Here is a 140,953-nt window from a genome sequence, read left to right as displayed (position 1 = left end):
TTTTTCCTTCATCAATTGTGTACAAAGTTATTCACAAGTGAGGCTTAAATTCAGTCTGGGCAGTCTTAGCTTTAGACAGTGTGTTTAATATTTGCTTATTAATGTTAAAACATGAACTTTTATCTTATTTGTTGGACCGCCGCGTCCCGAGTTTTACCTGTTGAAAACTCTTGTTTGTTTCTGTGTTCGGGCTGCCACATCCTGTGTGTTTTCCATAAACAGCATTATAACCAGGGTAATAATCTCATGATCAGAAAGACCAGTGTAAACACTGTCCAAACCGTTGGCTTCTTTCTGTGAATGAAGGGAATTACTCTGAACTGTGGTGCGGAGTTTGAACTGCCCCTCCTTTCCCTCTTTTCTGAACTATACTTAATTAATCATTAATTAAGGATAATTATTCATATTATAACCACATTTGACTACATAAAACCCCAACAGTAACCACTAAGTAACCAATAGGTAAACATTAAGTAACCACTAAGTATCCACTAAGTAACCAATATGTAGGTAATCACTAAGTAACCACTTAGTTACCACTAGGAAACCATTAAGTAACCACTAAAAAACTGTTAGATAAACTAAACACTAAGTAACCATCAGGTAACCACTAATTAACCAATAGGTAAACATTAGGTAATCACTTAGTAACCACAAAGTTTCCCACTAACTATGCAAAATATGTTTACCTTACTGTTTTTTTTGTTATGTATGTTTTCTTAAATGAATAAATAAATCAACTTATTATTAATAAGGATGTTTTTTCAAACTCTGGTATCTGGGTGGTAGCCACAAAACCCTTCTTTTGTCTGCCTGAAATATACAAAACTAAATTAAAAAATATTGATTGAATTGTTAGTAATGCAGTTAGTAGTGCATAACAAACTAAGATTAGTGGGATTTTTTGGGTACTAAAGGCTGAACATGAGCCGGGTCAAATTGACCCAAAGACCCTGGGTGTGACTAAAAAACAAAGACCCTATGAGGGTTAAGCAGGTCCTAAGCCATCATCTTAAAAGGCATGATCTATACCCAATGTTCTTTTAAAATAAACAAAGTGTTTCTTAATATTTGTCACATCCAAGTTATATTTAAAATTGTTCTACATGCTTTAAACTAAAGCACAGAGTTGGATCAACATTTCAACTCACTAAATATAGTAGCCTAAATTCTAAATATCTTAGTCGGATGGTGATTTTCCTGTTGTCATACATTTACAGCTTGTTCTCGACAAACATATGTATGGAATGCCATTTTATTCAATATGAAATAAATAAATATGCCTATGAAATTAATTTATATTTATTAATAAATTTGGCTATAAGTCCACATTTATTTATTTCCGGGGACTTTCATTTTGGTAGTGCCACATTTATTGATTTCCCTGTCTTTTTATTTCCATTTCTATATGCAAATGAGGGAGCGATGTTATCTCGCAGATTCAGACCAGCCGTATTTCAGACCAAAGCAACAGCACAAGGACAGCACTGAATCGCAAGAATTCATACTCTTATGGAACCGCCCACATGGCGGGCAAGAAAATGCCCCCAACGTGTTTTTATCTGTTTTTTTTTTTTTTCAATTCTACAATTGAAAAACAGGTGTTGATTAATGTGATACACTGACCGACGAGGAGACGAGCCCGGGTTTTGATCTATAGAATTTAATCTGCAACAGAAAACATAAAGAAGGACGTTTGTGGAGTAATGCAGTTAGACCCTCCGCAGCCCCTGTGAGGGGAAAAAACTTTTCCTCATTCTGACATTAAAGATAGTGTTGTCTGGGGCACTGGTTGCGTAGTGGTTGGTGCATTCACCACATGTGTGGAGGCTGTGGTCCTCCAGGCGGGTGGCCCAGGTTCGAATCTGGCCTGTGGCTCCTTTCCTGCATGTCGTTCCCCACTCTCTCTGTCCCTGATTTCTAACTCTATCCACTGTCTTACCTCTCGAATAAAAGCACAAAAAAGCCAAAATAAAATCTTAAAAAAAAAAAAAAGATAGTGTTGTCTAAATCTAAATATACCTGCCTTTAACCTATATTGTTGCCCCAGAACATTCAAATTGACAGCTGATACTATCCTGATGCTATCGTTAGCTAACGCTAACTAGCGAATGTTAGTTAATTAGCACTCACCAATGCTTGAATGATGAAGCATTTCTTGCCATTAACTTTCAGCAGCATTATTGACCCAGACACATCAAAAATACATAAAGCTGCCTGGTTGTAAAATGTAATCCTACCGCGGTGTAAGGAGAGGGATTCTCTTCAGCACATTTCACTGAAGTGACGTTCTGGTGTTACGGTTACGAGCAGATTGACAACCTCCAGCGTGTCAAGTAGAAGCTTGAGAAGGAAAAGAGTGAATACAAGATGGAGATTGATGACCTCTCCAGCAACATGACGGCTGTTGCTAAAGCAAAGGTACACAATGCATTTCATGCTACTTTAATAACCAAGAGAGTTCAGTAAACAAGGTCATTTACATTTTAGAAAACAAACGATTACTGACATGATATCTATTTCTTATCATCAGGGAAATCTTGAAAAGATGTGCCGTACTCTTGAAGACCAATACAGTGAACTGAAGACCAAGAATGATGAAAATGTCCGTCAAAACAATGACATGTGTGCACAGAAAGCACAGCATTTTCACACTGACGGCAATTTCTTACATCAGGCCAAGAATGCCCTTAATGCCCTTAACTTCAATCAGCCCGTAATGACTGTGATCTGCTGAGGGAGCAGTTTGAGGAGGAGCAGGAGGCAAAGGCTGAGCTGCAGCGTGGAATGTCCAAGGCCAATAGTGAAGTGGCTCAGTGGAGAACCAAGTATGAAACTGATACCATCCAACGCACTGAGGAGTTTGAGGAATCCAAGTACGTACAGTTTAAAAGTTTACCATTCAAAAAAACATTAAGTGAGAACAAATAAATGTCTAGAAGTAACGCAATACAGCAGTCAACATAATCAGTGCCAACATGGATTGTTAAAGTTTTTACTGAGACCAATCACACCCTTTTCAAACAGGAAAAAGCTTGCCCAGCGCCTCCAGGAGGCTGAGGAGCAGATTGAGGCTGTCAATTCCAAGTGTGCTTCTCTGGAGAAGACCAAACAGAGGCTCCAGAGTGAGGTGGAGGACCTCATGACTGATGTGGAGAGAGCTAATAGCCTGGCTGCCAACTTGGACAAGAAGCAGAGAAACTTTGACAAGGTAACGTGTCCTTCTGTCAACTATACTCTGTAATCAAAGATACACTCATTTGATCCGCTTTTGTACTGATAAACAACTAAGCAAATAAATACCTTTTGGGGCGGCAGTAGCTCAGTCTGTAGGGACTTGGGTTGGGAACCGGAGGGTCGCCGGTTCAAGTCCTGGTGCGGACCAAATATGGATGTTGGTCTGGTAGCTGGAGAGGTACAAGATCACTTCCTGAGCACTGCAGAGGTGCCCTTGAGCAAGGCACCAAACCCCCTACCCACCACCAGCTCAGGAGCGCCTCCCGGGGGCAGCTCCGCCACTCTGACATCTCTCCATTAGTGCATGTCCATAGGATCCTGTTTGTGCATGTGTGTATATTTCAGCTTATGTGTGTGTTGCATGATTAACAGAGTGTACAAACAGAATTTCCCCTTGCGGGATCAATAAAGCAAATCTTAATCTTTTAAGGTGTTGGCAGAGTGGAAACAGAAGTATGAGGAGGGTCAGGCAGAGCTTGAGGGAGCTCAGAAAGAGGCTCGTTCTCTCAGCACTGAGCTGTTCAAGATGAAGAACTCATATGAGGAAGCTCTGGATCAGCTGGAGACCATGAAGCGTGAAAACAAGAACCTGCAACGTGAGTTCTTACTACATACTACAGAAGCATTGTATTACAGTGTTTATTTCTAACATACAGTATTTAATACATACAAAACATTTAAGGCTTAACAATACAAAACACATGAATCTCTCTGCAGAGGAGATCTCTGATCTCACTGAACAGATTGGTGAGACTGGCAAGAGCATCCATGAGCTGGAGAAGTCCAAGAAGCAGGTGGAGACTGAGAAGTCTGAGATCCAGACAGCTCTTGAAGAGGCTGAGGTACAATTGTTCAGGGGAACTCCTCTGAAAGACAATTTAAATCGTGGACAAATTTATTTTAAAGAATGAAGATTTATATATGAATTATTTACTTTCATTAGGGAACTTTGGAACATGAAGAGTCCAAAATCCTGCGTGTCCAGCTTGAGCTCAACCAGATTAAGGGTGAGGTAGACAGGAAGCTGGCTGAGAAGGACGAGGAGATGGAGCAGATCAAGAGGAATAGCCAGAGGGTGATTGACTCCATGCAGAGCAATCTGGACTCTGAGGTCAGGAGCAGGAATGATGCCCTGAGAATCAAGAAGATGGAGGGAGACCTGAATGAGATGGAGATTCAGCTGAGCCACGCCAATCGCCAGGCTTCTGAGTCCCAGAAGCAGCTGAGGAATGTTCAGGCACAGTTGAAGGTATTGTAGCCCACAGATTTTGTGCAAAGATTGTCAGTTCACTTAAACTCTGGCATTCAAGGGAATATTTAAAAATTTTCACTAGGATGCACAACTGCACCTTGATGATGCTGTCAGAGCTCAGGAAGACCTCAAGGAACAGGCTGCTATGGTAGATCGCAGGAACGGTCTCATGGTTGCTGAAATTGAGGAATTAAGAGCTGCTCTGGAACAGACTGAGAGAAGTCGCAAAACTGCTGAGCAGGAGCTGGTGGACGCAAGTGAGCGTGTTGGACTTCTGCACTCTCAGGTGAATTTGGATTAATATATGTACTGATTAACTTTTAACTTTACAAATCAGTCTTTTTATCTCATGAAACTATTCCCTATTCTTTTAGAATACAAGCCTTATGAACACCAAGAAGCTTGAGTCTGAGCTGGTCCAGGTCCAGAGTGAAGTTGATGACACAGTTTAGGAAGCAAGGAATGCAGAGGAGAAGGCCATCACTGATGTAGGTTTTAAAAGAAATGCTTTTTTACTCCTGCTTAATGTGTCTTAATAAAGTAATTCTTATCAACATTAAATGCTGTCTCCTATAGGCTGCTATGATGGCTGAGGAGCTGAAGAAGGAGCAGGATACCAGTGCTCACCTGGAGAGGATGAAGAAGAACCTTGAGGTTGCTGTCAAGGATCTGCAGCACCGCCTGGACGAGGCTGAGAATCTGGCCATGAAGGGTGGCAAGAAGCAGCTCCAGAAACTTGAGTCTAGGGTGAGAATATCCTGTTAATAATTCTTACAACAGGGTCAAGACTTTGACATTTTTTTATTTACATTTCATGTTTGCTTTTTTCTGAAGGTTCGTGAGCTGGAGTCAGAGGTTGAGGCTGAGCAGAGACGTGGAGCTGATGCTGTTAAGGGTGTGCGCAAATATGAGAGGAGAGTGAAAGAGCTGACCTACCAGGTACAGTCAATTAGACATTTGGCATCAAATCATTATCACCTATCTATTATGTACAACATTTAAAAAATTAAAATATATCCAATCTTTTTTCAGACTGAAGAGGACAAGAAAAATGTTACCAGGCTGCAGGATCTGGTTGACAAGTTGCAGCTCAAGGTGAAGGCCTACAAGAGGCAGGCTGAGGAATCGGTAAGAGAGTTATTCATATTCATAAATAATATAGAGATAAAATGACAGAAATCTTTCAAACTAATCTAGCTTTTTGTACAGATTATATTATTTATGTATAAGTACAAGAAATGTAGATGAATGCAGCATCTATCACACTAAGCCATCATGGCACAAATATTGTACACACAAGTTATATACATAAGGTCACTATCATGCACCAAAAGTCTATCATATTAAAATCAGTGATCCTCTGAGTAAAATATTAAATTGTCACTAAAAGATGAACTTACTCTTGTTAACCAAATAATTATATATATATAAGAAAAGACCTTTAATATAAAATTGTAAAATTTTCAATACCTTTAAACCTTGTAAATGGTTTTCCAGGAGGAGCAGGCCAATGTTCATCTGTCCAAGTGCAGGAAGGTCCAGCATGAGCTGGAGGAGGCTGAGGAGCGTGCTGACATTGCAGAGACCCAGGTTAACAAGCTGAGAGCTAAGAGCCGTGACTCTGGCAAGGTAAATCAAACTTGTTTTGAAAATATGGAGATACTGTTGCCTTAAGTTTAATGAAATGAACATGCCTCAACACTTTTGTTTTTGTCTTCAGGGAAAAGAGGCCGAGTAAAGTTCCCTGGCTGATCATCTACTGTACATCTCATCATATAATATGATGTGAAACATGAAAATAAAATACACAAGCACTGGAAAACTGCTTTCTGTCTGATCCTTTTCTTCTTATTGCTTCCCCTGATAGAAAAGTGTAAAGACTGGTAATAGGTGCTATCCAGAAATCAAATACAAATGAGAAATAGTCATCTAGACAGCCTTATCAACAAATCAGAGTGATTGGATTTGATAATACTTTATTGTCAGACATGGTCTGAAATGTTTCTTGAATCACAGCGGCTCCATTTGCAACAAAAAAATTAAAGACAAGATGCAAAGATACAAAGATTTGACACAACATTCAAACACAAAACAGTCAAGACACAACACACTGAAGTCCTGCAGATTAATACTGTTGTGGATGAAGTCACCAGGCTTGAGCAGGAGCGCTTCCACAGAAAGGCAGTGTCTCAGGGCCGTCAAGGAGCGTGACCCGATGGGATGCTACTGTGAAAAGGCGCATCAGCTGGGCAGACATCTGGAGGACACCACAAGCCAGACTCAGCTTCCTGTGAAGGGCCGCCTACGACACCCTCCCATGCCCCCAGAACCTCACTCTCTGGTTTGGGAGCGAAGTCGGTTGCCCTTTGTGCAAAAACGGTAAGGCAAGCCTCCAGCACGTTATCGGGGCGCAAGGTGGTACTGACTAGGGGTGCAAACGAGTACTCGGGTAGGCCTACCCATTACCGGTAAATAATAATCGGTTACAAAAAAAATTTAATCAATAATCGTTTTGTAGTCCACATTTTTGTAAATGTTTCTTGTTACATTGTGGGTTCTTGGATAGGCCTAATTCAAAACTCAAAAAAAGGAGCACACTCAAACAGAAATAAAACTTCAGGTGCACGAGTGCAAAAAGAAAATAGATGACAAACAAAGCGCTGATAAAGGCTCTGTGCTGAAACGCGTCCGTTGTTGATCCGTACGCTGCTACCCTAACAAAATATCCCTTTAATTTACCCCCCTATGAATTCACAATGAACAAAAACTCCCAAACAAACGAAATATGCAATATGATCTACGAAAGTTCAGTTGAAATTGTCTTTTTAGTCCACAGAAAAATAACTTACATTTTGCGATTACCGCTTTACCCAGCCAAACCAATGACGTTTGATCATCCAGGACAGAGCAGCATAACTACATGTTTTTCTATATTTTGGAATTTTAGATCATTATTCTTTTAATAACTACAAAATGGAACAACCTTATAGGGAGAAATAGCTCATAGCGGACGGACGAGCGAGATTGAGCGAGTGTGTCATTACGCACAGAGGAGAAAGATGAAACAGTTCACCTTTTCTATTGTAACTTAATTTACCAGAGTAAAGTGTGCTCTACACTGCAGACTGTAGTCTTTGTTAACAGAATGTTGCTGTCAAAACAGCTTCAACGTGCGATGAGTGCGCATTGATGTCTGCACGTCCGGTCACCACACTCACTGCTCTAATTATAATAAAGTGTTAAAACGGTCATAAGATACGTCTGTGTGAATTTTTATTTGAGGTTTGCTGTCTGTTGAAGTAAGAAATTTCCTAATTTGAACGTTAATCCAAAGTAGGCCTATTACTAACAATTATTAAAATCCAGAAGATTCAAATGAATCAATAGATACAGTCGGAATCGCGTCATAGTTGGGGGCGGGGCCTCCCGTGGAGGAAAAGAATCACAGAAAAAAAAGAACTACAAAACGATTACTCGAGTACTCGCTTTTACAATGGGAATAGCAATCGATGAGAGAAAACTTTGCATTTCTGTACCCCTAGTACTGACCCAGGGTCGCTTCAGGTGGCTTGCCTGGCTCAAGCCCAGCCAAGCTGGCTGAGATCTTGGAGAGATGTAGGGTAGCAGCACACCGTATTCCAGAAACATCAAAGTCTACCCTAACTGCATTTGTCAAGCCAGGCAACACTCGTACATCAGGAACACCATACATAGACCTGGCAAAGAATGGCACATGATGGTATACCTCAGAAAGCAGCTGGTCTTCCCAAGAGAGATCACAATAACTACTCTCCAGCCCGACATCGTAGTCTGGTCCACTGTGGAGAAAAGGATCCTCATCATTGAGCTTACCATCCCCTGGGAAGAAGGCATGACAGCAGCCCATGAAAGAAAACATGAAGTTCTCCAAGCTGGCAGCGGAGTGCAGCAAGGCACGCTGGAAGGCTAGGGTCTATCCTGTGGAGGTCGGATGCCGGGGCTTTGTCAGCAGCTCGGTTGTCCAACTTCGAACCTGCGCAAAGCAATGAGGGAGTTCATCTACAGCAGTAGAAAAAGTCAGTTGGGGGCTGCTCCTCCGCCGGGAGATGTTCTGGCTTAAAGGTTGAAACATGAGTGAACGGTGGTTTCCAGCTGACGACCCTACTATGGTGGCCGGTAGGGGTCAAACGCGCAGCAACTGATGAAACGACATACATTTAGAAACGCTGCACATCCAAAAGCAAATGTAAACTACCACAACAAATGCAAAGTCTGAAACATGCTGCAAAGACACAAACGCGCTGCAAAAGAAACAAACGCGCTGCAAAAGAAACAAACGCGCTGCAAATAGGCAAAACAACTGCATAAGCATCAAACGTGCTGCAAGTACAGAAACGAAACTTAAGTCAAAACACACACAACCAAAGAACAACAGCAAACACAGAAACGCTGCAAGTTCAGCCTTAAACGGAAGTGCTCCAGGCCTGTAGGGGCGCTGTGGAACTGTTTATTTACGGGATAGAAGAGAGACAGCTAGGATCAGAAAGTTATGTTTAGATAGGGAAGTTGTATCATTGAAGACACAGGATAACTTCAATGTTCCTTAAACGCGGAGATAAAGCGGGATTTTGACATCGGGGACGAGAGCCGAGTGTGGGTCTGTGGCGGTAGCCCCGAGATGCCTGGAGCTAGTGCTAGCTCTGGGGCTATGAGCTCCAGCTGCAACTTCCCCTCTGTCCCTCTGCACCCGCTTTACCAGCCTGACACTTTGTGCTTTCGCCATCCCCGAAGTCTGTGTTGAACTCACTACTCATCTCTTTGCAACAGTTTAACATTCTCCCTGTCATCAAACACTGACACTTAACCCACGGAGAGCCCTCTGGCCCGGGCCTGACAAGTTAAATAAAAAGAGCCCATATTCTGCCCTTTTTGGGGTTTGTATATTTAATCTATGTACCTACTTTTGTACGTTCACAATAGCTAAGTCTGAAAAAAGTGTCTATTTTCATGTACTGCTCCTCCTTGCTCCCTCTACGCTCTGAGTCTGTCAGCTACACTCTGTTGAGGCCCCACTGTTAGACCCCACGTGGGCCAAGTCTGATCTGATTGGTCTGCCGATCCACTCTGTCGTTATTGGTCAGTTGCTCAGCACGGTTCTCGGAAATGTCCCGCCTCTTTTACCATATTGGGAATGCAGCCACTGGCTCCGTCCGAGGGGAGCATAAACATTAGCACCTTAGCACTACTGTGCTACCGCATATCGTGGGCGTGCTACAGAAGTTAACGGGCGTGCATCATGAGCTGCTGGGCTTGCCACAACGAGCCAATGGGCTTAGATCAGTGATCTCACACTGACAATGACGTCAGACTGACAAATTTTTATCGAGGGGGGCTAGAACCGAGCGTTACATGCGGCTAATGCTACAGCTAACAGGAGGACGTAGGAGAAGTTTCGTTTCTGTACTTGCAGCGTGTTTGTTTCTTTTGCAGTGCGTTTGTGTCTTTGCAGCGTGTTTCAGACTTTGCATTTGTTGTGGTAGTTTGCATGTGCTTTTGGATGTGCAGCGTTTCTACATATGCTGCGCGTTTTTCTAAATGTATGTCTTTTCATCAGTTGCTGCGCGTTGACCCCTACCGGCCACCGTACCCTACAGCTGACCATATGCACCGTAGGAGGTGCGACAGGCTGGAAAAGGCCAAGCAGAAACATCTAACCTGTGCAACAATCTTGAAGGCATTTTATGTAGATGTTCTCTATCTAATGAGCCTCAGCCTATCATTGAATTAGACTGCATATGGCCTTATGTAGATCAAACATCTGACGCAGGTTTAGAATTAAATAAACCTTCAGAGAAGGAATTATAATAAAAACCTTCACAAGCATGCAAGTATGATATAAATGAATTCAGGATTATACTGTATGTATTTATTGCTTTTTATTTTATTTTGACAGGTAAAAGAGGCTGAGTAAAGCACTCCAGTGGATGAGCTGTTTCTAATCATATAATATGATGTCAAATGTACCATAATAAAATATTTTCATTGCTTTTTATGATATTTTTTTATCCTATTGTGTGCTCAAAGAAAGCAAATGTCAAAATGTCAATCATTTGTGAAACACAATAGTATTCTCAATTGGAATGCAGTGTTTTCCATACAATCCGTAGCTGCCCGCCAGATTATCACCAAAAACCGCCACAGATTAATTTTTAATTTGTTCATAAAATTGCTGCGTGCACGAGAGAGCAGGGGAGAGAGTGCAGGCGCGCTATGAGTATTAAGCGCGTTATAGCTGCAGCCATTTTTCCCTGCTCCTCTCTCTGCTGTCATGACTGTGAGCACAACGGGGCACGCCGAGTAACAACTGCACAAAGACACACACACACACACACACACACACACACACACACACACACACACACACACACACACACACACACACACACACACACACACACACACACACACACACACACACACACACACACAGACAGACAGACAGACAGAGCGCCAGCCACCACACGCACCTGTTTACTTTTCTTGCAACAGCACACAGTTGATTCGTGATCTGTACTGACCTCTCTGACCGTGTCTGCAGCTAACTTAACAACAGCAACGTCTTCTCACAGCCTGCTAAATACATTTAGAGGAAGAAAACACATATTATGAATACAAACATAATATTGAAATATACCCTAAGATAACAGTAAAAAATAAAATAAATCCCCTATCCCCTGCAACCCCACCCCAAAAAAAATAAAAATATGACGATCACCTGCACCGCCACCCCGAACGTCACCACCCAGATATCGCGTCATTCTGTGGGAAACAATGGAATGGGTCACTACAAGGACATAGAGCTAAAGGTTGAACTGTTTTTAGGTCCAAAAATGCCAAAACACTTGGGAGGGTGTAAATCTCAAACATTTCAAGAATGAAGTGTGAAGTGTGCCCCCACTCACAAAAAATCTATTTCAGAGAAGGGAAAGATAAATCACTTTGTCTTCCTTAGAAGCCATCTATGGTGCCGGACACTACAATTAAAAATGTAGATAGTTCAACATGCCACACCTTTGGTGCTCACTTTTGGAGACGAGGGTTTTTATTTTAGTTAACAGAGAGCACAACCTTTCAGAGAATAATTTACCTCAACAATCTGAGATCAGTTTTCCTCTCAAAAAAGGAGACTAACCTAGAAAAACTCTGATTTGGTGTCAAATTGTTTCACTGACTTTATGGGTTTCATAACTAATTGATATTGTATTATGTTTGTAATCAAGTTTGTTTTTGTTCAGAGTTCTGGGCTCAAATTGAAAACAACAGTTATAAATGAAAAAAACGTGTTACAAATTCATTTGTTAGTTCTAATCAAAAAACCTCTACAATACATTGACAATGTTTTTGTTAAAGATTATTTGGTATCTACTATTAAGATAAAGATTTCCAGATAACTTTCAGTTTTAGTTTAGGTTTCATAAAAAAAGTCTTTACCATAGTCCTGCTCAAAACTTACTGAAGTCTAGGTTTTCCTGATGAGGTAGTGATTCATAGTTTATTTTTGGTCACCACTAAAGTGTAGCATGTCCTTGTAGAGCTTATATGCTGCACATGATTTGTGTTTGAATTCAAATTTTACATTTACAGAGATAACTGGTTGTCTTTTCATGATGACAAACTATTAAGAAACTTCCTAAGTGATCAGTTTAAAAAGCATGACCAGGTATACTTTCTAAAGAACCAAAGTGTTTCTTAATATTTGTCACATTGGATCAACATATTAACTAACTAAATATAGTAGCCTAACTTCTAAATATCTTAGTCGGATGGTAATTTTCGGGTTGTCATACATTTACAACTTGCTGTCAACAGACATTATATGGATGGATTATATTATCTGAATTATAAGTGCTGACATCTTTGGCTCAGTAGCGATTTATAAAAAGAGCACTTGAGAGTAGGCTATTAAAAGAAAATCATATTATCACTATAACGTGCATGCACTTATATCATGTTTAGGGACGCGTAACGAAATCCAGTACCAACACGTTTGGTACCTACCGAGCCGAAACACAACAGATTTCGGTGCTTTGTTTCGGTACCACTAACTAGTTATCAGAGTCGACATGCTCGACCTTCTCTGCCTTCACTGCTCAGTTATCTGTCCATTATTGCCCTACAGGGATCAGGAACGGGCATTACAGGCAACTGAAGCATTATCACATGGACCGTGATGTGAGAAAACATCATTAACGCTACCAGCAGCGGGTTAGCTCAAAGTTAGCTGACCTCGTAGCTGCCGTCCAAAACACGACACGCTCTGACTTCAGAAATGTTTAAGATGATGTTTCGCTTGTCCAAAGTCCAAGATGATTAAAATATGCGGGCTGTTGCAGTGACTCGTGTTCAAAGTGACGGCTAAAAGTGCTCTAACTCCCCTCAGTGTTATTGAAAATCACCCCCAAAGTGTAATACCGCTAAAGCGCAGTCAATTCGATGATAAACGCATTGTATTTCCGGAAGTTTCTTCACAATAAAAGTCCTCCTACGTTAAGTCTATGGAATGCTTTTATTTTGATGATGTCATATCAGACAATTGTGTGTTTTCAGGAGTAGCAACTTAACACAACTAACACAGGAGAGAAACAACTTTCTCGAAGTACAGAGATTCAGTGTGGAGTTACGATGTACTGACAACTGAACACACATTGACTTGTAAAAATATCTTCCCTGGTCTCAAAAACTGAACACAGTGACCTATAAAAAACCTAGATAGAATTGTGCCTCATGACCTTATGATATTTTAAAGATACAAGACAAATCTAATCTAATTGACATCATCAAAGAGAAGAATATTTATTTATTCTTCTCTTTGACTCTTCAATCATTCAATCATTTAAATGTTCAAGTTGGTTAGTTGAAAGTAGAGGGTAGATTAGTTTGTAGAAAGTTTCATTTATATTCTAGTTGGGTAAGGTTTATTTATGATTTTTTTAAATCACATAATAAATGTGGTGTATTTTATGAACTTTAAGTGTTTTTTTATTTAAGAGGACATGTGTTGCTCAATTTGAAGTTCTAAGTTGACCTTTAAATCAAAAAAGTGTTCTTTTTAATGTCGTCAACCATCATCTTGATTTTTGTTATTGCTTTATCCTAAAAGTATAAATTTAGACACCATTTAGACACTTGTACCATTTTATAAGTATCGATTAAGCAATGGTATCGGAAAAAGCCCAAACGATACCCAACCCTAATTACATAATTTAAAATAAGATAATTTCAATAACAAAATACTGTACAACTTTAACAATTACAAAAACAATTACTGATTAATAGTGATTAAATTATAGACTGTGTTCCTTTAGATTACAAATGTATTTATCAATTTCCTTTTTTAACCTATAAGCCTATTTCTAAATAAATGAATTGACTTCTGTAGAGCATGCAAGAGGCTGGAGAGCCTGTAGCTAATCTAAAGTAATGATCAAATAATAATCCAATGCTGGCCATACTAATGACACCTGAAACATTCGACCTATTCTTCCAACACATGCTTTAAGTGATCTCCTCCACATCACTGAGAACATTGCCATACCATATTTGGAATGCATTCCACATTTAACTTTGGAGGTGTCAACACCTCCCCATTCAATATAAGCAGTTGTTCTGGAACGGATAGTTCACAGAAGACCTTGGAGTTCCTGCTTGTGGTACATCTATGTTCTGCAATGATTCAGAAATTGATCCTCTGATGCTGTGATTTTTCATCTCCTCTAACATGTGTTAAACTGTTTTGAACAGGATTGGTGAATACTACCTACTGACAGAGAAGGGAGTCAGGTAAGTAATCTATCATTTATGTGTGAGACATATTAGTGATGCATATAATGAAAGCAGTTAGTTATACAATGACTGTGTTGTAAATTTAAACTGTATCATAGAAGTGTATCCTGTATTCTATAGATAGATAGATAGATAGATAGATAGATAGATAGATAGATAGATAGATAGATAGAAAAAAAACAATAGAACAAACAGGGAAAACAAAACACCAATATTAGTTTAGCACAAATCACAAGGGTGTTAGGAAGACAAACAAGAAAAAGGCAAACAGTAATGTTCCACCCGCAGCTTTAGTCATTGGCCTGTGTGTTAAAAAGCCTCATGGCTGTGGGGACGAAGGATCTCCTGAACCTCTCGGTCCTGCAGTGCAGTGAAATTAACCTTCTACTGCAGCTATAAATCCACTTATTCTGAAATTACACAGAACAACTGAATATAGAAATGCGGTTTCAATGTGGATATGATTAATTCTCAAGAATATTTTAAGTTCAATTATTGTTTACTAACATGAACTTAAAACTCAGTCTAAGATGTCATTTCATTTATTGTATTAGATACAAACTGCCACCATGAGTACGGACGCAGAGATGGCCGCTTACGGCAAGGCTGCCATTTACCTCCGTAAGCCTGAGAAGGAAAGACTTGAGGCTCAAAGCAAACCTTTCGATGCCAAGAGTGCCTGCTATGTGACTGATGTGAAGGAGCTGTATGTGAAGGGAACAATCCTTAAGAGGGAAGGTGGCAAAGTCACCGTCAAAACCCTGGACACTCAGGAGGTTAGTATTATAAAGTCAGAGTACAATTCTTTAATGTGAACAGTCCTCATTGTAACAAGTGTCCTGTTGCAGGAGAAGACAGTTAAAGAAGATGACGTCACTCCAATGAACCCTCCCAAGTACGACAAAATTGAGGACATGGCCATGATGACCCATCTCAATGAAGCCTCTGTGCTTTATAACCTCAAAGAGCGTTATGCAGCATGGATGATCTATGTAAGAAAATGGGCCCTAATAAGAAACAAGATGTTGTTTAACATGGATTTACTTGTTTGAAACATTGAGGTAACTGTTGAATCTCTGTGCTTTCAGACCTACTCTGGGTTGTTCTGTGCCACTGTGAACCCCTACAAATGGCTCCCAGTGTATGACCAAGAGGTTGTAAATGCCTACAGAGGCAAGAAGCGTATGGAGGCTCCACCCCACATCTTCTCCGTCTCTGACAACGCTTTTCAGTTCATGGCTACTGGTAAGACATAATGATACAGATCATTTATCAGTATATGATGTTTCTGATGCAAGAAAACAGAGTTAACTGTTTTATTTTTGAATGTATCAACAGATAGGGAGAACCAGTCTGTCTTGATCACGTGAGTTTAAAATGTGTTTAACATATTGCTTATATACTTCAAAAAATATATCAAACAAGTTCTTAAAAGTATTTTTTATACCTAGTGGAGAATCTGGTGCTGGAAAGACTGTGAACACAAAGCGTGTCATCCAGTACTTTGCAACCATCTCAGTTGGTGGCCCGAAGAGGGACACATCAAAGGTGGGATAAATTACTATTTTAACTATTGAGCATTCTTCATGTATGCAATATTTTTACATTGGAAAATAAAATATTTTTATATCAACTCTAAACCTTCATTACAGGGTTCCCTTGAGGATCAGATTATTGCAGCTAATCCTCTGCTGGAGGCCTATGGTAACGCCAAAACTGTGAGGAATGACAACTCATCTCGTTTCGTAAGTATGGAGGGATTTCTGCAAATCAGATGTCTTGCTACACATTGTCCATGTTCATTGATGTTAAAAAAACTTCCTTTGTTCCAAATAGGGTAAATTCATCAGAATCCATTTCGGCACAACTGGCAAACTGTCTAGTGCTGATATTGAGACATGTAAGTAACAATACTATTAGAATAGACAAATAACTAGAATGAAGAATTGGACAGTGTGACTTATGAACATTATTCATAGATCTGCTGGAGAAGTCTAGAGTGACATTCCAGCTTCCTGCTGAGAGAGGCTACCATATCTTCTACCAGATGATGACCAACCACAAACCTGAGATTATTGGTAAACACATTGACTTGTTCCTCAATGTTAAACTGCTTTATACATTTTATACATGACAATGCATTGAACTTTACACCCTTTTGATCTCCAGAAATGACACTCATCACAAGCAACCCCTACGACTTCCCCATGTGCAGCATGGGTCAGATCACTGTTGCCAGCATTGATGACAAAGCTGAGCTGGAAGCCACTGATGTGAGTGAGCTTGACTATAAAATATTTACATACTGTATGTTTTGTGAATAATTGCAACATTAAAAGTAATCTATCTACACTTTGTAAATTGACAACATCTGGTTTGGACACCTCTTTCAAACACAGAACGCTATTGATATCTTGGGCTTCAGTGGTGAAGAGAAAGTCAGCATCTACAAGATGACTGGTGCTGTGCTCCACCATGGTAGCATGAAGTTCAAGCAGAAGCAGCGTGAGGAGCAGGCTGAGCCTGACGGCACAGAAGGTGAGATCTCAATATTTAGAAATGTATTTATTTATTATAGTTCAGGAACAACAAAAATATTACATAGAATAATTAATTACTGTACTTTTGTCAGATGCTGACAAGGTTGCTTACTTGCTGGGTCTGAACTCTGCTGACATGCTGAAGGCTCTGTGCTATCCCAGAGTGAAGGTCGGAAATGAGTATGTGACCAAGGGACAGACCGTACCTCAGGTAAACATAAAACGCAAAGAAATGTAAAAAATTGCACTTTAGTAAAGTAGTAATGACTCTAATATGACAATGGAATGGTAGCGTTCTATTTAAAGCTACTTTTTAGGAGTTGGATTTAGCACTATGTGAAAAACATCTTCAAAGTGGATATATTATGAGAAGTTTACTTCATACCTCACTGACTTTAATCAAACTGTATTTGTGATGTTATTTAGGTAATGAACTCAGTGACTGCCCTGGCCAAGTCTATCTATGAGAGGATGTTCTTGTGGATGGTCGTCCGTATCAACCAGATGTTGGACACCAAACAGCCAAGGCAGTTCTACATTGGAGTGCTGGATATTGCTGGCTTTGAAATCTTTGATGTAAGCTTAATTTCCAACAGTTCAGTACCTGACTGACTTTTCTTGATAGAAACACTCTTTTTGTCTCCAAAAACTCATGCTGGTTTTATGTCTCCTTACAGTTCAACACTTTGGAGCAGCTCTGCATCAACTTCACCAATGAGAAACTGCAACAGTTTTTCAACCACCACATGTTTGTCCTAGAGCAGGAGGAGTACAAGAAGGAGGGTATTATCTGGGAGTTCATTGACTTTGGCATGGACTTGGCTGCCTGTATTGAGCTGATTGAGAAGGTAAAGATTCCATGAAATTGCTCTTAGTTATATTCAATGTACATATGTATGAAATGTATGAAAATGTAAAGATTATAACATATGTCTTTCCCTCTTCTAAAGCCCATGGGTATCTTCTCCATCCTTGAAGAGGAGTGCATGTTCCCCAAGGCAACAGACACATCTTTCAAGAACAAGCTGTATGACCAGCATCTCGGCAAAAACAAAGCATTTGAGAAGCCCAAGCCCGCAAAGGGCAAGGCTGAGGCCCACTTCTCCCTGGTGCACTATGCTGGTACAGTGGACTACAACATCGCTGGCTGGCTGGACAAGAACAAGGATCCACTGAATGACTCAGTTATTCAGCTGTACCAAAAGTCCTCAGTTAAACTGCTGGTTTCTCTGTATCCTCCTGTTGTTGAAGGTTAGAAAGCCAAACATTTATTTACAGTATAAAATGTATTTTTATGTTCAACAAAATGTACATTATTCAAAAAACTGTAGCATTGGTTTACGTGAATTGTATTTTGAGTTCTAACAAAAAGTCTCTACTTAAACATATCAACAGAGGCTGGCAAGAAGGGAGGCAAGAAGAAGGGTGGTTCTATGCAGACTGTGTCTTCACAGTTTAGGGTAAGGTTTTAAATGGAAGACTTTGCTATAAAATCACCTTTCACTCATACTCCAAACTGATATATATTTAATGACATCACTTTAAATCTATAGGAGAACTTGGGCAAGCTGATGACTAACTTGAGGAGCACTCATCCTCACTTTGTGCGTTGCCTGATTCCCAATGAGTCAAAGACTCCAGGTACATAAAAAAGATCAATTGAATAGAGTCTTTGAGGAATGGTTATATTTTGTTGTTACATGTTTCATAACTACAATGAATGTCTTTTTACAGGTCTGATGGAGAACTTCCTGGTCATCCACCAGCTCAGGTGTAACGGTGTACTGGAGGGTATCAGAATCTGCAGGAAAGGTTTCCCCAGCAGAATCCTCTATGCTGACTTCAAGCAGAGGTATCTATACATATTGTATATTTCTGATAAAGATGATTCAAAGGCAACACTCACACTAACAATGAACTCTCTCATAAAAGATACAAGGTGCTGAATGCCAGTGTCATCCCTGAGGGCCAGTTCATTGATAACAAGAAGGCTTCAGAGAAGCTGCTTGGATCAATTGATGTTCCTCATGACGAGTATAAATTTGGACACACCAAGGTAAGATACTACTTTTTTTCTAAGGTGTTCTACTACAAGGGATATGATGTTTCATCCATTGTGTGAGTATGTTACATAACTTAAAGATGTCTTTACTGTATATGAGTTTCTACAACATTCATTTTCATTTTTGTATGATTGTTTAGGTGTTCTTCAAGGCTGGTCTTCTGGGTACTCTTGAGGAGATGAGAGATGAAAAGCTGGCACATCTGGTCGGCATGACTCAGGCTCTCTGCCGTGGTTTTCTCTCGAGAGTGGAGTTTGTGAAGATGACAGAGAGGAGGCATGTTGAAAAAAGCTAGTTTTGAATGAGAATAATAAAAAAAAAAACACCCAACCAAATTGTCAGTTACACCTTCTTCTTCTCTGCAGGGAAGCCATCTATACCATCCAGTACAACGTCCGCTCATTCATGAATGTCAAACACTGGCCATGGATGAAAGTGTACTACAAGATCAAGCCTCTGCTCAAGAGCGCTGAAACTGAGAAGGAGCTGCAGCAGATGAAGGAGAACTATGACAAGATGAAGACAGATTTGGCTGCTGCCCTGGCCAAGAAAAAGGAGCTGGAGGAGAAGTTTGTGTCCCTTCTGCAGGAGAAGAATGATCTGCAGCTGCAAGTCGCATCTGTAAGTACACATTGACTGACTGATATACTGTTTCATAATATACTATGTAGATTTGTTAACATCCTTTTTCAAACAACAAACTAGGAAACAGAGAATCTGTCAGATGCTGAGGAGAGATGTGAGGGTCTTATCAAGAGCAAAATTCAGCTGGAGGCCAAACTCAAAGAGACCACTGAGAGGCTGGAGGATGAAGAGGAAATCAATGCTGAGCTCACTGCCAAGAAGAGAAAACTGGAGGATGAATGCTCTGAGCTCAAGAAGGATATTGATGATCTGGAGCTTACATTGGCCAAAGTGGAGAAGGAAAAACACGCCACTGAGAACAAGGTTTGGATTTAACAATCTATCTCGTACATCAAGTTTCATCTAAACATTACCCTCAATAACAACGTCTTTCTTGGAAATTTAGGTGAAGAACCTGACTGAGGAGATGGCCTCTCAGGACGAGAGCATTGCCAAGCTGACCAAGGAAAAGAAAGCCCTTCAGGAAGCTCACCAACAGACTCTTGATGATCTGCAGGCTGAGGAAGACAAGGTCAACACTCTGACCAAGGCCAAAACCAAGCTTGAGCAACAAGTGGATGATGTAAGTTCACAAGTCCTTAAAATTGGCAAATAACATTGGTGTTGAATCCTGATCATTAAGCCGTATACTATTGTTTAGCTTGAGGGTTCTCTGGAGCAAGAGAAGAAGCTGCGTATGGACCTTGAGAGATCCAAGAGGAAGCTTGAGGGTGATCTGAAACTGGCCCAGGAATCCATAATGGATCTTGAGAATGACAAGCAGCAGTCTGATGAGAAAATTAAAAAGTAACTTTTGTTTATTTTAATAAAAGCATACACAAACGTTACTGTAACAGCATGAACTCTGACTAAGAAATGTATCCATGATTCTCACAGGAAGGACTTTGAAGTCAGCCAGCTCCTTAGCAAGATTGAGGATGAGCAGTCAATGGGTGCTCAGCTTCAGAAGAAGATCAAGGAGCTTCAGGTGAAATATTGAGTTAAATTAAACAGAATACATATTGTTTGTCAAGTGAAAGTTTACTGAAACACATCATATCTACATTCTACAGGCTCGTATTGAGGAACTGGAGGAGGAGATTGAGGCTGAGCGTGCAGCTCGTGCCAAGGTTGAGAAGCAGAGAGCTGACCTCTCCAGGGAACTTGAGGAGATCAGTGAGAGGCTGGAGGAGGCCGGTGGAGCCACTGCTGCCCAGATTGAGATGAACAAGAAACGTGAAGCAGAGTTCCAGAAGCTCCGTCGTGATCTTGAGGAGTCCACTCTGCAGCATGAAGCCACTGCTGCTGCTCTTCGCAAGAAGCAGGCTGACAGCGTTGCTGAGCTGGGAGAGCAGATTGACAACCTCCAACGCGTCAAGCAGAAGCTTGAGAAGGAAAAGAGTGAATACAAGATGGAGATTGATGACCTCTCCAGCAACATGGAGGCTGTTGCTAAAGCCAAGGTACACAATGCATTTCATGCTACTTTAATAACCAAGAGAGTTCAGTAAACAAGGTCATTTACATTTTAGAAAACAAATGATTACTGACATGATATCTATTTCTTATCATCAGGGAAATCTTGAAAAGATGTGCCGTACTCTTGAGGACCAACTTAGTGAACTGAAGACCAAGAATGATGAAAATGTCCGTCAAAACAATGACATGAGTGCGCAGAAAGCACGTCTCCTGACAGAAAATGGTATGTTAAAGTGATCAATGAAAGGTCTGAAGTTGATTATTTCACAATGTAACACAAACTAATGTTTCATGATATGTTTCTCTCAAGGTGAGTTTAGTCGTCAAATTGAAGAGAAAGAAGCTCTCGTCTCCCAGCTGACCAGAGGCAAACAGGCCTTCACTCAGCAGATTGAAGAGCTGAAGAGACAGATTGAAGAGGAGGTTAAGGTAAGAAAACTTTAAATTCTTACTTATAACTTTGTATGTGTGATTTATTACATTTTCACACTGACGGCAATTTCTTACATCAGGCCAAGAATGCCCTTGCCCATGGACTTCAATCAGCCCGCCATGACTGTGATCTGCTGAGGGAGCAGTTTGAGGAGGAGCAGGAGGCAAAGGCTGAGCTGCAGCGTGGAATGTCCAAGGCCAATAGTGAAGTGGCTCAGTGGAGAACCAAGTATGAAACTGATGCCATCCAGCGCACTGAGGAGCTTGAGGAATCCAAGTACGTACATTTTATACGGCTCAGCTTAAATGACAATGGTACCGCCTGAACGGGTCGCACTCCTTTCATATGTGAATCTAGTTTAAAAGGTCAAAATGTTAGAAGATTTCTTAAACATGCAATATTATGTGGAGAAAACATAATCAGTGCCAACATGGATTGTTAAAGTTTTTACTGAGACCAATCACACCCTTTTCAAACAGGAAAAAGCTTGCCCAGCGCCTCCAGGAGGCTGAGGAGCAGATTGAGGCTGTCAATTCCAAGTGTGCTTCTCTGGAGAAGACCAAACAGAGGCTCCAGAGTGAGGTGGAGGACCTCATGATTGATGTGGAGAGAGCTAATGGCCTGGCTGCCAACTTGGACAAGAAGCAGAGAAACTTTGACAAGGTAACGTGTCCTTCTGTCAACTATACTCTGTAATCAAAGACACACTCATTTGATTCGCCTTTGTACTGATAAACAACTGAGCAAATAAATGGCTTTTTAGGTGTTGGCAGAGTGGAAACAGAAGTATGAGGAGGGTCAGGCAGAGCTTGAGGGAGCTCAGAAGGAGGCTCGTTCTCTCAGCACTGAGCTGTTCAAGATGAAGAACTCATATGAGGAAGCTCTGGATCAGCTGGAGACCATGAAGCGTGAAAACAAGAACCTGCAACGTGAGTTCTTACTACATGCTACAGAAGCATTGTATTACAGTGTTTATTTCTAACATATTTAATACATACTACACATTTAAGGCTTAACAATACAAAACACATGAATCTCTCTGCAGAGGAGATCTCAGATCTCACTGAACAGATTGGTGAGACTGGCAAGAGCATCCATGAGCTGGAGAAGGCCAAGAAGCAGGTGGAGACTGAGAAGTCTGAGATCCAGACAGCTCTTGAAGAGGCTGAGGTACAATTGTTCAGGGGAACTCCTCTGAAAGACAATTTAAATCATGGACAAATGTATTTTAAAGAATGAAGATTTATATATGAATTATTTACTTTCATTAGGGAACTTTGGAACATGAAGAGTCCAAAATCCTGCGTGTCCAGCTTGAGCTCAACCAGATTAAGGGTGAGGTAGACAGGAAGCTGGCTGAGAAGGACGAGGAGATGGAGCAGATCAAGAGGAATAGCCAGAGGGTGATTGACTCCATGCAGAGCAATCTGGACTCTGAGGTCAGGAGCAGGAATGATGCCCTGAGAATCAAGAAGAAGATGGAGGGAGACCTGAATGAGATGGAGATTCAGCTGAGCCACGCCAATCGCCAGGCTGCTGAGTCCCAGAAGCAGCTGAGGAATGTTCAGGCACAGTTGAAGGTATTGTAGCACACAGATTTTGTGCAAAGATTGTCAGTGCAATTTCATTTGGCATTCAAGGGAATATTTTCCTGACATATTTCACTAGGATGCACAACTGCACCTTGATGATGCTGTCAGAGCTCAGGAAGACCTCAAGGAACAGGCTGCTATGGTAGATCGCAGGAACGGTCTCATGGTTGCTGAAATTGAGGAACTTAGAGCTGCTCTGGAACAGACTGAGAGAAGCCGCAAAGTTGCTGAGCAGGAGCTGGTGGACGCAAGTGAGCGTGTTGGTCTCCTGCACTCTCAGGTGAATTTTCTTTGACTTTCTCCACTATCTAACTAATCTTGATCAGTATTAAGGGAAAATGATGACTTAAATCAATTTTTTTTATACTTTCAGAACACAAGTCTTCTGAACACCAAGAAGAAGCTTGAGACTGATCTGGTTCAGGTCCAGAGTGAAGTCGATGACACAGTTCAGGAAGCAAGGAATGCAGAGGAGAAGGCCAAGAAGGCCATCACTGATGTAGGTTTTAAAAGAAATGCTTTTTTACTCCTGCTTAATGTGTCTTAATAAAGTAATTCTTATCAACATTAAATGCTGTCTCCTATAGGCTGCTATGATGGCTGAGGAGCTGAAGAAGGAGCAGGATACCAGTGCTCACCTGGAGAGGATGAAGAAGAACCTTGAGGTTGCTGTCAAGGATCTGCAGCACCGCCTGGACGAGGCTGAGAATCTGGCCATGAAGGGTGGCAAGAAGCAGCTCCAGAAACTTGAGTCTAGGGTGAGAATATCCTGTTAATAATTCTTACAACAGGGTCAAGACTTTGAAAAATGTATATTTACATTTAATGTTTGCTTTTTTCTGAAGGTTCGTGAGCTGGAGTCAGAGGTTGAGGCTGAGCAGAGACGTGGAGCTGATGCTGTTAAGGGTGTGCGCAAATATGAGAGGAGAGTGAAAGAGCTGACCTACCAGGTACAGTCAATTAGACATTTGGCATCAAATCATTATCACCTATCTATTATGTAAAACATTTAAAAAATTAAAATATATCCAATCTTTTTTCATAGACTGAAGAGGACAAGAAAAATGTTACCAGGCTGCAGGATCTGGTTGACAAGTTGCAGCTCAAGGTGAAGGCCTACAAGAGGCAGGCTGAGGAATCGGTAAGAGAGTTATTCATATTTATAAATAATATAGAGATAAAATGACAGAAGTCTTTCAAACTAATCTAGCTTTTTGTACAGATTATATTATTTATGTATAAGTACAAGAAATGTAGATGAATGCAGCATCTATCACATTAAGCCATCATGGCACAAATATTGTACACACAAGTTATATACATAAGAAGGTCACTATCATGCACCAAAAGTCTATCATATTAAAATCAGTGATCCTCTGAGTAAACTATTAAATAATTGTCACTAAAAGATGAACTTACTCTTGTAAACCAAATAATTATATATATATAAGAAAAGACCTTTAATATAAAATTGTAAAATTTTCAATACCTTTAAACCTTGCAAATGGTTTTCCAGGAGGAGCAGGCCAATGTTCATCTGTCCAAGTTCAGGAAGGTCCAGCATGAGCTGGAGGAGGCTGAGGAGCGTGCTGACATTGCAGAGACCCAGGTTAACAAGCTGAGAGCTAAGAGCCGTGACTCTGGCAAGGTAAATCAAACTTGTTTTGAAAATATGGAGATACTGTTGCCTTAAGTTTAATGAAATGATCATGCCTCAACACTTTTGTTTTTGTCTTCAGGGAAAAGAGGCCGAGTAAAGTTCCCTGGCTGATCATCTACTGTACATCTCATCATATAATATGATGTGAAACATGAAAATAAAATACACAAGCACTGGAAAACTGCTTTCTGTCTGATCCTTTTCTTCTTATTGCTTCCCCTGATAGAAAAGTGTAAAGACTGGTAATATGTGCTATCCAGAAATCAAATACAAATGAGAAATAGTCATCTAGACAGCCTTATCAACAAATCAGAGTGATTGGATTTGATAATACTTTATTGTCAGACATGGTCTGAAATGTTTCTTGAATCACAGCGGCTCCATTTGCAACAAAAAAATTAAAGACAAGATGCAAAGATACAAAGATTTGACACAACATTCAAACACCAAACAGATATGCAGAGACTTTAAATGAGCTTTGATCTGGGATTCAGCTCTACATTAAATTTTAGTATTGACTGGTGTACAAAATAATGTTTTCAGTCTGACCTTATTAAAATGTGGGACCCTGTATCTCCAGTTTGATGGTATAGTCCCTCATTTATTTCTTCAATGTCTGGTACTCTAACAAACATAAAGTCCTGCAGATTAATCCTTTACTTTGAAGGCATTTTATGTAGATGTTCTCTATCTAATGAGCCTCAGTCTATCATTGAATTAGACTGCATATGGCCTTATGTAGATCAAACATCTGACGCAGGTTTAGAATTAAATAAACCTTCAGAGAAGGAATTATAATAAAAACCTTCACAAGCATGCAAGTATGATATAAATGAATTCAGGATTATACTGTATGCATTTATTGCTTTTTATTTTATTTTGACAGGTAAAAGAGGCTGAGTAAAGCACTCCAGTGGATGAGCTGTTTCTAATCATATAATATGATGTCAAATGTACCATAATAAAATATTCTCTGATCTTCCAATGCTTTTTGTGATTTTTTTTTTTTCACTGACTTTATGGGTTTCATAACTAATTGATATTGTATTATGTTTGTAATCAAGTTTGTTTTTGTTCAGAGTTCTGGGCTCAAATTGAAAACAACAGTTATAAATGAAAAAAACGTGTTACAAATTCATTTGTTAGTTCTAATCAAAAAACCTCTACAATACATTGACAATGTTTTTGTTAAAGATTATTTGGTATCTACTATTAAGATAAAGATTTCCAGATAACTTTCAGTTTTAGTTTAGGTTTCATAAAAAAAGTCTTTACCATAGTCCTGCTCAAAACTTACTGAAGTCTAGGTTTTCCTGATGAGGTAGTGATTCATAGTTTATTTTTGGTCACCACTAAAGTGTAGCATGTCCTTGTAGAGCTACATACATTTACAACTTGCTCTCAAAGAACATATGGAGACTGAACACTTGAGGAATGCAACCCAGGCACGAATATTACAGCTGGAGTACAGATACTGACATCTTTATAAAATTTATAAAAAGAGCTCTTGAGAGTATAAAGAAAAATAAAATGATATTATCACTTTAAAAATGTGTATACATTTCTATCATGTTTAGGGTTGTCAAAGACATGCTGAACCTTCTCTGCCTTCACTGCTCAGTTATCTGTCCATTATTGCCCTACAGGGATCAGGAACGGGCATTACAGGCAACTGAAGCATTATCACATGGACCGGGATGTGAGAAAACATCATTAACGCTACCAGCAGCGGGTTAGCTCAAAGTTAGCTGACCTCGTAGCTGCCGTCCAAAACACGACACGCTCTGACTTCAGAAATGTTTAAGATGATGTTTCGCTTGTCCAAAGTCCAAGATGATTAAAATATGCGGGCTGTTGCAGTGACTCGTGTTCACAGTGACGGCTAAAAGTGCTCTAACTCCCCTCAGTGTTATTGAAAATCACCCCCAAAGTGTAATACCGCTAAAGCGCAGTCAATTCGATGATAAACGCATTGTATTTCCGGAAGTTTCTTCACAATAAAAGTCCTGCTACGTTAAGTCTATGGAATGCTTTTATTTTGATGATGTCATATCAGACAATTGTGTGTTTTCAGGAGTAGCAACTTAACACAACTAACACAGGAGAGAAACAACTTTCTCGAAGTACACAGATTCAGTTTGGAGCTACGATGTACTGACAACTGAACACACATTGACTTGTAAAAATATCTTCCCTGGTCTCAAAAACTGAACACAGTGACCTATAAAAAACCTAGATAGAATTGTGCCTCATGACCTTATGATATTTTAAAGATACAAGACAAATCTAATCTAATTGACATCATCAAAGAGAAGAATATTTATTTATTCTTCTCTTTGACTCTTCAATCATTCAATCATTTAAATGTTCAAGTTGGTTAGTTGAAAGTAGAGGGTAGAGTAGTTTTTAGAAAGTTTCATTCATATTGTAGTTGGGTAAGGATTCATTTATGTGACTTTTTAAAATCACATAATAAATGTGATGTATTGTGAAGGGTTACTTTTTTTATTTTTTTATTTAAGAGGACATGTGTTGCTCAATTTGAAGTTCTAAGTTGACCTTTAAATAAAAAAAGTGTTCTTTTTAATGTCGTCAACCATCATCTTGATTTTTGTTATTGTTTTATCCTAAAAGTATAAATTCAGACACTTAGGCACTGGTACCGTTTTATAAGTATCGATTAAGCAATGGTATCGGAAAAAACCCAAACGATACCCAACCCTAATTACATAATTTAAAATAAGATAATTTCAATAACAAAATACTGTACAACTTTAACAATGACAAAATAATTACTGATTAATAGTGATTAAATTATAGACTGTGTTCCTTTAGAGAACAAATGTATTTATCAATTTCCTTTTTTAACCTATAAGCCTATTTTTAAATAAATGAATTGACTTCTGTAGAGCATGCAAGAGGCTGGAGAGCCTGTAGCTAATCTAAAGTAATGATCAAATAATATTCCAATGCTGGCCATACTAATAAAACCTGAAACATTAGATGTATACTTTCAACACATGCTTTTAATGATCTCCTCCATATCACTGACTACATTGCCATACCACATTTGGAATGCATTCCACATTTAACTTTGGAGGTGTCAGCACTGCCCCATTCAATAAAAGTAGTCGTTTAGGAACGGGTAGTTCACAGAAGACCTTGGAGTTCCTGCTTGTGGTACATCTATGTTCTGCAATGATTCAGAAATTGATTCTGTGATGCTGTGATTTTTCATCTCCTCTAACATATGTTAAACTGTTTTGAACAGGATTGGTGAATACTACCTACTGACAGAGAAGGGAGTCAGGTAAGTAATCTATCATTTATGTGTGAGACATATTAGTGACGCATATAATGAAAGCAGTTAGTTATACAATGACTGTGTTGTAAATTTAAACTGTATCCTAGAATGTATTCTATGAATCCACTTATTCTGAAATTACACAAAAAAACTTTATATAAGGATGTGGAAACATGGTTTCAATGTGGATATGATTAATTCTCAAGAATATTTTAAGTTCAATTATTGTTTACTAACATGAACTTAAAACTCAGTCTAAGATGTCATTTCATTTCTTATCTATTAGATACAAGCCGGCACCATGAGTACGGACGCAGAGATGGCCGTTTACGGCAAGGCTGCCATTTACCTCCGTAAGCCTGAGAAGGAGAGAATCGAGGCTCAAAACAAACCTTTTGATGCCAAGAGTGCCTGCTATGTGGCTGATGTGAAGGAGCTGTATGTGAAGGGAACAATCCTCAAGAAGGAAGGTGGCAAAGTCACCGTCAAAACCCTGGACACTCAGGAGGTTAGTATTATAAAGTCAGAGTACAATTCTTTAATGTGAACAGTCCTCATTGTAACAAGTGTCCTGTTGCAGGAGAAGACAGTTAAAGAAGATGACGTTACTCCAATGAACCCTCCCAAGTACGACAAAATTGAGGACATGGCCATGATGACCCATCTCAATGAAGCCTCTGTGCTTTATAACCTCAAAGAGCGTTATGCAGCATGGATGATCTATGTAAGAAAATGGGCCCTAATAAGAAACAAGATGTTGTTTAACATGGATTTACTTGTTTGAAACATTGAGGCCACTGTTGAATCTCTATGCTTTCAGACCTACTCTGGGTTGTTCTGTGCCACTGTGAACCCCTACAAATGGCTCCCAGTGTATGACCAAGAGGTTGTAAATGCCTACAGAGGCAAGAAGCGTATGGAGGCTCCACCCCACATCTTCTCCGTCTCTGACAACGCTTTTCAGTTCATGGCTACTGGTAAGACATAATGATACAGATCATTTATCAGTATATGATGTTTCTGATGCAAGAAAACAGAGTTAACTGTTTTATTTTTGAATGTCTATATCAACAGATAGGGAGAACCAGTCTGTCTTGATCACGTAAGTTTAAAATGTGTTTAACATATTGCTTATATACTTCAAAAATTGTTGTTCAAGCCTTGTCGAAGGAGAATTTCTGTCTCTGTTGGGACAGACAATAAAGTATATCTATCTATCTATCTAGTGGAGAATCTGGTGCTGGAAAGACTGTGAACACAAAGCGTGTCATCCAGTACTTTGCAACCATCTCAGTTGGTGGCCCGAAGAGGGACGCATCAAAGGTGGGATAAATTACTATTTTAACTATTGAGCATTCTTCATGTATGCAATATTTTCACATTGGAAAATAAAATATTTTTATATCAACTCTAAACCTTCATTACAGGGTTCCCTTGAGGATCAGATTATTGCAGCTAATCCTCTGCTGGAGGCCTATGGTAACGCCAAAACTGTGAGGAATGACAACTCATCTCGTTTCGTAAGTATGGAGGGATTTCTGTAAATCAGATGTCTTGCTACACATTGTCCATGTTCATTGATGTTAAAAAAACTTCCTTTGTTCCAAATAGGGTAAATTCATCAGAATCCATTTCGGCACAACTGGCAAACTGGCTAGTGCTGATATTGAGACATGTAAGTAACAATACTATTAGAATAGACAAATAACTAGAATGAAGAATTGCACAGTGTGACTTATGAACATTATTCATAGATCTGCTGGAGAAGTCTAGAGTGACATTCCAGCTTCCTGATGAGAGAGGCTACCATATCTTCTACCAGATGATGACCAACCACAAACCTGAGATTATTGGTAAACACATTGACTTGTTCCTCAATGTTAAACTGCTTTATACATTTTATACATGACAATGCATTGAACTTCTCATCCTTTTGATCTCCAGAAATGACACTCATCACAAGCAACCCCTACGACTTCCCCATGTGCAGCATGGGTCAGATCACTGTTGCCAGCATTGATGACAAAGTTGAGCTGGAAGCCACTGATGTGAGTGAACTTTACTATAACATATTTATACATGTTTTGTGAATAAGCGCAACATTAAAAGTAATCTATCTACACTTTGTAAATTGACAAAATCTGGTTTGGACACCTCTTTCAAACATAGAACGCTATTGATATCTTGGGCTTCACTGGTGAAGAGAAAGTCAGCATCTACAAGATGACTGGTGCTGTGCTCCACCATGGTAGCATGAAGTTCAAGCAGAAGCAGCGTGAGGAGCAGGCTGAGCCTGACGGCACAGAAGGTGAGATCTCAATATTTATAAATGTATTTATTTATTATAGTTCAGGAACAACAAAAATATTACATAGAATATTTAACTGTGAATCACTGCACTTTTGTCAGATGCTGACAAGGTTGCATACTTGCTGGGTCTGAACTCTGCTGACATGCTGAAGGCAATGTGCTATCCCAGAGTGAAGGTCGGAAATGAGTATGTGACCAAGGGACAGACCGTACCTCAGGTAAACATAAAACGTAAAGAAATGTAAAAAATTGCACTTTAGTAAAGTAGTAATGACTCTAACTCTAATTTAAAGCTACTTTTTAGGAGTTGGATTTAGCACTACGTGAAAAACATCTTCAAAGTGGATATATTATGTAAAGAAGTTTACTTCATACCTCACTGACTTTAATCAAACTGTATTTGTGATGTTATTTAGGTAATGAACTCAGTGACTGCCCTGGCCAAGTCTATCTATGAGAGGATGTTCTTGTGGATGGTCGTCCGTATCAACCAGATGTTGGACACCAAACAGCCAAGGCAGTTCTACATTGGAGTGCTGGATATTGCTGGCTTTGAAATCTTTGATGTGAGCTTAATTTCCAACAGTTCAGTACCTGACTGACTTTTATTGATAGAAACACTCTTTTTGTCTCCAAAAACTCATGCTGGTTTTATGTCTCCTTACAGTTCAACACTTTGGAGCAGCTCTGCATCAACTTCACCAATGAGAAACTGCAACAGTTTTTCAACCACCACATGTTTGTCCTGGAGCAGGAGGAGTACAAGAAGGAGGGTATTATCTGGGAGTTCATTGACTTTGGCATGGACTTGGCTGCCTGTATTGAGCTGATTGAGAAGGTAAAGATTCCATGAAATTGCTCTTAGTTATATTCAATGTACATATGTATGAAATGTATGAAAATGTAAAGATTATAACATATGTCTTTCCCTCTTCTAAAGCCCATGGGTATCTTCTCCATCCTTGAAGAGGAGTGCATGTTCCCCAAGGCAACAGACACATCTTTCAAGAACAAGCTGTATGACCAGCATCTCGGCAAAAACAAAGCATTTGAGAAGCCCAAGCCCGCAAAGGGCAAGGCTGAGGCCCACTTCTCCATGGTGCACTATGCTGGTACAGTGGACTACAACATCGCTGGCTGGCTGGACAAGAACAAGGATCCACTGAATGACTCTGTTATTCAGCTGTACCAAAAGTCCTCAGTTAAACTGCTGGCTGCTCTGTATCCTCCTGTTGTTGAAGGTAAGAAAGCCAAACATTTATTTACAGTATAAAATGTATTTTTATGTTCAACAAAATGTACATTCTTAAAAAAAATGTAGCCTTGGTTTACGTGAATTGTATGTTGAATTCAAACAAAACATGTCAACTTAAACAATATCAACAGAGGTCGGCAAGAAGGGAGGCAAGAAGAAGGGTGGTTCTATGCAGACTGTGTCTTCACAGTTTAGGGTAAGGTTTTAAATGGAAGACTTTGCTATAAAATCACCTCTCACTCATACTCCAAACTGATATATATATTTAATGACATCACTTTAAATCTACAGGAGAACTTGGGCAAGCTGATGACTAACTTGAGGAGCACTCATCCTCACTTTGTGCGTTGCCTGATTCCCAATGAGTCAAAGACTCCAGGTACATAAAAAAGATCAATTGAATAGAGTCTTTGAGGAATGGTTATATTTTGTTGTTACATGTTTCATAACTACAATGAATGTCTTTTTACAGGTCTGATGGAGAACTTCCTGGTCATCCACCAGCTCAGGTGTAACGGTGTCCTGGAGGGTATCAGGATCTGCAGGAAAGGTTTCCCCAGCAGAATCCTCTATGCTGACTTCAAGCAGAGGTATCTATACATATTGTATATTTTTTGATAAAGATGATTCAAAGGCAACACTCACACTAACAATGAACTCTCTCATAAAAGATACAAGGTGCTGAATGCCAGTGTCATCCCTGAGGGCCAGTTCATTGATAACAAGAAGGCTTCAGAGAAGCTGCTTGGATCAATTGATGTTCCTCATGACGAGTATAAATTTGGACACACCAAGGTAAGATACTACTTTTTTTCTAAGGTGTTCTACTACAAGGGATATGATGTTTCATCCATTGTGTGGGTATGTTACATAACTTAAAGATGTCTTTACTGTATATGAGTTTCTACAACATTCATTTTCATTTTTGTATGATTGTTTAGGTGTTCTTCAAGGCTGGTCTCCTGGGTCTCCTTGAGGAGATGAGAGATGAAAAGCTGGCATCTCTGGTCACCATGACTCAGGCTCTCTGCCGTGGTTACGTCATGAGAAAGGAATTTGTGAAGATGACAGAGAGGAGGCATGTTGAAAAAAGCTAGTTTTGAATGAGAATAATTTAAAAAAAAATACCTAACAAACTTGTCAGTTACACCTTCTTATTCTCTGCAGGGAAGCCATCTATACCATCCAGTACAACATCCGCTCATTCATGAATGTCAAACACTGGCCATGGATGAAAGTGTACTACAAGATCAAGCCTCTGCTCAAGAGCGCTGAAACTGAGAAGGAGCTGCAGCAGATGAAGGAGAACTATGACAAGATGAAGACAGATTTGGCTGCTGCCCTGGCCAAGAAAAAGGAGCTGGAGGAGAAGTTTGTGTCCCTTCTGCAGGAGAAGAATGATCTGCAGCTGCAAGTCGCATCTGTAAGTACACATTGACTGACTGATATGATGTTTCATAATGTACTATGTAGATTCGTTAATATCCTTTTTCAAACAACAAACTAGGAAACAGAGAATCTGTCAGATGCTGAGGAGAGATGTGAGGGTCTTATCAAGAGCAAAATTCAGATGGAGGCCAAACTCAAAGAGACCACTGAGAGGCTGGAGGATGAAGAGGAAATCAATGCTGAGCTCACTGCCAAGAAGAGAAAACTGGAGGATGAATGTTCTGAGCTCAAGAAGGATATTGATGATCTGGAGCTTACCCTGGCCAAAGTGGAGAAGGAGAAACACGCCACTGAGAACAAGGTTTGGATTAAACAATCTATCTAGTCCATCAAGTTTAATCTAAACATTACCCTCAATAACAACGTCTTTCTTGCATATTTAGGTGAAGAACCTGACTGAGGAGATGGCCTCTCAGGATGAGAGCATTGCCAAGCTGACCAAGGAAAAGAAAGCCCTTCAGGAATCTCACCAACAGACTCTTGATGATCTGCAGGCTGAGGAAGACAAGGTCAACACTCTGACCAAGGCCAAGACCAAGCTTGAGCAGCAAGTGGATGATGTAAGTTCACAAGTCCTTAAAATTGGCAAATAACATTGGTGTTGAAACCTGATCATTAAGCCGTATACTATTGTTTAGCTTGAGGGTTCTCTGGAGCAAGAGAAGAAGCTGCGTATGGACCTTGAGAGAGCCAAGAGGAAGCTTGAGGGTGATCTGAAACTGGCCCAGGAATCCATAATGGATCTTGAGAATGACAAGCAGCAGTCTGATGAGAAAATTAAAAAGTAACTTTTGTTTATTTTAATAAAAGCATACACAAACGTTTCTGTAACAGCATGAACTCTGACTAAGAAATGTATCCATGATTCTCACAGGAAGGACTTTGAAGTCAGCCAGCTCCTTAGCAAGATTGAGGATGAGCAGTCAATGGGTGCTCAGCTTCAGAAGAAGATCAAGGAGCTTCAGGTGAAATATTGAGTTAAATTAAACAGAATACATATTGTTTGTCAAGTGAAAGTTTACTGAAACACATCATATCTACATTCTACAGGCCCGTATTGAGGAACTGGAGGAGGAGATTGAGGCTGAGCGTGCAGCTCGTGCCAAGGTTGAGAAGCAGAGAGCTGACCTCTCCAGGGAACTTGAGGAGATCAGTGAGAGGCTGGAGGAGGCCGGTGGAGCCACTGCTTCCCAGATTGAGATGAACAAGAAACGTGAAGCAGAGTTCCAGAAGCTCCGTCGTGATCTTGAGGAGTCCACTCTGCAGCATGAAGCCACTGCTGCTGCTCTTCGCAAGAAGCAGGCTGACAGCGTTGCTGAGCTGGGAGAGCAGATTGATAACCTCCAACGCGTCAAGCAGAAGCTTGAGAAGGAAAAGAGTGAATACAAGATGGAGATTGATGACCTCTCCAGCAACATGGAGGCTGTTGCTAAAGCAAAGGTACACAATGCATTTCATGCTACTTTAATAACCAAGAGAGTTCAGTAAACAAGGTCATTTTAGAAAACAAATGATTACTGACATGATCTCTGTTTCTTATCATCAGGGAAATCTTGAAAAGATGTGCCGTACTCTTGAGGACCAACTTAGTGAACTGAAGACCAAGAATGATGAAAATGTCCGTCAAAACAATGACATGAGTGCGCAGAAAGCACGTCTCCTGACAGAAAATGGTATGTTAAAGTAATCGGTGATTGCTCCGTAGTTGAATATTTTAAATTGTAACACAAACTAATGTTTCATGATATGTTTCTCTCAAGGTGAGTTCAGTCGTCAAATTGAAGAGAAAGAAGCTCTCGTCTCCCAGCTGACCAGAGGCAAACAGGCCTTCACTCAGCAGATTGAAGAGCTGAAGAGACAGATTGAAGAGGAGGTTAAGGTAAGAAAACTTTCAATTCTTACTGAGAACTTTGCATGTGTGATTTATTACCTTTTCACACTGACGGCAATTTCTTACATCAGGCCAAGAATGCCCTTGCCCATGGAATGCAATCAGCCCGCCATGACTGTGATCTGCTGAGGGAGCAGTTTGAGGAGGAGCAGGAGGCAAAGGCTGAGCTGCAGCGTGGAATGTCCAAGGCCAATAGTGAAGTGGCTCAGTGGAGAACCAAGTATGAAACTGATGCCATCCAGCGCACTGAGGAGCTTGAGGAATCCAAGTACGTACATTTTATACGGCTCAGCTTAAATGACAATGGTACCGCCTGAACGGGTCGCACTCCTTTCATATGTGAATCTAGTTTAAAAGGTCAAACTGTTAGAAGATTTCTTAAACATGCAATATTATGTGGAGAAAACATAATCAGTGCCAACATGGATTGTTAAGGTTTTCACAATCACACCCTTTTCAAACAGGAAAAAGCTTGCCCAGCGCCTCCAGGAGGCTGAGGAGCAGATTGAGGCTGTCAATTCCAAGTGTGCTTCTCTGGAGAAGACCAAACAGAGGCTCCAGAGTGAGGTGGAGGACCTCATGATTGATGTGGAGAGAGCTAATGGCCTGGCTGCCAACTTGGACAAGAAGCAGAGAAACTTTGACAAGGTAATGTGTCCTTCTGTCAACTATACTCTGTAATCAAAGACACACTCATTTGATTCGCCATTGTACTGATAAACAACTGAGCAAATAAATGGCTTTTTAGGTGTTGGCAGAGTGGAAACAGAAGTATGAGGAGGGTCAGGCAGAGCTTGAGGGAGCTCAGAAGGAGGCTCGTTCTCTCAGCACTGAGCTGTTCAAGATGAAGAACTCATATGAGGAAGCTCTGGATCAGCTGGAGACCATGAAGCGTGAAAACAAGAACCTGCAACGTGAGTTCTTACTACATGCTACAGAAGCATTGTATTACAGTGTTTATTTCTAACATATTTAATACTTACTAAACATTTAAGGCTTAACAATACAAAACACATGAATCTCTCTGCAGAGGAGATCTCTGATCTCACTGAACAGATTGGTGAGACTGGCAAGAGCATCCATGAGCTGGAGAAGTCCAAGAAGCAGGTGGAGACTGAGAAGTCTGAGATCCAGACAGCTCTTGAAGAGGCTGAGGTACAATTGTTCAGGGGAAATCCTCTGAAAGACAATTTAAATCATGGACAAATGTATTTTAAAGAATGAAGATTTATATATGAATTATTTACTTTCATTAGGGAACTTTGGAACATGAAGAGTCCAAAATCCTGCGTGTCCAGCTTGAGCTCAACCAGATTAAGGGTGAGGTAGACAGGAAGCTGGCTGAGAAGGACGAGGAGATGGAGCAGATCAAGAGGAATAGCCAGAGGGTGATTGACTCCATGCAGAGCAATCTGGACTCTGAGGTCAGGAGCAGGAATGATGCCCTGAGAATCAAGAAGAAGATGGAGGGAGACCTGAATGAGATGGAGATTCAGCTGAGCCACGCCAATCGCCAGGCTGCTGAGTCCCAGAAGCAGCTGAGGAATGTTCAGGCACAGTTGAAGGTATTGTAGCACACAGATTTTGTGCAAAGATTGTCAGTGCAATTTCATTTGGCATTCAAGGGAATATTTTCCTGACATATTTCACTAGGATGCACAACTGCACCTTGATGATGCTGTCAGAGCTCAGGAAGACCTCAAGGAACAGGCTGCTATGGTAGATCGCAGGAACGGTCTCATGGTTGCTGAAATTGAGGAACTTAGAGCTGCTCTGGAACAGACTGAGAGAAGCCGCAAAGTTGCTGAGCAGGAGCTGGTGGACGCAAGTGAGCGTGTTGGACTTCTGCACTCTCAGGTGAATTTCCTTTAACTTTCTCCACTATCTAACTAATCTTGATCAGTATTAAGGGAAAACAATGACTTAAATCATTTTTTTATACTTTCAGAACACAAGCCTTATGAACACCAAGAAGAAGCTTGAGACTGATCTGGTTCAGGTCCAGAGTGAAGTCGATGACACAGTTCAGGAAGCAAGGAATGCAGAGGAGAAGGCCAAGAAGGCCATCACTGATGTAGGTTTTAAAAGAAATGCTTTTTTACTCCTGCTTAATGTGTCTTAATAAAGTAATTCTTATCAACATTAAATGCTGTCTCCTATAGGCTGCTATGATGGCTGAGGAGCTGAAGAAGGAGCAGGATACCAGTGCTCACCTGGAGAGGATGAAGAAGAACCTTGAGGTTGCTGTCAAGGATCTGCAGCACCGCCTGGATGAGGCTGAGAATCTGGCCATGAAGGGTGGCAAGAAGCAGCTCCAGAAACTTGAGTCTAGGGTGAGAATATCCTGTTAATAATTCTTACAACAGGGTCAAGACTTTGAAAAATGTATATTTACATTTAATGTTTGCTTTTTTCTGAAGGTTCGTGAGCTGGAGTCAGAGGTTGAGGCTGAGCAGAGACGTGGAGCTGATGCTGTTAAGGGTGTGCGCAAATATGAGAGGAGAGTGAAAGAGCTGACCTACCAGGTACAGTCAATTAGACATTTGGCATCAAATCATTATCACCTATCTATTGTTTAAAACATTAAAACAATTAAAATATATCCAATCTTTTTTCATAGACTGAAGAGGACAAGAAAAATGTTACCAGGCTGCAGGATCTGGTTGACAAGTTGCAGCTCAAGGTGAAGGCCTACAAGAGGCAGGCTGAGGAATCGGTAAGAGAGTTATTCATATTTATAAATAATATAGAGATAAAATGACAGAAGTCTTTCAAACTAATCTAGCTTTTTGTACAGATTATATTATTTATGTATAAGTACAAGAAATGTAGATGAATGCAACATCTATCACACTAAGCCATCATGGCACAAATATTGTACACACAAGTTATATACATAAGAAGGTCACTATCATGCACCAAAAGTCTATCATATTAAAATCAGTGATCCTCTGAGTAAACTATTAAATAATTGTCACTAAAAGATGAACTTACTCTTGTTAACCAAATAATTATATATATATAAGAAAAGACCTTTAATATAAAATTGTAAAATTTTCAATACCTTTAAACCTTGTAAATGGTGTTCCAGGAGGAGCAGGCCAATGTTCATCTGTCCAAGTGCAGGAAGGTCCAGCATGAGCTGGAGGAGGCTGAGGAGCGTGCTGACATTGCAGAGACCCAGGTTAACAAGCTGAGAGCTAAGAGCCGTGACTCTGGCAAGGTAAATCAAACTTGTTTTGAAAATATGGAGATACTGTTGCCTTAAGTTTAATGAAATGAACATGCCTCAACACTTTTGTTTTTGTCTTCAGGGAAAAGAGGCCGAGTAAAGTTCCCTGGCTGATCATCTACTGTACATCTCATCATATAATATGATGTGAAACATGAAAATAAAATACACAAGCACTGGAAAACTGCTTTCTGTCTGATCCTTTTCTTCTTATTGCTTCCCCTGATAGAAAAGTGTAAAGACTGGTAATATGTGCTATCCAGAAATCAAATACAAATGAGAAAAAATCATCTTGGATTGGATTTGATAATACTTTATTGTCAGACATGGTCTGAAATGTTTCTTGAATCACAGCGGCTCCATTTGCAACAAAAAAAATTAAAGACAAAATACAAAGATACAAAGATTTGCCAAAACATTCAAACACCAAACAGATATGCAGAGACTTTAAATGAGCTTTGATCTGGGATTCAGCTCTACATTAAATTTTAGTATTGACTGGTGTACAAAATAATGTTTTCAGTCTGACCTTATTAAAATGTGGGACCCTGTATCTCCAGTTTGATGGTATAGTCCCTCATTTATTTCTTCAATGTCTGGTACTCTAACAAACATAAAGTCCTGCAGATTAATCCTTTACTTTGAAGGCATTTTATGTAGATGTTCTCTATCTAATGAGCCTCAGTCTATCATTGAATTAGACTGCATATGGCCTTATGTAGATCAAACATCTGACGCAGGTTTAGAATTAAATAAACCTTCAGAGAAGGAATTATAATAAAAACCTTCACAAGCATGCAAGTATGATATAAATGAATTCAGGATTATACTGTATGTATTTATTGCTTTTTATTTTATTTTGACAGGTAAAAGAGGCTGAGTAAAGCACTCCAGTGGATGAGCTGTTTCTAATCATATAATATGATGTCAAATGTACCATAATAAAATATTCTCTGATCTTCCAATGCTTTTTGTTATATTTTTTTTTTTCACTGACTTTATGGGTTTCATAACTAATTGATATTGTATTATGTTTGTAATCAAGTTTGTTTTTGTTCAGAGTTCTGGGCTCAAATTGAAAACAACAGTTATAAATGAAAAAAACGTGTTACAAATTCATTTGTTAGTTCTAATCAAAAAACCTCTACAATACATTGACAATGTTTTTGTTAAAGATTATTTGGTATCTACTATTAAGATAAAGATTTCCAGATAACTTTCAGTTTTAGTTTAGGTTTCATAAAAAAAGTCTTTACCATAGTCCTGCTCAAAACTTACTGAAGTCTAGGTTTTCCTGATGAGGTAGTGATTCATAGTTTATTTTTGGTCACCACTAAAGTGTAGCATGTCCTTGTAGAGCTACATACATTTACAACTTGCTCTCAAAGAACATATGGAGACTGAACACTTGAGGAATGCAACCCAGGCACGAATATTACAGCTGGAGTACAGATACTGACATCTTTATAAAATTTATAAAAAGAGCTCTTGAGAGTATAAAGAAAAATAAAATGATATTATCACTTTAAAAATGTGTATACATTTCTATCATGTTTAGGGTTGTCAAAGACATGCTGAACCTTCTCTGCCTTCACTGCTCAGTTATCTGTCCATTATTGCCCTACAGGGCTCAGGAACGGGCATTACAGGCAACTGAAGCATTATCACATGGACCGGGATGTGAGAAAACATCATTAACGCTACCAGCAGCGGGTTAGCTCAAAGTTAGCTGACCTCGTAGCTGCCGTCCAAAACACGACACGCTCTGACTTCAGAAATGTTTAAGATGATGTTTCGCTTGTCCAAAGTCCAAGATGATTAAAATATGCGGGCTGTTGCAGTGACTCGTGTTCACAGTGACGGCTAAAAGTGCTCTAACTCCCCTCAGTGTTATTGAAAATCACCCCCAAAGTGTAATACCGCTAAAGCGCAGTCAATTCGATGATAAACGCATTGTATTTCCGGAAGTTTCTTCACAATAAAAGTCCTCCTACGTTAAGTCTATGGAATGCTTTTATTTTGATGATGTCATATCAGACAATTGTGTGTTTTCAGGAGTAGCAACTTAACACAACTAACACAGGAGAGAAACAACTTTCTCGAAGTACACAGATTCAGTTTGGAGCTACGATGTACTGACAACTGAACACACATTGACTTGTAAAAATATCTTCCCTGGTCTCAAAAACTGAACACAGTGACCTATAAAAAACCTAGATAGAATTGTGCCTCATGACCTTATGATATTTTAAAGATACAAGACAAATCTAATCTAATTGACATCATCAAAGAGAAGAATATTTATTTATTCTTCTCTTTGACTCTTCAATCATTCAATCATTTAAATGTTCAAGTTGGTTAGTTGAAAGTAGAGGGTAGAGTAGTTTTTAGAAAGTTTCATTCATATTGTAGTTGGGTAAGGATTCATTTATGTGACTTTTTAAAATCACATAATAAATGTGATGTATTGTGAAGGGTTACTTTTTATTTTTTTTATTTAAGAGGACATGTGTTGCTCAATTTGAAGTTCTAAGTTGACCTTTAAATAAAAAAAGTGTTCTTTTTAATGTCGTCAACCATCATCTTGATTTTTGTTATTGTTTTATCCTAAAAGTATAAATTCAGACACTTAGGCACTGGTACCGTTTTATAAGTATCGATTAAGCAATGGTATCGGAAAAAACCCAAACGATACCCAACCCTAATTACATAATTTAAAATAAGATAATTTCAATAACAAAATACTGTACAACTTTAACAATGACAAAATAATTACTGATTAATAGTGATTAAATTATAGACTGTGTTCCTTTAGAGAACAAATGTATTTATCAATTTCCTTTTTTAACCTATAAGCCTATTTTTAAATAAATGAATTGACTTCTGTAGAGCATGCAAGAGGCTGGAGAGCCTGTAGCTAATCTAAAGTAATGATCAAATAATATTCCAATGCTGGCCATACTAATAAAACCTGAAACATTAGATGTATACTTTCAACACATGCTTTTAATGATCTCCTCCATATCACTGACTACATTGCCATACCACATTTGGAATGCATTCCACATTTAACTTTGGAGGTGTCAGCACTGCCCCATTCAATAAAAGTAGTCGTTTAGGAACGGGTAGTTCACAGAAGACCTTGGAGTTCCTGCTTGTGGTACATCTATGTTCTGCAATGATTCAGAAATTGATTCTGTGATGCTGTGATTTTTCATCTCCTCTAACATATGTTAAACTGTTTTGAACAGGATTGGTGAATACTACCTACTGACAGAGAAGGGAGTCAGGTAAGTAATCTATCATTTATGTGTGAGACATATTAGTGATGCATATAATGAAAGCAGTTAGTTATACAATGACTGTGTTGTAAATTTAAACTGTATCCTAGAATGTATTCTATGAATCCACTTATTCTGAAATTACACAGAAAAACTTTATATAAGGATATGGAAACATGGTTTCAATGTGGATATGATTAATTCTCAAGAATATTTTAAGTTCAATTATTGTTTACTAACATGAACTTAAAACTCAGTCTAAGATGTCATTTCATTTCTTATCTATTAGATACAAGCCGCCACCATGAGTACGGACGCAGAGATGGCCGTTTACGGCAAGGCTGCCATTTACCTCCGTAAGCCTGAGAAGGAGAGAATCGAGGCTCAAAACAAACCTTTTGATGCCAAGAGTGCCTGCTATGTGGCTGATGCGAAGGAGCTGTATGTGAAGGGAACAATCCTCAAGAAGGAAGGTGGCAAAGTCACCGTCAAAACCCTGGACACTCAGGAGGTTAGTAGTATAAAGTCAGAGTACAATTCTTTAATGTGAACAGTCCTCATTGTAACAAGTGTCCTGTTGCAGGAGAAGACAGTTAAAGAAGATGACGTTACTCCAATGAACCCTCCCAAGTACGACAAAATTGAGGACATGGCCATGATGACCCATCTCAATGAAGCCTCTGTGCTTTATAACCTCAAAGAGCGTTATGCAGCATGGATGATCTATGTAAGAAAATGGGCCCTAATAAGAAACAAGATGTTGTTTAACATGGATTTACTTGTTTGAAACATTGAGGTCACTGTTGAATCTCTGTGCTTTCAGACCTACTCTGGGTTGTTCTGTGCCACTGTGAACCCCTACAAATGGCTCCCAGTGTATGACCAAGAGGTTGTAAATGCCTACAGAGGCAAGAAGCGTATGGAGGCTCCACCCCACATCTTCTCCGTCTCTGACAACGCTTTTCAGTTCATGGCTACTGGTAAGACATAATGATACACATCATTTATCAGTATATGATGTTTCTGATGCAAGAAAACAGAGTTAACTGTTTTATTTTTGAATGTCTATATCAACAGATAGGGAGAACCAGTCTGTCTTGATCACGTAAGTTTAAAATGTGTTTAACATATTGCTTATATACTTCAAAAAATATATCAAACAAGTTCTTAAATGTCTTTTCTATACCTAAAAGTCCTCTTTTAATGTACTGCGCTTTCTGTTTTTTATGTAAGTTGTGTTTGTTGTTCAAGCCTTGTCGAAGGAGAATTTCTGTCTCTGTTGGGACAGACAATAAAGTATATCTATCTATCTATCTAGTGGAGAATCTGGTGCTGGAAAGACTGTGAACACCAAGCGTGTCATCCAGTACTTTGCAACCATCTCAGTTGGTGGCCCGAAGAGGGACGCATCAAAGGTGGGATAAATTACTATTTTAACTATTGAGCATTCTTCATGTATGCAATATTTTCACATTGGAAAATAAAATATTTTTATATCAACTCTTAACCTTCATTACAGGGTTCCCTTGAGGATCAGATTATTGCAGCTAATCCTCTGCTGGAGGCCTATGGTAACGCCAAAACTGTGAGGAATGACAACTCATCTCGTTTCGTAAGTATGGAGGGATTTCTGTAAATCAGATGTCTTGCTACACATTGTCCATGTTCATTGATGTTAAAAAACTGCCTTTGTTCTAAATAGGGTAAATTCATCAGAATCCATTTCGGCACAACTGGCAAACTGGCTAGTGCTGATATTGAGACATGTAAGTAACAATACTATTAGAATAGACAAATAACTAGAATGAAGAATTGCACAGTGTGACTTATGAACATTATTCATAGATCTGCTGGAGAAGTCTAGAGTGACATTCCAGCTTCCTGATGAGAGAGGCTACCATATCTTCTACCAGATGATGACCAACCACAAACCTGAGATTATTGGTAAACACATTGACTTGTTCCTCAATGTTAAACTGCTTTATACATTTTATACATGACAATGCATTGAACTTTACACCCTTTTGATCTCCAGAAATGACACTCATCACAAGCAACCCCTACGACTTCCCCATGTGCAGCATGGGTCAGATCACTGTTGCCAGCATTGATGACAAAGTTGAGCTGGAAGCCACTGATGTGAGTGAACTTTACTATAACATATTTATACATGTTTTGTGAATAAGTGCAACATTAAAAGTAATCTATCTACACTTTGTAAATTGATAAAATCTGGTTTGGACACCTCTTTCAAACATAGAACGCTATTGATATCTTGGGCTTCACTGGTGAAGAGAAAGTCAGCATCTACAAGATGACTGGTGCTGTGCTCCACCATGGTAGCATGAAGTTCAAGCAGAAGCAGCGTGAGGAGCAGGCTGAGCCTGACGGCACAGAAGGTGAGATCACAATATTTATAAATGTATTTATTTATTATAGTTCAGGAACAACAAAAATATTACATAGAATATTTAACTGTGAATCACTGCACTTTTGTCAGATGCTGACAAGGTTGCATACTTGCTGGGTCTGAACTCTGCTGACATGCTGAAGGCAATGTGCTATCCCAGAGTGAAGGTCGGAAATGAGTATGTGACCAAGGGACAGACCGTACCTCAGGTAAACATAAAACGTAAAGAAATTTAAAAAATTGCACTTTAGTAAAGTAGTAATGACTCTAATATGACAATGAAATGGTAGCGTTTTATTCAAAGCTACTTTTTAGGAGTTGGATTTAGCACTACGTGAAAAACATCTTCAAAGTGGATATATTATGTAAAGAAGTTTACTTCATACCTCACTGACTTTAATCAAACTGTATTTGTGATGTTATTTAGGTAATGAACTCAGTGACTGCCCTGGCCAAGTCTATCTATGAGAGGATGTTCTTGTGGATGGTCGTCCGTATCAACCAGATGTTGGACACCAAACAGCCAAGGCAGTTCTACATTGGAGTGCTGGATATTGCTGGCTTTGAAATCTTTGATGTGAGCTTAATTTCCAACAGTTCAGTACCTGACTGACTTTTATTGATAGAAACACTCTTTTTGTCTGCAAAAACTCATGCTGGTTTTATGTCTCCTTACAGTTCAACACTTTGGAGCAGCTCTGCATCAACTTCACCAATGAGAAACTGCAACAGTTTTTCAACCACCACATGTTTGTCCTGGAGCAGGAGGAGTACAAGAAGGAGGGTATTATCTGGGAGTTCATTGACTTTGGCATGGACTTGGCTGCCTGTATTGAGCTGATTGAGAAGGTAAAGATTCCATGAAATTGCTCTTAGTTATATTCAATGTACATATGTATGAAATGTATGAAAATGTAAAGATTATAACATATGTCTTTCCCTCTTCTAAAGCCCATGGGTATCTTCTCCATCCTTGAAGAGGAGTGCATGTTCCCCAAGGCAACAGACACATCTTTCAAGAACAAGCTGTATGACCAGCATCTCGGCAAAAACAAAGCATTTGAGAAGCCCAAGCCCGCAAAGGGCAAGGCTGAGGCCCACTTCTCCATGGTGCACTATGCTGGTACAGTGGACTACAACATCGCTGGCTGGCTGGACAAGAACAAGGATCCACTGAATGACTCTGTTATTCAGCTGTACCAAAAGTCCTCAGTTAAACTGCTGGCTGCTCTGTATCCTCCTGTTGTTGAAGGTAAGAAAGCCAAACATTTATTTACAGTATAAAATGTATTTTTATGTTCAACAAAATGTACATTCTTAAAAAAAATGTAGCCTTGGTTTACGTGAATTGTATGTTGAATTCAGACAAAACATGTCAACTTAAACAATATCAACAGAGGTCGGCAAGAAGGGAGGCAAGAAGAAGGGTGGTTCTATGCAGACTGTGTCTTCACAGTTTAGGGTAAGGTTTTAAATGGAAGACTTTGCTATAAAATCACCTCTCACTCATACTCCAAACTGATATATATTTAATGACATCACTTTAAATCTACAGGAGAACTTGGGCAAGCTGATGACTAACTTGAGGAGCACTCATCCTCACTTTGTGCGTTGCCTGATTCCCAATGAGTCAAAGACTCCAGGTACATAAAAAAGATCAATTGAATAGAGTCTTTGAGGAATGGTTATATTTTGTTGTTACATGTTTCATAACTACAATGAATGTCTTTTTACAGGTCTGATGGAGAACTTCCTGGTCATCCACCAGCTCAGGTGTAACGGTGTACTGGAGGGTATCAGAATCTGCAGGAAAGGTTTCCCCAGCAGAATCCTCTATGCTGACTTCAAGCAGAGGTATCTATACATATTGTATATTTTTTGATAAAGATGATTCAAAGGCAACACTCACACTAACAATGAACTCTCTCATAAAAGATACAAGGTGCTGAATGCCAGTGTCATCCCTGAGGGCCAGTTCATTGATAACAAGAAGGCTTCAGAGAAGCTGCTTGGATCAATTGATGTTCCTCATGACGAGTATAAATTTGGACACACCAAGGTAAGATACTACTTTTTTTCTAAGGTGTTCTACTACAAGGGATATGATGTTTCATCCATTGTGTGGGTATGTTACATAACTTAAAGATGTCTTTACTGTATATGAGTTTCTACAACATTCATTTTCATTTTTGTATGATTGTTTAGGTGTTCTTCAAGGCTGGTCTCCTGGGTCTCCTTGAGGAGATGAGAGATGAAAAGCTGGCATCTCTGGTCACCATGACTCAGGCTCTCTGCCGTGGTTACGTCATGAGAAAGGAATTTGTGAAGATGACAGAGAGGAGGCATGGTGAAAAAAGCTAGTTTTGAATGAGAATAATTTAAAAAAAAATACCTAACAAACTTGTCAGTTACACCTTCTTATTCTCTGCAGGGAAGCCATCTATACCATCCAGTACAACATCCGCTCATTCATGAATGTCAAACACTGGCCATGGATGAAAGTGTACTACAAGATCAAGCCTCTGCTCAAGAGCGCTGAAACTGAGAAGGAGCTGCAGCAGATGAAGGAGAACTATGACAAGATGAAGACAGATTTGGCTGCTGCCCTGGCCAAGAAAAAGGAGCTGGAGGAGAAGTTTGTGTCCCTTCTGCAGGAGAAGAATGATCTGCAGCTGCAAGTCGCATCTGTAAGTACACATTGACTGACTGATATGATGTTTCATAGTGTACTATGTAGATTCGTTAATATCCTTTTTCAAACAACAAACTAGGAAACAGAGAATCTGTCAGATGCTGAGGAGAGATGTGAGGGTCTTATCAAGAGCAAAATTCAGATGGAGGCCAAACTCAAAGAGACCACTGAGAGGCTGGAGGATGAAGAGGAAATCAATGCTGAGCTCACTGCCAAGAAGAGAAAACTGGAGGATGAATGTTCTGAGCTCAAGAAGGATATTGATGATCTGGAGCTTACCCTGGCCAAAGTGGAGAAGGAGAAACACGCCACTGAGAACAAGGTTTGGATTAAACAATCTATCTAGTCCATCAAGTTTAATCTAAATATTACCCTCAATAACAACGTCTTTCTTGCATATTTAGGTGAAGAACCTGACTGAGGAGATGGCCTCTCAGGATGAGAGCATTGCCAAGCTGACCAAGGAAAAGAAAGCCCTTCAGGAATCTCACCAACAGACTCTTGATGATCTGCAGGCTGAGGAAGACAAGGTCAACACTCTGACCAAGGCCAAGACCAAGCTTGAGCAGCAAGTGGATGATGTAAGTTCACAAGTCCTTAAAATTGGCAAATAACATTGGTGTTGAAACCTGATCATTAAGCCGTATACTATTGTTTAGCTTGAGGGTTCTCTGGAGCAAGAGAAGAAGCTGCGTATGGACCTTGAGAGAGCCAAGAGGAAGCTTGAGGGTGATCTGAAACTGGCCCAGGAATCCATAATGGATCTTGAGAATGACAAGCAGCAGTCTGATGAGAAAATTAAAAAGTAACTTTTGTTTATTTTAACAAAAGCATACACAAACGTTTCTGTAACAGCATGAACTCTTACTAAGAAATGTATCCATGATTCTCACAGGAAGGACTTTGAAGTCAGCCAGCTCCTTAGCAAGATTGAGGATGAGCAGTCAATGGGTGCTCAGCTTCAGAAGAAGATCAAGGAGCTTCAGGTGAAATATTGAGTTAAATTAAACAGAATACATATTGTTTGTCAAGTGAAAGTTTACTGAAACACATCATATCTACATTCTACAGGCCCGTATTGAGGAACTGGAGGAGGAGATTGAGGCTGAGCGTGCAGCTCGTGCCAAGGTTGAGAAGCAGAGAGCTGACCTCTCCAGGGAACTTGAGGAGATCAGTGAGAGGCTGGAGGAGGCCGGTGGAGCCACTGCTTCCCAGATTGAGATGAACAAGAAACGTGAAGCAGAGTTCCAGAAGCTCCGCCGTGATCTTGAGGAGTCCACTCTGCAGCATGAAGCCACTGCTGCTGCTCTTCGCAAGAAGCAGGCTGACAGCGTTGCTGAGCTGGGAGAGCAGATTGATAACCTCCAACGCGTCAAGCAGAAGCTTGAGAAGGAAAAGAGTGAATACAAGATGGAGATTGATGACCTCTCCAGCAACATGGAGGCTGTTGCTAAAGCAAAGGTACACAATGCATTTCATGCTACTTTAATAACCAAGAGAGTTCAGTAAACAAGGTAATTTACATTTTAGAAAACAAATGATTACTGACATGATCTCTGTTTCTCATCATCAGGGAAATCTTGAAAAGATGTGCCGTACTCTTGAGGACCAACTTAGTGAACTGAAGACCAAGAATGATGAAAATGTCCGTCAAAACAATGACATGAGTGCGCAGAAAGCACGTCTCCTGACAGAAAATGGTATGTTAAAGTAATCGGTGATTGCTCAGTAGTTGAATATTTTAAATTGTAACACAAACTAATGTTTCATGATATGTTTCTCTCAAGGTGAGTTCAGTCGTCAAATTGAAGAGAAAGAAGCTCTCGTCTCCCAGCTGACCAGAGGCAAACAGGCCTTCACTCAGCAGATTGAAGAGCTGAAGAGACAGATTGAAGAGGAGGTTAAGGTAAGAAAACTTTCAATTCTTACTGAGAACTTTGTATGTGTGATTTATTACATTTTCACACTGATGGCAATTTCTTACATCAGGCCAAGAATGCCCTTGCCCATGGAATGCAATCAGCCCGCCATGACTGTGATCTGCTGAGGGAGCAGTTTGAGGAGGAGCAGGAGGCAAAGGCTGAGCTGCAGCGTGGAATGTCCAAGGCCAATAGTGAAGTGGCTCAGTGGAGAACCAAGTATGAAACTGATGCCATCCAGCGCACTGAGGAGCTTGAGGAATCCAAGTACGTACATTTTATACGGCTCAGCTTAAATGACAATGGTACCGCCTGAACGGGTCGCACTCCTTTCATATGTGAATCTAGTTTAAAAGGTCAAAATGTTAGAAGATTTCTTAAACATGCAATATTATGTGGAGAAAACATAATCAGTGCCAACATGGATTGTTAAGGTTTTCACAATCACACCCTTTTCAAACAGGAAAAAGCTTGCCCAGCGCCTCCAGGAGGCTGAGGAGCAGATTGAGGCTGTCAATTCCAAGTGTGCTTCTCTGGAGAAGACCAAACAGAGGCTCCAGAGTGAGGTGGAGGACCTCATGATTGATGTGGAGAGAGCTAATGGCCTGGCTGCCAACTTGGACAAGAAGCAGAGAAACTTTGACAAGGTAATGTGTCCGTCTGTCAACTATACTCTGTAATCAAAGACACACTCATTTGATTCGCCATTGTACTGATAAACAACTGAGCAAATAAATGGCTTTTTAGGTGTTGGCAGAGTGGAAACAGAAGTATGAGGAGGGTCAGGCAGAGCTTGAGGGAGCTCAGAAGGAGGCTCGTTCTCTCAGCACTGAGCTGTTCAAGATGAAGAACTCATATGAGGAAGCTCTGGATCAGCTGGAGACCATGAAGCGTGAAAACAAGAACCTGCAACGTGAGTTCTTACTACATGCTACAGAAGCATTGTATTACAGTGTTTATTTCTAACATATTTAATACTTACTAAACATTTAAGGCTTAACAATACAAAACACATGAATCTCTCTGCAGAGGAGATCTCTGATCTCACTGAACAGATTGGTGAGACTGGCAAGAGCATCCATGAGCTGGAGAAGTCCAAGAAGCAGGTGGAGACTGAGAAGTCTGAGATCCAGACAGCTCTTGAAGAGGCTGAGGTACAATTGTTCAGGGGAAATCCTCTGAAAGACAATTTAAATCATGGACAAATGTATTTTAAAGAATGAAGATTTATATATGAATTATTTACTTTCATTAGGGAACTTTGGAACATGAAGAGTCCAAAATCCTGCGTGTCCAGCTTGAGCTCAACCAGATTAAGGGTGAGGTAGACAGGAAGCTGGCTGAGAAGGACGAGGAGATGGAGCAGATCAAGAGGAATAGCCAGAGGGTGATTGACTCCATGCAGAGCAATCTGGACTCTGAGGTCAGGAGCAGGAATGATGCCCTGAGAATCAAGAAGAAGATGGAGGGAGACCTGAATGAGATGGAGATTCAGCTGAGCCACGCCAATCGCCAGGCTGCTGAGTCCCAGAAGCAGCTGAGGAATGTTCAGGCACAGTTGAAGGTATTGTAGCACACAGATTTTGTGCAAAGATTGTCAGTGCAATTTCATTTGGCATTCAAGGGAATATTTTCCTGACATATTTCACTAGGATGCACAACTGCACCTTGATGATGCTGTCAGAGCTCAGGAAGACCTCAAGGAACAGGCTGCTATGGTAGATCGCAGGAACGGTCTCATGGTTGCTGAAATTGAGGAACTTAGAGCTGCTCTGGAACAGACTGAGAGAAGCCGCAAAGTTGCTGAGCAGGAGCTGGTGGACGCAAGTGAGCGTGTTGGACTTCTGCACTCTCAGGTGAATTTCCTTTAACTTTCTCCACTATCTAACTAATCTTGATCAGTATTAAGGGAAAACAATGACTTAAATCATTTTTTTATACTTTCAGAACACAAGCCTTATGAACACCAAGAAGAAGCTTGAGACTGATCTGGTTCAGGTCCAGAGTGAAGTCGATGACACAGTTCAGGAAGCAAGGAATGCAGAGGAGAAGGCCAAGAAGGCCATCACTGATGTAGGTTTTAAAAGAAATGCTTTTTTACTCCTGCTTAATGTGTCTTAATAAAGTAATTCTTATCAACATTAAATGCTGTCTCCTACAGGCTGCTATGATGGCTGAGGAGCTGAAGAAGGAGCAGGATACCAGTGCTCACCTGGAGAGGATGAAGAAGAACCTTGAGGTTGCTGTCAAGGATCTGCAGCACCGCCTGGATGAGGCTGAGAATCTGGCCATGAAGGGTGGCAAGAAGCAGCTCCAGAAACTTGAGTCTAGGGTGAGAATATCCTGTTAATAATTCTTACAACAGGGTCAAGACTTTGAAAAATGTATATTTACATTTAATGTTTGCTTTTTTCTGAAGGTTCGTGAGCTGGAGTCAGAGGTTGAGGCTGAGCAGAGACGTGGAGCTGATGCTGTTAAGGGTGTGCGCAAATATGAGAGGAGAGTGAAAGAGCTGACCTACCAGGTACAGTCAATTAGACATTTGGCATCAAATCATTATCACCTATCTATTGTTTAAAACATTAAAACAATTAAAATATATCCAATCTTTTTTCATAGACTGAAGAGGACAAGAAAAATGTTACCAGGCTGCAGGATCTGGTTGACAAGTTGCAGCTCAAGGTGAAGGCCTACAAGAGGCAGGCTGAGGAATCGGTAAGAGAGTTATTCATATTTATAAATAATATAGAGATAAAATGACAGAAGTCTTTCAAACTAATCTAGCTTTTTGTACAGATTATATTATTTATGTATAAGTACAAGAAATGTAGATGAATGCAGCATCTATCACACTAAGCCATCATGGCACAAATATTGTACACACAAGTTATATACATAAGAAGGTCACTATCATGCACCAAAAGTCTATCATATTAAAATCAGTGATCCTCTGAGTAAAATATTAAATAATTGTCACTTACTCTTGTTAACCAAATAATTATATATATATAAGAAAAGACCTTTAATATAAAATTGTAAAATTTTCAATACCTTTAAACCTTGTAAATGGTTTTCCAGGAGGAGCAGGCCAATGTTCATCTGTCCAAGTGCAGGAAGGTCCAGCATGAGCTGGAGGAGGCTGAGGAGCGTGCTGACATTGCAGAGACCCAGGTTAACAAGCTGAGAGCTAAGAGCCGTGACTCTGGCAAGGTAAATCAAACTTGTTTTGAAAATATGGAGATACTGTTGCCTTAAGTTTAATGAAATGAACATGCCTCAACACTTTTGTTTTTGTCTTCAGGGAAAAGAGGCCGAGTAAAGTTCCCTGGCTGATCATCTACTGTACATCTCATCATATAATATGATGTGAAACATGAAAATAAAATACACAAGCACTGGAAAACTGCTTTCTGTCTGATCCTTTTCTTCTTATTGCTTCCCCTGATAGAAAAGTGTAAAGACTGGTAATATGTGCTATCCAGAAATCAAATACAAATGAGAAAAAATCATCTTGGATTGGATTTGATAATACTTTATTGTCAGACATGGTCTGAAATGTTTCTTGAATCACAGCGGCTCCATTTGCAACAAAAAAAATTAAAGACAAAATACAAAGATACAAAGATTTGCCAAAACATTCAAACACCAAACAGATATGCAGAGACTTTAAATGAGCTTTGATCTGGGATTCAGCTCTACATTAAATTTTAGTATTGACTGGTGTACAAAATAATGTTTTCAGTCTGACCTTATTAAAATGTGGGACCCTGTATCTCCAGTCTGATGGTATAGTCCCTCATTTATTTCTTCAATGTCTGGTACTCTAACAAACATAAAGTCCTGCAGATTAATCCTTTACTTTGAAGGCATTTTATGTAGATGTTCTCTATCTAATGAGCCTCAGTCTATCATTGAATTAGACTGCATATGGCCTTATGTAGATCAAACATCTGACGCAGGTTTAGAATTAAATAAACCTTCAGAGAAGGAATTATAATAAAAACCTTCACAAGCATGCAAGTATGATATAAATGAATTCAGGATTATACTGTATGTATTTATTGCTTTTTATTTTATTTTGACAGGTAAAAGAGGCTGAGTAAAGCACTCCAGTGGATGAGCTGTTTCTAATCATATAATATGATGTCAAATGTACCATAATAAAATATTCTCTGATCTTCCAATGCTTTTTGTGATATTTTTTTTTTTCACTGACTTTATGGGTTTCATAACTAAATAAATAATTGATATTGTATTATGTTTGTAATCAAGTTTGTTTTTGTTCAGAGTTCTGGGCTCAAATTGAAAACAACAGTTATAAATGAAAAAAACGTGTTACAAATTCATTTGTTAGTTCTAATCAAAAAACCTCTACAATACATTGACAATGTTTTTGTTAAAGATTATTTGGTATCTACTATTAAGATAAAGATTTCCAGATAACTTTCAGTTTTAGTTTAGGTTTCATAAAAAAAGTCTTTACCATAGTCCTGCTCAAAACTTACTGAAGTCTAGGTTTTCCTGATGAGGTAGTGATTCATAGTTTATTTTTGGTCACCACTAAAGTGTAGCATGTCCTTGTAGAGCTTATATGCTGCACATGATTTGTGTTTGAATTCAAATTTTACATTTACAGAGATAACTGGTTGTCTTTTCATGATGACAAACTATTAAGAAACTTCCTAAGTGATCAGTTTAAAAAGCATGACCAGGTATACTTTCTAAAGAACCAAAGTGTTTCTTAATATTTGTCACATTGGATCAACATATTAACTAAATAAATATAGTAGCCTAACTTCTAAATATCTTAGTCGGATGGTAATTTTCGGGTTGTCATACATTTACAACTTGCTGTCAACAGACATTATATGGATGGATTATATTATCTGAATTATAAGTGCTGACATCTTTGGCTCAGTAGCGATTTATAAAAAGAGCACTTGAGAGTAGGCTATTAAAAGAAAATCATATTATCACTATAACGTGCATGCACTTATATCATGTTTAGGGACGCGTAACGAAATCCAGTACCAACACGTTTGGTACCTACCGAGCCGAAACACAACAGATTTCGGTGCTTTGTTTCGGTACCACTAACTAGTTATCAGAGTCGACATGCTCGACCTTCTCTGCCTTCACTGCTCAGTTATCTGTCCATTATTGCCCTACAGGGATCAGGAACGGGCATTACAGGCAACTGAAGCATTATCACATGGACCGTGATGTGAGAAAACATCATTAACGCTACCAGCAGCGGGTTAGCTCAAAGTTAGCTGACCTCGTAGCTGCCGTCCAAAACACGACACGCTCTGACTTCAGAAATGTTTAAGATGATGTTTCGCTTGTCCAAAGTCCAAGATGATTAAAATATGCGGGCTGTTGCAGTGACTCGTGTTCAAAGTGACGGCTAAAAGTGCTCTAACTCCCCTCAGTGTTATTGAAAATCACCCCCAAAGTGTAATACCGCTAAAGCGCAGTCAATTCGATGATAAACGCATTGTATTTCCGGAAGTTTCTTCACAATAAAAGTCCTCCTACGTTAAGTCTATGGAATGCTTTTATTTTGATGATGTCATATCAGACAATTGTGTGTTTTCAGGAGTAGCAACTTAACACAACTAACACAGGAGAGAAACAACTTTCTCGAAGTACACAGATTCAGTTTGGAGCTACGATGTACTGACAACTGAACACACATTGACTTGTAAAAATATCTTCCCTGGTCTCATAAACTGAACACAGTGACCTATAATAAAATCGTGTATAAGCTTGTAGAATTGTTTCATAATAATGGCATTATGTGACATTTTAAAGATAGAAGTTAAATCAAATCTAATTGACATCATAAAAGAGAAGAAAAAATAATTATTATTCTCTTCAATCATTTAAATGTTCAAGTTGGTTAGTTGATGAGAGTAGAGGGTAGATTAGTTTGTAGAAAGTTTCATTCATATTCTAGTTGGGTAAGGTTTATTTATGTGGTTATTGAAAATCACATAATAAATGTGATGTATTTTATGAACTTTAAGTGTTTTTTGATTTAAGAGGACATGTGTTGCTCAATTTGAAGTTCTAAGTTGCCCTTTAAATCAAAAAAGTGTTCTTTTTAATGTCGTAAACCATCATCTTGATTTACCAAACCCTAATTACATAATTTAAAATAAGATGATTTCAATAACAAAATACTGTACAACTTTAACAATGAAAAAAACAATTTCTGATTCATAGTAATTAAATTATAGACTGTGTTCCTTTAGAGTACAAATGTATTTATCAATTTCCTTTTCTAATTGGATTTTAACCCCAGGAAAAAACACAGGCTTATTTCTAAATATATGAATTGACTTCTGTAGAGCATGCAAGAGGCTGGAGAGGCTGTAGCTAATCTAAACTAAAGTAATGATCAAGCAATAATTCAATACTGGCCATACTGATGAAACCTGAAACACTAGACGTATTCTTCCAACAGATGCTTTAAGTGATCTCCTCCATATCACTGACTACATTACCAAACTACATTTAACTTTGGAGGTGTCAGCACTGCCCCATTCAATATAAGTAGTCGTTCAGGAACGGGTAGTTCACAGAAGACCTTGGAGTTCCTGCTTGTGGTACATCTATATTCTGCAATGATTCAGAAATTGATTCTGTGATGCTGTGATTTTTCATCTCCTCTAACATATGTTAAACTGTTTTGAACAGGATTGGTGAATACTACCTACTGACAGAGAAGGGAGTCAGGTAAGTAATCTATCATTTATGTGTGAGACATATTAGTGATGCATATAATGAAAGCAGTTAGTTATACAATGACTGTGTTGTAAATTTAAACTGTATCCTAGAATGTATTCTATGAATCCACTTCTTCTGAAATTACACAGAAAAACTTTATATAAGGATATGGAAACATGGTTTCAATGTGGATATGATTAATTCTCAAGAATATTTTAAGTTCAATTATTGTTTACTAACATGAACTTAAAACTCAGTCTAAGATGTCATTTCATTTCTTATCTATTAGATACAAGCCGCCACCATGAGTACGGACGCAGAGATGGCCTTATACGGCAAGGCTGCCATTTACCTCCGTAAGCCTGAGAAGGAGAGAATCGAGGCTCAAAACAAACCTTTTGATGCCAAGAGTGCCTGCTATGTGGCTGATGCGAAGGAGCTGTATGTGAAGGGAATGATCGTCAAGAAGGATGGTGGCAAAGTCACCGTCAAAGTCCTGGACACTCAGGAGGTTAGTATCTTTAAATCAGAGTCAAATTGTTCAATATGATGATTGCTCATTGTAACAAGTGTCCTGTTGTAGGAGAGAACAGTTAAAGAAGATGACGTCACTCCAATGAACCCTCCCAAGTACGACAAAATTGAGGACATGGCCATGATGACCCATCTCAATGAAGCCTCTGTGCTTTATAACCTCAAAGAGCGTTATGCAGCATGGATGATCTATGTAAGAAAATGGGCCCTAATAAGAAACAAGATGTTGTTTAACATGGATTTACTTGTTTGAAACATTGAGGTAACTATTGAATCTCTGTGCTTTCAGACCTACTCTGGGTTGTTCTGTGCCACTGTGAACCCCTACAAATGGCTCCCAGTGTATGACCAAGAGGTTGTAAATGCCTACAGAGGCAAGAAGCGTATGGAGGCTCCACCCCACATCTTCTCCGTCTCTGACAACGCTTTTCAGTTCATGGCTACTGGTAAGACATAATGATACAGATCATTTATCAGTATATGATGTTTCTGATGCAAGAAAACAGAGTTAACTGTTTTATTTTTGAATGTATCAACAGATAGGGAGAACCAGTCTGTCTTGATCACGTAAGTTTAAAAGGTGTTTAACATATTGCTTATATACTTCAAAAATATATCAAACAAGTTCTTAAAAGAATGTTCTATACCTAGTGGAGAATCTGGTGCTGGAAAGACTGTGAACACAAAGCGTGTCATCCAGTACTTTGCAACCATCTCAGTTGGTGGCCCGAAGAGGGACGCATCAAAGGTGGGATAAATTACTATTTTAACTATTGAGCATTCTTCATGTATGCAATATTTTTACATTGAAAAAAAACCCAACTATTTTTATATCAACTCTAAACCTTCATTACAGGGTTCCCTTGAGGATCAGATTATTGCAGCTAATCCTCTGCTGGAGGCCTATGGTAACGCCAAAACTGTGAGGAATGACAACTCATCTCGTTTCGTAAGTATGGAGGGATTTCTGCAAATCAGATGTCTTGCTACACATTGTCCATGTTCATTGATGTTAAAAAAAACTTCCTTTGTTCCAAATAGGGTAAATTCATCAGAATCCATTTCGGCACAACTGGCAAACTGTCTAGTGCTGATATTGAGACATGTAAGTAACAATACTATTAGAATAGACAAATAACTAGAATGAAGAATTGCACAGTGTGACTTATGAACATTATTCATAGATCTGCTGGAGAAGTCTAGAGTGACATTCCAGCTTCCTGATGAGAGAGGCTACCATATCTTCTACCAGATGATGACCAACCACAAACCTGAGATTATTGGTAAACACATTGACTTGTTCCTCAATGTTAAACTGCTTTATACATTTTATACATGACAATGCATTGAACTTTACACCCTTTTGATCTCCAGAAATGACACTCATCACAAGCAACCCCTACGACTTCCCCATGTGCAGCATGGGTCAGATCACTGTTGCCAGCATTGATGACAAAGTTGAGCTGGAAGCCACTGATGTGAGTGAACTTTACTATAACATATTTATACATGTTTTGTGAATAAGTGCAACATTAAAAGTAATCTATCTACACTTTGTAAATTGATAAAATCTGGTTTGGACACCTCTTTCAAACATAGAACGCTATTGATATCTTGGGCTTCACTGGTGAAGAGAAAGTCAGCATCTACAAGATGACTGGTGCTGTGCTCCACCATGGTAGCATGAAGTTCAAGCAGAAGCAGCGTGAGGAGCAGGCTGAGCCTGACGGCACAGAAGGTGAGATCTCAATATTTATAAATGTATTTATTTATTATAGTTCAGGAACAACAAAAATATTACATAGAATAATTAATCACTGTACTTTTGTCAGATGCTGACAAGGTTGCATACTTGCTGGGTCTGAACTCTGCTGACATGCTGAAGGCAATGTGCTATCCCAGAGTGAAGGTCGGAAATGAGTTTGTGACCAAGGGACAGACCGTACCTCAGGTAAACATAAAACGTAAAGAAATGTAAAAAATTGCACTTTAGTAAAGTAGTAATGACTCTAATATGACAATGGAATGGTAGCGTTCTATTTAAAGCTACTTTTTAGGAGTTGGATTTAGCACTACGTGAAAAACATCTTCAAAGTGGATATATTATGAGATGTTTACTTCATACCTCACTGACTTTAATCAAACTGTATTTGTGATGTTATTTAGGTAATGAACTCAGTGACTGCCCTGGCCAAGTCTATCTATGAGAAGATGTTCTTGTGGATGGTCGTCCGTATCAACCAGATGTTGGACACCAAACAGCCAAGGCAGTTCTACATTGGAGTGCTGGATATTGCTGGCTTTGAAATCTTTGATGTGAGCTTAATTTCCAACAGTTCAGTACCTGACTGACTTTTATTGATAGAAACACTCTTTTTGTCTGCAAAAACTCATGCTGGTTTTATGTCTCCTTACAGTTCAACACTTTGGAGCAGCTCTGCATCAACTTCACCAATGAGAAACTGCAACAGTTTTTCAACCACCACATGTTTGTCCTGGAGCAGGAGGAGTACAAGAAGGAGGGTATTATCTGGGAGTTCATTGACTTTGGCATGGACTTGGCTGCCTGTATTGAGCTGATTGAGAAGGTAAAGATTCCATAAAATTGCTCTTAGTTATATTCAATGTACATATGTATGAAATGTATGAAAATGTAAAGATTATAACATATGTCTTTCCCTCTTCTAAAGCCCATGGGTATCTTCTCCATCCTTGAAGAGGAGTGCATGTTCCCCAAGGCAACAGACACATCTTTCAAGAACAAGCTGTATGACCAGCATCTCGGCAAAAACAAAGCATTTGAGAAGCCCAAGCCCGCAAAGGGCAAGGCTGAGGCCCACTTCTCCCTGGTGCACTATGCTGGTACAGTGGACTACAACATCGCTGGCTGGCTGGACAAGAACAAGGATCCACTGAATGAGTCTGTTCTGCAGCTGTACCAAAAGTCCTCAGTTAAACTGCTGGCTGCTCTGTATCCTCCTGTTGTTGAAGGTTAGAAAGCCAAACATTTATATACAGTATAAAATGTATTTTTATGTTCAACAAAATGTACATTATTCAAAAAACTGTAGCATTGGTTCATGTGAATTGTATTTTGACTTAACAAACGTCTCTACTTAAACATATCAACAGAGACTGGCAAGAAGGGAGGCAAGAAGAAGGGTGGTTCTATGCAGACTGTGTCTTCACAGTTTAGGGTAAGGTTTTAAATGGAAGACTTTGCTATAAAATCACCTTTCACTCATACTCCAAACTGATATACATTTAATTACATCACTTTAAATCCTGGATCTACAGGAGAACTTGGGCAAGCTGATGACTAACTTGAGGAGCACTCATCCTCACTTTGTGCGTTGCCTGATTCCCAATGAGTCAAAGACTCCAGGTACATAAAAAAGATCAATTGAATAGAGTCTTTGAGGAATGGTTATATTTTGTTGTTACATGTTTCATAACTACAATAAATGTCTTTTTACAGGTCTGATGGAGAACTTCCTGGTCATCCACCAGCTCAGGTGTAACGGTGTACTGGAGGGTATCAGAATCTGCAGGAAAGGTTTCCCCAGCAGAATCCTCTATGCTGACTTCAAGCAGAGGTATCTATACATATTGTATATTTCTGATAAAGATGATTCAAAGGCAACACTCACACTGACAATGAACTCTCTCATAAAAGATACAAGGTGCTGAATGCCAGTGTCATCCCTGAGGGCCAGTTCATTGATAACAAGAAGGCTTCAGAGAAGCTGCTTGGATCAATTGATGTTCCTCATGACGAGTATAAATTTGGACACACCAAGGTAAGATACTACTTTTTTTCTAAGGTGTTCTACTACAAGAGATATGATGTTTCATCCATTGTGTGAGTATGTTACATAACTTAAAGATGTCTTTACTGTATATGAGTTTCTACAACATTCATTTTCATTTTTGTATGATTGTTTAGGTGTTCTTCAAGGCTGGTCTTCTGGGTACTCTTGAGGAGATGAGAGATGAAAAGCTGGCATCTCTGGTCGGCATGACTCAGGCTCTCTGCCGTGGTTACCTCATGAGAAAGGAGTTTGTGAAGATGACAGAGAGGAGGCATGTTGAAGAAAGCTAGTTTTGAATGAGAATAATTTAAAAAAAAATCACACAACAAACTTGTCAGTTACACCTTCTTCTTCTTTTCTGCAGGGAAGCCATCTATACCATCCAGTACAACATCCGCTCATTCATGAATGTCAAACACTGGCCATGGATGAAAGTGTACTACAAGATCAAGCCTCTGCTCAAGAGCGCTGAAACTGAGAAGGAGCTGCAGCAGATGAAGGAGAACTATGACAAGATGAAGACAGATTTGGCTGCTGCCCTAGCCAAGAAAAAGGAGCTGGAGGAGAAGTTTGTGTCCCTTCTGCAGGAGAAGAATGATCTGCAGCTGCAAGTCGCATCTGTAAGTACACATTGATGGACTGATATGCTGTTTCATAATGTACTATGTAGATTTGTTAACATCCTTTTTCAAACAACAAACTAGGAATCAGAGAATCTGTCAGATGCTGAGGAGAGATGTGAGGGTCTTATCAAGAGCAAAATTCAGCTGGAGGCCAAACTCAAAGAGACCACTGAGAGGCTGGAGGATGAAGAGGAAATCAATGCTGAGCTCACTGCCAAGAAGAGAAAACTGGAGGATGAATGCTCTGAGCTCAAGAAGGATATTGATGATCTGGAGCTTACATTGGCCAAAGTGGAGAAGGAAAAACACGCCACTGAGAACAAGGTTTGGATTTAACAATCTATCTCGTGCATCAAGTTTCATCTAAACATTACCCTCAATAACAACGTCTTTCTTGCAAATTTAGGTGAAGAACCTGACTGAGGAGATGGCCTCTCAGGATGAGAGCATTGCCAAGCTGACCAAGGAAAAGAAAGCCCTTCAGGAAGCTCACCAGCAGACTCTTGATGATCTGCAGGCTGAGGAAGACAAGGTCAACACTCTGACCAAGGCCAAAACCAAGCTTGAGCAACAAGTGGATGATGTAAGTTCACAAGTCCTTAAAATTGGCAAATAACATTGGTGTTGAAACCTGATCATTAAGTCGTATACTATTGTTTAGCTTGAGGGTTCTCTGGAGCAAGAGAAGAAGCTGCGTATGGACCTTGAGAGAGCCAAGAGGAAGCTTGAGGGTGATCTGAAACTGGCCCAGGAATCCATAATGGATCTTGAGAATGACAAGCAGCAGTCTGATGAGAAAATTAAAAAGTAACTTTTGTTTATTTTAACAAAAGCATACACAAACAATACTGTAACAGCATGAACTCTTACTAAGAAATGTATCCATGATTCTCACAGGAAGGACTTTGAAGTCAGCCAGCTCCTTAGCAAGATTGAGGATGAGCAGTCAATGGGTGCTCAGCTTCAGAAGAAGATCAAGGAGCTTCAGGTGAAATATTGAGTTAAATTAAACAGAATACATATTGTTTGTCAAGTGAAAGTTTACTGAAACACATCATATCTACATTCTACAGGCCCGTATTGAGGAACTGGAGGAGGAGATTGAGGCTGAGCGTGCAGCTCGTGCCAAGGTTGAGAAGCAGAGAGCTGACCTCTCCAGGGAACTTGAGGAGATCAGTGAGAGGCTGGAGGAGGCCGGTGGAGCCACTGCTGCCCAGATTGAGATGAACAAGAAACGTGAGGCAGAGTTCCAGAAGCTCCGTCGTGATCTTGAGGAGTCCACTCTGCAGCATGAAGCCACTGCTGCTGCTCTTCGCAAGAAGCAGGCTGACAGCGTTGCTGAGCTGGGAGAGCAGATTGACAACCTCCAACGCGTCAAGCAGAAGCTTGAGAAGGAAAAGAGTGAATACAAGATGGAGATTGATGACCTCTCCAGCAACATGGAGGCTGTTGCTAAAGCCAAGGTACACAATGCATTTCATGCTACTTTAACAACCAAGAGAGTTCAGTAAACAAGGTCATTTTAGAAAACAAATGATTACTGACATGATCTCTGTTTCTCATCATCAGGGAAATCTTGAAAAGATGTGCCGTACTCTTGAGGACCAACTTAGTGAACTGAAGACCAAGAATGATGAAAATGTCCGTCAAAACAATGACATGAGTGCGCAGAAAGCACGTCTCCTGACAGAAAATGGTATGTTAAAGTAATCGGTGATTGCTCCGTAGTTGAATATTTTAAATTGTAACACAAACTAATGTTTCATGATATGTTTCTCTCAAGGTGAGTTCAGTCGTCAAATTGAAGAGAAAGAAGCTCTCGTCTCCCAGCTGACCAGAGGCAAACAGGCCTTCACTCAGCAGATTGAAGAGCTGAAGAGACAGATTGAAGAGGAGGTTAAGGTAAGAAAACTTTCAATTCTTACTGAGAACTTTGTATGTGTGATTTATTACATTTTCACAATTTCTTACATCAGGCCAAGAATGCCCTTGCCCATGGAATGCAATCAGCCCGCCATGACTGTGATCTGCTGAGGGAGCAGTTTGAGGAGGAGCAGGAGGCAAAGGCTGAGCTGCAGCGTGGAATGTCCAAGGCCAATAGTGAAGTGGCTCAGTGGAGAACCAAGTATGAAACTGATGCCATCCAGCGCACTGAGGAGCTTGAGGAATCCAAGTACGTACATTTTATACAGCTCAGCTTAAATGACAATGGTACCGCCTGAACGGGTCGCACTCCTTTCATATGTGAATCTAGTTTAAAAGGTCAAAATGTTAGAAGATTTCTTAAACATGCAATATTATGTGGAGAAAACATAATCAGTGCCAAAATGGATTGTTAAGGTTTTCACAATCACACCCTTTTCAAACAGGAAAAAGCTTGCCCAGCGCCTCCAGGAGGCTGAGGAGCAGATTGAGGCTGTCAATTCCAAGTGTGCTTCTCTGGAGAAGACCAAACAGAGGCTCCAGAGTGAGGTGGAGGACCTCATGATTGATGTGGAGAGAGCTAATGGCCTGGCTGCCAACTTGGACAAGAAGCAGAGAAACTTTGACAAGGTAACGTGTCCTTCTGTCAACTATACTCTGTAATCAAAGATACACTCATTTGATTCGCCATTGTACTGATAAATAACTGAGCAAATAAATGGCTTTTTAGGTGTTGGCAGAGTGGAAACAGAAGTATGAGGAGGGTCAGGCAGAGCTTGAGGGAGCTCAGAAGGAGGCTCGTTCTCTCAGCACTGAGCTGTTCAAGATGAAGAACTCATATGAGGAAGCTCTGGATCAGCTGGAGACCATGAAGCGTGAAAACAAGAACCTGCAACGTGAGTTCTTACTACATGCTACAGAAGCATTGTATTACAGTGTTTATTTCTAACATATTTAATACTTACTAAACATTTAAGGCTTAACAATACAAAACACATGAATCTCTCTGCAGAGGAGATCTCTGATCTCACTGAACAGATTGGTGAGACTGGCAAGAGCATCCATGAGCTGGAGAAGTCCAAGAAGCAGGTGGAGACTGAGAAGTCTGAGATCCAGACAGCTCTTGAAGAGGCTGAGGTACAATTGTTCAGGGGAAATCCTCTGAAAGACAATTTAAATCATGGACAAATGTATTTTAAAGAATGAAGATTTATATATGAATTATTTACTTTCATTAGGGAACTTTGGAACATGAAGAGTCCAAAATCCTGCGTGTCCAGCTTGAGCTCAACCAGATTAAGGGTGAGGTAGACAGGAAGCTGGCTGAGAAGGACGAGGAGATGGAGCAGATCAAGAGGAATAGCCAGAGGGTGATTGACTCCATGCAGAGCAATCTGGACTCTGAGGTCAGGAGCAGGAATGATGCCCTGAGAATCAAGAAGAAGATGGAGGGAGACCTGAATGAGATGGAGATTCAGCTGAGCCACGCCAATCGCCAGGCTGCTGAGTCCCAGAAGCAGCTGAGGAATGTTCAGGCACAGTTGAAGGTATTGTAGCACACAGATTTTGTGCAAAGATTGTCAGTGCAATTTTTTTGGCATTCAAGGGAATATTTTCAATTTTTCACTAGGATGCACAACTGCACCTTGATGATGCTGTCAGAGCTCAGGAAGACCTCAAGGAACAGGCTGCTATGGTAGATCGCAGGAACGGTCTCATGGTTGCTGAAATTGAGGAACTTAGAGCTGCTCTGGAACAGACTGAGAGAAGCCGCAAAGTTGCTGAGCAGGAGCTGGTGGACGCAAGTGAGCGTGTTGGTCTCCTGCACTCTCAGGTGATTTTTTCTTTAACTTTGTCCACTATCTAACTAATCTTGATCAGTATTAAGGGAAAACAATGACTTAAATCATTTTTTTATACTTTCAGAACACAAGCCTTATGAACACCAAGAAGAAGCTTGAGACTGATCTGGTCCAGGTCCAGAGTGAAGTCGATGACACAGTTCAGGAAGCAAGGAATGCAGAGGAGAAGGCCAAGAAGGCCATCACAGATGTAGGTTTTAATAGAAATGCTTTTTTACTCCTGCTTAATGTGTCTTAATAAAGTAATTCTTATCAACATTAAATGCTGTCTCCTATAGGCTGCTATGATGGCTGAGGAGCTGAAGAAGGAGCAGGATACCAGTGCTCACCTGGAGAGGATGAAGAAGAACCTTGAGGTTGCTGTTAAGGATCTGCAGCACCGCCTGGACGAGGCTGAGAATCTGGCCATGAAGGGTGGCAAGAAGCAGCTCCAGAAACTTGAGTCTAGGGTGAGAATATCCTGTTAATAATTCTTACAACAGGGTCAAGACTTTGAAAAATGTATATTTACATTTAATGTTTGCTTTTTTCTGAAGGTTCGTGAGCTGGAGTCAGAGGTTGAGGCTGAGCAGAGACGTGGAGCTGATGCTGTTAAGGGTGTGCGCAAATATGAGAGGAGAGTGAAAGAGCTGACCTACCAGGTACAGTCAATTAGACATTTGGCATCAAATCATTATCACCTATCTATTGTTTAAAACATTAAAAAAAATTAAAATATATCCAATCTTTTTTCATAGACTGAAGAGGACAAGAAAAATGTTACCAGGCTGCAGGATCTGGTTGACAAGTTGCAGCTCAAGGTGAAGGCCTACAAGAGGCAGGCTGAGGAATCGGTAAGAGAGTTATTCATATTCATAAATAATATTGAGATAAAATGACAGAAGTCTTTCAAACTAATCTAGCTTTTTGTACAGATTATATTATTTATGTACAAGTACAAGAAATGTAGATGAATGCAACATCTATCACACTAAGCCATCATGGCACAAATATTGTACACACAAGTTATATACATAAGAAGGTCACTATCATGCACCAAAAGTCTATCATATTAAAATCAGTGATCCTCTGAGTAAAATATTAAATAATTGTCACTAAAAGATGAACTTACTCTTGTTAACCAAATAATTATATATATATAAGAAAAGACCTTTAATATAAAATTGTAAAATTTTCAATACCTTTAAACCTTGTAAATGGTTTTCCAGGAGGAGCAGGCCAATGTTCATCTGTCCAAGTGCAGGAAGGTCCAGCATGAGCTGGAGGAGGCTGAGGAGCGTGCTGACATTGCAGAGACCCAGGTTAACAAGCTGAGAGCTAAGAGCCGTGACTCTGGCAAGGTAAATCAAACTTGTTTTGAAAATATGGAGATACTGTTGCCTTAAGTTTAATGAAATGAACATGCCTCAACACTTTTGTTTTTGTCTTCAGGGAAAAGAGGCCGAGTAAAGTTCCCTGGCTGATCATCTACTGTACATCTCATCATATAATATGATGTGAAACATGAAAATAAAATACACAAGCACTGGAAAACTGCTTTCTGTCTGATCCTTTTCTTCTTATTGCTTCCCCTGATAGAAAAGTGTAAAGACTGGTAATATGTGCTATCCAGAAATCAAATACAAATGAGAAAAAATCATCTTGGATTGGATTTGATAATACTTTATTGTCAGACATGGTCTGAAATGTTTCTTGAATCACAGCGGCTCCATTTGCAACAAAAAAATTAAAGACAAGATACAAAGATACAAAGATTTGACACAACATTCAAACACCAAACAGATATGCAGAGACTTTAAATGAGCTTTGATCTGGGATTCAGCTCTACATTAAATTTTAGTATTGACTGGTGTACAAATTAATGCTTCAGTCTGACCTTATTAAAATGTGGGACCCTGTATCTCCAGTTTGATGGTATAGTCCCTCATTTATTTCTTCAATGTCTGGTACTCTAACAAACATAAAGTCCTGCAGATTAATCCTTTACTTTGAAGGCATTTTATGTAGATGTTCTCTATCTAATGAGCCTCAGTCTATCATTGAATTAGACTGCATATGGCCTTATGTAGATCAAACATCTGACGCAGGTTTAGAATTAAATAAACCTTCAGAGAAGGAATTATAATAAAAACCTTCACAAGCATGCAAGTATGATATAAATGAATTCAGGATTATACTGTATGTATTTATTGCTTTTTATTTTATTTTGACAGGTAAAAGAGGCTGAGTAAAGCACTCCAGTGGATGAGCTGTTTCTAATCATATAATATGATGTCAAATGTACCATAATAAAATATTCTCTGATCTTCCAATGCTTTTTGTGATATTTTTTTTTTCACTGACTTTATGGGTTTCATAACTAATTGATATTGTATTATGTTTGTAATCAAGTTTGTTTTTGTTCAGAGTTCTGGGCTCAAATTGAAAACAACAGTTATAAATGAAAAAAACGTGTTACAAATTCATTTGTTAGTTCTAATCAAAAAACCTCTACAATACATTGACAATGTTTTTGTTAAAGATTATTTGGTATCTACTATTAAGATAAAGATTTCCAGATAACTTTCAGTTTTAGTTTAGGTTTCATAAAAAAAGTCTTTACCATAGTCCTGCTCAAAACTTACTGAAGTCTAGGTTTTCCTGATGAGGTAGTGATTCATAGTTTATTTTTGGTCACCACTAAAGTGTAGCATGTCCTTGTAGAGCTTATATGCTGCACATGATTTGTGTTTGAATTCAAATTCAAATTACAGAGATAACTGGTTGTCTTTTCATGATGACAAACTATTAAGAAACTTCCTAAGTGATCAGTTTAAAAGGCATGACCAGGTATACTTTCTAAAGAAACAAAGTGTTTCTTAATATTTGTCACATTGGATCAACATATTAACTAACTAAATATAGTAGCCTAACTTCTAAATATCTTAGTCGGATGGTAATTTTCGGGTTGTCATACATTTACAACTTGCTCTCAAAGAACATATGGAGACTGAACACTTGAGCAATGCAACCCAGGCACGAATATTACAGCTGGAGTACAGATACTGACATCTTTATAAAATTTATAAAAAGAGCTCTTGAGAGTATAAAGAAAAATAAAATGATATTATCACTTTAAAAACGTGTATACATTTCTATCATATTCAGGGTTGTCAAAGACATGCTGAACCTTCTCTGCCTTCACTGCTCAGTTATCTGTCCATTATTGCCCTACAGGGATCAGGAACGGGCATTACAGGCAACTGAAGCATTATCACATGGACCGGGATGTGAGAAAACATCATTAACGCTACCAGCAGCGGGTTAGCTCAAAGTTAGCTGACCTCGTAGCTGCCGTCCAAAACACGACACGCTCTGACTTCAGAAATGTTTAAGATGATGTTTCGCTTGTCCAAAGTCCAAGATGATTAAAATATGCGGGCTGTTGCAGTGACTCGTGTTCAAAGTGACGGCTAAAAGTGCTCTAACTCCCCTCAGTGTTATTGAAAATCACCCCCAAAGTGTAATACCGCTAAAGCGCAGTCAATTCGATGATAAACGCATTGTATTTCCGGAAGTTTCTTCACAATAAAAGTCCTCCTACGTTAAGTCTATGGAATGCTTTTATTTTGATGATGTCATATCAGACAATTGTGTGTTTTCAGGAGTAGCAACTTAACACAACTAACACAGGAGAGAAACAACTTTCTCGAAATACACAGATTCAGTGTGGAGTTACGATGTACTGACAACTGAACACACATTGACTTGTAAAAATATCTTCCCTGGTCTCATAAACTGAACACAGTGACCTATAATAAAATCGTGTATAAGCTTGTAGAATTGTTTCATAATAATGGCCTTATGTGACATTTTAAAGATAGAAGTTAAATCTAATCTAATTGACATCATAAAAGAGAAGAAAAAATAATTATTATTCTCTTCAATCATTTAAATGTTCAAGTTAATTAGTGGAGAGTAGAGTGTAGAGTCGTTAGAAAGTTTCATTCATATTATAGTTGGGTAAGGTTTAATTTATGTGATTTTTGAAAATCACATAACATGTGATGTATTGTTAACTTTTTATCTTTTTAATTTAAGAGGAAATGTGTTGCTCAATTTGAAGTTCTAAGTTGACCTTTAAATAAAAAAAGTGTTCTTTTTAATGTCGTCAACCATCATCTTGAGTTTTGTTATTGTTTTATCCTAAAAGTATAAATTCAGACACCATTTAGACACTTGTACCGTTTTATAAGTATCGATTAAGCAATGGTATCGGAAAAAGCCCAAACGATACCCAACCCTAATTACATAATTTAAAATAAGATAATTTCAATAACAAAATACTGTACAACTTTAACAATGACAAAATAATTACTGATTAATAGTGATTAAATTATAGACTGTGTTCCTTTAGATTACAAATGTATTTATCAATTTCCTTTTTTAACCTATAAGCCTATTTTTAAATAAATTAATTGACTTCTGTAGAATATACAAGAGGCTGGAGAGCCTGTAGCTAATCTAAAGTAATAATCAAACAATGATCCAATGCTGGCCATACTAATGACACCTGAAACATTAGACGGATACTTCCAACAGATGCTTTTAATGATCTCCTCCACATCACTGACTACATTGCCATACCACATTTGGAATGCATTCCACATTTAACTTTGGAGGTGTCAGCACTGCCCCATTCAATATAAGTAGTCGTTCAGGAACGGGTAGTTCACAGAAGACCTTGGAGTTCCTGCTTGTGGTACATCTATGTTCTGCAATGATTCAGAAATTGATTCTGTGATGCTGTGATTTTTCATCTCCTCTAACATATGTTAAACTGTTTTGAACAGGATTGGTGAATACTACCTACTGACAGAGAAGGGAGTCAGGTAAGTAATCTATCATTTATGTGTGAGACATATTAGTGATGCATATAATGAAAGCAGTTAGTTATACAATGACTGTGTTGTAAATTTAAACTGTATCCTAGAATGTATTCTATGAATCCACTTATTCTGAAATTACACAGAAAAACTTTATATAAGGATATGGAAACATGGTTTCAATGTGGATATGATTAATTCTCAAGAATATTTTAAGTTCAATTATTGTTTACTAACATGAACTTAAAACTCAGTCTAAGATGTCATTTCATTTCTTATCTATTAGATACAAGCCGCCACCATGAGTACGGACGCAGAGATGGCCGTTTACGGCAAGGCTGCCATTTACCTCCGTAAGCCTGAGAAGGAGAGAATCGAGGCTCAAAACAAACCTTTTGATGCCAAGAGTGCCTGCTATGTGGCTGATGTGAAGGAGCTGTATGTGAAGGGAACGATCCTCAAGAAGGAAGGTGGCAAAGTCACCGTCAAAACCCTGGACACTCAGGAGGTTAGTATTATAAAGTCAGAGTACAATTCTTTAATGTGAACAGTCCTCATTGTAACAAGTGTCCTGTTGCAGGAGAAGACAGTTAAAGAAGATGACGTCACTCCAATGAACCCTCCCAAGTACGACAAAATTGAGGACATGGCCATGATGACCCATCTCAATGAAGCCTCTGTGCTTTATAACCTCAAAGAGCGTTATGCAGCATGGATGATCTATGTAAGAAAATGGGCCCTAATAAGAAACAAGATGTTGTTTAACATGGATTTACTTGTTTGAAACATTGAGGTCACTGTTGAATCTCTGTGCTTTCAGACCTACTCTGGGTTGTTCTGTGCCACTGTGAACCCCTACAAATGGCTCCCAGTGTATGACCAAGAGGTTGTAAATGCCTACAGAGGCAAGAAGCGTATGGAGGCTCCACCCCACATCTTCTCCGTCTCTGACAACGCTTTTCAGTTCATGGCTACTGGTAAGACATAATGATACAGATCATTTATCAGTATATGATGTTTCTGATGCAAGAAAACAGAGTTAACTGTTTTATTTTTGAATGTATCAACAGATAGGGAGAACCAGTCTGTCTTGATCACGTAAGTTTAAAATGTGTTTAACATATTGCTTATATACTTCAAAAAATATATCAAACAAGTTCTTAAAAGTATTTTTTATACCTAGTGGAGAATCTGGTGCTGGAAAGACTGTGAACACAAAGCGTGTCATCCAGTACTTTGCAACCATCTCAGTTGGTGGCCCGAAGAGGGACGCATCAAAGGTGGGATAAATTACTATTTTAACTATTGAGCATTCTTCATGTATGCAATATTTTTACATTGGAAAATAAAATATTTTTATATCAACTCTAAACCTTCATTACAGGGTTCCCTTGAGGATCAGATTATTGCAGCTAATCCTCTGCTGGAGGCCTATGGTAACGCCAAAACTGTGAGGAATGACAACTCATCTCGTTTCGTAAGTATGGAGGGATTTCTGCAAATCAGATGTCTTGCTACACATTGTCCATGTTCATTGATGTTAAAAAACTTCCTTTGTTCCAAATAGGGTAAATTCATCAGAATCCATTTCGGCACAACTGGCAAACTGTCTAGTGCTGATATTGAGACATGTAAGTAACAATACTATTAGAATAGACAAATAACTAGAATGAAGAATTGGACAGTGTGACTTATGAACATTATTCATAGATCTGCTGGAGAAGTCTAGAGTGACATTCCAGCTTCCTGATGAGAGAGGCTACCATATCTTCTACCAGATGATGACCAACCACAAACCTGAGATTATTGGTAAACACATTGACTTGTTCCTCAATGTTAAACTGCTTTATACTTTAATTAAAAACAATGGATTGAGCTTCTCACCCTTTTTGATTTCCAGATTTGGCACTTATCACAACCAACCCCTACGACTTCCCCATGTGCAGCATGGGTCAGATCACTGTTGCCAGCATTGATGACAAAGTTGAGCTGGAAGCCACTGATGTGAGTGAACTTCACTGCAAGATATTAACATATATACCGTATAAATTATACTTTTGAATGCAAAATCATTACCATATTTTCTTATGTGACAATTTTCTGGTTGGACACCTCTTTCAAACATAGAACGCTATTGATATCTTGGGCTTCAATAATGAAGAGAAAATGAGCATCTACAAGATGACTGGTGCTGTGCTCCACCATGGTAGCATGAAGTTCAAGCAGAAGCAGCGTGAGGAGCAGGCTGAGCCTGACGGCACAGAAGGTGAGATCTCAAGATTTATAAATGTATTTATTCATTATAGTTCAGGAACAACAAAAATATTACATAGAATAATTAATCACTGTACTTTTGTCAGATGCTGACAAGGTTGCTTACTTGCTGGGTCTGAACTCTGCTGACATGCTGAAGGCTCTGTGCTATCCCAGAGTGAAGGTCGGAAATGAGTATGTGACCAAGGGACAGACCGTACCTCAGGTAAATATAAAACGTAAAGAAATATAAAAACTGCACTTCAGTAAGGTGGTATTGAGTCTAATATGACAATGAAATGGTAGCGTTCTATTTAAAGCTACGTTTTAGGAGTTGGATTTAGCACTATGTGAAAAACATCTTCAAATTTGATATATGGTGTCTTTTCAAATCATGAGAGGAAGTTTACTTGATACCTCACTGACTTTAATCAAACTGTATTTGTGTTTTTATTTAGGTGCTGAACTCAGTGACTGCCCTGGCCAAGTCTATCTATGAGAGGATGTTCTTGTGGATGGTCGTCCGTATCAACCAGATGTTGGACACCAAACAGCCAAGGCAGTTCTACATTGGAGTGCTGGATATTGCTGGCTTTGAAATCTTTGATGTGAGCTTAATTTCCAACAGTTCAGAACCTGACTGACTTTTATTGATAGAAACACTCTTTTTGTCTGCAAAAACTCATGCTGGTTTTATGTCTCCTTACAGTTCAACACTTTGGAGCAGCTCTGCATCAACTTCACCAATGAGAAACTGCAACAGTTTTTCAACCACCACATGTTTGTCCTGGAGCAGGAGGAGTACAAGAAGGAGGGTATTATCTGGGAGTTCATTGACTTTGGCATGGACTTGGCTGCCTGTATTGAGCTGATTGAGAAGGTAAAGATTCCATGAAATTGCTCTTAGTTATATTCAATGTACATATGTATGAAATGTATGAAAATGTAAAGATTATAACATATGTCTTTCCCTCTTCTAAAGCCCATGGGTATCTTCTCCATCCTTGAAGAGGAGTGCATGTTCCCCAAGGCAACAGACACATCTTTCAAGAACAAGCTGTATGACCAGCATCTCGGCAAAAACAAAGCATTTGAGAAGCCCAAGCCCGCAAAGGGCAAGGCTGAGGCCCACTTCTCCCTGGTGCACTATGCTGGTACAGTGGACTACAACATCGCTGGCTGGCTGGACAAGAACAAGGATCCCCTGAATGACTCTGTTATTCAGCTCTACCAAAAGTCCTCAGTTAAACTGCTGGCTGCTCTGTATCCTCCTGTTGTTGAAGGTAAGAAAGCCAAACATTTATATACAGTATAAAATGTATTTTTATGTTCTACAAAATGTACATTATTAAAAAAACTGTAGCATTGGTTCATGTGAATTGTATTTTGAGTTCTAACAAAACGTCTCTACTTAAACATATCAACAGAGGCTGGCAAGAAGGGAGGCAAGAAGAAGGGTGGTTCTATGCAGACTGTGTCTTCACAGTTTAGGGTAAGGTTTTAAATGGAAGACTTTGCTATAAAATCACCTCTCACTCATACTCCAAACTGATATATATTTAATGACATCACTTTAAATCCTGGATCTACAGGAGAACTTGGGCAAGCTGATGACTAACTTGAGGAGCACTCATCCTCACTTTGTGCGTTGCCTGATTCCCAATGAGTCAAAGACTCCAGGTACATAAAAAAGATCAATTGAATAGAGTCTTTGAGGAATGGTTATATTTTGTTGTTACATGTTTCATAACTGCAATAAATGTATTTTTACAGGTCTGATGGAGAACTTCCTGGTCATCCACCAGCTCAGGTGTAACGGTGTACTGGAGGGTATCAGAATCTGCAGGAAAGGTTTCCCCAGCAGAATCCTCTATGCTGACTTCAAGCAGAGGTATCTATACATATTGTATATTTCTGATAAAGATGATTCAAAGGCAACACTCACACTGACAATGAACTCTCTCATAAAAGATACAAGGTGCTGAATGCCAGTGTCATCCCTGAGGGCCAGTTCATTGATAACAAGAAGGCTTCAGAGAAGCTGCTTGGATCAATTGATGTTCCTCATGACGAGTATAAATTTGGACACACCAAGGTAAGATACTACTTTTTTTCTAAGGTGTTCTACTACAAGGGATATGATGTTTCATCCATTGTGTGGGTATGTTACATAACTTAAAGATGTCTTTACTGTATATGAGTTTCTACAACATTCATTTTCATTTTTGTATGATTGTTTAGGTGTTCTTCAAGGCTGGTCTTCTGGGTCTCCTTGAGGAGATGAGAGATGAAAAGCTGGCATCTCTGGTCGGCATGACTCAGGCTCTCTGCCGTGGTTACCTCATGAGAAAGGAGTTTGTGAAGATGACAGAGAGGAGGCATGTTGAGGAAAGCTAGTTTTGAATGAGAATAATTTTTAAAAAATCACACAACAAACTTGTCAGTTACACCTTCTTCTTCTTTTCTGCAGGGAAGCCATCTATACCATCCAGTACAACGTCCGCTCATTCATGAATGTCAAACACTGGCCATGGATGAAAGTGTACTACAAGATCAAGCCTCTGCTCAAGAGCGCTGAAACTGAGAAGGAGCTGCAGCAGATGAAGGAGAACTATGACAAGATGAAGACAGATTTGGCCGCTGCCCTGGCCAAGAAAAAGGAGCTGGAGGAGAAGTTTGTGTCCCTTCTGCAGGAGAAGAATGATCTGCAGCTGCAAGTCGCATCTGTAAGTACACATTGATGGACTGATACGCTGTTTCATAATGTACTGTGTAGATTTGTTAACATCCTTTTTCAAACAACAACCTAGGAAACAGAGAATCTGTCAGATGCTGAGGAGAGATGTGAGGGTCTTATCAAGAGCAAAATTCAGCTGGAGGCCAAACTCAAAGAGACCACTGAGAGGCTGGAGGATGAAGAGGAAATCAATGCTGAGCTCACTGCCAAGAAGAGAAAACTGGAGGATGAATGTTCTGAGCTCAAGAAGGATATTGATGATCTGGAGCTTACATTGGCTAAAGTGGAGAAGGAGAAACACGCCACTGAGAACAAGGTTTGGATTTAACAATCTATCTCGTACATCAAGTTTAATCTAAACATTACCCTCAATAACAACGTCTGTCTTGTAAATTTAGGTGAAGAACCTGACTGAGGAGATGGCCTCTCAGGACGAGAGCATTGCCAAGCTGACCAAGGAAAAGAAAGCCCTTCAGGAATCTCACCAACAGACTCTTGATGATCTGCAGGCTGAGGAAGACAAGGTCAACACTCTGACCAAGGCCAAGACCAAGCTTGAGCAGCAAGTGGATGATGTAAGTTCACAAGTCCTTAAAATTGGCAAATAACATTGGTGTTGACTCCTGATCATTAAGCCGTATACTATTGTTTAGCTTGAGGGTTCTCTGGAGCAAGAGAAGAAGCTGCGTATGGACCTTGAGAGAGCCAAGAGGAAGCTTGAGGGTGATCTGAAACTGGCCCAGGAATCCATAATGGATCTTGAGAATGACAAGCAGCAGTCTGATGAGAAAATTAAAAAGTAACTTTTGTTTATTTTAACAAAAGCATACACAAACAATACTGTAACAGCATGAACTCTGACTAAGAAATGTATCCATGATTCTCACAGGAAGGACTTTGAAGTCAGCCAGCTCCTTAGCAAGATTGAGGATGAGCAGTCAATGGGTGCTCAGCTTCAGAAGAAGATCAAGGAGCTTCAGGTGAAATATTGAGTTAAATTAAACAGAATACATATTGTTTGTCAAGTGAAAGTTTACTGAAACACATCATATCTACATTCTACAGGCCCGTATTGAGGAACTGGAGGAGGAGATTGAGGCTGAGCGTGCAGCTCGTGCCAAGGTTGAGAAGCAGAGAGCTGACCTCTCCAGGGAACTTGAGGAGATCAGTGAGAGGCTGGAGGAGGCCGGTGGAGCCACTGCTTCCCAGATTGAGATGAACAAGAAACGTGAAGCAGAGTTCCAGAAGCTCCGCCGTGATCTTGAGGAGTCCACTCTGCAGCATGAAGCCACTGCTGCTGCTCTTCGCAAGAAGCAGGCTGACAGCGTTGCTGAGCTGGGAGAGCAGATTGACAACCTCCAACGCGTCAAGCAGAAGCTTGAGAAGGAAAAGAGTGAATACAAGATGGAGATTGATGACCTCTCCAGCAACATGGAGGCTGTTGCTAAAGCCAAGGTACACAATGCATTTCATGCTACTTTAATAACCAAGAGAGTTCAGTAAACAAGGTCATTTTAGAAAACAAATGATTACTGACATGATCTCTGTTTCTTATCATCAGGGAAATCTTGAAAAGATGTGCCGTACTCTTGAGGACCAACTTAGTGAACTGAAGACCAAGAATGATGAAAATGTCCGTCAAAACAATGACATGAGTGCGCAGAAAGCACGTCTCCTGACAGAAAATGGTATGTTAAAGTAATCGGTGATTGCTCCGTAGTTGAATATTTTAAATTGTAACACAAACTAATGTTTCATGATATGTTTCTCTCAAGGTGAGTTCAGTCGTCAAATTGAAGAGAAAGAAGCTCTCGTCTCCCAGCTGACCAGAGGCAAACAGGCCTTCACTCAGCAGATTGAAGAGCTGAAGAGACAGATTGAAGAGGAGGTTAAGGTAAGAAAACTTTCAATTCTTACTGAGAACTTTGTATGTGTGATTTATTACATTTTCACAATTTCTTACATCAGGCCAAGAATGCCCTTGCCCATGGAATGCAATCAGCCCGCCATGACTGTGATCTGCTGAGGGAGCAGTTTGAGGAGGAGCAGGAGGCAAAGGCTGAGCTGCAGCGTGGAATGTCCAAGGCCAATAGTGAAGTGGCTCAGTGGAGAACCAAGTATGAAACTGATGCCATCCAGCGCACTGAGGAGCTTGAGGAATCCAAGTACGTACATTTTATACGGCTCAGCTTAAATGACAATGGTACCGCCTGAACGGGTCGCACTCCTTTCATATGTGAATCTAGTTTAAAAGGTCAAAATGTTAGAAGATTTCTTAAACATGCAATATTATGTGGAGAAAACATAATCAGTGCCAAAATGGATTGTTAAAGTTTTTACTGAGACCAATCACACCCTTCAAATAGGAAAAAGCTTGCCCAGCGCCTCCAGGAGGCTGAGGAGCAGATTGAGGCTGTCAATTCCAAGTGTGCTTCTCTGGAGAAGACCAAACAGAGGCTCCAGAGTGAGGTGGAGGACCTCATGATTGATGTGGAGAGAGCTAATGGCCTGGCTGCCAACTTGGACAAGAAGCAGAGAAACTTTGACAAGGTAACGTGTCCTTCTGTCAACTATACTCTGTAATCAAAGACACACTCATTTGATTCGCCATTGTACTGATAAACAACTATGAATGGCTTTTTAGGTGTTGGCAGAGTGGAAACAGAAGTATGAGGAGGGTCAGGCAGAGCTTGAGGGAGCTCAGAAGGAGGCTCGTTCTCTCAGCACTGAGCTGTTCAAGATGAAGAACTCATATGAGGAAGCTCTGGATCAGCTGGAGACCATGAAGCGTGAAAACAAGAACCTGCAACGTGAGTTCTTACTACATGCTACAGAAGCATTGTATTACAGTGTTTATTTCTAACATATTTAATACATACTACACATTTAAGGCTTAACAGTACAAAACACATGAATCTCTCTACAGAGGAGATCTCTGATCTCACTGAACAGATTGGTGAGACTGGCAAGAGCATCCATGAGCTGGAGAAGTCCAAGAAGCAGGTGGAGACTGAGAAGTCTGAGATCCAGACAGCTCTTGAAGAGGCTGAGGTACAATTGTTCAGGGGAACTCCTCTGAAAGACAATTTAAATCATGGACAAATGTATTTTAAAGAATGAAGATTTATATATGAATTATTTACTTTCATTAGGGAACTTTGGAACATGAAGAGTCCAAAATCCTGCGTGTCCAGCTTGAGCTAAACCAGATTAAGGGTGAGGTAGACAGGAAGCTGGCTGAGAAGGACGAGGAGATGGAGCAGATCAAGAGGAATAGCCAGAGGGTGATTGACTCCATGCAGAGCAATCTGGACTCTGAGGTCAGGAGCAGGAATGATGCCCTGAGAATCAAGAAGAAGATGGAGGGAGACCTGAATGAGATGGAGATTCAGCTGAGCCACGCCAATCGCCAGGCTGCTGAGTCCCAGAAGCAGCTGAGGAATGTTCAGGCACAGTTGAAGGTATTGTAGCACACAGATTTTGTGCAAAGATTGTCAGTGCAATTTCATTTGGCATTCAAGGGAATATTTTCCTGACATATTTCACTAGGATGCACAACTGCACCTTGATGATGCTGTCAGAGCTCAGGAAGACCTCAAGGAACAGGCTGCTATGGTAGATCGCAGGAACGGTCTCATGGTTGCTGAAATTGAGGAACTTAGAGCTGCTCTGGAACAGACTGAGAGAAGCCGCAAAGTTGCTGAGCAGGAGCTGGTGGACGCAAGTGAGCGCGTTGGTCTCCTGCACTCTCAGGTGAACTCTCCTTGATTTTCTAACTAATCTTGATCAGTATTAAGGGAAAATAATGACTTAAATCATTTTTTTATACTTTCAGAACACAAGTCTTCTGAACACCAAGAAGAAGCTTGAGACTGATCTGGTCCAGGTCCAGAGTGAAGTCGATGACACAGTTCAGGAAGCAAGGAATGCAGAGGAGAAGGCCAAGAAGGCCATCACAGATGTAGGTTTTAAAAGAAATGATTTTTTACTCCTGCTTAATGTGTCTTAATAAAGTAATTCTTATCAACATTAAATGCTGTCTCCTATAGGCTGCTATGATGGCTGAGGAGCTGAAGAAGGAGCAAGATACCAGTGCTCACCTGGAGAGGATGAAGAAGAACCTTGAGGTTGCTGTCAAGGATCTGCAGCACCGCCTGGACGAGGCTGAGAATCTGGCCATGAAGGGTGGCAAGAAGCAGCTCCAGAAACTTGAGTCTAGGGTGAGAAAATCCTGTTAATAATTCTTACAACAGGGTCAAGACTTTGAAAAATGTATATTTACATTTAATGTTTGCTTTTTTCTGAAGGTTCGTGAGCTGGAGTCAGAGGTTGAGGCTGAGCAGAGACGTGGAGCTGATGCTGTTAAGGGTGTGCGCAAATATGAGAGGAGAGTGAAAGAGCTGACCTACCAGGTACAGTCAATTAGACATTTGGCATCAAATCATTATCACCTATCTATTATGTACAACATTTAAAAAATTAAAATATATCCAATCTTTTTTCATAGACTGAAGAGGACAAGAAAAATGTTACCAGGCTGCAGGATCTGGTTGACAAGTTGCAGCTCAAGGTGAAGGCCTACAAGAGGCAGGCTGAGGAATCGGTAAGAGAGTTATTCATATTCATAAATAATATTGAGATAAAATGACAGAAGTCTTTCAAACTAATCTAGCTTTTTGTACAGATTATATTATTTATGTATAAGTACAAGAAATGTAGATGAATGCAACATCTATCCCACTAAGCCATCATGGCACAAATATTGTACACACAAGTTATATACATAAGAAGGTCACTATCATGCACCAAAAGTCTATCATATTAAAATCAGTGATCCTCTGAGTAAAATATTAAATAATTGTCACTAAAAGATGAACTTACTCTTGTTAACCAAATAATTATATATACATAAGAAAAGACCTTTAATATAAAATTGTAAAATTTTCAATACCTTTAAACCTTGTAAATGGTGTTCCAGGAGGAGCAGGCCAATGTTCATCTGTCCAAGTGCAGGAAGGTCCAGCATGAGCTGGAGGAGGCTGAGGAGCGTGCTGACATTGCAGAGACCCAGGTTAACAAGCTGAGAGCTAAGAGCCGTGACTCTGGCAAGGTAAATCAAACTTGTTTTGAAAATATGGAGATACTGTTGCCTTAAGTTTAATGAAATGAACATGCCTCAACACTTTTGTTTTTGTCTTCAGGGAAAAGAGGCCGAGTAAAGTTCCCTGGCTGATCATCTACTGTACATCTCATCATATAATATGATGTGAAACATGAAAATAAAATACACAAGCACTGGAAAACTGCTTTCTGTCTGATCCTTTTCTTCTTATTGCTTCCCCTGATAGAAAAGTGTAAAGACTGGTAATATGTGCTATCCAGAAATCAAATACAAATGAGAAAAAATCATCTTGGATTGGATTTGATAATACTTTATTGTCAGACATGGTCTGAAATGTTTCTTGAATCACAGCGGCTCCATTTGCAACAAAAAAATTAAAGACAAGATACAAAGATACAAAGATTTGACACAACATTCAAACACCAAACAGATATGCAGAGACTTTAAATGAGCTTTGATCTGGGATTCAGCTCTACATTAAATTTTAGTATTGACTGGTGTACAAATTAATGCTTCAGTCTGACCTTATTAAAATGTGGGACCCTGTATCTCCAGTTTGATGGTATAGTCCCTCATTTATTTCTTCAATGTCTGGTACTCTAACAAACATAAAGTCCTGCAGATTAATCCTTTACTTTGAAGGCATTTTATGTAGATGTTCTCTATCTAATGAGCCTCAGTCTATCATTGAATTAGACTGCATATGGCCTTATGTAGATCAAACATCTGACGCAGGTTTAGAATTAAATAAACCTTCAGAGAAGGAATTATAATAAAAACCTTCACAAGCATGCAAGTATGATATAAATGAATTCAGGATTATACTGTATGTATTTATTGCTTTTTATTTTATTTTGACAGGTAAAAGAGGCTGAGTAAAGCACTCCAGTGGATGAGCTGTTTCTAATCATATAATATGATGTCAAATGTACCATAATAAAATATTCTCTGATCTTCCAATGCTTTTTGTGATATTTTTTTTTTCACTGACTTTATGGGTTTCATAACTAATTGATATTGTATTATGTTTGTAATCAAGTTTGTTTTTGTTCAGAGTTCTGGGCTCAAATTGAAAACAACAGTTATAAATGAAAAAAACGTGTTACAAATTCATTTGTTAGTTCTAATCAAAAAACCTCTACAATACATTGACAATGTTTTTGTTAAAGATTATTTGGTATCTACTATTAAGATAAAGATTTCCAGATAACTTTCAGTTTTAGTTTAGGTTTCATAAAAAAAGTCTTTACCATAGTCCTGCTCAAAACTTACTGAAGTCTAGGTTTTCCTGATGAGGTAGTGATTCATAGTTTATTTTTGGTCACCACTAAAGTGTAGCATGTCCTTGTAGAGCTTATATGCTGCACATGATTTGTGTTTGAATTCAAATTCAAATTACAGAGATAACTGGTTGTCTTTTCATGATGACAAACTATTAAGAAACTTCCTAAGTGATCAGTTTAAAAGGCATGACCAGGTATACTTTCTAAAGAAACAAAGTGTTTCTTAATATTTGTCACATTGGATCAACATATTAACTAACTAAATATAGTAGCCTAACTTCTAAATATCTTAGTCGGATGGTAATTTTCGGGTTGTCATACATTTACAACTTGCTCTCAAAGAACATATGGAGACTGAACACTTGAGCAATGCAACCCAGGCACGAATATTACAGCTGGAGTACAGATACTGACATCTTTATAAAATTTATAAAAAGAGCTCTTGAGAGTATAAAGAAAAATAAAATGATATTATCACTTTAAAAATGTGTATACATTTCTATCATATTCAGGGTTGTCAAAGACATGCTGAACCTTCTCTGCCTTCACTGCTCAGTTATCTGTCCATTATTGCCCTACAGGGATCAGGAACGGGCATTACAGGCAACTGAAGCATTATCACATGGACCGGGATGTGAGAAAACATCATTAACGCTACCAGCAGCGGGTTAGCTCAAAGTTAGCTGACCTCGTAGCTGCCGTCCAAAACACGACACGCTCTGACTTCAGAAATGTTTAAGATGATGTTTCGCTTGTCCAAAGTCCAAGATGATTAAAATATGCGGGCTGTTGCAGTGACTCGTGTTCACAGTGACGGCTAAAAGTGCTCTAACTCCCCTCAGTGTTATTGAAAATCACCCCCAAAGTGTAATACCGCTAAAGCGCAGTCAATTCGATGATAAACGCATTGTATTTCCGGAAGTTTCTTCACAATAAAAGTCCTCCTACGTTAAGTCTATGGAATGCTTTTATTTTGATGATGTCATATCAGACAATTGTGTGTTTTCAGGAGTAGCAACTTAACACAACTAACACAGGAGAGAAACAACTTTCTCGAAGTACACAGATTCAGTGTGGAGTTACGATGTACTGACAACTGAACACACATTGACTTGTAAAAATATCTTCCCTGGTCTCATAAACTGAACACAGTGACCTATAATAAAATCGTGTATAAGCTTGTAGAATTGTTTCATAATAATGGCCTTATGTGACATTTTAAAGATAGAAGTTAAATCTAATCTAATTGACATCATAAAAGAGAAGAAAAAATAATTATTATTCTCTTCAATCATTTAAATGTTCAAGTTAATTAGTGGAGAGTAGAGTGTAGAGTCGTTAGAAAGTTTCATTCATATTATAGTTGGGTAAGGTTTAATTTATGTGACTTTTAAAATCACATAACATATGTGATGTATTGTTAACTTTTTATCATCTTAATTTAAGAGGAAATGTGTTGCTCAATTTGAAGTTCTAAGTTGACCTTTAAATCAAAAAAGTGTTCTTTTTAATGTCGTCAACCATCATCTTGATTTTTGTTATTGCTTTATCCTAAAAGTATAAATTCAGACACCATTTAGACACTTGTACCGTTTTATAAGTATCGATTAAGCAATGGTATCGGAAAAAACCCAAACGATACCCAACCCTAATTACATAATTTAAAATAAGATAATTTCAATAACAAAATACTGTACAACTTTAACAATTACAAAAAAAATGACTGATTAATAGTGATTAAATTATAGACTGTGTTCCTTTAGAGTACAAATGTATTTATCAATTTCCTTTTTTAACCTATAAGCCTATTTTTAAATAAATTAATTGACTTCTGTAGAGCATGCAAGAGGCTGGAGAGCCTGTAGCTAATCTAAAGTAATAATCAAACAATGATCCAATGCTGGCCATACTAATGACACCTGAAACATTAGACGGATACTTCCAACACATGCTTTAAGTGATCTCCTCCACATCACTGACTACATTGCCATACCACATTTGGAATGCATTCCACATTTAACTTTGGAGGTGTCAGCACTGCCCCATTCAATATAAGTAGTCGTTCAGGAACGGGTAGTTCACAGAAGACCTTGGAGTTCCTGCTTGTGGTACATCTATGTTCTGCAATGATTCAGAAATTGATTCTGTGATGCTGTGATTTTTCATCTCCTCTAACATGTGTTAAACTGTTTTGAACAGGATTGGTGAATACTACCTACTGACAGAGAAGGGAGTCAGGTAAGTAATCTATCATTTATGTGTGAGACATATTAGTGATGCATATAATGAAAGCAGTTAGTTATACAATGACTGTGTTGTAAATTTAAACTGTATCCTAGAATGTATTCTATGAATCCACTTATTCTGAAATTACACAGAAAAAACTTAATATAAGGATATGGAAACATGGTTTCAATGTGGATATGATTAATTCTCAAGAATATTTTAAGTTCAATTATTGTTTACTAACATGAACTTAAAACTCAGTCTGAGATGTAATTTCATTTCTTATCTATTAGATACAAGCCGCCACCATGAGTACGGACGCAGAGATGGCCGTTTACGGCAAGGCTGCCATTTACCTCCGTAAGCCTGAGAAGGAGAGAATCGAGGCTCAAAACAAACCTTTTGATGCCAAGAGTGCCTGCTATGTGGCTGATGCGAAGGAGCTGTATGTGAAGGGAACAATCCTCAAGAAGGAAGGTGGCAAAGTCACCGTCAAAACCCTGGACACTCAGGAGGTTAGTATTATAAAGTCAGAGTACAATTCTTTAATGTGAACAGTCCTCATTGTAACAAGTGTCCTGTTGCAGGAGAAGACAGTTAAAGAAGATGACGTTACTCCAATGAACCCTCCCAAGTACGACAAAATTGAGGACATGGCCATGATGACCCATCTCAATGAAGCCTCTGTGCTTTATAACCTCAAAGAGCGTTATGCAGCATGGATGATCTACGTAAGAAAATGGGCCCTAATAAGAAACAAAATGTTGTTTAACATGGATTTACTTGTTTGAAACATTGAGGTAACTGTTGAATCTCTGTGCTTTCAGACCTACTCTGGGTTGTTCTGTGCCACTGTGAACCCCTACAAATGGCTCCCAGTGTATGACCAAGAGGTTGTAAATGCCTACAGAGGCAAGAAGCGTATGGAGGCTCCACCCCACATCTTCTCCGTCTCTGACAACGCTTTTCAGTTCATGGCTACTGGTAAGACATAATGATACAGATCATTTATCAGTATATGATGTTTCTGATGCAAGAAAACAGAGTTAACTGTTTTATTTTTGAATGTATCAACAGATAGGGAGAACCAGTCTGTCTTGATCACGTAAGTTTAAAAGGTGTTTAACATATTGCTTATATACTTAAAAAATATATCAAACAAGTTCTTAAAAGTATTTTTTATACCTAGTGGAGAATCTGGTGCTGGAAAGACTGTGAACACAAAGCGTGTCATCCAGTACTTTGCAACCATCTCAGTTGGTGGCCCGAAGAGGGACGCATCAAAGGTGGGATAAATTACTATTTTAACTATTGAGCATTCTTCATGTATGCAATATTTTTACATTGGAAAATAAAATATTTTTATATCAACTCTTAACCTTCATTACAGGGTTCCCTTGAGGATCAGATTATTGCAGCTAATCCTCTGCTGGAGGCCTATGGTAACGCCAAAACTGTGAGGAATGACAACTCATCTCGTTTCGTAAGTATGGAGGGATTTCTGCAAATCAGATGTCTTGCTACACATTGTCCATGTTCATTGATGTTAAAAAAACTTCCTTTGTTCCAAATAGGGTAAATTCATCAGAATCCATTTCGGCACAACTGGCAAACTGTCTAGTGCTGATATTGAGACATGTAAGTAACAATACTATTAGAATAGACAAATAACTAGAATGAAGAATTGGACAGTGTGACTTATGAACATTATTCATAGATCTGCTGGAGAAGTCTAGAGTGACATTCCAGCTTCCTGATGAGAGAGGCTACCATATCTTCTACCAGATGATGACCAACCACAAACCTGAGATTATTGGTAAACACATTGACTTGTTCCTCAATGTTAAACTGCTTTATACTTTAATTAAAAACAATGGATTGAGCTTCTCACCCTTTTTGATTTCCAGATTTGGCACTTATCACAACCAACCCCTACGACTTCCCCATGTGCAGCATGGGTCAGATCACTGTTGCCAGCATTGATGACAAAGTTGAGCTGGAAGCCACTGATGTGAGTGAACTTCACTGCAAGATATAAACATATATACTGTATAAATTATACTTTTGAATGCAAAATCATTACCATATTTTCTTATGTGACAATTTTCTGGTTGGACACCTCTTTCAAACATAGAACGCTATTGATATCTTGGGCTTCAATAATGAAGAGAAAATGAGCATCTACAAGATGACTGGTGCTGTGCTCCACCATGGTAGCATGAAGTTCAAGCAAAAACAGCGTGAGGAGCAGGCTGAGCCTGACGGCACAGAAGGTGAGATCTCAATATTTATAAATGTATTTATTCATTATAGTTCAGGAACAACAAAAATATTACATAGAATAATTAATCACTGTACTTTTGTCAGATGCTGACAAGGTTGCTTACTTGCTGGGTCTGAACTCTGCTGACATGCTGAAGGCTCTGTGCTATCCCAGAGTGAAGGTCGGAAATGAGTATGTGACCAAGGGACAGACCGTACCTCAGGTAAACATTCAACATAAAGAAATATAAAAACTGCACTTCAGTAAGGTGGTATTGAGTCTAACATGACAATGAAATGGTAGCGTTCTATTTAAAGCTACTTTTTAGGAGTTGGATTTAGCACTACGTGAAAAACATCTTCAAATTGGATATATGGTGTCTTTTCAAATCATGAGAGGAAGTTTACTTGATACCTCACTGACTTTAATCAAACTGTATTTGTGTTTTTATTTAGGTGCTGAACTCAGTGACTGCCCTGGCCAAGTCTATCTATGAGAGGATGTTCTTGTGGATGGTCGTCCGTATCAACCAGATGTTGGACACCAAACAGCCAAGGCAGTTCTACATTGGAGTGCTGGATATTGCTGGCTTTGAAATCTTTGATGTGAGCTTAATTTCCAACAGTTCAGAACCTGACTGACTTTTCTTGATAGAAACACTCTTTTTGTCTGCAAAAACTCATGCTGGTTTTATGTCTCCTTACAGTTCAACACTTTGGAGCAGCTCTGCATCAACTTCACCAATGAGAAACTGCAACAGTTTTTCAACCACCACATGTTTGTCCTGGAGCAGGAGGAGTACAAGAAGGAGGGTATTATCTGGGAGTTCATTGACTTTGGCATGGACTTGGCTGCCTGTATTGAGCTGATTGAGAAGGTAAAGATTCCATGAAATTGCTCTTAGTTATATTCAATGTACATATGTATGAAATGTATGAAAATGTAAAGATTATAACATATGTCTTTCCCTCTTCTAAAGCCCATGGGTATCTTCTCCATCCTTGAAGAGGAGTGCATGTTCCCCAAGGCAACAGACACATCTTTCAAGAACAAGCTGTATGACCAGCATCTTGGCAAAAACAAAGCATTTGAGAAGCCCAAGCCCGCAAAGGGCAAGGCTGAGGCCCACTTCTCCCTGGTGCACTATGCTGGTACAGTGGACTACAACATCGCTGGCTGGCTGGACAAGAACAAGGATCCCCTGAATGACTCTGTTCTGCAGCTCTACCAAAAGTCCTCAGTTAAACTGCTGGCTGCTCTGTATCCTCCTGTTGTTGAAGGTTAGAAAGCCAAACATTTATTTACAGTATAAAATGTATTTTTATGTTCTACAAAATGTACATTATTCAAAGATCTGTAGCCTTGGTTTATGTGAATTGTATTTTGAGTTCTAACAAAATGTCTTTACTTAAACATATCAACAGATGCTACCAAGAAGGGAGGCAAGAAGAAGGGTGGTTCTATGCAGACTGTGTCTTCACAGTTTAGGGTAAGGTTTTAAATGGAAGACTTTGCTATAAAATCACCTTTCACTCATACTCCAAACTGATATACATTTAATGACATCACTTTAAATCTACAGGAGAACTTGGGCAAGCTGATGACTAACTTGAGGAGCACTCATCCTCACTTTGTGCGTTGCCTGATTCCCAATGAGTCAAAGACTCCAGGTACATAAAAAAGATCAATTGAATAGAGTCTTTGAGGAATGGTTATATTTTGTTGTTACATGTTTCATAACTGCAATAAATGTCTTTTTACAGGTCTGATGGAGAACTTCCTGGTCATCCACCAGCTCAGGTGTAACGGTGTACTGGAGGGTATCAGAATCTGCAGGAAAGGTTTCCCCAGCAGAATCCTCTATGCTGACTTCAAGCAGAGGTATCTATACATATTGTATATTTTTTGATAAAGATGATTCAAAGGCAACACTCACACTGACAATGAACTCTCTCATAAAAGATACAAGGTGCTGAATGCCAGTGTCATCCCTGAGGGCCAGTTCATTGATAACAAGAAGGCTTCAGAGAAGCTGCTTGGATCAATTGATGTTCCTCATGACGAGTATAAATTTGGACACACCAAGGTAAGATACTACTTTTTTTCTAAGGTGTTCTACTACAAGGGATATGATGTTTCATCCATTGTGTGGGTATGTTACATAACTTAAAGATGTCTTTACTGTATATGAGTTTCTACAACATTCATTTTCATTTTTGTATGATTGTTTAGGTGTTCTTCAAGGCTGGTCTCCTGGGTCTCCTTGAGGAGATGAGAGATGAAAAGCTGGCATCTCTGGTTGGCATGACTCAGGCTCTCTGCCGTGGTTACCTCATGAGAAAGGAGTTTGTTCAGATGACAGAGAGGAGGTAGGTTTAAAACTCTGAATTTTGCACACAATGTTATGTTAATGAATTGAATGACATAGTCTATAACAGCAACTTTATATCTAAAGGGATGCCATCTATACCATCCAGTACAACGTCCGCTCATTCATGAATGTCAAACACTGGCCATGGATGAAAGTGTACTACAAGATCAAGCCTCTGCTCAAGAGCGCTGAAACTGAGAAGGAGCTGCAGCAGATGAAGGAGAACTATGACAAGATGAAGACAGATTTGGCTGCTGCCCTGGCCAAGAAGAAGGAGCTGGAGGAGAAGTTTGTGTCCCTTCTGCAGGAGAAGAATGATCTGCAGCTGCAAGTCGCATCTGTAAGTACACATTGAGGGACTGATATGCTGTTTCATAATGTACTGTGTAGATTTGTTAACATCCTTTTTCAAACAACAACCTAGGAAACAGAGAATCTGTCAGATGCTGAGGAGAGATGTGAAGGTCTTATCAAGAGCAAAATTCAGCTGGAGGCCAAACTCAAAGAGACCACTGAGAGGCTGGAGGATGAAGAGGAAATCAATGCTGAGCTCACTGCCAAGAAGAGAAAACTGGAGGATGAATGCTCTGAGCTCAAGAAGGATATTGATGATCTGGAGCTTACATTGGCTAAAGTGGAGAAGGAGAAACACGCCACTGAGAACAAGGTTTGGATTTAACAATCTATCTCGTACATCAAGTTTAATCTAAACATTACCCTCAATAACAACGTCTGTCTTGTAAATTTAGGTGAAGAACCTGACTGAGGAGATGGCCTCTCAGGACGAGAGCATTGCCAAGCTGACCAAGGAAAAGAAAGCCCTTCAGGAATCTCACCAACAGACTCTTGATGATCTGCAGGCTGAGGAAGACAAGGTCAACACTCTGACCAAGGCCAAGACCAAGCTTGAGCAGCAAGTGGATGATGTAAGTTCACAAGTCCTTAAAATTGGCAAATAACATTGGTGTTGAATCCTGATCATTAAGCCGTATACTATTGTTTAGCTTGAGGGTTCTCTGGAGCAAGAGAAGAAGCTGCGTATGGACCTTGAGAGAGCCAAGAGGAAGCTTGAGGGTGATCTGAAACTGGCCCAGGAATCAATAATGGATCTTGAGAATGACAAGCAGCAGTCTGATGAGAAAATTAAAAAGTAACTTTTGTTTATTTTAACAAAAGCATACACAAACGTCACTGTAAGAGCATGAACTCTGACTAAGAAATGTATCCATGATTCTCACAGGAAGGACTTTGAAGTCAGCCAGCTCCTTAGCAAGATTGAGGATGAGCAGTCAATGGGTGCTCAGCTTCAGAAGAAAATCAAGGAGCTTCAGGTGAAATATTGAGTTAAATTAAACAGAATACATATTGTTTGTCAAGTGAAAGTTTACTGAAACACATCATATCTACATTCTACAGGCCCGTATTGAGGAACTGGAGGAGGAGATTGAGGCTGAGCGTGCAGCTCGTGCCAAGGTTGAGAAGCAGAGAGCTGACCTCTCCAGGGAACTTGAGGAGATCAGTGAAAGGCTAGAGGAGGCCGGTGGAGCCACTGCTGCCCAGATTGAGATGAACAAGAAACGTGAGGCAGAGTTCCAGAAGCTCCGTCGTGATCTTGAGGAGTCCACTCTGCAGCATGAAGCCACTGCTGCTGCTCTTCGCAAGAAGCAGGCTGACAGCGTTGCTGAGCTGGGAGAGCAGATTGACAACCTCCAGCGCGTCAAGCAGAAGCTTGAGAAGGAAAAGAGTGAATACAAGATGGAGATTGATGACCTCTCCAGCAACATGGAGGCTGTTGCTAAAGCAAAGGTACACAATGCATTTCATGCTACTTTAATAACCAAGAGAGTTCAGTAAACAAGGTCATTTACATTTTAGAAAACAAATGATTACTGACATGATCTCTGTTTGTTATTATCAGGGAAATCTTGAAAAGATGTGCCGTACTCTTGAGGACCAACTTAGTGAACTGAAGACCAAGAATGATGAAAATGTCCGTCAAAACAATGACATGAGTGCGCAGAAAGCACGTCTCCTGACAGAAAATGGTATGTTAATGTAATCGGTGATTGCTCCATAGTTGAATATTTTAAATTGTAACACAAACTAATGTTTCATGATATGTTTCTCTCAAGGTGAGTTCAGTCGTCAAATTGAAGAGAAAGAAGCTCTCGTCTCCCAGCTGACCAGAGGCAAACAGGCCTTCACTCAGCAGATTGAAGAGCTGAAGAGACAGATTGAAGAGGAGGTTAAGGTAAGAAAACTTTCAATTCTTACTGAGAACTTTGTATGTGTGATTTATTACATTTTCACACTGATGGCAATTTCTTACATCAGGCCAAGAATGCCCTTGCCCATGGAATGCAATCAGCCCGCCATGACTGTGATCTGCTGAGGGAGCAGTTTGAGGAGGAGCAGGAGGCAAAGGCTGAGCTGCAGCGTGGAATGTCCAAGGCCAATAGTGAAGTGGCTCAGTGGAGAACCAAGTATGAAACTGATGCCATCCAGCGCACTGAGGAGCTTGAGGAATCCAAGTACGTACATTTTATACGGCTCAGCTTAAATGACAATGGTACCGCCTGAACGGGTCGCACTCCTTTCATATGTGAATCTAGTTTAAAAGGTCAAAATGTTAGAAGATTTCTTAAACATGCAATATTATGTGGAGAAAACATAATCAGTGCCAACATGGATTGTTAAGGTTTTCACAATCACACCCTTTTCAAACAGGAAAAAGCTTGCCCAGCGCCTCCAGGAGGCTGAGGAGCAGATTGAGGCTGTCAATTCCAAGTGTGCTTCTCTGGAGAAGACCAAACAGAGGCTCCAGAGTGAGGTGGAGGACCTCATGATTGATGTGGAGAGAGCTAATGGCCTGGCTGCCAACTTGGACAAGAAGCAGAGAAACTTTGACAAGGTAACGTGTCCTTCTGTCAACTATACTCTGTAATCAAAGACACACTCATTTGATTCGCCATTGTACTGATAAACAACTATGAATGGCTTTTTAGGTGTTGGCAGAGTGGAAACAGAAGTATGAGGAGGGTCAGGCAGAGCTTGAGGGAGCTCAGAAGGAGGCTCGTTCTCTCAGCACTGAGCTGTTCAAGATGAAGAATTCATATGAGGAAGCTCTGGATCAGCTGGAGACCATGAAGCGTGAAAACAAGAACCTGCAACGTGAGTTCTTACTACATGCTACAGAAGCATTGTATTACAGTGTTTATTTCTAACATATTTAATACATACTACACATTTAAGGCTTAACAATACAAAACACATGAATCTCTCTGCAGAGGAGATCTCAGATCTCACTGAACAGATTGGTGAGACTGGCAAGAGCATCCATGAGCTGGAGAAGTCCAAGAAGCAGGTGGAGACTGAGAAGTCTGAGATCCAGACAGCTCTTGAAGAGGCTGAGGTACAATTGTTCAGGGGAAATCCTCTGAAAGACAATTTAAATCATGGACAAATGTATTTTAAAGAATGAAGATTTATATATGAATTATTTACTTTCATTAGGGAACTTTGGAACATGAAGAGTCCAAAATCCTGCGTGTCCAGCTTGAGCTCAACCAGATTAAGGGTGAGGTAGACAGGAAGCTGGCTGAGAAGGACGAGGAGATGGAGCAGATCAAGAGGAATAGCCAGAGGGTGATTGACTCCATGCAGACCACTCTGGACTCTGAGGTCAGGAGCAGGAATGATGCCCTGAGAATCAAGAAGAAGATGGAGGGAGACCTGAATGAGATGGAGATTCAGCTGAGCCACGCCAATCGCCAGGCCTCTGAGTCCCAGAAGCAGCTGAGGAATGTTCAGGCACAGTTGAAGGTATTGTAGCCCACAGATTTTGTGCAAAGATTGTCAGTCCAATTTTTGTGGCATTCAAGGGAATATTTTCCTGACATATTTCACTAGGATGCACAACTGCACCTTGATGATGCTGTCAGAGCTCAGGAAGACCTCAAGGAACAGGCTGCTATGGTAGATCGCAGGAACGGTCTCATGGTTGCTGAAATTGAGGAACTTAGAGCTGCTCTGGAACAGACTGAGAGAAGCCGCAAAGTTGCTGAGCAGGAGCTGGTGGACGCAAGTGAGCGTGTTGGACTTCTGCACTCTCAGGTGAATTTTCTTTGACTTTCTCCACTATCTAACTAATCTTGATCAGTATTAAGGGAAAACAATGACTTAAATCAATTTTTTTTTATACTTTCAGAACACAAGTCTTCTGAACACCAAGAAGAAGCTTGAGACTGATCTGGTCCAGGTCCAGAGTGAAGTCGATGACACAGTTCAGGAAGCAAGGAATGCAGAGGAGAAGGCCAAGAAGGCCATCACTGATGTAGGTTTTAAAAGAAATGCTTTTTTACTCCTGCTTAATGTGTCTTAATAAAGTAATTCTTATCAACATTAAATGCTGTCTCCTACAGGCTGCTATGATGGCTGAGGAGCTGAAGAAGGAGCAGGATACCAGTGCTCACCTGGAGAGGATGAAGAAGAACCTTGAGGTTGCTGTCAAGGATCTGCAGCACCGCCTGGACGAGGCTGAGAATCTGGCCATGAAGGGTGGCAAGAAGCAGCTCCAGAAACTTGAGTCTAGGGTGAGAATATCCTGTTAATAATTCTTACAACAGGGTCAAGACTTTGAAAAATGTATATTTACATTTAATGTTTGCTTTTTTCTGAAGGTTCGTGAGCTGGAGTCAGAGGTTGAGGCTGAGCAGAGACGTGGAGCTGATGCTGTTAAGGGTGTGCGCAAATATGAGAGGAGAGTGAAAGAGCTGACCTACCAGGTACAGTCAATTAGACATTTGGCATCAAATCATTATCACCTATCTATTATGTACAACATTTAAAAAATTTAAATATATCCAATCTTTTTTCATAGACTGAAGAGGACAAGAAAAATGTTACCAGGCTGCAGGATCTGGTTGACAAGTTGCAACTCAAGGTGAAGGCCTACAAGAGGCAGGCTGAGGAATCGGTAAGAGAGTTATTCATATTTATAAATAATATAGAGATAAAATGACAGAAGTCTTTCAAACTAATCTAGCTTTTTATACAGATTATATTATTTATGTACAAGTACAAGAAATGTAGATGAATGCAACATCTATCACACTAAGCCATCATGGCACAAATATTGTACACACAAGTTATATACATAAGAAGGTCACTATCATGCACCAAAAGTCTATCATATTAAAATCAGTGATCCTCTGAGTAAAATATTAAATAATTGTCACTAAAAGATGAACTTACTCTTGTTAACCAAATAATTATATATATATAAGAAAAGACCTTTAATATAAAATTGTAAAATTTTCAATACCTTTAAACCTTGTAAATGGTGTTCCAGGAGGAGCAGGCCAATGTTCATCTGTCCAAGTGCAGGAAGGTCCAGCATGAGCTGGAGGAGGCTGAGGAGCGTGCTGACATTGCAGAGACCCAGGTTAACAAGCTGAGAGCTAAGAGCCGTGACTCTGGCAAGGTAAATCAAACTTGTTTTGAAAATATGGAGATACTGTTGCCTTAAGTTTAATGAAATGAACATGCCTCAACACTTTTGTTTTTGTCTTCAGGGAAAAGAGGCCGAGTAAAGTTCCCTGGCTGATCATCTACTGTACATCTCATCATATAATATGATGTGAAACATGAAAATAAAATACACAAGCACTGGAAAACTGCTTTCTGTCTGATCCTTTTCTTCTTATTGCTTCCCCTGATAAAAAAAAAAAGTGTAAAGACTGGTAATATGTGCTATCCAGAAATCAAATACAAATGAGAAAAAATCATCTTGGATTGGATTTGATAATACTTTATTGTCAGACATGGTCTGAATAGTTTTTTGCATCACAGCGACTCCATTTGCAACAAAGAAATTAAAGACAAAATACAAAGATACAAACATTTGACACAACATTCAAACTAGTGCTGGGCAATATGACCTCAAATCAATACCACGATTAATTGAACATATTACCTCGATTACAATTAATGAACGATTATTTTGTTTTTGTTTTTTGCCCTCATAGTTCACTGACATGGTCTCTACTGTAAATATGCTCTACTATTAAAGCTGGGATATTTTTTTCTGATGAAAGAGTTCATATCTGATTAACTATTTGGTGGTTATTTATTGAATATTTTGAAATGAAATCAAAGCATCACTTGAAATGAAAACGACAGATTTTAATTTTGAGATAGAAATAAACTTCTCTAAAACAGTAGAAAATAAATAACTTGCTTTTCTCGCAAACCGTTTTTGTGCAGTGTCTATTTGACCTTTTTTTGTTCGGTGTCATCTTCCCTGAAGACAAAATGTGTCCAAACGACAGACATTGCTTCCATGTCGCAGACTGGACATGTCCTCACGTGACTCTGCTCTGAAAATAATCTATATGGGCAAGATTTCGTTGGTTAGAGGTTATAAATGTCAGTTTCCATTAATTTTCAATTAATTTCCAGGCCCTAATTCAAACACCAAACAGATATGCAGAGACTTTAAATGAGCTTTGATCTGGGATTCAGCTCTACATTCAATTTTAGTATTGACTTGTGTACAAAATAATGTTTCAGTCTGAGTCTATTAAAATGAGGGACCCTGCATCTCCAGTTTGATGGTAATATTTCATATTCTGTGTTCAGAGCATGGTTATAGTCAGATGCAATGCTTTTAGCCAGAGTGAAAAACTTTACTTTGTAAATTCCCTCATTTATTTCTCAATTTCTGGTACTCTAACAAACAGTTAAGTCCTGCATATTAATCCTTTACTTTGGAGGCATTTTATGAACATGTTCTCTATCTAATGAGCCTCAGTCTATCATTGAATTAGATTACATGGCCTTATTTAGAGCAAGTATCTGACGCTGGTTTCCAATTTCTGTATGAAACATGTAAGCCTACACTGAGGGACCTTAATTTATCAAGATTTCCCCCCACATTTGCACATCTTGACAAATGTATCACTATGTACATGTATACAGTTACACTAATAGTCTAGAAAAATGTTTCTTTCTTTAACCTAATATTAAACTTGTCTAAATATTTTACCTCGATCTTACCTTATTACCTTATTGAATTTACATTTGAATGAAGTGCATATTTTTGACACTATATTCTATCACTTATAATATGTTATCTGGCTAAGCTAAGCATAAATGCTTAATTAACAGTTTCTCCCACCTTTAGCTTCTAACTAAATTCAGCTAGCTAACCAAAACGAATCCTATGTTGATGTTTAGAAGTCTTAAAATGGCCAATTTTTTTTTTTTTAAATAAGGATAATAGCATCCATTAAACTGGAAAAGTGACACATTGACTAAGTTTTCTTAACCTTTTTGTCAAGTCAGAGATACTTTTCTTACCTCAAACATTTTCTCTGATAGTTTATGTGCCGCTCAGACGCCATCGACTCCAGCGCATGCGCAAATTATAACTATTGATGGGATAGACCTGTAATATGCTGCAAATAAATATATTGTATGCTATGTGTGTAGACGTGATTGTGCATGTAATGTCAGTAAGCCAGGTAGCCTATTAGGCTACACATATTTCAGATGTAGCTTTGTCTTGTTAGTGTTAGATTAAGAGACATTTCATTTGTTCAGTGAGAGGAGGTCATTATAACTGATTTACTGATCAAGCAATGTAGAAAAAGGCGCAGTGATAAGTTGTCACAACAGCTGGTACAAACGCAGGACGGACTTTAGCTGTGCTAAAAGCTTTACACATGAAAAAAACGCTGAAGCTGCAGAGCGTGTTCCCCCTTCACTTTGTTGTCAGGAGACCTACAACAGACCATCTGTTACCGTAGAAGTGGCTGGGCTATACATAACGGCATGCAAGACTGGCTACCTTAGTAAGCTAATGTTTACTCGTATTGGCAGTATTTCTCATTTTTCATTATTTATTATTTACTCTCAAATTAATTGTGTCCAGTTTCCATTAAAATGCATTCCTCCGTATCACTGTGCATGGTAGTAGCCTATGTGAAAATACTTACATGGCATGCAATATGGTGAGTCAAGCAACAGGTGTCGGTCTTAAAACTTGAGCATGTGTTTATGTGCCTGTAAGTTAAGTTAAGTGCTAACGTGTATGGTCTTATTTTTGGCAGATGACATTGCCTTAGTTATGGCTGCAGTTCACACTGCATGCCAACCCATATGTTCAATACAGATTTTATTTTTCTGGGGATTCAGATTACGTTGACTGCATTAGACTTCTGTGGGAATATGAACATGGCTCAAATCCGATTTTAATAGATCAGATTCCATGTGACGTGCTGTTCTTTTCGGACATACATAGGCGCAGAAAATTTTAATTTAGCTAACTTTTTCCTGCAGTGTGAACTCAGCCTAAGTTGCAAGAGATCCCCAGACTGTTCCTCTGTCACTGTCACCAATGCACATATGCTGAAACTCAGTATGAGCTCCAGGCACTGATTGACCCATGCTATAGGAGAAAGGAGATCTTCTGTTTCAGGGAGAGGTTCACCTAGATCAGTTTACCGCAGGGTTCAGTCAGAAAGGAGGACAGTGGTTTGACAAGGATGTTACTGGAAAGCGGAGGATTGTAAATGTCAGCATACATGTGAAAAGAGAACAGGAGGCTCAGGGTGTTCAAAATAATCTCTGACTGAACCCATCCACCTGGCACACAAGATGAATAAAAACCCTCAGAATCTGTGCAGCAGTTGTCAACATGTAGGGTGAGATCATAAGGATGCTTATTGTGGTTTAAAAGTTGAAGTGATCCTAATTTCCAAAGAACTGGTACACTTTGACTTCTCTTTCCTCTGCTGAGTAGACCTTCTCTGATAGCCTGCAGCGTCAGTTTGCACATACACTGTATGATTACTCACGTGTGTATCAAATAAAATGTCTATTTAATTATCAGATTTTTCATTTAGTTGTTCGCTCAATATCTCATTAAGTGGGTGTCATCATAAACTTTACATCTTGTGAAAAAACATTCAAAGGCTAATTTTCTTTGCAAATGAAGGGAAAGAAGAATCAGTAACACTTTACTGAACTTATCAAGTTTGTTTACATGATTAAGATATGACAATCGTTCACTTTTAAAATGGTTAAAAAAAGAGTGACATGAAAAGTTAACATTTGACCCTCTTTTTAAGACATGGAAATTATCATGGCACTAGTTTGCAATGCGCTCCTCATAAAGAGGCTGTGGTCCACGAAGCAGGCAGCCCAGGTTCAAAACCGACCTTTTGCTCCCTTCCCCCGTCATTCCCCACTCTCTCTCCCTGATTTTTGAATCTCTCCACTCCTATCTCTACAACTAAGGCATAAAAAGCCCAAAATTAAAAACTGAAAAAAACAATATAGCAATTATTCATTTTAAGGTATGACATCACTGAGTACAACAGCACTTTGAAAGAAAAGATGATCAGATTCTATTCACTACTTTTTACCCTAAAGATATCCCTACACAAGCTGCAATTTGAGATAAAACTAAAACACAGCAGTTTCCCTAAAGCACGTGTTGATTTTTTTCTAACATTCTACATTTGTACAATTTGTACATGGTCTGGTCTTAGACATGGATTGTTCCTCAGGTGATAAATCAGCATCTGCCGTCTGTCTGTCTGTTCCTGAAGACACTGTTGTGTTGTGTGCTGACATAGGGATCTCGTGCAGTGGTGATTCTAGAGTCTGTTGGGGCCCGAGGCAAATATTTACAGGGGGCCCCTCCAAACAGCGTACTTCCCCATTATGTTAAATAATCTGACACCAACAAAGTTTTTTAGTATAAGTTACATTATTCAAGTGTCTCTCCCCCATATTGAGGGCTAGAAAAGCCTCATTCAGTCATTTACTATTATATGATTGAGTGATGTCAGGTGGGGCCCCCTTAGGGAGGTTTCCAACTGTCATTGCAAACTTTGCTAATTTTGAGCCACTGCTGTGGTTAAAGTTTATCAGCCATTGTGGGCCACCTAACTGGTCTGGGGCTTCAAGCAGTTGCCAGCCTTGCCTGTTGACAAACAGTGCCTTTGCTCATGTGTTGACCGGTCGAGATAAGTCAGCTATTTTCAAGTCTTGTGTTTATGTACTGTTTTGTTAGTTTGACTTAGTACATGTTATTGGGCCAATTTTAGTATTCCATTCTCTGGCTGGGGTCTACATTGAGTGCTGGCTGACTCCTGGCTAAGACAGCCCTCCGCCTCCCTCTAGTGGTTGTTTTGAAGTGGTTTTGACCTGCTTACAGTATGGTCTTGATAGTTCCATTAGTTATTTTACTTTTACTATAAAAAAAAAGTCTTTCAATATACATTTCAATAACACAGAGGAGGCAGTTTATCAAGCACAAAAAACAGTAAAAAATGAAAACAGCATAAAACAACCAGCACATTTACAACATGAGAACAGTTAGTGCAAACTTGTTCACAAATCAGGAGGCTAAATGTCAGATCTTTGTTGTAACTTCAATATGATGAGATAAAAAGTGAAACAAGAGGGATAAGTAGCCAGGTCAGTTAACAAGTAAACTGAGTTGAATTTAAATAATGTTGTTACTCCACTGTTCTGATTGTAGCAGAAACGTCTACAAACCACTGAAGAGTCCCAGGTGGGCAGGATAAGTCCTTGCATGTTCTGCAGGTAGGCAAGCGCTGATCCTTTGCAGCCTGATATACAAGCAACAAGAAATTCAAATCAGCAGGCCGTGCCACTTTGCTATTGGCTGGCGAACAGAGGCCATCATTAAGCTCCAGTGCTTGTCTTCCTTACTCCTATCTTTTTCCACAGTCAACTGTCCAATTAGATGTTTGGGGGATTTCCTTGTCAGGCGAGTCTCATACACAGAAACTAAAATTTTGCATTGCTCAAGAGGAAACTCTGGCAGGGAGAACATGAGGACCTCGTTGAAAATGGTCACCAGGCAGTGGGTCATGGCAGAGGTTTTTTGGTACCTTAACTTGCAGTGGTTGCACTGCACACTGATCCTTGCATACAAAGCTGAAAATACAGAAGACAAATAACTCTATATTACACTTGATGCATTTAATAGATGTGTGCATAGCTTTTGTAAATGTTTTTCAATATGATGCATGTATATTTTTTATTCACCTGTATCTGAGCATTTTTCTGGCAGGACTGTTCTGACTTTTAGCAGTCCAACCTCCAGTCTCTGAGAAGTGGGAAGGAACTTTAAAGACAGAAGCACCTCTCCTACAAGATCCTGTCAAGAAATGGAGAAGTTAACATTTCAGGTCAATATTCATTTACATCATAGACTGTAAATAAGAAGTGGGTGTATTCACCATGATGGCAACCAGTTGTTTGTATTTTGTAAGTTTGGCAAATAAATCCCTTTCATCTTATTGTTGTTTTTAGACGAGAAGTGACTATATGAGAGGTTGGATAACCAAAGCTTCAGAACCTCTAATCCTTAGTGGTGAAACACAGGACAACAACGTCTAATTTAGTTTCACATTTCCTCATAAAAGTGGCTATAATTTTACATGCTGTTGTGGTACATCACTGCTCTTTTATTTGAGCGGAAAAGCTGCATAGGTGGTCCTGAGGGGGGTGTCTAGCTTACATGTAGAATAATCAAAAACAGGTGATGTATTTTCATTCAATTCATATATGTCTGATGCAAATTAATTCACATTTTTGAAGACACTGTTGTGTTGTGTGCTGACATAGGCCTACTATCTTGACCTAAACAGCATAAAACCATATGATCCTGAAAATCGTCACTCAGGTGGGGCTAGAAAATGCAATAATTTGATATTTTTAGTATGCACTCTAATATGTGTTACATTGTAGATGAAGGGGGTGGGTGGGGGGGGGGGGGGGTGTCTCGTGTAGTCCGACCGAGATAAGTCAACTATTTTCATGTCTTATGTATTGTTTTGTTAGTTTCATTTAGTACGTGTTATTGGGCCTAGTTTTAGTATTCCATGAGCTAATTCTCCGCCTGGGGTCTACATTGAGTGCTGGCTGACTCCTGGCTAAGACAGCCCTCTGCCTCCCTCTAGTGTTTCTTTTGAAGTGGTTTTGACCTGCTTACAGTATGGTCTTGATTGACATGCATAGTTCTATTAGTTCTTTAACTCCAGAGGGAAATGCTAAAGATACTAAACTACAACTATGCATTGCTGTTAATAAATCAACCTATAAGCAAGGTTATTTTCACATCAGTTTTCGTAAAGTCAGACTTCTATTGCAATCAGTGGAGCTGTCCCCTTCTGGCCTTTAAAAAAGAATGAGGGTTTAAGGCAGGTTTAAGGCACTTCAGCATCAAGTAGCAGAGAGAACTCCCATGATTCCCTTCTAGCCTCAATGTCATCTTTGGTCATTGTAATATTGATTGAGAGCCCCCTGGTGGTGGAATTTACATATTGTATATTCAATGCCCTGACACACCAAACAGACGGCAAAGAACTAGTGACAACAAAAGCGCGTTGCCTCACGTCTTGGCCAAAAAGTTGCACTAGACTAGAACACAACGCAAATACTACAGTTGATGGCCAACCACCACATACTTTCTGCGCATGCGTGAGGGGTGGCTGTTGCTCTTTGTTATGATACAAGAAGACCATTTTCACACTGCTGTTGCCCACCACTCGTATTATAGGTAGCCTACTGATCGAGAATAATGTCTGATAAAATGTTGAAAATGCCACTGGGGTTGTCAGCCCTTGGTTTTTAGTGGTAAAAAAAGAAAAGAGGAGGCGGAGGCAACAAATAAGGAGAAACTGCACTAATGGGTGAAAGCCTGGATACTACAGCGGCATGCTCAAGGGGCTTTCCAGAAAACTGTGTCAAGAGCTGGAGATGAAACCTCCGAACAGCCAATCAGAGATTGGCCGACCGCAGATGCTGATTCAACATGTCGATTCTGCCAAAAAAAGACACACGGCAAAAACTAGGGCATTGACCGCTCACCTTGGTGTGTCAGGGCCTTAAGGCTCGCTGCAAAAGCCTCGAGAGTTAATTTTAAAATGCTTGATATGCCTATAGTGCATATAATCTAGCAAAGTTCTAAATTTATTTTGTATCATTAGATCGTGTATACAGTGGTACACACTGTATGAGGGGTAACTGTTTTTTACAACAAATTTTGATTCGTTTTGATTAAATGAAGTAGCTGTTTGCCAGGAGGCTAAACGCCTGCCTCAGCTCCACCTCTCAGCCTGCTGCTAGATTGACTCCCTGAAATTACATAACTCTAGCAAAATTTCTCTGTGAAGTCAGGTTGAGAACGTGGCAGGTAATATTCATGCAATTTCCCTTCGAGGGAGCAGGAGGGGTTGGTGAAGTTTATATCCTTAGAGCAGCACAAGACTATAGACTGTATGAGCACGACCAATGCGATCTCCATGCACATAAAGAAACTGCTTCATTGTGTTTTCCATTCTCCAATAGTATACCTAACTACACAGGCACAATATAGTGAAAGAAAATATGGTTAAAGCGTCAGACTCTGTTGCTTCGTCCGTAACTTCCTCTTCCACTTTCCATGTTCTTTTTACATCATGGCCCTTTCCGAATAGCCACAGTTCAGTATGCAGTACTTTTCAGTAGGGAGTTTCAGTATACTGAACTCTCGTGGTCATTCAGTGTGCATTTTTTGGGTCCATCTCAGTATACTGAACATTTCAGTATGGATACTAACTTCCGGGTTTTATGCAGTATGGATCGGATGCGTGCTTACAGGAAATGAATTGTGTTTTACCACCCATAATGCTGTGCGAAATTAAACGTAAATCGTCACGTCACGTCCGCCTCCAAATCAAAACAAACGAGCGTGGATTAATTTTATCCATTTTTAATCTAGAGTTAGTCCCGACTGAAATCACTACTTTTAATTAACAACAGAAAATATAACAAATGTCTGCATTATTATAAAACCTTTCCCCCTCTATTGAAATAATGATTTCACTATTTAAATGAGTCTTTATTGGTTTATTTTATATTCTGTATCTTACTGTCTTTCATTTGTACTTTCCTTTATGTACTGTATGTTATTTAGTTATTTAATCTGTCTTTTACTTGATTTACATTGTAATATTGTTTTTTGTTTACCTGACTGTATATGCGCATTACTCTTCTTGAATAAAGCTAAACAAAAAAAACAATAAAAAAACGGGTGAATGTGGCCGGTTCGGGAAACGTAAATGATGTCACTTCCATACTGAATGAATCAGACGAAGTAGGAACAAATATCTGCCTACTGTGCACGCCTACTGAATAGTAGGTACTAAACAGTATACAGCATGGATAGTAGGTACTGCCTACTGCCTACTGAAAGATTGAGTAGGTACTAGGCAATTCAGATACAGCCCATGTCTTGCCTCCTGAGACCCCCGTCCCCCTTCTAGGGAGGTAAAGTCTTTCACTGTGAGATGCATTAGTGAACAAGCAACTCTGCAAGATTTCAGGGACAGTCTACCCAAAATATTGTAGACGCTTCAAGAGTGCAGTTATGAAAATGGCTTGAGATAGCTTTTCCAATATGGTGACAACATCATTGGGCTTTAAAAGTCCTCTTCAGAAAAACAATGGATAGATGTTGTCACTGAGACTACATGCATGTTTAATCTGGTCGATGATTAGCATTGGATCCACTTTTGAAACCGACCAGGCTAGTCATCTGCTTCAATGTAGCCTATAGTTTTGTTTCAATATAAGAGAAGGCTGGCATTGTTGCAGGCCACATAAAGAACATCCCTTCACATGGAAAAACTATATCATGAGCAAACAAGCTTTGTGTTTTGTGATCTTTTCAGTTCTACAATGATGTTAACATACTCTTGATTACCATTTTGTAAAATAAAATAAACTATTACCTGATTATGTGTTAAACTCATTTTGTACCTTCTGGGGTCTCTGTAGATCCTCTTGTAACTCCAGAGGGTAGGAGATGTTGAGCTGCCCTAGAGGAACCCTCACCTCTCCTAACACCGTGTGTCTTGAGAATCTGTCAAAGTCCCTCACCTGAGTTGCAAACAGACACATGACAGAGGGATAGAAGACACACATTTAAAATAAGATTGAGATATTGTTTCATCAACTGACATAAGCTCATACAGTTATAAAGACTACTAAAAGTGATTGAGAGTACTGAAGGACCTCTATCCTGAGGTTGATGTTATTCAGCTCCTTTTCTTCTTGTAAAACACAGCTGAACTGGTCTCCAAATAAAGGGTTACAGCTGCCTTTCACAATGCGAGTACGCCACTCCTGCAGCACTGTCCACATCCCAGGTGTCGGCCCTTGGCCCTAGGAGGGTCAATAAAGTAAGTAAGCAGCAAAGGAAAAAAGAAAAAGCTTCACATTTTCTCTTGTCGTATATCCTTTAACCAGCAATTCATATAATCAAAACACTTGCAGAATGACATAATAATGGTTACGAATGAGGAATTTTTACCTCCTCATTCGTACAGCTCTCCAATGCCACTCCATGTGAACCTGCCCACATGAGACTTATCTTAACAAATGGATGGAGGTTGCCCTTCTGACTGTGCTCTATAAGCCCCTCCACCTGCAAGATGGTGACCACCAGACAGGACTGCAGCTGGTCATAAAAGATGGAGAAACGTAGCGTTCCATCAACCTAGTATAAGAGGGTATTTGAGAAGAAAAAACAAACAAGCACCCATTACTGCCCTTGATATAGCTTGAATATGTCAAATGTACTGTTTACAAATTAAAAGAAGACTGAACTCCATACAGCGACTGGAGATTTTTGGACAGTTTATCTGTTAGTCTCTTTGTGGAACAAAATCTTTCTTTGTGGGTTATAAAAACAAAAACTGCCCACTGAATCTTCCTTTTGCACCATCATTTGGTTAATATCTCCTCTTTTGAATAATGTGGCTTCACCACTATACCTGAGCCAGCCCAGGTATATTCTATGTTTGAGAAACACTTCAATGGATAATTCAAGTTTTGTGGGTCAATTTCAGGTCAGAACATCTGGAATTCTTGACAAATACAAAATGATCGTAGTCCTGGTTAATGATCCAGTGTTCGCCTTTATGTATCCGGCTAATAACCCTCTTTAGATCAGCATTGTATGGCCTTTGTTAGCATGTTACCATAATAATGTTAGCAAATAGCTAACATCACCAATATGCCTTGGGATAACCTCATATAAAGAGCTCTTATCATGGCTTTGGTGCTGTTTATCTCGATAAAAAACATCATGCCAGGTAACTGATACAAATTTGTTTTCTGTGGTGTAAAGGAAAACAGTCTGCAGGAAGAGTACAATATAAGAGGCAAAAAGAGACAAATCCTGGAACATCAGCTATAATCCGCAGATTTGGTAACATTTTACTCTATACACAGCAATCTGTGTTCAAGTGCAGTTACAATCCACTCTTTGGTCTTGTATCTCACCTCCAACTCCGTTCTAGCTGCTCAAATGTCTAGTCGGAGTGTAGACGAGTAGTGCATGTAAAAGTGATCTTGGCCAATACAGTTGTAAATAACTGGCTACATCAGAAGCCTTGAAACATTGTCCGTTGCTGCCAGAGTCACCAGAAGATAGCAGATGTGTTCCGAGATATTTATGTTGTTTTTTTCTGTATTTTTTGGGAGGGGGGTCGCATTTTTGCCTTTATTAAATAGGACAGCAAAAGAAAGACAAGACAAAGGAAATGTTGGGAGTACTGAGTAGGGGAATGACATGCAGCAAAGGACAGAGGTTGGATTAAAATGCTGAGAAGTATAGCCTACGTACAGTAGTCTACATGGGATGCACAACATAATCGATTGGCTATCCGGCACCCTGGGATAACAGTTTATAGTCAGTATACAGTTTATTTCCAAAAACCAACATCTACCTACTACACCTAGATAAAGAAATAGGTCTCACATACTGGTATGGGTACAGTTGTAAAAGAGCCTACAGGATGCAAATCAGTGTCTCTTACCTTTCTAATGTTAACTTGCTCTCCCACGTCTTCCTCTCTCTGGATGGATTCCGAGGGGGATAATGAAGTCTGAGACAGACAGCGACACAGCCTATAGACCTCTTTGTTTACATCCTCCACCTGGAGAACATGAACAACATACACAGCATTTTGATCAGTGGTTTCTTTATTAAAAGCTGCAGCACCTACAGCTTTTGTTTGACTTTTAAAAAACAACACTCAATTGTGTTGGGCTTTTATATAGTCAAATTTGGTTATAGCATTAATAATTATCCTTAATTAATATAAATTAACAATATTATTAAACTAAGTGTAATTGATTAGGGGCACCACTCTGATATCAGAGAACAAATAACCAAATATCCACAAAATCAGTCTCGAATTAGTTAATTAATTACTAATATTATTAATAATTAATAACCTGTATTTAATAAATTGAAGACGTGAAATCCATACACAAAGCCCTCGCACCCAGGTTACATCACAATACAAACACACCAGTAATCACAAACAACTGCTCTTTAAAATATAACAGAATTTATTTCATAAAGCCACATCAAGTCAATCAATGAAACTCAATCAAACAAATAACTATTACAAGCTTATCTAAAGCAACCAAACATTATCAAGCAAAACTTGTGAATGAGGTGTAAGAATGTAGTTATGTGTGTGTGTGTGTAGCTGAGTGCATGTGTGCATGTATGCATGTGTGTGTGTGTGTGTGTGTGAGAGAGAGAGGGAGAGAAGACAAGATGGAGGAGAGACAATGCACCATGTGATAACGTCACATGGGGACAATATGGTGGGCAACAAAGGAAGCCATGTGGCTGCCTTTTCAAATAGCTTGAGCTCTCTGAGCTAAATTCAGTAATTGTAACTTAACTACCAAAAAGCCAGTGGCCGGACTTTGATTCAAGGGCGTGAACACTGGTCTTCCTGATTGTGGAAGCCGTTGACTGAAAGTAAACTCGCATAGCATTGAATGAAAACACACAGAGGTGAACATGGCGGTTCAGCACAATATAAAAATGCAGCAGCTTACAACAGATAATAAGCTAAATGTGACGTCCCGTCAACAATAATGCACAATTATAAGTGGTTATAAAAGAAACAACTATTTCTGCCCCGACCAAAGATCTTACTTGGTCTGTTGACTTCACTCTGTTGAAGGTTAAAATCTACAGATTCAGGCAGGTTTCTGTAGTGTATGGGCTATTTATACATGCGGAGTTATATCACCCCTTGTGCCTTACAGCGCACTTCATAGTTAATTACATTGGCGCAGTGATATGTGTTGCCGGACTTCTTGTAACCTGCCGTTTTATCAGTAAAGTGTCCTACTGAGTTGAAGCTCCGTCTCCGTCTTTCATTTAAAAGTTGTTACAGACACAACAAATTGGCGACGAGCACGAACCGAGATGCAAGTGAATGATCCCGGCTGCACTGACAGTTGAGGGAGGCGGCGGAGCTCGGCGGAGAGAGGAAAAAGAAAAAAAAAAACAGGACTCGTGAGTGACGAGCTAAACCAGGCTAACGGCTACGGTAACTTCAAAGCGTGGATAACGTGGACAAAACGTGAGCATGTCAATTGTTGGCAAAATAGAGGAGTTTGACAGTGCAACTGAAGACTGGGAATCATATATTGAAAGGGTCGAACTTTACTTCACTGCAAATGATGTGGAGGATGAAAAGAAAGTTCCAATACTCCTCAGCCTTATAGGTGTTAGAACATATAGCCTGCTCAGAAACCTGCTAGCCCCCCAAAAGCCTGCCACACAGACGTTTCAAAGCATTGTGGACATATTAAAAAATCTCTTGAGCCCAAAGCCCCTTGTGATAGCAGAGAGATTCCGTTTTCACAATAGGAACCAGTCTAAAGATGAAAGCATCTCAGAATATGTTGCTAAACTACGCAAGCTGACTCAGTTCTGTGAATTTGGAGCAGGACTTTCTGATGCTCTGCGTGACAGACTGGTTTGTGGCATGCATTGTCAAAGCACACAGAAAAGGCTACTGTCAGAAAAAGATCTTGCACTGGAAAAAGCACTGGCTATTGCAGTATCAATGGAGACAGCAGCTAAGGATGCTTTGGAGCTACAGAAGAAAGCTGTAGACAGTGGCATACACAAAATGTCAATGAATGACGCTAGAAAACAAGAACACAAGTGTTACAGATGTGGCAAAACATCTCATGATGCAAACGACTGCTGGTTTAAGGACAAAAACTGCAGAAAGTGTAACAGAACCGGACACATAGAGAGAGTGTGCAGGCAGAAATCCAGCAACAAGCAAGCGCAAAGAGAAAAATCAAACAAAGATAAAAAGCCAAGATACAAAGGTAAACATGTGCATAATGTGACAACATGTGAAAGTGGATCAACATCAGAGTCTGACAGCATTGGACTGGCTTGTTTGAAGTTGCATGACATAACCGAGGAAGACGACAGGGAAATTATCTGGATCACTCCAGATGTGTCTGGCATAAGACTGAAAATGGAGCTAGACACAGGGTCAGCCTTATCTGTCATTTCAAAAGCCGACTACAAACGACTGTTCCCCAACTTACCGTTGCTGAGGACCTCTGTGCGGCTGAAGACCTACACAGGTGAAAGAGTGCGCCCTGCAGGTAAACTGAAAGTGAAAGTGACGTATGAGGGTAAAACACTACAATTGTTGCTGTATGTGTTGAAAAAGGGAGGGCCGCCACTCCTCGGCCGGGAATGGTTGAGGAAGATCAGACTGGACTGGCACACCATTAAAGCTCTACATTTGGCTCGAACAGACAATGATAGTTCACACAGTGCCACAGAGAGACTGTCGCAGCTACTAAAAAAACACGAGAAGGTGTTTGCAGAAGGCATAGGCACCCTAAAAGGGATAAAGGCAAGAATTGAGTTGGATGAAAATGCAAGTCCAAAATTCCACAAAGCCCGTCCGGTGCCATATGCACTGCGTCCAAAGGTGGAAGCTGAACTACAGAATCTAATGGCCTCTGACATCCTGTCAAAAGTTGAATGGAGTGATTGGGCGACGCCCATTGTCCCTGTGATGAAGAAAGGGAAGGCTGAAGCTGTTCGCCTATGTGGAGACTTCAAAGTGAGCATCAATCCTGTGCTGCGTCCTGTGCAGTACCCACTGCCACGTATTGACCACATCTTTACATCGCTGGCAGGAGGGGAGAAGTTCTCAAAGATCGACCTAGCACAGGCCTATCTACAAATGGAGGTCGAGGAATCCAACAAGAAATTCCTCACAATCAACACTCATAAAGGACTGTTTCAATACAACAGGCTCGTCTTCGGTGTTGCTTCTGCTCCAGCAATCTGGCAAAGAGCTATGGATCAGGTGCTTCAAGGTATCCCAGGTACACAGTGTTATCTTGATGACATCATTGTAACAGGCAAGAATGATGACGACCACCTAGAAAATCTCAGCAAGGTGCTTGCCAGGCTAAGCGAGTATGGCTTGCGTGCGAAGAGAAATAAGTGTGAGTTTTTCAGGAGCAAAATCTCATACTGTGGACATGTCATTGACAAGCATGGCTTACACAAATCAAAAGAGAAAATTGAAGCTGTGCTTCAGGCACCAAAACCAGAAAATGTGTCGCAGCTGAGGTCATATTTAGGCCTTGTCAACTACTATCACAAGTTCCTCCCAAACTTAGCTACAACGCTCTACCCACTCAACGCGCTGCTGCAGACAGGAGCAAAATGGGAGTGGTCTGAGGAATGTGATAGAGCATTCAAAGAGACAAAAAGACTGATAACTTCAGATGAACTGCTAACCCATTACGACCCAGCACGACCCATCAGACTGGCCTGCGACGCTAGTCCTTATGGAATTGGTTGTGTTCTGTCACACCTCATGAAGGATGGATCTGAACGCCCTATTGCGTTCGCCTCTAGATCACTGTCAAGCACAGAACGCAATTATGCGCAGATCGATCGTGAGGCCCTCAGTCTAGTGTGGGGTATTAAAAAGTTCCACCATTACCTTTATGGCCAAAGGTTCACTCTTGTGACAGACCACCAACCCCTGGTATCGATTTTTAATCCCAGAAAAGGGATCCCAGTAATGTCAGCCACCCGCTTACAACGTTGGGCACTTTTCCTTGGAGCTCACTCATATGACATTGAATTCAAAGGGACAAAACAACACTGCAACGCTGACGGCTTGTCACGCCTGCCCCTGTTAATAACAGAAGGAGAAAATGCTCCCTATCCAGACCCAGCAGATGTGTTCCACACAGCAGTGGTGGATCAGCTGCCAGTGACAAATTCTGACATACAGAAACACACCAGGAATGATCCCACATTGTCAAAAGTGTATGAAATAACAATGCGGGGATGGTCAGCTCATGGTGACCCTCTGTTCCCAGAGTTTTCAGCTAGACGAGATCAACTCTCCATCTGTCAGGGAACCTTAATGTGCGGCTCCCGTGTCGTAGTTCCCTCACGACTTCGAGCCAGGGTGTTAGAGACTCTCCATGAAGGACACCTTGGTACAGTCAAGATGAAGAGTCTAGCTCGAAGCTATGTTTGGTGGCCGGGTATAGACAAACAACTTGAGGACATCACTAAAGGCTGCTCAGGCTGCCACCGAGTCCAAAATGCACCACCACAGGCACCCCTTCACCCTTGGGAATGGCCGTCGGCGCCATGGCAACGAGTGCATATCGACTTTGCAGGACCATTTATGAACTCCATGTTCCTGGTTGCCGTTGACTCTCATTCCAAGTGGCCGGAGGTGATACAGATGAAGTCAACCACTTCAGAAAAGACTGTAAGTGTCCTCAGGTCAATTTTTGCTAAAAATGGTCTGCCTGAACAAATTGTGAGCGATAACGGGCCACAATTCACTTCAGAGGAGTTCACTCTTTTCATGAAGCAAAATGGGATCAAGCATTTTAAGTCAGCGCCTCACCATCCAGCTACGAATGGATTAGCCGAAAGGTTTGTCCAAACCTTCAAGAAGTCCATTAAAGCGATGGAAAGAGAAAACATTACTCTTCAACACAAGCTGGACAACTTCCTTTTTGTCTACAGAAACTCTGTACATTCAACGACAAATCAAGCGCCTGCAATGCTGTTCCTGGGCAGGACTCTCAGGTCCCGCATTGATCTCCTGAAACCAAATCTGCGGAGGGAAGTGCAGAACAAGCAGTTCAGCCATTTGTCGAGTAAGACTGCAAGAGACTTTGAGATTGGACAGGACATCCTTGCACGTGACTACAGAGGAGACAAGTGGACCCCGGGAAAAATAACAACAAGAACTGATGTACAAAGTTGAGGTCGGCGAACAAACATGGAGACGTCACGTGGATCAGATTTTGGATGCACAGCCAAAGAGTAACAACTCATCATCTCCAGACACGCCCCTCAGTGACAGTAATGTCACCACCATCAACACGTCAGCTGTAACAGAGACTCTTGCTCCAGACAAAACCTCTGCTACCCCTAAACCTACTCCACAAGTCCAGAGGCGTTATCCTGAAAGGCACAGGGCGCCCCCCAAGAGACTGGACTTGTAGTGCCCATGTGTTCTCATATATTGTTTTGAGTTGTTATGAAATGTTAGAATTCATACACACAAAGGTGTTGAGCATATATATATATAGGGTCTTGATATGATTTTCATATTTGAATGGATTGTTTTGTTATGCATTCAGTTGTATTATCCATTCAATTTAAAAGGGGAGGAAGTGTAGTGTATGGGCTATTTATACATGCGGGGTTATATCACCCCTTGTGCCTTACAGCGCACTTCATAGTTAATTACATTGGCGCAGTGATATGTGTTGCCGGACTTCTTGTAACCTGCCGTTTTATCAGTAAAGTGTCCTACTGAGTTGAAGCTCCGTCTCCGTCTCCGTCTTTCATTTAAAAGTTGTTACAGACACAACAGTTTCCTTCATGGCAGATGTAGGAGAAAGGTAGCAGGATTCAGATCTTCGACCATTGCACTGCTCTATTGTCTTTCTGATTGTAGGAGCAGAGTTCTTTGTGTATCCTTGTGTATTCAGGGATCAGTGGGCTTTCTGCAGCGCTCCTGTCCATTTGCGTTCAATGACGTCTATGAAATATCAAAGGAAAGAAAATCTTCTTTTTGCTCGAACCAGATAGTTTCTGATTGCCTCCAAAACTCTTAAAAATATGCCATGGAAGTAGTCAGCTGAATCCTGCTTTTATGGACTGGGACTGCCTGTGGGTTTACCTTGGGCCTCCTCCAATGAGGATAGAGAATTCAGGCTCCCCTTCTTATTCACACCTCTGTGTGAGGTGCTATTGGGGGTGCTGGGAGTAAGACTCCGCTTCCGGTGCTAGGTCACTATCGTGTCTCCCAAGCCACCTGTGTGAAATTTCTTGATCTCTGGCATACTAAGCTGATGTGTTTGGCAATGCATGGTGACATTGTACCGTACACAGACATACAGATTGTGCAGGAAGATGGACTTGAAAGTTGGATCCTCTTCCAAACCTGGAGCATTATATCCCTGGAAATATGCAGATTTTAGGCGCAAGTCGTAATCTCTGGGGGCCTGATGCTTCTGGTGCAAGACACTTAAAGCACTAAGAAGGGCAGATGCAGGGTCAGTGTAGGTGGAGAATTCCTGGCACAAAGCGTTGCAGAGTGCTGAGTACTGGTCCCTGACTTCAGGCTGGAGGTTATTCATGAAGACATGATCTCTCCCGGAAGTTGTCTTCCAGATCAGCCTTAGTTTTTCTCTTGTGGATGCATCAGGTAGATCACAGAGGCACAGGTTGATCCCTCTGAGGTCATCATCAATGTTGAAATTTGGGTTACCTGGGTCAAATCGATCTACATCTGTCACCAGGTATTCAATGAGATTTATGCACATTCTTTGATCTCTTGGTGGACAGGAGCAATACGATTAATCTGATGTTTCGGAACTTCTCAGCTGTGGACCATGCTGTGTGGACTTACCGGTAGCAGGAGGGGGCCTGGTGGTATCTCTTCCTCTGGGGGCTGAGAAGTCACCCCCTTCCCATGTGGTGGTTCAAACTTGTGAAGGTGTGAAAAGGTGTCACAGCTGTCAGGGGACTGGGGAGTTTTCCAGTCGAAGTCTTTGTTTTCAGGAATGGCAGGGAAAACAAGACTTATTTCCTCAGTCCTTGGGTTATCCTGGCTGCTCGGTTCTTTACTGAGCTTTTTCAGCAGGATTGTTTGATCATCCAGCACTTCCTGCTTGGCAGTTTTGAAGTGCTGACGAATACATTTATTTTCTGCCCGCAGGGATTGGATGCGGTTCTTCAGGGATTGGATGTGTTTCTGCAGGCTTTGGTTATTTTCATGCAGAGCTTCTTTTTCTACTTGCAGCTGGGTTTGCTGCAGGAAGGACTTGCGATGGGAGAGAAGGATAAGTTTCTCAGCTCCCAGCTCACCTAGGGTCTTGGTACACATTTTACATGGTAAAACGGAACCCCAGTGGATTACTGTTGACAAAACTACTAAGTTAAACAAAGCTAGATCAACACAAGACCAACTCTGATCTAAGTTTCACACCTCCAGTCCTCTAAGGATTGGGGAACTCAAGCCTCTCAGACAGCTGGCTATGCAACAATTATGATGACAAATGGCTAACTTGTTGTCTCAAACAACAAAAAAATAAACTACTCAACTCACCAAAACAAACAACTTGATGTCTGCCTTGCTTGAAATGAGAAGTGAATTTTCACAAGAAATACATTCCTTTAGTAAATTACTTCAGGATTAAGCAACAAAGCTAGTTCATTGAGAAAGTCACACTGGCTCCATCATTATGTCAAATTGTTGTATGGACACAAAGAGGACCAACAGTTATTACTTTAACCATTAACCAACAACATATGACACAACTAAGCCACAGCTTGATGTCTGCTTTAAATAAACAGCAAGCAAGAAAAGTAAATCTTCAAAAGAAAAGAGAATTTTCCTCAAGAAAAATCTCTTTAGATTAAAATTTTGGATTACTGTGCATTAACACAGCAATATAGCCTCACACGGGGCACCATTATGTTGAGGGTTTATACCAGTGGGCGCGCACTGTAGCTGTTCCCACTCAACGTTCTTGAAGCCAAAATACGCCCCTTACGGGCGCTTCCATCTTGCGATTTTGACGTCATTTGGAGCCAGAGTCTGCGCAGTAGGGTCCGGGGGCAGGAGCCCTGGTAACATGCCCCGCCCATTTAGCGTACTGCCCTGATGACTTAAGCAGCCCAGCTACGCCGAAAGCGCTCTGCCGGTCTATGAGTCTTATGAAGAAATGTGTAAGTACCAACCGCCTTATTCAAAGTCTAATATTTAAACACAATGTTTTTTAAAATCCTGGTATTTTGATCATTATTGAAAATACGTGGGCTGCTGGGTCCTGTTTTTGCCGAAATTGTTCTATATTTAAGCTATATTTAAGCTAGGTTAGCACCACAGACCGTAGGCTACAGGTGGTAAGATATGTTGTATTTTGTTAGAAACTGATAGTTTGCAATGTGATTCATGTCTGCTTTTCTAATATATTTAAATGAACAGTAAATCAATTGTTTTTTGTATCTTCATTTAGGCAAAGAAGAGATAAAAGCAGCTGGTCTGAAATCTTCCACAGAGGTGAAGTGTAAGTTAAAATCATCTGTTAAAAGTTATATATCCTGTGATTTTTTTTTAAGTTTCATAAGAGGATTGTCAAAACAAGCTATTGTTAATAATACAGTCTTCTAAAATTAAATAAAAATCACACTGAGTCATACACCAGCTAAATGTTAAGTAGAAAGGTGATGTTTTCTTTTCCATTTTACAATCAACAGAACCTAAAAATGACTAATTTCAACCTTTGTCTGCACACCTGCTACAGTGGTCAGGCTGGGGTCGCTTAGTTTGAAGGAACCTCCTCCCTTTTTCAACTGTGCTTGGACTGAGAGCTGTGCCAGATGCCCTGCTCATCCACTGTGGTAGAAATGACCTTACACCAGCAGCTCTCCCAGATGAAGAGTCCTCTCTGCCATCACCCAGAGGAGCTGATCAACATCTGCACAACTGAAGAAGGTGGACAGAGTCTGGTGCTTTGTGACAGTGAACAGTGAGAAGGCTACCATAGTCATCCTCAGATAAAACACAGAGATCCTGGTCAATATTCAATGGTGCTATTTTTCTTTACATGATGTTGCCCTGTGTTTGAAAGGCCAAATGCTGGAGGGTTATGTTGGATTTGATTTTCCATCATATTTTAACAGTCAAACAATCATCCAGGATCTCTATACTTTTTGATTTTTCTTGGGATTTCTTTGTTAAATTATTTTTTCCTATTTTCCCAGCAATTCAACCTGATGGTCTCCCTTACTTATTTTCCACATGGTTAATGAAGCCAGGGGTTGTTTATTGGAGATTTTCTTTTCATAAAATGTTTAAATAAACTTTTTAAAAATCTGACATGACTGTCTCTGATTAACTGGAGCAGTTGTGTTGGTCACAGTAAAATAATTTAACAGTTAAGTTTATAGCTCACATTTGAAAAGGCCTTGAACTGACATTCATTTCTTCTTGACCAACAACAGCTAAGACAACAGCAAAGCTAACAGACAAGCTCAGCTTGTCACAGCCGGTCTCGTCTGAGATAAATGGCCTTCAAACTTATTTAATATTAAACATTTAAAGCCAATAAGCATAGCAAGATACGCATGAGATTCCATTTCCATTTATTCAATCACAGACTTGTCAAACAGTCTGGCATGTTGTGCTACTGATTTCAAGAGTTAATAACTGAAGAGAAGAACACCGTCGAGAGAGGACAGGAAACGCTCAAGAGACGAGTCCTCCATGTTCTCAGGGGTTGCTGATGGATCTGAATCTGAGAGCATCTTCTGTAATAAAGAAAAACAATCATGGAGTTAAATGTAAAGTATAATGGATTTTACTGTGATGTTTATGCTTCAGACCTGAAATAAGATCTGTCGTCAGGTTCTACTAAAATTCAGGTTCTAAAGTTTGTTTTTAAGACAGGATAACTATTTATGAGGAAAAACAAAATACATAATAAGACATGATGAATCCAATAATATGATCAGCTTTATGAATTTATGTTTTAAGGCAAGTGTTCCTGTCACTTTCTATTGAAGATTATTTTAAACTGTCATCACATGGGCCAGCCTGATAAATTAAACTAATGTTAAATATTCTCATATAATCAGACAGCCAATTTGTGTGCAGAACCTCACCGGAGCTGGAATCAGAGTCTGGACTGCTGTTTCCTTTGGGCATTGATTTCCTTGAAGACAGAAAGAACAATTTAAACATGAACTTCTTGCAGAACCACAGAGGCTGTTAAAATCTTCTGCTAGTCTTCCTTACATTTTAAGAAGGATTATAAATTGTTACTAAAATTACTTTGATGCTGGTAGCGGTTACAATAACAAGGTCCAATCATATGAGAGATAATTTTACCTTTGAGTCCTACGTGAAGACGTTCTCTTCAGAATCAGCACTGCAAAGACAAGATGATGGCGCCCACCTTCACAACGTGCTGCTTCAGTCTGGCTGCATCATGGTCACCTACAGGAACACCACAGAAATGCAATCGAAGTACTTCATTTTATTTATCAGAGGATGTACTGTATGCAAAGTAGAATTCCTCAAAAACATTTGAGACTGCTTTGTTATTTGAGAGCACAGATTGTTTCTTTTCCCTTCTCTCTGTTTGCCTGTACATGACCTTTTAGCGCTGTAAAAGATGCTACAGTAAATCCTGGATCAGCTGTGCGGATGGTGTGACTGTGTGGTAAAGCTTTATTACAGTTGTCACGCACATACTCATATGCCTTTGGAGAGTAAAAGTGCAGTGTGGTGGCAAACTGCTTATAAAATATAAAATAGTATTTTATTGGTGAGGTGCCCCAATCAAAGCGTCCTACAGAGTAGCAGCAGCGGGCTGTAGAGGGAGGAGACGAGCGCATTATGGAGAGGAGGGCACCAGAGGGGGCGAGCTGGGGAAGAGACGCGCGACCAGAGAAAAAGGAAATCCCCAGTTTAAAATGTAATGTTGGCGAAAAGAGGGAAATAGGAAGACATAAATGTCAATGTTGAAATTCTTTTGAATGCAGAGGCTGTGGATGTTCAGTTTTCTTTGGCTATAAAAAGGCAACAATAGCCTGTAGTTTAATCATGGTGTTTCTCTTCGTTAACGATTATTGAAGCGAAATCAAAAATAAATGCATGACATTTAAAACATATTAACATGTGTGGGGAAAAACGCGATCTTTATGCCTTCTTTGATTGTGCCTATGTCTCCTCCTAACTACTATAACAGCAGCATGTTGTGTGTAACACTGGTCTCGTGCATTAACACCTTCCTTTCAAAGGTGTTAAATACAGACACAGTCACAATCACCGCAATGTTTGTCAGGTTTTGTCAATTTTTAGTACAAATTCTCAATAAGCGTCATTAAATGTACAATATGATCAACTTGTGACTGTTGAATTGGTAGTGTGTGGAAGCCAATGCAGAATATTTAGCAGTTTAAGCAGCATGATGCTCGGTTAATATTACATTACACCGCCGCCGGTTGTTGATGTTTGCGTTCACGTTTCGGTTAGTCTCTTAAATCAGTAACAATTATATTGAATCAGAGCTTACCTTTAGTTTTATCTGGATACATAGAGAAATATTCTACCCTCGTATATAGTACTATGAATTTCAGTCTGCACGGTGAAAGTAAAACCTCTTACTCTCTGTTTAACCCACTTATCACTCAGACTGTAAAAATGTACACATGATGCAGGCCAGATTACAATTATTTGGCTTTGTTTTTGCCCTAGATACTTTTTGGAGACCTTACCAGACGTATTTATTTTTGCTGTAAAATAACTATACAGTCAATGAACCGCATCTATGAGCAGATTCTTTATTACGATTCTTGGTTTTAAATACAATTTCAATCACAATAACGATATAACAATATCAAGAAACATAGCATGTCAGTTATTAGGTTTGCTCATTTAAAAAAATAAAATAAAAAGATAAATCATGCCGGATAAGTAACCTAGCTTTACAACATTTCAGCTAACCTTAGACTGCTTATGTGTTAGCTAGCTAGATAACGACTTTAACCAACCAATGACACATAAATCACACTTTTTTACTTACCGTAAAAAACTGCAAAGATCCCTTAGATCCCACAGGTCGGTTAGAACAGTTTACTGCAGAACAACTCATTTTGCCAGCTCAAAAAAGACGAAAAAACTGAACGGAAAAATTCAATGGCGTCTCGGCTTTCCTTCACTACGTAACTTTTGTTATTCACAGAGAGAGCTACGCAAGATCGGCGGCTGTCAATCATCGTCAAATATGATGTAAAATCCCGTTTTTCAACCTCAAATAACTTATTTAAAACAAACTTCACAGAAAAATGAGCACTTGAACACAATGTAGGGTGATAATAACTAATGATCACAGCAGAGTTTAGGTTTGGAAAAAAATTATGTGACGAGTATTTTAGCTTTACAGTTTGACCCACATCCCATCTGTTATCATTGAGGAGGCGGGGTTTATGACCTATACTGCAGCCAGTCAGCAGGGGGAGCTCTAAAAATAAAAGCTTCACTAGACCGGGGACCTTGTCCCGTCCATTATTTTTACAGTCTATGGTTTATACACACAAAGAAACAAGGGTATCACTTCTGTACCTACAGGTACATTTTTCAGAAAAGTACCGTGTAAGGTACAGAAATGGTCCTTAAAGTGCGTACTTCTATCAAGCTTAAGGTACAGATAAACCCAAAGGTTTCACTCTTATATCATTACTTCAAAAGACCAGCAGGGGCACTGTTCCAGCCTTGGTTCCCCGTATGGTTTCCCGGGCTTTACTCAACAGTAACATTTGATGTAGCTTACATTTTGTAGCCTACACTACAAGCAGCGATTAGTTTTCCTGCTTTGTCAAGCTTGTTTACAAATACCTCGTTCAAAAAATAATTGAAGCTGGACTAAAAATGAACTTCAGGGGTAAGTAACTAGACCTTTAACTTTTAAAATTTTTACTGTTAACATAAAATAGCTTGATGTCTTTGACAAGGCTAACTCAGGCTATTTTAAATGAATTAACTTGAACTAAATACATCAAGCACATTATGGCTTGGTGTAAGAATGTAATTGTGTGTGTGTGTGTGTGTGTGTGGCTGAGTGCATGTGTGTGTGTGTGTGTGTGTGTGTGTGGGACTGCCTGTGGGTTTACCTTGGGCCTCCTCCAATGATGATAGAGAATTCAGACTCCCCTTCTTTTTCTCACCTATGTGTGAGGTGCTATTGGGGGTGCTGGGAGTAAGACTCATTTGTTCTGTTCCCTCCAAAATAACTATTAGTCAGGCTTCTCAAAATGGACATTTGCCTAAGTTATTTTGCTCAGCACACATGGCTGGGTTCCAACAATTGTTTAAATAAGTATGTTCATTAATATTGATGTGTATAGACAATGTAGCCAATTTGGAGCTTTTTCACAGACAGAGTTAAAGGAAAACCTATCAATGGAGGGTCATATCTTACAAGCAACAATATGACGTCTCTGACATCTAGCAGTCATCTCCCCTCTCATCCATTTACGCATGTGGCTCGCGCTGGATAGCAAGCTGATTGACTGTTTGTTTCTTTTGACTGGTTCTGGACGCTCCACTGATACCCACTAGCGCTAAATGCGGGGTTGATTTTCCGTTTGGCGAGTTAATTTCAAAGAGCAATCCACTTCATGGTGGTAAATATTTATCCCAACAGTCATGTTAAAACTATACTAAACCGAGTATGATGTAGGCTAGCTGCGGCTACTTGTCCCTGCTCCTCTGCTGTCTGCAGACGGGTCATCGTGGGGGCACGCCGAGACGAGACACACTAACATACATGGCTGCAAACGCACACACACACCGGAACGCCAACCACCGGCTGCACCTGTTTACTTGTAGTGCAACTGTGCATCGGAACACAGTTAATCTGCTATCCGTATGGACCGAGTCGAAATGCACGTTCAACTTTTCTCCATCCACTTCCACCGTGTCTGCTTTATCAACAATCAATAACTTAACAATCGTAACGTCAGCCAGCTGTAGTCTGTGAACTTCTCCACACAGACTGTCAAACAACGCTGCGTTATAGCCAGCAAATATATTTTATTATTTCTCAATTTCCTGATCTGACCAAATGATCAAAATTATCTGTGACTTAAATCTGTGATTATTTGACATAATACCTTAACTCAAACAAATGTATTTAAACAAAATGGGGATGTAAAATGAAAACACAATTTAAAGGAAAAGAGCAGCCATCATAGGAAGAGGGTGAAATGCACTGGCAGGATGTGACCTTCCCTCTCCTAATCTCATTACACCCCTCTCCCTCAAAATCCGTCCCCTCCCATGTTTCACTGTTGCAATAAAAAACAATTCTTTACCAGACTTAATTGGGGTTTCAGTAACTTAAGCATAATGATAACATTATTTATAAAATGGTCAGAAATAACAGGAAATGCATAGATTTCTGTCAAATAAGGTAAAACAGACTCGTAGACTATACTGTTATACACGGGTCAAACGTTTACTACAGCTCGTATAGTCACCCCCCAAAGGCCGATTCTGAGCCAGGAAAAACCCTGGTAGTAGAAATGTGAATTACATTTTGAAGTTGGTGCCTTCTTGGCCGAGAAAAGGCAGAAAGTGTCTTTTTGGCTCATGTGGATGAAAGACACCAAATCCCAGAATGCACAGCACCGCAGGCCACTCCCACAGACATATTTACTTCAACACATAAGGCCATTTCCTCAACTGATTCCGAGATTTCTTCCAGAATTGATCTTGGAAAATTCCTGGCAGAAAACAGACTCTATGTCTGTGTTCATAGGCAAACAGCGAGAGCACCAACACTACCAGTCCGCCCCAGCTCGAGCCGGCCCCGGCTCCTCGTCCTCACGCCGCGGACAGGCAGGCCTTATGTCTCGGCTGTTGAGCTGGCAGCGGTCGGTGGTGGCCAGCAATATAGCCGTGAGACGGTTGCTGTCGACAGGTCGGTCTTGTGTTGCGGCAGCCAGCAGCAGTCAGGGGCCAGCGCCAGGGCCAGTTGGAGAAATTTAAAAAAGATCAGACAAAGTATATAAAATGTAGTACTTACTCCTTGCAGTAGGGGGCGCTATGGGTAAAGTTGAAGATTGTTATGTGAATGTGTTCAGATGCCAACCCTGATTATACCTGTGTAATTTGACGGCTACCGAGCAGCTGTCTCACTTAGAGGTTACGCCTCCTTGTGGAACAAATTGGAACCACACTCTAAATTAAAATATTTCAATCATGGATAGTCACCACAAGATGGCAGCATTGCCTTAATTTTAGACGGGCTCTGTATCTTGCATGTTTGGTACCAATGGATGCAATATATCGTGCAGTTTCATTTGATACCTGTATATCCCCTCTAGCTATAAAATTGAGCCCGCGACGCCGTCCGAAAAATAGTAAAATTTATGACTAACGAAATGACTGCTCGCTAACTGGTAAACCATTAGCGCGAGCTATTCTGTGAAATTGCTTGGTTGACTAATGTAACAAAACGTTTTTATAAGTTTAGCTAGTTAGCCGTTAGCTAGCGAGAGTTACAGCCACTTCCTGTTTATGGCGATGTGATTTGTGGACTTCCTGTTGGATTTTGAGCATGGGTGCAAGTGGGTTTATTGTAGGTGTTGTCAAGATGGATACGCATAGTAAAAGTCAGAATAGTAGGTTCAACATGCTGCGGGGGCTGAATGTTTGAAATATTGTAGGGGGCGCCACTGAGCCATTGAGCCACGCACACTCACTTAAACGGTATCAAATGTTTGACTTTACTACTAGGATTATATGTATGAAGTTTCGGGACTGAACAACTATGTTAAACCCGTGAAAAAACGACTTCCTGTTTGTCTGGACGTAGGCGTTTGAGCTTGAAAGTGTTGTATGGCCAAGGTGTTAACATGGTCCACACCAATTCTGAGGGGGAATTGAGCTACCGGTGGCGCTGTGACTTATTTAAAAATGTCAAACATGGATGTGTTCAGGGCGGGCCCCGTATCATGCATGAGAAATTGTAATATGATTGAACACTGCATAGCTGAGATAAGCATTTACTTTTTTGACAAGTGGCCAAAACACACAATAAAGTTAAAACGCACGCCACGCCCTTTGACGAAATAACGTGCAGAGCACAAAGAGATATGCTGAGCCTGTCTAGAACGCACTGACACTGAGTTCGCGTTGAACACATGAGCATGACTAGTTCGTTCAAATAGGAAGGCTGAAATTGCGATTTTGGGCCATTATTGTGAAATTCAACTTTAATTTGTGGACTTCCTGTTGGTTTTTTTTAAATGCTGCAAGAGGATTTTTTGTCCGTCCTGACAAGCTTAATATGCATAACAATTTTCATGAATGTACATGAAAAAACCCTCTATGGGGAGGCCATTTTGAAAATTTGAAGGGGGCGCCACTGAGCCATTAAGCCACACCCACTTACTTAAACGATATAAGATGTGATGACTTTAGTACCAGGATTATATGTATGAAGTTTCGGGTCTGTACGACTATGTTAAGCCCGTAAAAAACTACTTCCTGTTTGATGGCGAACAACGCGTCCGTAAGGAAACAGCTTTTCACGCAGGACTTTGTGCTTGTAAAGGTCGTATGGTCAAGGTGTTTGGATGGTCAACAGCGATTTTGAGGGAGATACAAGCAACTGTGTAGCAATGGCTAGTGCAAAGAAAACAGTGCTCAGACGGAGTGACCTCCTGTTGTCAACAGGTGGCGCTGTGACTAATTAAAAAAATTAAATCATGGATGTGTTCAGGGTGGGCTCCTTGTCATGCATGAATTTTTTGGTGATGATTGAACACTGCATAGTAGAGTTATAAGCATTTACAGTTTTTGGCGCGATGCCAAAAACGACATCAAAGTTTGACATCACGCCACGGCCACGCCTTATTTCGTGATTTGAGCACAACTTTTATTCTTCAACTTGTCTACTTTCATTTGACACCAAACATGAATTGATCAGATAAACGCTCTCGGGCAGATGCTTTTAAACAGGTACCCTGTAAACAGTGAAAATACAGGCTTTTTTTTTTTTACAGAAAATTCAGTGCAAAATCATTTGCATTTGAATAATCAAGAGGGTCCTATGCACTTGTCAGTGCTTCGGGCCCTAATAAAGGCTTACAGCTGCCTAAGACTGATTTGAGGCGTGTCCTAGATTTTTGCCAGGAGGTTTGGGTCCGTCTCAGCTCCACCTCTCTGCCTATTACCAGGTTGAAATGGGATTTTCAATGGTGACAGACTACATTGGGCTTAAATCTCCCCTTCAGTAACCAATAGGTGACGTCACTTAGGTGTTGTCCACTTAGCAGAGCAGCCCGGGATGCACGTGAATGCAAGATGTAAACAGCCTCTGAGACTACATCCATGTTTCATACAGTCTATGAGCTGTATCTGTGGTGGAATAATGTTAAAAAGTGATTCCTATTGTTTTCATTTCCACCCTGAAGGAAACTATTACCCTATTTCTGACGTCGCTCTGATAGCAGTGGTGGCCATGTTTCATTTTAATTTGTCAACGTACTATTCCAGTTTATTCCGGTCTAAACACTGTAGACATTTGCAAATATTAAAAAATAAAATTTGACTGACACTGACACATGGTAGGAAGCAAACACTGAACTATCCAAACACAGCTCACATGTTTTACAACATAAGACAACTTCAAATCAACACAGATCAACACCTCACCTTTTATTTACTGTGTGTGCACATAACTACCTGAGTCCTCACACAGGTATTTTACTCGACAAACATATCCATGCTGGGGTATACATTTATAACAAGTAGAGATCCACCGATACCACTTTTTTGCAAACCAAGTACAAGTACTTACATTTGGGTACTCACCGATACCGAGTACCGTTACGAGTACTTAATAATGCCACTGAATTTCTCTTAATCACTTTGAAAGTAAGTTTTATTTAAATCAGATATGTTTCCTTACTTTTTGACATTACAAATGAAAAGCATTCCTGTTTTTAGAAACAAACATGGCACTGCCAGACATTTCCTTTTTATGTAACCTGTAACAAGCAGGCACACAGAAATAAAGACAGGCACTTTACCTTGGATCGAGTACAGTAGCAATGCAGTAGAGTGGGGTTTTTTCAGTATCCATGTAGCACCTGTCGATGGCTGCAGCCAAGGTTGCTTTCATCGTTTTGATGCCCTAATCCACGTCTGTTTCTTTGGTCAAAAGTCTCTGAAGCACGGTCACAGCAGGAATTACATCTGATGCTAAAGCATCGGACAAGCTCACTTTTCGGGTTAACTCCTCAAACGGAGCCAAACAGACAAAGTTTTTTCCAGAAATGTCCACTGGTGCGCTGTAAGATTGTCGGGGAGTTCATATTTGGAGCCAAATATTCCCAGAGCCCGCTTCTGCTCGGTGAGAGACTGTAGCATGTAGTACGTGCTATTCCAGCGCGTCTGCACGTCTTGTTGGAGTCTTCTTACGGGCTGGTTGAGCTGAAGCTCAATGTCTTCCAGGCGGGAGTAGGCTAATGCCGAATGCTTAAAATGTCCAACAATTTTACGTCCGACTGACACCGCGTCAGCTACACTCCTCTGAGCCAAAAGTCCTTCGTTAACAGCTAGCTTTAGCGTGTGAGCCACGCACGGAAGGCTGGGGAGTGCAAAGTTTGCAGTCTGCTCTTCTTTTGTCGTCATCGTTTACGCTGAAATGTCTCCACACCGCGGACATCTTGCTTCTCTCCGCCTACCCGCTCAACTGAAAAGAGGCGCACGCCCGCCTTAAAGTGGTATCGGTGCCATTGTATCCTCGTAGTTTTAAGAGTACGAGTATGAGTACTTAAAGGCGGCATCGGAACGATGCCGAATACTGGTATCAGGTCATCCCTAACTATTTTTTACATGGTACGTCTTTGAAGTCCTGTTTCCTTATTTCAAATAATAGACTGTTTGGAAAAAGTGATCCTGGTATCTATGCTTGATTGGGGGCTGGACTGTATAAAGAGTGAACAGCCCCCCTACTGACTGGCTGCAGTACAGATCATAATCCCCTCCTCCTAGATGTAAACATATGGGACATAGGTCAAACTATTCAATCAAAATACACATCATATACTTTTTCTCAGACCCGGTTTATTTGAGATATTTATTTTCGGATGATTTGTATTTCAGTCATGTTTTGCTGAGAAGTTTCCCCTTAATCATTTGATACCACAAAAAGGTTTAAAATGTCCTGATTGGCAGTTTTGTTGATAAATGCAGCTGCTGTGGCGCAGCGTGCACCGAATACTGGAAGAACAACGCGTAATAAACACTGACACAATAGTCACTGAACTTCCATAGTCATGAATGTCTGCTTTAAACCAGGACAGGAATCTGTTCTGTTATGGACTGTTCCAACTTTAAGGATCTTTGACATTTTATTGGTCAGTTAAATGGGTTTTCTTGTAGCGCCTTTGGCCATTCTTGTTTGAACACCTCATGTAGAGAGGCTGTAGGCCTTGCAGCCTGGGTTCATATCCAACCTGTTTCTCCTTAAAGGGATACTTCACCCATTTGCATTAAGCTTTGTATCATTAGAAATGTATATATTATATATATATATATATTTGAATGGTCATGCATCCTGCCCTCATTTTCACCTGAGATGGGAAATCTTTGTATTTATAAGTCTGAAAAGGAGCTTCCAGTGACGCAAAATGATGATTTTTGCGTCACTGGAAGCTGTGGTTAGCTGGGTGAAACTACAACGCTAGTTCCTCGCATTTTCGACCACTGAAGCTAAAGACCAATCACAGATCAGTGGGTGGGAACTCACTCCCAGAATCGAAACGTCCGCCATATTGCTTGGAAGCTATGCTTAATAACAGGCTCTATGGAGTAAGCTGATAATGGCGAAAAAATATAAATATAGCGGCGAGAAGGCCGGTCTTGTGTTTTGGCTGCTGCGGGGCCGGCGTTAGCTAGGACACAAGACTGGCCTGTCAGCAGCAGCGGTGAGGACGAGGAGCCGGGGCCGGCTCGAGCTGGGGCGGACTGGTAGTGTCGGTGCTCTCACTGTTTGCCTATGGACACAGACATAGAGTCTGTTTTCTGCCAGGAATTTCCAAGATCAATTCTGGAAAAAATCTCTGAATCAGTTGAGGAAATGGTCTTATGTGTTGAAGTAAATATGTCTGTAAATGTTTTTATTACTATATTTCTACTGCTATACTGTATATTTCGGAGAAACTGTAACGATCGAATTTCCCTCTGGGATTAATAAAGTATTTCTGATTCTGAACAAGAGGACCTTAATGGGAGTGGCCTGCGGTGCTGTGCATTCTGGGATTTGGTGTCTTTCATCCACATGAGCCAAGCCACATTTCTACTACATACATGACCCAATGTCAATACAGATTCATGTTTCAACGGGTGAAGTATCCCTTTAACCGCATGTCATTCCCCAATCCCTTTCTCCCTCCCTGATTTCTTATCATATCCACTGTCCTGTCAATCTAGTAAAGGCATTAAAAATCCCCAAAACGAATCTTAAACATAAATAAATTGATAGAAATTGTATGTTTTTCTTAGTGGAAGTCGTATGACATCTATACGGCCGCTCTACCTGCCGTTCCCTACTGTGCAGACTCTGGCTCCAGATGCTCAATATTAGGGCTTTCACACTTGCAAAAAACTCCTACATTTTGGAGGAGGAGCTGCATGTGTAAATGGTAAATGGACTTGAGCTTATATAGCACTTTTCTAGTCTTCTGACTATTCAAAGCGCATTTACATTGCAGGTCACACCTACACATTTACACACTGTTGGCAGAGGCTGCTATGTAGTGAGATCATCCGAAGTAACTGATACCGTTCATATGCATTCATATGCCGCAGCTGACGAAGCAGTGGAAGCAATTCGGGGTTAAGTGTCTTGCCTAAGGACATATTGGACATGATTCTGCAGGAGCTGGGAATCGAATCCTGGACCTCCCGGTTGAGAGACGAAGACTCTACGAACTGAGCCACAGTTGTTCATAAGCAAAAACAGCTGAATTTTTCACTCCCACCTCATTCGGAGTTTCTCCTGTAACAATAATAATAATAATAACTTTATTTCTAAAGCGCTTTAAATCAAAGTGCTGTACAAAGCAATACAGTTAAAATACAGGAAAAAACATGACTCATACTCAACAGTAAACAGATGGGTCTTTAACTTTGCTTTAAAAACCTCAATAGAACAAGCCTGCCTAATGGCCAGAGGTAAACTGTTCCAAAGTGTCGGTGCACGGAAAGAAAAAGCCCGCTCACCAACTGTCTTCTTTCTGACCTTCGGGACACTCAGAAGACCCGTCCCCTGAGAATGCAGGGCTCGGGCAGGCACATAGGGGTTCACCAGGTCGGTAAGATACAATGGTGCGCTACCATTTAATATTTTAAAAGTTAGCAGCAGCACCTTAAAGTCTGCTCTGGCATGAATAGGGAGCCAATGAAGAGAGGCCAACACCGGGGTAATGTGTTCATATCTGCAGGCTCCGGTCAGAACACGAGCTGCAGCATTCTGAACCATCTGCAGACTTCGCAGACTTTTCTTTGGCAGACCTGACAGAAGGACATTACAATAATCTAGCCTAGATGACACAAAGGCATGGATGAGGACCTCAGCATCCTTAAACGACAAGATTGATCTAATCTTGGAGATGTCTCTCAGGTGGAAAAAAGCAACTCTGGTCACCTCCTTTATGTGTAATTGAAACGATAGTGTCTGATCGAAAAGCACACCAAGATTCTTAACTCGGTCTCTGCGATTGATTACACAATCATGGAGAGACAAAGTAATAGGATCAAAAAGATGACCCAGTTTCACTGGTCCGATAAACATCATTTCTGTCTAGAAAAGCAACAAGAAATTTTTTGATAACCAGCTCTTAACAGCTGCAAGACAGGCCTCAAGTTTAGCTGTATCGTACTTACTTCCTACACCTAATGGCATGTACATGTTCAGCATAACAATGAAAAGCAATCCCAAAAGAACGCAATATCTCACCCAGTGGGGATAGGTAAAGTGAGAACAGCAATGGACCCAGTACAGACCCCTGTGGAACCAGAGAGTATGTTGTTATATAAAACACATTGAGATCTTTCTGACAGGTAGGATCTTAACCACTCCAGAACGTGTCCTGAGATGCCAAAATAGTTCTCAAGCCTATCCAGTAGAATACAGTGGTCCACCGTATCAAAAGCAGCGCTAAGATCCAATAACAATAAAACACTGGTTGAGTCTGAATCTAAAGATAGTAGCAAATCATTCACCACTTTTGTAAGTGCTGTTTCTGTCGAATTATTTACCCGAAAAGCAGACTGAAATGGCTCAAATAGCTTATTTAGTGATAAATAATTTAGAAGCTGATTTGAGACCACTTTCTCAAAAACTTTTGACAAGAAAGCAAGGTTTGAAACAGGTCTATAATTGGTCAGGGAGTCTGCATCCAAGCTAGGCTTCTTTAGTAAGGGTTTTACCACAGCAGTTTTGAAGCAAGCTGGAAAAACTCCTGTGAGGAGGGATGAGTTTAAGATAGATAAAACATAAGGTCCTAATGTAAGCCAAAGCTCTTTGACAACCCAAGACAGCAGAGGATCAAGTGAGCAGGTTGTACATCGTGCCACCATTACAACCTTAGTCAAAGAAGCCAAAGAAATTGGTTCAAAATCAGAAAAGCCTTGTCCTGTACAGATGGACATAGCAGCAACACACTCTGCTTTGTCATTGTAGGACTGGGGTATTCTGACTCTGATGTTTTCAACCCTGTCATTAAAAAACAATAAAAAATCATGTGCAGATAGGTCAGTACCAATGACTGCCTGATCACACTGTGAGAGTCTAGAAACAGTATCAAATAATAGTCTGGAATTATGCCTATTATTTGAAATCAAATTTGAATAGTAGGCTGCTCTTTTGCGACTGACATCCTAGATTGGTAGGTGGTCAGGCTGTCTTTCCATGCATGGTAAAACACTTCAAGCCTTGAGTGACGCCACTGACGTTCAATTTTTCTACAGCTCTTTTTAAGGATTCGTAAGTCCTCGTTTATCCAAGGGGTATGGTTCTTTATAAGACACCTCCTAGTTTTTACTGGGGCCACAGAGTCAAGGAGGCCCTGAAGAGCACTGTTAAAGTTAACAGTAAGGTGGTCAACTGAAAAAACTTGATTAAATAATGGATCGACCACATCCGGCAACCCCATAGTAAGATCATGTAAAGCGATCGGGCTGATATAACGAGAAGATCTTGTGATCCTTGTTTCTTCCCCATGGGTAAGTGAATTTGGAATTCAAATTTCAAATAAAATCAGTGAGTGATCTAAAACAGGTAACACGCAGATTTCATTTACCGAGACCGACAACCCATAGCCCAACACTAGATCAAGTGTATGTCCACGCTGATGTGTTGGACCAGACACAAATTGTGTGAGATTAAAAGACTCAATAATATTTAAAAAGTCTTTAACCAGAGGCTTGTCCTCACAACAAATGTGAATATTAAAATCACCAACAATTAAAATCCTCTCATATTGCAGAAATAAGCTGGATAAAAGATCTGCAAATTCAGAGATAAACTTGTCATTGTATTTGGGTGGACGGTAGATAACAGCAACTAAAACAACAGAGGGGTTATTTAAAGTGGAAAGCTGCAGTTCAAAACTAGTGAAGACAAGAAAATTAAGAATCTCTTTGTATTTAAAATTATCCTTAAAAAGTGAGGCCACCCCCCCTCCTCTGCCTGTCAGTCTAGGAGAGCTGAAGAAACTGGCATCAGGAGGACAGAGTTCCACCAGGGGCGCTAATTCACCGCCATGCAACCATGTCTCTGTTAAAAACATTACATCCAGCTCATGAGAGTCATAAAAGTCACGGAGGATAAACGTTTAAGCCCCCTAGTATTTTTTCCCGCAGAAAGAATGAGCTGATGTGAGAACAACACAAGATATTATCCGGAGAATTCACTTCGAACCAGTGGGAGGAGGGAGTGACTTTTATATCCTGTGACTGCTGCACAGTGCGTAGAGTGTTTGCATGAGACTGCTACGATCGCTGTGCACATACTTCAACGGCTGCGGGAATTTACGTAGCATTGAGGTAAATATAATCATTACGTCATGTCTTGGCTAGGGATTTTACGCAGGCCATCTGAACTAATGTTTACAAATTGTGGTTTTAAGAAAATAAGTTGAAAATAATTATTTATTACATAAACTGACTCCCTTTAATTGATTTCCTCTTACCCTAGTACTTGGAGCTCCTGAGTAGTTTCCTGACATTCCTGGCTTTTCCTCCAACGACTGCAGATCATTGTTCACTTCAGCAAAAATCAGACACACGTTTGTATATTTGGTAATAACATTCTTGTTGAGACACACAGCAGTATCAACATTGGCTACACTGTTTGGGATTGTAATCTAGTCTTTACTCACAGGTGTCTTGTTGCGTGTATGTGGAGTGTCTCTGTGTGCAGCATCTGAAGGTCTGCCATGCCAAGATCACTAGTGTTAGCAGAAGAAGAGTGACTGAGATGCCCAAGATGCAGTATTTGACCGTGTCTGAGAACGGCGTCCTCAGGTCTCCGGCAGTGGATGGCAGTCTCACAGGTGCTGGATAGTCCATTTGCATCACCATGATTTTTAACCTCCTTGTAGCCTCTACATTCCTGTACAACATAGTGAGAACACTTCAAGGTAGATTAACCATGATGATATTACTTTAGGCCACACAATGGACCCTTCAGTAATTAGACAGCACCAGTATATACATTAGAAGAGGTATGTATGTTAGCTAGCCAGAGTTTTTAGCAGCAATAGTGAAGAGTGATCTGTGACAGTCATACACAGTGCTGTGACCATCATGCAAAACTTGTTTGGCTAAAACCTTAAATAAATAATCATGACAAGTGACATCAGCACACAATGAATTATATTCATTCTTGACAACAAGCTGCTCTCTTGTTTTCTCAAAAATGGCACAACAGAGGAAAAGCAATAGTGAGAGATCTATGCAGATTTCAGTGAATGAGATGTATTACTACTAGGAAGCATCACAATCCCCTGCTTACTGACCTGAGATTATATCAGGACAACAGTTTAAAGTAAAAAAGGCAGGCAGGAGATAGGAGCTATTGATTTAGTGATACAACAAATGGTTGAGGCAATCGGCAAAAAAGGACAATAATGACATTTAAAGAAAAAGCTCCATAAATCCTTTGTTATGACCCTGGGTCGTATGTATGTATTAATTATGTCTAGTATTAAATGTGCATGCCTGCCTCCTCCTTTGCAGTGTGTGCATGTGTATATCTGTGCGAGTGTGTGTGTCAGTGGGTGTACTGTATGTCTAGGTGAATCAGGTGGAGATGGAGATGTTGCTGTTGAATGGAGGGAGCAAAGAGAATTGCAGCGACTGTATTGGTTGAACCACAACATCAGATCTTTCAAAAACTCAGCTGCTGCAAACTCTTCTCCCCTATTCCTGCCACTGCCAACAAAGCCAGCTTGACATCGGAACGTTTTTGCATTGTGTAGGCCAGATCTTGTTGTCTATTTGGAGTGACTTTGGAAGACTGCTTAGTTGTGTAGAAATAGCAAAATAGAGAGTTGTTAAATTTGTAAATTTAAACACTCTAAATATTTGCACACGGCACAGCAGGAATTTTTGTTCACTACTTCTTCTCCTGTTTTTATTGTAGGAGACGAGGAAAGACGATGGTCATTTTGGTTTACTGTATTTCCATGTTAGGAAAGACTAGGTTTTTTGGTAGTCAACTTTTGTTTGTTGTTTTGGGCCTTGCTTTGCTCTGAAGAAAATAAACAGCTGTGTTAAATCTGAAGTTGACCTAGGCTGCTGGCTTTCTTGGGAGTGACAAGAATGGGGGTCACTCATCATGTTGTGTCTTGGTTTCCCTAGACCGGGGACATAACACGACTTGGGGTATTTGAACCCGGGACCTCCGTTGCATGGACATTCCTGGTCCCTACGTGGTTGACCGTAAACTTAGAGACACTGATTATGTGGTCCAAACTCCTAATCTTAAGAAAACAACTTTTGTGTGTCACGCAAACATGATAAAAAATATGCAGAGCGTGAAAATTGTCAAGAGTAAAACCTCTGTGTTTTTGGACAATTGTGAAAAACAAATCCATTTCACAATTTTAACATTGGCTCCAATAACCATTTAGGCACGTTCCCTTTATTCTGGCTCTTTTAGGAGAAATTAAGTAGAAAATAAATACATGTAAATAATATTGAGCAGCATTGTTAGTGGATTAAACTATTCTTTCTTCATTTCAGAACCCTTGTGAAGCTGTGTCTGTTCTCAGCAGTTATGAGGGATGATACAGAGGGATTTTAAATGTACTGACATAACACTTAAAGCTCATGTGAGGAGTTATTTTTTGCTGGTTTTGAAACAGACTGACATTAATGTTGATGCCTCTATATGACCTACAAAAGCAAACAAGACCCTCACTTCAAAGATTGATTCTTTCTATGTACTTATTTTAGGTTCCTTAAGCTGCAGCTGTGGGGCAGGTGTCTGAAAAAGTGTTTCACAGCCTGCTGCAGATTATTTTACAATTTGCACCACAAAGATTCCTGATAAGTGATACATTCTGCTGTTAAAAGAAAGCAGTCGAAGCCACTGCTTCAGTTCGAGATGTTGTGTTAAAAAAAAGCCAATCCACTTGTACACTTTGTTTTACTACATTCCTAAATTAAAGAAAAAATAGGGTTGGTGAAAAAGCTCAAAGATGCTCAGATCCTTATAAAGGTAACATACCTGCACTGAACAGTACACGATCTGTTCAGGTCAATACTGTATGTTCTTTAGCCAGCTCATTTCTGGAATAAGCTTCACTGGACAGGTTGTACTTTTAGGGAAGAAAACTAGTAGAGCTGTGCATGGTCAGAAAGACATGATTATGGACTATCAGACGCAGCATAGTCAAATGGCAAACACCTCATGCAAAACAAGGAGCAAGTTTCTTTTAAAAAAAAATCTACAAGTTGTCATTAAATAGTATAAAAATTAAATATTGAACATCACACATTGCATCTTTTCAGCAACAGTATTCAATATTGCACACATTAGCTCAAAAACACAAACTACAGGTTATGAGTGATGACAAATGCCTTTTTAGCTACTGTGTAGACTCTGTTGCTGCTTTCCAATTGAAGAAATTCATAAAAACATAAAGGACAGACACAAATATTTACCTATAGAAAGATGCACATTTTCTTCATGAATGCACGCAACTTCCTGTGCTACAAATCCACGCTGACCTCCTGAAAAGTCCCAGAAACAAACGGAGTTGGTGAGCAAGAACAATTCAAAAGCATCTTATCATATACAAGCTCCTCCTCCTTTTTAGCACTCTACACATACTACTCTCTCTCTCTCCACACGCCCAGCACATGACCCTTCTGCACACCATTGTTGGCAAACTGGTTTTATTAGGTTGAGATGACACTTCAGGGAGCTTTACCTGACATGATAAGCAGTTCTGTTCCTCCTTTAGAGTCTTCCATAGGCCTGCCAGCCAAATGTTCAGGTCAGGGAACTTTTACAAAGTCGAGGTTTGAATTGTCTTTATATCACGTCATTGTACTTATGTATCTTCACGGTTATCAGCCAACCCCCCCTTGAACTGAACCAAGCCTAAACTGTCATTGTTCTCCACTCTGCATGATTTCTGAAGATTCATTTCACTCCTAAGAAACATTTCAAGATACTTCATTAGAAGTGTTATGTATAGTGCATGCTGCATGGTGGTTTGATACATATATATGTATGTTAATTCTCTGAGCTCTACTCTGTTCAATGGCAGATCTGCTTTATTATCTAACTGTATGCAAACTAGCTGTAGCTACAGGTAGTGTAAACTGACAATGATAACTCACACACACAGCTCTCTTACGAATGAGACTGGATCATTTCATTGTACACGTTTAACAGTCATAAGTCATGAAGTATTTGCAGGACTAACGGCTTGAAGATAGACCTAAAAATGGGCCTTCAGCAACAGGTCACCCTTCTGAAAGACAAAGTTATTATGTAACCTAAACTTTTCATTGCAAGAATGAGGAAGAAAAACATATCTAAACTTCCTTGTTTGACATTGTGTTTTTTTTTGTCAAAGGTGGTAGGAGTTTGAAAAGCTACTTCTGCTACAATAAGATCCTCTTATTATTCTTGTTAGTCTAAAGGTTAAAGACAAAAGCAGGAACACAGAAAAAGTATTTTACTTAATACTTCCAACTTTTATTACACAGCATTCAATTCTTCAAACATTAGCTATCTCAAAAAATAAGCTACACATCTTAACATATTTTAACGGACGCCGGACCTCAAGAACAAATACTACTGCAATATAAACACGGCATACAGATGATACAACTCTTTAGTAGTACATCTGCAGATCATTCACTTTACTTCCTCATGTGTGCATAGAAATCTAAACCACATGATCTAATGACTGACTAGCATAGAGAGAGCAACCAGAGCTAACACTTTAAATTAAGATCATAATATTCACCATTAACTGTTCTATTAGTTATAGACTACAGTCATGTAGAGTAAGGTGCTAATAAGTGCTTAATAATGACTAATAAGCAGCCACTAAGCTAATAATTAGCATTCTATTAAGAAACTAGTGAATGATCAATTGTCTGCACCTATTTTAAAGTGTTACCCAATCTGATAATATATCAGAGGCTAAACAGCAACTTTACAACATTTGAGTTTTTTTCTACCAGGAACTTTGCTGGTTTACCTTTCTTTGTCTCAACCTAGAGCACATATTTGATTCTATCTGAGGGACCTTCTCAAAACATACAACATGTCCCTTCACAAAAGAACACACACAAAAACAACTCTTATCAATAAAATGATACGACAATCTTAATTTTCCAGCAGTTCAGAGACTCAAGAAACTTTTTAACAACTCAGGAACATCTGACTATCATACAGTAAGAGAGCAGTACTGCACAACACTTCAAAGGTCATCTGATTTAGCATTAAGGGAGCATTAAGCAAACAGAAACGAGTATAAAACAAACTGAGCTGCAGTTGTGTGCAGCTTTATGGGCATTTTAAAATACTCTGAAGATTAAAACATTTTCAACAAAATCACCTTTTTTTTTCAACAAATGTCATCTTTGGTCTATCTAAACAACAAAATCCAAATTGGTGACTACGATTGTCGTATAATAAATGACTGAACTAAACTGCTTACACGTACATTACAGTGTGTTATAAACAACTTATGACATGCTCATGCTAGCATAGTGGGACTACATTCACAGGGTAGAAAAACACAGCACAAGTGGCCACCATAATTCAGCTTTCCAACTGCCAAATGTCTTCTTGGATGTATAATTATTGAATGACGTCTAAAATGTAACTGTAGCCGTTTTCAGACCGCTATTTTGCAAAAGTGCCGTAACCAATCAGCAAATGCACAATTTTTCCGGCGTTGCGGTAGCACACCACAGCACAGCGGGAGCTCCACATATACACAAAGTCAGACATCCACGCACACACAGCGCTGCGCTGATCTCATTCTCACCTCTGAAATGCCTCCGTTACTACCACCTGAAGATGGTACAGACGGGGGATCATTTTGCCCCCCCATTATGCCTCTGTGACATTCATATTGAATGCGAAACGACCCAGGGGAGTTAATATCGCGGAAGTCTGAATAGGGCTTCTGTTAAGACATTCTCAACTAAGTCTCCTTTGTCTGTCTGAACAGTGAGTCTGACTCAGGATCAGATCAAAGGAATGTAGCAATATATGTTCATATGGACGCAGCTCAGATTAGTTATTGTAACTTGTTGGGGGTATTGAGGGCCGCACTGCTCTCCAAGTATACTCTGTAAACAATATGTAGCATAAAGTCAAACTCTAGTACACTGAATACCCGGCTCATCCACAGGTATGGTGCACAATTTAAGGTAATCCCCACAAAAAGAAACAAAATGATCTTGGCCTTCTCGACTAAAGTTCTATGTGGAAGATGCACACACTATTTAAATGTGGAGGACGATTCAAAGTAAACACTATGCACTCGGTCAGTAATACATTGATCTTTGCAAAGCTGATCATACCATCAGTTAGTAGTGCTCTTATTTACCCTCATCGGGGTTACCACGGCAACACCTCTCCTGTAAAGTTCAGAAATGACCCATGGTCTTTTTCAGTCAGTCCACCAATCACAGACAGGATAGATGAGATGCTCTCCTCTGGACTCAGTGGAGCCTTGAAAGAGAAGGATAAACACATTTTAAATCATATAAAAGACCCAGAAGTGTTACTCACAGCACTTAAATGTGTCAAGTCTTAATTCTAACATTGCAGGAAGTTAATCACACTTGATTCACATTTCTTTCAGAACATCCCAAAACCATTGTGACATAGTTAGGCCCTTACCTCAGACCCCCCCATATCAGTGCGGACCCAGCCAGGATGTATGGCCATACAGAGGATCCCATCAGGCTCCAGGTCCACTGCCATGCAGCGACTCACCATGTTTAGGGCACTCTGAGAGAGCAAGGAGAAGAAAAAAAACTACATGCGACGAATTGCATAGAGTAGTTTATCACTACAGCGGGGGATACTGCGGTGGAGCAACAGTAGGTGCAGCTGACAATTCACACTTGAATCCAATACTGCATGTTTCCATCAGAAAATATCTTTTGACTAGCGCTGCACATAATTGAAAAAAACTGACACTTTGTTGTCTTTGACTTTCTTTATGCCCCGTATCTACCTAGTGTTTTTCTGAGCGCCGGTGTCTTTTCAATTGTTTTCAATGAGTAGAAAGCATTCTGTGGCAGCAGGACTTGTTTCAGGTCATATAACTTGTACATCCTTCAATGTGACTATAATTGTGCAAGCTGTGAAACTGTGATGGTCTAACAACGTGTCCTTCATAATTACTAAATCACAAATGCAATACCCAACCGTAAAAACAGATTTGAAAGTCCGAAATGGTATCAAGTATGTGAATATGTCCCATGGAAACAGTACCTTGGACGTCCTGTAAGGGTACCATTTGAAGTTTTTGGCCCGTTCTCCCCAGTTAAGCTCCACAGAGCCAAGCAGAGAGGTCACGTTAATGACTGCTGCCCTCTGGATGCCCATGCTCGCTTCACTGCCTGCTCCTCCTCTTGATGCAGCTCTCTTCAATAGAGGCAGGAAGGCCTGGCGGGGGTAGAAACAGCACGGATCAGTTTGTTGAGAAGAAAGCTGTTCCTATTATAACACAGCATTAGATACAAATTACAAGTTGTGGTGGGCCTCCTGCAGACCTGAGTGGTCCTTGTGTCCTTGCTAAAATGCCAGTGTGTACTATGCTGCTCTCGTGGTTAAATGCTTTGTAATAACGCTTAGGAAAATGCATCAAAATAAGTTTGGTATTCTTTGTAAAAGAAAGAAACGAGAAAATAGCTATTTATCTCTGTTGTATTTATCTCTGTTGTATCTCTAAAATAATATTTCTCAGATGGTTCCGATCTGTTATTGATTAATTTTTGTTGTTTTCCTAGCCTAATTCCAAATTTCCATTTTTGATCTCCGTGGTGGAGTTTGCTTACTTCTTTGTTTTTTTTTTAGCAGTTTTGGAACACACAAGAGTGGCTTTAAGAGACCTAATATACCACATTTGCAATACAAGAAGGGGGGGGGGGTATTTTTACCTTTGAACAGCAACATCTTATCGATTTACATTTCAGAGTAAAGGTACAGTATGTAGCAAATTTGAACATATACCCTAGAGTTCTGTAGGTATCACGTTTCTGAGAGAGGGAAGGCAGAAAACCCAAACACATTATGTTCTCAGCCAGGACTATTGCTGCTGTCACAGTTTAACTGGTGTGAATTAACTGGTGGTGATCCGGTGTAGGTTCCAGATGTGCTCAGGTGGTCAGATGTGCTCAGGACCTTTGTCTGCTAGTGACGTTAGTACACAATATGATTGGCTGTACGTTTGTATGTATGATTGGCTGTTCGTCAAAGAGTTTACAGATGTAGGTTTTTCGCAAAACAGGGCCATTGAATAAGATAAACTATGGAGGTTGCTAACGAGTGGCTAACTTGGATTACAGAGTGGTTCTTCTTAGGAGTGGTGACGTTGAAGTCAGTCAGTTGAAGTCAGTCGACAGGGATGTAGTTCATTTTAAGTCTAAAATTAGCTTCTTACTTTCACCGATTGCTTTCAAGCTTAAAAAAATATTGAAGTAGTGTTCATTTGTAAAGACAATCTTCATGAACAAAACTTGCAAGTGTCACTTATTTTTACCACAGGGCTTATTTTTAACAATAATCAAAAAAAAGTCCACAGATTCATTAACTCTGTGATGAACAGAGATGTGCTACATCATCATACAAATGTACAGCCAATCATATTCAATCAATCAATCAATCAATTTTTATTTGTATAGCGTCAACTCATAACAAGTGTTATCTCGAGACACTTTACAAAAAGCAGGTAAAATACCTTACTCATTGTTATGTTACAAAAAGCAGGTAAAAGACCTTACTTATTGCTATGTTACAAAGATCCGGCCTATCCATCATGAGCACTTTAGCAAAGCAGCAAAAGTTACAGTAGTAAGAAAAAACTGTCTTATTAAAAGAAAAAGATTCACCCCTCTACCCATCGTACTGCGCGTTCTGCCCGCTCGCCTCATAGACTGTAAATATTACGTTCACCTGCCTGGGAGCTGGAGTCTGACGTCACTTTCCTGCGTCGTCCACTTTGCCAATTCATTTTCGAGTTTGAATTATGATCACTTTTTAGCACGGCAAGTTTGAAAAGGAAAAGCCAAAGACCTTTTAGTTTTCATTTGAATGATGTCATACAATATGCATACATAGAGAGTAAAAGTATAATGCAAACTGGATGACTGAATATTCATTTTAAATATAGCTCAAATAATGCACCTATAATCTGAAAATTAAAACATGTTTCTGTTACTGTATTTTCATTTTAAAATTAGCTTTTTCATTTTAATTATGATACAGATTTAGCGGGGCATTTTTTGAAAATGATAAAGCAAATGTAATTTTCTTCCTCATTTTAATTTAGTCAAAGAATGTGCATTTTTAAAGTTGAAAACTAAAATTAAAATTAGATAAATTAATCATTTTATTTTTGAGTCAAATAATACACCCATATTCTGAAAATTAAAAATAATTTCTGTTAATGCATTTGAATTTTCAAATTAGCTTTATCATTTGAATTCTGATCACTAATCGCTTCCATAAAATGTACACGATATGGCTGCTGAGTGGCCTTGTAGTTACAGATATTGTCCTTCAATTTGAGCAAACTGACTCGCAGCAATCAGCTGCCCTGCTGGCATTGTTCTTGATCAGCACCTGACTCTTTCCCACTACAGGGTGCTGCTCTGTAGTTTGATCTGCACTCTAAGGCCAACTGAAGCCAGACTATTTAATTAATGCAGGCTGCGCTCTGCTTAGGGGCCAGTAAAACTTATTTCCATCAAGGTCATCCCTTTGTATAACTTTGCAGCATTCAGCAAATGAAGGGGTCCTGAGACACAAAGTAACTGATCCACAGCATTAAGCGTACAATCCAAGCATGAACATTACCTTGGTGATCATTAGAGGAGCCACAGCATTGGTGTGAAAGTTTTCTATCATCTGCTCTGCAGTGACGGTATGAAAGTCGGCCACCAGGTTGATCCCAGCATTGTTGATCAGGCAGTTCAGACCCTCTTCTTGTACGAGTTGGCCAACCTCTTCCACAGACTTCTCTATACTCTCCTGGTTCAATACATCTAGAAGAGAGACAAATCAGCACTGTACAGCCTCTAAATCTGATGATTATACAAGTTGAGCGAGATCAGAAAAGAAGGAAATAAATGGACACATAAAAATAGTGTATTAAATGTAACCAGAATTTATTCAAATATACAACCAGCAATACACAACATGTAACATTTAAAGAGGACATATTATCTCCATTCTCCACCTCCTCAAACAGTCCCCTGTGGTCTAAATGAAACATCTGTGCTGTGCTTTGGTCAAAATATAACATGGATCAAGCACCAGAGGAGGTTTGTGACCCTGTATAAACCAGCTCTCTCAGAACGCTCCGTTTTGGTGTGTGTGTCTCTTTAAATACAATGATCCCCCACCCCCCTCAAGTTTTCTCTGTAGACATCACTGCTCAGGAGAATAAAAATGGTGGACCTGCGCAAAAGTTTTGTTCTAGGCTGGGGGTGGAGTCCATTGGGTGGAGATACCAGGGGAGGGGAGGGGATTTTTTTTTCCAGAATCCAATTTGTGATGTCACAAGTTGAGCAAATTTGAAACAGAGCATTTTTCTCTGTGTTGTAAGATTTATGCAGACCACAAACAAAGGACTGGATGGATTTATTTCACATTTTGTGGGTCTGTATACAGTCTATAGACACTCAGGTTACCCAAATAAATGTTCAAAAACACTGTGAAAGTGGATTTTTCATAATATGTCCCCTTTAAGGACAGCATAGCCTAGTTGGGCTTTAAGATGCTGGTTTGTTTACCTGTCCTACTCTTTTGTGATTAACTCAACATAAAATATTAAGTTTCCTTTAATTTACCTCTTAAATATCCAATATTGTATTTTTATGTTTGTTTACCACACAATAAATGTATAGAAGTTTATGATATAATATTGTTTCTTCACAAACACACTCTTCGCAGTCTTACCCATAGGGATAATGTGGATGTTGGGATGATTCGCTGCCAGTTCGTGAAGTTTCTGGAAGTCAAACAAACACAATAGCTGAGCCGCAAAGGTGAATGGAAGGAACAATGTCATGTTACTTTATTCCTGTGTTTGGATGCATCTTTACACGTTATCAAGGTCGAGTTGGCGTCGTGCATACATGTATTAACTCTATAACAACAAATGAAAGAACAGGGAACTTTTCAGGTGTAGGCTACTGTACAGATAGTATTTACCTGTGCGCTCGCTGGGTGTCTGGTCGTGGCTATAATCTTGCCGGGTGAAAAACCTCCATTGGCCAGGCTGTCGACTATCTGCAGCCCGAGCCCACGGCTGGCTCCCGTTATCAGCACAGAGCCGCAGTTTTTGAAATTCATGACACCACTCATCGCATGTATAACCTGTATATAATATATATAACCTAAGGTAACAATTCGACAGCTTCAGCAGCCCGGCGGTGACTGACTGACTGAGCTCTCTTTCCAGACCTTTCTTGTTAAACCATGTGTGGTAATTGTAAACGGCTTAGCTGTCATTTCTCGACAGTTATCGCGCGATTTCGCCGGTAGATGGGGGGAGTGCTCCACTCGACCAATATAGTATCAGCTTGTACATGAGGGAAAACAACAAGAAACAGAGTTTATACCACAGGTCTGGGTCGCTTGAAACAGTACACAGACAAAACATCTTTAAAAGGACAGCTATCACGATATGTTGACATGAACTGTATTGTTTAATAACATTCTTAAATAATTACAGGAAGGTATGATTAACTGTTGGCCGGGTCAATTTAGGTTCACATTACCCAAAATTCATTGCGCACGTAGACTATACATATTGGTTATTCTCATAATATTAACAGACGGTGGTTATTCCTCTTTTCTCAGACTATCAGACTCTTTTGGATGATACATTTTAATCTTGACCATATAGGCTCCCAATCACATCCTCTCTATCAAAACCGTTTGTTCACCAATTTGGTCACACATCGTATCTTGTAAATAATAATAGTATTGCTATTTTGAGTTGTTTCATATCATTTTAACATAGAAAAGGTAATACACAAGTGACGATGACAATTAAGGGGCAGTTTAAGGGAAAAAAAGTCTTCCAAAATGTGTCAGTAATTGTCCATTTGAAGAGAAAACTATGCACAGACTTCAAAACAAAAAAACACCAATATATACACACACACGGTCAGACCCATGTAAAAAAAATCAGCAAAAACACACAGTATACAGAAAAAAAATACATGAACACAAAATTAGAAAAAAAAATGCGTCTTCAATGTTTATTTGCTCTTGTTTTACATTATATTATTTGAATGGTTTCTTCTATACCCAGTTCATAATTAGGGCCCAAGCACCGACCTCCGAGCGAGGACTCTATTGTATGGTTTTCCATGGTTTTCCTTTGCACAAATTAATCGCAAATTTGGGGGCCTTAACGTGCACGAAAACTCACAAATTTTTGCACCCAGATCGGGAGTGCGTGACATTTACGTATTATAGTGTTTCCGTACAAGTGCAATGCAAAATGGCTCAACAGCGCCCCCTTTTGATTTTTACGAATAGGTTTTTTTGCCTACCTACATGAACATTTCTGTACATGTTGAACATGCCATCATCTCCAGAGTTGGTCAATGTATTCTTGACATGTCAATGATCTAAAGTTTCGATCTACACGATTCTACATAAAAGGGCGTGGCCTCTGCATACTGTCAAACTTTGACGTCTGGGTGCTCCCAAAGGACAGAAAAACCTCCAGAGGAAGCTAAATAAAACTTCAAGCCTTTGAAAGAGGAAATATCTTTTTAAACAACTGAGATTGAGCTCAGTATTTATCACAAACCACTGTTTTACCCCAATCAATTTTACCTGATGAACCTGGGCTTTGTGTGTAACAGCTGACCCCTTTAAGCATACAGAACAATATTTTAGATTATAAAAAAGCAGTATGTCCACAGATTTAAATAATCAATAATAAGCTGATGTGTTATATTCATTAATTCGCCTAGCACACGCACTTAGACCATGTTACATGCTATGGTTTGTGAAAAACTAAGTACAGCTATACAGAAATAAAAAGTAGCCTATAGCCAGTACAGGTGGGGGAAAAAATTATATTTTGTGTGGTGATGTTATATTGTTTCATGGCTGTCAAGTTTTGATATTT

The 140,953-nt window shown here is 39.8% G+C and overlaps 8 protein-coding genes, 2 long non-coding RNA genes and 1 pseudogene across 11 annotated transcripts; 7 read left to right on the top strand and 4 right to left on the bottom strand.

Moving 5' to 3' along the window:
• Positions 1–2,533: 2,533 nt before the first annotated feature.
• LOC132973422 (myosin heavy chain, fast skeletal muscle-like) lies at positions 2,534–6,314 on the top strand (annotated as a pseudogene).
• Positions 6,315–14,287: 7,973 nt separating this feature from the next.
• Positions 14,288–24,886, top strand: LOC132973421 (myosin heavy chain, fast skeletal muscle-like). The gene is made up of 40 exons (XM_061036887.1): positions 14,288–14,308; positions 14,866–15,087; positions 15,160–15,303; positions 15,400–15,556; positions 15,650–15,677; positions 15,763–15,859; positions 15,964–16,056; positions 16,148–16,211; positions 16,291–16,389; positions 16,481–16,584; positions 16,711–16,849; positions 16,944–17,062; positions 17,278–17,427; positions 17,529–17,699; positions 17,802–18,102; positions 18,247–18,311; positions 18,405–18,492; positions 18,586–18,703; positions 18,784–18,907; positions 19,054–19,190; positions 19,280–19,535; positions 19,620–19,862; positions 19,945–20,121; positions 20,200–20,345; positions 20,436–20,526; positions 20,612–21,001; positions 21,114–21,240; positions 21,328–21,446; positions 21,530–21,726; positions 21,930–22,113; positions 22,214–22,379; positions 22,496–22,620; positions 22,722–23,030; positions 23,119–23,322; positions 23,416–23,541; positions 23,630–23,800; positions 23,888–23,992; positions 24,088–24,183; positions 24,559–24,690; positions 24,782–24,886. The coding sequence occupies exons 2-40, from the start codon at positions 14,881–14,883 to the stop codon at positions 24,797–24,799; spliced, it is 5,787 nt and encodes a 1,928-aa protein (XP_060892870.1). The 5' UTR covers positions 14,288–14,308; positions 14,866–14,880; the 3' UTR covers positions 24,800–24,886.
• Positions 24,764–25,633, bottom strand: LOC132973429 (uncharacterized). Its single transcript, XR_009673000.1, has 2 exons — positions 25,426–25,633; positions 24,764–25,251 (listed from the first exon to the last, which is right to left on the bottom strand). It is a non-coding gene; the product is annotated as an uncharacterized LOC132973429 (long non-coding RNA).
• A 2,340-nt stretch (positions 25,634–27,973) lies between these two features.
• On the top strand, positions 27,974–38,330 carry LOC132973424 (myosin heavy chain, fast skeletal muscle-like). Its single transcript, XM_061036890.1, has 40 exons — positions 27,974–28,012; positions 28,293–28,514; positions 28,587–28,730; positions 28,827–28,983; positions 29,081–29,108; positions 29,233–29,329; positions 29,434–29,526; positions 29,618–29,681; positions 29,761–29,859; positions 29,951–30,054; positions 30,176–30,314; positions 30,416–30,534; positions 30,733–30,882; positions 30,984–31,154; positions 31,257–31,557; positions 31,703–31,767; positions 31,863–31,950; positions 32,044–32,161; positions 32,243–32,366; positions 32,513–32,649; positions 32,739–32,994; positions 33,079–33,321; positions 33,404–33,580; positions 33,659–33,804; positions 33,895–33,985; positions 34,071–34,460; positions 34,567–34,693; positions 34,781–34,899; positions 34,983–35,179; positions 35,376–35,559; positions 35,660–35,825; positions 35,942–36,066; positions 36,168–36,476; positions 36,565–36,768; positions 36,860–36,985; positions 37,074–37,244; positions 37,332–37,436; positions 37,532–37,627; positions 38,003–38,134; positions 38,226–38,330. The coding sequence occupies exons 2-40, from the start codon at positions 28,308–28,310 to the stop codon at positions 38,241–38,243; spliced, it is 5,787 nt and encodes a 1,928-aa protein (XP_060892873.1). The 5' UTR covers positions 27,974–28,012; positions 28,293–28,307; the 3' UTR covers positions 38,244–38,330.
• Positions 38,331–41,239: 2,909 nt separating this feature from the next.
• Positions 41,240–51,851, top strand: LOC132973418 (myosin heavy chain, fast skeletal muscle-like). The gene is made up of 41 exons (XM_061036884.1): positions 41,240–41,303; positions 41,395–41,433; positions 41,714–41,935; positions 42,008–42,151; positions 42,248–42,404; positions 42,502–42,529; positions 42,743–42,839; positions 42,944–43,036; positions 43,127–43,190; positions 43,270–43,368; positions 43,460–43,563; positions 43,685–43,823; positions 43,925–44,043; positions 44,262–44,411; positions 44,513–44,683; positions 44,786–45,086; positions 45,232–45,296; positions 45,390–45,477; positions 45,571–45,688; positions 45,770–45,893; positions 46,040–46,181; positions 46,271–46,521; positions 46,606–46,848; positions 46,931–47,107; positions 47,186–47,331; positions 47,422–47,512; positions 47,598–47,987; positions 48,100–48,226; positions 48,314–48,432; positions 48,516–48,712; positions 48,909–49,092; positions 49,193–49,358; positions 49,475–49,599; positions 49,701–50,009; positions 50,098–50,301; positions 50,393–50,518; positions 50,607–50,777; positions 50,865–50,969; positions 51,065–51,160; positions 51,524–51,655; positions 51,747–51,851. The coding sequence occupies exons 3-41, from the start codon at positions 41,729–41,731 to the stop codon at positions 51,762–51,764; spliced, it is 5,787 nt and encodes a 1,928-aa protein (XP_060892867.1). The 5' UTR covers positions 41,240–41,303; positions 41,395–41,433; positions 41,714–41,728; the 3' UTR covers positions 51,765–51,851.
• Positions 51,852–55,466: 3,615 nt separating this feature from the next.
• LOC132973419 (myosin heavy chain, fast skeletal muscle-like) lies at positions 55,467–65,467 on the top strand. The gene is made up of 39 exons (XM_061036885.1): positions 55,467–55,688; positions 55,761–55,904; positions 56,001–56,157; positions 56,251–56,278; positions 56,363–56,459; positions 56,568–56,660; positions 56,753–56,816; positions 56,896–56,994; positions 57,086–57,189; positions 57,311–57,449; positions 57,544–57,662; positions 57,878–58,027; positions 58,129–58,299; positions 58,402–58,702; positions 58,844–58,908; positions 59,009–59,096; positions 59,190–59,307; positions 59,388–59,511; positions 59,658–59,794; positions 59,888–60,143; positions 60,228–60,470; positions 60,553–60,729; positions 60,808–60,953; positions 61,044–61,134; positions 61,220–61,609; positions 61,716–61,842; positions 61,930–62,048; positions 62,123–62,319; positions 62,516–62,699; positions 62,800–62,965; positions 63,082–63,206; positions 63,308–63,616; positions 63,700–63,903; positions 63,996–64,121; positions 64,210–64,380; positions 64,468–64,572; positions 64,669–64,764; positions 65,140–65,271; positions 65,363–65,467. The coding sequence occupies exons 1-39, from the start codon at positions 55,482–55,484 to the stop codon at positions 65,378–65,380; spliced, it is 5,787 nt and encodes a 1,928-aa protein (XP_060892868.1). The 5' UTR covers positions 55,467–55,481; the 3' UTR covers positions 65,381–65,467.
• A 3,113-nt stretch (positions 65,468–68,580) lies between these two features.
• On the top strand, positions 68,581–79,092 carry LOC132973417 (myosin heavy chain, fast skeletal muscle-like). The gene is made up of 41 exons (XM_061036883.1): positions 68,581–68,672; positions 68,764–68,802; positions 69,083–69,304; positions 69,377–69,520; positions 69,617–69,773; positions 69,867–69,894; positions 69,980–70,076; positions 70,181–70,273; positions 70,364–70,427; positions 70,507–70,605; positions 70,697–70,800; positions 70,924–71,062; positions 71,157–71,275; positions 71,508–71,657; positions 71,759–71,929; positions 72,032–72,332; positions 72,477–72,541; positions 72,642–72,729; positions 72,823–72,940; positions 73,021–73,144; positions 73,291–73,427; positions 73,520–73,775; positions 73,860–74,102; positions 74,185–74,361; positions 74,440–74,585; positions 74,676–74,766; positions 74,852–75,241; positions 75,348–75,474; positions 75,562–75,680; positions 75,755–75,951; positions 76,153–76,336; positions 76,431–76,596; positions 76,713–76,837; positions 76,939–77,247; positions 77,336–77,539; positions 77,622–77,747; positions 77,836–78,006; positions 78,094–78,198; positions 78,294–78,389; positions 78,765–78,896; positions 78,988–79,092. The coding sequence occupies exons 3-41, from the start codon at positions 69,098–69,100 to the stop codon at positions 79,003–79,005; spliced, it is 5,787 nt and encodes a 1,928-aa protein (XP_060892866.1). The 5' UTR covers positions 68,581–68,672; positions 68,764–68,802; positions 69,083–69,097; the 3' UTR covers positions 79,006–79,092.
• A 3,115-nt stretch (positions 79,093–82,207) lies between these two features.
• Positions 82,208–92,729, top strand: LOC132973416 (myosin heavy chain, fast skeletal muscle-like). Its single transcript, XM_061036881.1, has 41 exons — positions 82,208–82,299; positions 82,391–82,429; positions 82,711–82,932; positions 83,005–83,148; positions 83,245–83,401; positions 83,495–83,522; positions 83,607–83,703; positions 83,808–83,900; positions 83,992–84,055; positions 84,135–84,233; positions 84,325–84,428; positions 84,552–84,690; positions 84,785–84,903; positions 85,136–85,285; positions 85,387–85,557; positions 85,660–85,960; positions 86,105–86,169; positions 86,263–86,350; positions 86,444–86,561; positions 86,643–86,766; positions 86,913–87,049; positions 87,136–87,391; positions 87,476–87,718; positions 87,801–87,977; positions 88,056–88,201; positions 88,292–88,382; positions 88,468–88,857; positions 88,970–89,096; positions 89,184–89,302; positions 89,386–89,582; positions 89,779–89,962; positions 90,057–90,222; positions 90,339–90,463; positions 90,565–90,873; positions 90,961–91,164; positions 91,259–91,384; positions 91,473–91,643; positions 91,731–91,835; positions 91,931–92,026; positions 92,402–92,533; positions 92,625–92,729. Exons 3-41 carry the CDS (start codon positions 82,726–82,728, stop codon positions 92,640–92,642), a joined length of 5,787 nt encoding a protein of 1,928 aa, XP_060892864.1. The 5' UTR covers positions 82,208–82,299; positions 82,391–82,429; positions 82,711–82,725; the 3' UTR covers positions 92,643–92,729.
• A 3,429-nt stretch (positions 92,730–96,158) lies between these two features.
• Positions 96,159–131,388, bottom strand: syt19 (synaptotagmin XIX). The gene is made up of 10 exons (XM_061036880.1): positions 131,256–131,388; positions 128,465–128,697; positions 128,276–128,349; positions 103,959–104,078; positions 102,912–102,932; positions 102,449–102,634; positions 102,151–102,300; positions 101,896–102,015; positions 98,137–98,248; positions 96,159–98,025 (listed from the first exon to the last, which is right to left on the bottom strand). The coding sequence occupies exons 2-10, from the start codon at positions 128,664–128,666 to the stop codon at positions 97,718–97,720; spliced, it is 1,293 nt and encodes a 430-aa protein (XP_060892863.1). The 5' UTR covers positions 128,667–128,697; positions 131,256–131,388; the 3' UTR covers positions 96,159–97,717.
• On the bottom strand, positions 113,427–114,563 carry LOC132973415 (uncharacterized). Of its 2 annotated transcripts, none has more exons than XR_009672999.1 (3): positions 114,411–114,563; positions 114,164–114,213; positions 113,427–113,809 (listed from the first exon to the last, which is right to left on the bottom strand). It is a non-coding gene; the product is annotated as an uncharacterized LOC132973415 (long non-coding RNA). The 2 variants fall into 2 exon arrangements; XR_009672998.1 differs by having other exon boundaries at positions 114,390–114,550.
• An 887-nt stretch (positions 131,389–132,275) lies between the features above and the next one.
• si:dkey-12e7.4 (uncharacterized protein LOC558132 homolog) lies at positions 132,276–139,299 on the bottom strand. Its single transcript, XM_061036879.1, has 7 exons — positions 139,015–139,299; positions 138,760–138,811; positions 137,656–137,843; positions 135,070–135,243; positions 134,470–134,580; positions 133,299–134,298; positions 132,276–133,268 (listed from the first exon to the last, which is right to left on the bottom strand). The coding sequence occupies exons 1-6, from the start codon at positions 139,165–139,167 to the stop codon at positions 134,185–134,187; spliced, it is 792 nt and encodes a 263-aa protein (XP_060892862.1). The 5' UTR covers positions 139,168–139,299; the 3' UTR covers positions 132,276–133,268; positions 133,299–134,184.
• Positions 139,300–140,953: the final 1,654 nt, after the last annotated feature.

The sequence above is a fragment of the Labrus mixtus genome, chromosome 4 (genome assembly GCF_963584025.1).
Source record: "Labrus mixtus chromosome 4, fLabMix1.1, whole genome shotgun sequence".
Classification (NCBI taxonomy): Eukaryota; Metazoa; Chordata; class Actinopteri; order Labriformes; family Labridae; genus Labrus; species Labrus mixtus.
Note: the sequence above shows the minus strand (reverse complement) of the source record. Positions and strands in the feature narration are given on the sequence as shown.

What these genes read in the sequence shown, in the direction of transcription:
- LOC132973421 (XM_061036887.1), top strand. Translation starts at nt 14,881, where the DNA reads ATGAGTACGGACGCAGAGATGGCCGCTTACGGCAAGGCTGCCATTTAC. An exon ending in TTTTCAGTTCATGGCTACTG is followed by an intron (nt 15,557 to 15,649) that starts GTAAGACATAAT and finishes ATGTATCAACAG; the next exon opens with ATAGGGAGAACCAGTCTGTC. An exon ending in AGAAGATCAAGGAGCTTCAG is followed by an intron (nt 20,527 to 20,611) that starts GTGAAATATTGA and finishes TACATTCTACAG; the next exon opens with GCTCGTATTGAGGAACTGGA.
- LOC132973424 (XM_061036890.1), top strand. Translation starts at nt 28,308, where the DNA reads ATGAGTACGGACGCAGAGATGGCCGTTTACGGCAAGGCTGCCATTTAC. An exon ending in TGCAGCTGCAAGTCGCATCT is followed by an intron (nt 32,995 to 33,078) that starts GTAAGTACACAT and finishes ACAACAAACTAG; the next exon opens with GAAACAGAGAATCTGTCAGA. An exon ending in AGCAGAGAAACTTTGACAAG is followed by an intron (nt 35,560 to 35,659) that starts GTAATGTGTCCT and finishes ATGGCTTTTTAG; the next exon opens with GTGTTGGCAGAGTGGAAACA.
- LOC132973418 (XM_061036884.1), top strand. Translation starts at nt 41,729, where the DNA reads ATGAGTACGGACGCAGAGATGGCCGTTTACGGCAAGGCTGCCATTTAC. An exon ending in TGCAGCTGCAAGTCGCATCT is followed by an intron (nt 46,522 to 46,605) that starts GTAAGTACACAT and finishes ACAACAAACTAG; the next exon opens with GAAACAGAGAATCTGTCAGA. An exon ending in TGAAAGAGCTGACCTACCAG is followed by an intron (nt 50,970 to 51,064) that starts GTACAGTCAATT and finishes CTTTTTTCATAG; the next exon opens with ACTGAAGAGGACAAGAAAAA.
- LOC132973419 (XM_061036885.1), top strand. Translation starts at nt 55,482, where the DNA reads ATGAGTACGGACGCAGAGATGGCCTTATACGGCAAGGCTGCCATTTAC. An exon ending in CTGGCTTTGAAATCTTTGAT is followed by an intron (nt 58,028 to 58,128) that starts GTGAGCTTAATT and finishes GTCTCCTTACAG; the next exon opens with TTCAACACTTTGGAGCAGCT. An exon ending in AGAGGCAGGCTGAGGAATCG is followed by an intron (nt 64,765 to 65,139) that starts GTAAGAGAGTTA and finishes ATGGTTTTCCAG; the next exon opens with GAGGAGCAGGCCAATGTTCA.
- LOC132973417 (XM_061036883.1), top strand. Translation starts at nt 69,098, where the DNA reads ATGAGTACGGACGCAGAGATGGCCGTTTACGGCAAGGCTGCCATTTAC. An exon ending in TGCAGCTGCAAGTCGCATCT is followed by an intron (nt 73,776 to 73,859) that starts GTAAGTACACAT and finishes ACAACAACCTAG; the next exon opens with GAAACAGAGAATCTGTCAGA. An exon ending in ATGTTCAGGCACAGTTGAAG is followed by an intron (nt 77,248 to 77,335) that starts GTATTGTAGCAC and finishes ATATTTCACTAG; the next exon opens with GATGCACAACTGCACCTTGA.
- LOC132973416 (XM_061036881.1), top strand. Translation starts at nt 82,726, where the DNA reads ATGAGTACGGACGCAGAGATGGCCGTTTACGGCAAGGCTGCCATTTAC. An exon ending in TAGTGCTGATATTGAGACAT is followed by an intron (nt 84,056 to 84,134) that starts GTAAGTAACAAT and finishes CATTATTCATAG; the next exon opens with ATCTGCTGGAGAAGTCTAGA. An exon ending in AGAAAATCAAGGAGCTTCAG is followed by an intron (nt 88,383 to 88,467) that starts GTGAAATATTGA and finishes TACATTCTACAG; the next exon opens with GCCCGTATTGAGGAACTGGA.
- syt19 (XM_061036880.1), bottom strand. Translation starts at nt 128,666, where the DNA reads ATGGTGATGCAAATGGACTATCCAGCACCTGTGAGACTGCCATCCACT. An exon ending in ATATACCTGGGCTGGCTCAG is followed by an intron (nt 102,635 to 102,911) that starts GTATAGTGGTGA and finishes CTCTTATACTAG; the next exon opens with GTTGATGGAACGCTACGTTT. An exon ending in ATCTACAGAGACCCCAGAAG is followed by an intron (nt 98,249 to 101,895) that starts GTACAAAATGAG and finishes ATTTCTTGACAG; the next exon opens with GATCTTGTAGGAGAGGTGCT.
- si:dkey-12e7.4 (XM_061036879.1), bottom strand. Translation starts at nt 139,167, where the DNA reads ATGAGTGGTGTCATGAATTTCAAAAACTGCGGCTCTGTGCTGATAACG. An exon ending in GACACCCAGCGAGCGCACAG is followed by an intron (nt 138,812 to 139,014) that starts GTAAATACTATC and finishes TTTGACTTCCAG; the next exon opens with AAACTTCACGAACTGGCAGC. An exon ending in CTGATATGGGGGGGTCTGAG is followed by an intron (nt 134,299 to 134,469) that starts GTAAGGGCCTAA and finishes TTCTCTTTCAAG; the next exon opens with GCTCCACTGAGTCCAGAGGA.